This window comes from Loxodonta africana, chromosome 6, assembly GCF_030014295.1.
Source record: "Loxodonta africana isolate mLoxAfr1 chromosome 6, mLoxAfr1.hap2, whole genome shotgun sequence".
Lineage (NCBI taxonomy): Eukaryota > Metazoa > Chordata > Mammalia > Proboscidea > Elephantidae > Loxodonta > Loxodonta africana.
Window position 1 is genome coordinate 29816634 of NC_087347.1, and position 144179 is coordinate 29960812.

Here is a 144179-nt window from a genome sequence, read left to right on the forward strand (position 1 = left end):
TATTTTTATGAAGACACTTGTTATATTGAATTAGGGACCATCCTACTCCAGTATGACCTCTGTTGACTAAAAATGTCTTCAAAGATCCTTTTTCCAGATAGGGTCACATTCACAGGTACTGGGGATTAGGATTTAACATATCTTTTGGGGGACAAAATTCAACCCAGAACAACCCTTATTCAAACTTTCAGCATAGAGCAGATCCCCTTGCCAACCAGTTCTTCCCCACCACGCTCCCTCCTTTGATCAGCTTTAAGATGGATCTCCCTAAACAATCAGCCACTCTCCTATTCAAGGATCATTTGCGACCTCATTGCCTGAGTAAAGCCCATACCCCTGCATTTGGCATTTAAGGATTTCAGGGACCTGATCCCATTCTGTATTTCCAGCCTTTTCTTTTGGAATTCTCTTAGCCTGGTATGTCCATTTGCTGTAAATCCTTTAAAACACTCCTTTTCCTAGAGGCTTTTCTGAAATACTCCAGTGCACAATGATAGCCTGTTTTAGTTAGAATCATTGAGCTACAAGTAACAGTTTGAGAAACACTCAAATTGGCTTAAACCATAAGGATATTTGTTATTTCACATCACAGAAAACTCTACAGATAGAATAATGAAAGGGGTGTACTGCAGCAAACACTGTTCCCACATGCAACGACAATTTCTCTCTTCCTCTTTCCCAGCAGAACCTCAATTTTGTTCAAATAACCGCCTCTCCTTACATAGCCATGTGCTTTAATTTTAGCTTTAGTGAGTGCAAAGCTTATATAGCTTAGTTGTTAAGGACACAGGCACTGGATCCTGTGTTCAAATGTTAGCTCTTTCACTTCCTAGCTGTGTGGCCCCTGGGCAAATTATTTAAGCTCTATGCCTCAGTTTCCTCATGTATAAATTTAGGGTACTAATAGTACTTTTTCTGTTTTTGTGTTGTTGTTAGGTGCCATTAAGTCAGTTCCAACTCATAGCAACCCTATGTACAACAGAACGAAACACTGCCTGGTCCTGTGCCATCCTCACAATCGTTGCTCTGTTTGAGCCCATTGTTGCAGCCACTGTGTCACTCCATCTCATTGAAGGTCTGTCTCTTCTTCACTGACCCTCTACTTTGCCAAGCATAATGTCCTTCCCAGGGACTGGTCTCTCCTGATAACGTGTCCAAAGTACGTAAGACGAAGTCTCACCATCTGTGCATCCAAGGAGCATTCTGACTGTATTTCTTTCAAGACAGATTTATTCATTCTTCTGGCAGTTCGTGCTATATTCTATATTCTTTCCCAACACCATAATTCAAATGCATCCGTTCTTCTTCAGTCTTTCTTATTCATTGTCCAGTTTTCACATGCATCCGAGGCCACTGAAAATACCATGTCTTGGGTCAGGAGTACCTTAGTCCTCAAGGTGACATCTTTATTTTTTAACAATTTAACGAGGTCTTCTGCAGCAGATTTGTCTTAGGCTGCTATCTCAGTTATCTAGTGCTGCTATAACAGAAATATCACAAGTGGATGACTTTAACAAACAGAAGTTTATTCTCTCACAGCCTAGTAGGCTAGAAGTCTGAATTCAGGGTGCCAGCTCCAGGGGAAGGCTCTCTCTGTCAGCTCTGGAGGAAGGTCCTTGTCATCATTCTTCCCCTGGTCAAGGAGCTTCTCAGCACAGGGACCCTGGGTCCAGAGGCCACACTATTCTCCTGGCTCTAGTTTCTTGGTGGTGTGAGGTCCCTCTGGCTCTATGCAAGCTTTTCTCTTTTATAACTCAAAAGAGATTGACTTAAGACACAACTTAATCTTGTAGGTTGAGTCCTGCCTCATTAAAATAACTGCCACTAATCCCATCTCGTTAATATCATGGAGGTGGGATTTACAACACCCAGGAAAATCACATCAGATGACAAAATGGTAGACAATCACACAATACTGGGAATCACGGACTAGCCAAGTTGATACACATTATTTTTGGGTGACACAATTCAATCCATAACAGCTGGGTTCTCTAAAGAAGCAAAACCAGTAAAGTGTATAAATATATACATAGAGAGAGATTTATATCAAGGAAATGGCTCACATGGTTGTAGAGGATGGAACATCCCAAGTCTGTAGGTCACACTTCTCCTGATTCATGTAGCTACAGGGAGAACCCAAGATCAGCAGGTCAGACAGCAGGGCTCTGGCTTACAGGCTGCGAAGACTGACAAATCCCAAGATCGGCAGGCCAGACAGTAGGTAAGCTGCTACCTCAAGTTCCAAGAAGAGGAAGTTTGACAAACACTAACAGGTGCAGGGTCCAAAGCGAGCAAAAGCCAGCAAGCCTTGCCAGAAAGTCTACCTTTTTGGATGCAGGCCACACCCCAGGCAAACTCCCTTTCAACTGATTGGTTACTCACAGCAGATCCCATCATAGAGGTGATCACATTATATCAAATCTCATCATGGAGGTGATCACATCATCTCACTATTGCCAAACTACATCATCACTGCCAAACCACTGATAATCATGGCCGAGTCAAGTTGACACACAACCTAAACCATCACAAAATTTCTTGACTGCTGCTTCTAAGAGCACTGATTGTGGATCCAAGTGAAATGAAATCCTTGACAGCTTCAATATTTTCTCCATTTATCATGATGTAGGAGCTCTGGTGGTGTAGTTTTTAAGAGATCAGCTGCTAACCAAAAGGTCAGCAGTTCGAATCTACCAACCACTCCTTGGAAACCCTACGAGGCAGTCATACTCTGTCCTATACAGTCGCTATCAGTGGGAATTGATGGCAACAGGTTTGAGTTTTTTGGTTTATCATGTTGTTGTTTATTGGTCCAGTTGTGAGGATTTTTGTTTTTTTATATTAAGGTATAATCCATATTGAAGGCTGTAGTCTTTGATCTTCATCAGTAAGTGCTCAAAGTCCTCTTCACTTTCAGTAAGCAAGGTTATGTCATCTGCATATTACAGGCTGTTAATGAGTCTTCCTCCAATCCTGATGCCCCATTCTTCTTCATAGAGTCCAGCTTCCCGGATTATTTGCTCAGCATACAGATTGAATAAGTATGATGAAAGGATACAACCGTGACACACACTTTTCCTGATTTTAAACCACACAGCATTCCCTTGTTCTGTTTGAACAACTGCCTCTCGGTCTATGTACAGGTTCTGCATGAGCACGATTAAGCATTCTGGAATTCCCATTCTTCACAATGTTATCCGTAATATGTTGTGATCCATACAGATGAATGCCTTTACGTAGTCAATAAAACACAGGTAAACATCTTTCTGGTATTTTCTGCTTTCAGCCACATCCTCTTCTGAATCTGGCTTGAATACCTGGCAGTTTCTTGTCAATATACTGGTACAGCTGTTTTTGAATTATCTTCATCATAATTTTACTTGCACGTGATATTAATTATATTGTTCGATAATTTCCACATTTCATTGGATCACCTTCCTTTGGCATAGGCATGTATATGGATCTCTTCCAGTCAGTTGGCCTGGTGACTGTCTTCCAAATTTCTTGACACTGCTAGCATTGCATGTGCTTGTTGAAACATCTCAGTTGGTATTCTGTCAATACCTGGAGCTTTGTTTTTCACCAATGCCTTTAGTGCAGCTTAGATGTCTTCCTCCCATAGCATTGGTTCTTGATCATATGCTACCTCCTGAAATGGATGAATATTTACCAGTTCTTTTTGGAACAGTGACTCTGTGCATTCCTTCTATATTCTTTTGATGCTTCCTGCATCATTTGATATTTTGCCCATAGAATCCTTCAGTATTGCAGCTAGAGGCTTGAATTTTTTCTTCAGTTCTTTAGGCTTGAGGAATGCCGAGGGTGTTCTTCCCTTTTGGTTTTTTATTTCCAGGTCTTTGCACATTACATTATGTTACTTTGTTTTCTCAAGCCATCCTTTGAAGTCTTCTGTTCAGCTTTTTTACTACATCATTTCTTCCATTCGTTTTAGCTACTCTATGTTCATGAGCAAGTTTCAGAGTCTCTTCTGACTTCCATTTTGGTCTTTTTTTTTTTTTTTCTGTCTTTTTAATGGCCTTTTGCTTTCTTCATCTATGATGTCCTTGATGTCATCTCACAACTCATCTGGTCTTCTGTCATTAGTGTTCAGTGAGTGAAATCTATTCTTGAAATGGTCTCTAAAGTCAAGTGGGATATGCTCAAGGTCATACTTTGAATCCTATGGAATTGTTTTAATGTTCTTCAGCTTCAGCTTGAACTTGCATATGAGCAATTGCTAGTCTGTTCTGCAGATAGCCCTTGGCCTTGTTGTGATTGATGATATTAAGCTTCCCCCATCATCTCTTTTCACAGATGTAGTCAGTTTGATTCCTGTGTTTTCCATCTGGCAAGGTCCATGTGTGTAGTTGCCATTTGTGTTGCTGAAAAAAAGGTATTTCCAATGAATAAGTCATTGGTCTTGCAATCAATAAGTTGTTGGTCTTGCAAAATTCTATCATTTGATCTCCCACATAGTCTCTATCACCAAGGCCACATTTTCCAACTAATGACCCTTTTTCTTTATTTCCAACTTTCGCATTTCAAGCACCAATAATTATCAATGCACCTTGATTGCATGTTTGATCAATTCAGACTGCAGAAGTTGGTAAAAATCTTCAATTTCTTCATCTTTAGCATTAGTGGTGGTTGGTGAATAAATTTGAATAATAGTCGTATTAACTGGTCTTCTTTGTAGGCATACGTATATCATCCCATCATTGACAGCGTTGTACTTCACGATAGATCTTGAAGTGTTCTTTTTGATGATCAATGTGACACCATTCCTCTTCAATTTGTCATTCCCAGATTAGTAGTTATATGATCATCCAATTCAAAATGGCCAATACCAGTCCATTTCAGGTCACTAATGCCTAGGATATTGATCTTCAAGCATTCCATTTCATTTCTGGCAACTTTCAATTTTCCTTGATTCATACTTTGCACATTCCATGTTTTGATTATTAATAGATGTTTGCAGCTGTTTCTTCTCATTTTGAATCATGCCACCTCAGCAAATGAAGGTCCTGAAAGCTTTATTCCATCCATATCATTAAAGTCAAATCTCATCTAAGATGCACCAATTGGTCTCAAGCCACATGGAGCAAAGGAGAATGAAGAACACCGAAGACATAAGGTAATTATGAGCCCAAGAGACAGAAAGGGCTACATAAATCAGAGACTACATCAGCCAGAAGAACCATATGGTGCCTGGCTACAACCGATGACTGCCATTAAAGGGAACTTAACAGAGAATTCCTGAAGGAGCAGGAGAGCAGTGGGATGCAGATCTCAAATTCTTGTAAAAAGACCAGACTTAATGGTCTGACTGAGACTAGAAGGACTCCAGAGGTCATGGTTCCCAGACCTTCTGTTAGCTCAAGACAGGAACCATTCCCAAAGCCAACTCTTCAGACAGGGATTGGACTGGATGATAGAAAATGACACTGGTGAGGAGTGAGCCTCTTGGATGAAGTAGACACATGAGACTGTGCGGGCAGCTCCTGTCTGGAGGGGAGATGAGAAGGCAGAGGAGGACAGAAGCTGGCTGAATGGACACGGGAATACAGGGTGGAGAGAAGGAGTGTGCTGTCTCATTAGGGGGAAAGCAACTAGGAGTACATAGCAAAGCGTATATAAACTTTTGTATGAGAGACTGACTTGATTTCACTTAAAGCACACACACACAAAAGAAGCCGACACTGCTTTGAGGAGGCAGCTCTACCCCAGTCATATTGTGTGCTTCCCAACCTGAGGGGCTCACCTCCCAGCATTACTATATCAATGTTTTGCTCCTATCCATAAGGTTTTCACTGGCCTGTTTTTTTCAGAAGTAGATCACCAAGTCTTTCTTCCCAGTCTGTCTTAGTCCGGAAGCTTCACTGAAACCTCTCCAGCACGGGTGGCTTTGCTGGTATTTAAAATGCCAGTGGTGACTATAAAATAGAAAATGATGGCATGAGCTTCTTGGCTCCAGTAGACACATGAGACTATGTGGGCAGCTCCTGTCTGGAGGGGAGATGAGAAGACAGAGGGGACAGGAGCTGGCTGAATGGACACGGGAATACAGGGTGGAGGGAAGGAGTGTGCTGTCTCATTAGGAGGGAAGCAGCTAGGATCACATAGCAAGGTGTGTATAACTTTCTGTATGAGAGACTGACTTGATTTGTAAACATTCACTTAAAGCACAATAAACAAAATAAATGCCAGCGGCATAGCTTCTAGCATCACAGCAACATGCAAGCCACCACGGTATGACAAAATGACAAAAGAGTGGTTGAGTACTCCTTCTAAAGAATTATTAAGGGGCTTAAATGAGGTAATACATGTAGAGCACTTAGAACAGTGTGTGGCACATAATACGGTTATATTTATGGAACACTTGCTGGTTTTCCCCTGGTTTTTTTTTTAGTATAAGACAATCTAGCATTCCCATTTCACTTGCCATCGATGGGTTTGGGACAGCCATAGGATCCAGAGCTGTCTAAAAAGGCACCACAGGAGTCTGCTGAGGACCTTCTTTCTAGGGACACTGTCCTAACTCTTAAGAAGACACAAGATTATCTGACTCTTTTATTTTCTAGACTGTGCCATGACTGAAGTCTGAACGTGAAGCCTGAGATACACAGCTTGAAGGGGTGGGCCTCAGTGTTGGTTGCAGGATGTTAGCACAGACCCAGAATTTCTCACTTCTTATTCTGACGCGACGGCAACGGGTTTGTTTTTTTTTGGTTTTTTGTTCAACCTGCTCCCACGTGCTGGTTTCTTTCAAGAAGCAAGTTGGCTGTAGCAATTCCAGTCATCATGTCCCAGACACAGCAACAACCAGAAGAGTAGAGACTATCTCTTCCTGTAGCTCTCTTGAGGAGTGAGACAAGCTTTCCCATAAGCCACCCAGAAGTCCCCAATTCCTGCCTAATTAGCTAGAATTTTTCACATGGACTTTCTTGAAGTAACCAGTGGTGAAGGAAACTGGATTTTCTTTAGTCCAGTCAGGGCAAGCATAGAGCTGTGAGTGAGGTCATCAATCCTGAGACTATAACGCAGCTTTTGGCAGCATCTCTGCTGGCTCCTGTGTCTACAGGAAGTGATGTCAGGATAAATTTCCACGTAGGATTCAAGAGACCTGGGTTCTAGTCCTGGCACTACTGCTAGCAAGCTGGGAGACTTTGAGCAACTCACTTAACAGTCTGGATCAGTGTCTTCATCTGTTAAGGGAGGATGATAACCCTGCCTCCTTCTGTCAGTGTGTTGTTGCAAGAATCAGATGAGAAGATGTCGGACTGCACTTTGGAAGCTAGAAATTGCTGTATCAGCGTAAAGTGGTATGAATTTTAAGGGGCTGCTCTCCTCCTTTATGAGTCCACTCTTATCTTTTCCTCTCTCCCAGGCTATGAGCTCTAAAGCCAGCATCCAGAGAGGGAAGCAGTTCAGGAATCCCTGCCTCCTTTCTCTGTCCTGCTCCATTGGACTACCTCGTCTCATAAGTCACTCTCGAATCAGTAACCCAGGCCACAAAGGGTCATCTGCCACTCTCCAGCCCCATAACCACTGGGCTATTTTGGATTGAAGGGTCATTGAGGAAGAAAAATGCCCGGCTTCTTTCAGATGCCCATGTCTGTGTGCCTCGAGCCTTACTGTCAGAAGAGCAGGGACGTGACATGTTCACCTAGAACTTCTAGGCCATCTCCCCTTTGACTCAGTTCCCTGACATCTGTAAAAGCCAGTCAGGAGAGGCTTTAGAAAATAGTCGTTAGAAGCATGAGCTACAAAATCAGTTTCTAGTTTAGAACTTGGGCCTCATTTCAGTAGCTGGTTGGTCTAAGGCAAATATCTTCATCTCCACACCTCAGTTTACCCACATTTAAAATGAAGATAAGAAGATCTACCTCACAGGGCTGCTCTGAGATAATACCTGTAAATCACCTAGCACTGTGTCTGACATGGAGGAAGAAGTCATCAAGCAGAAGCTTGGCTTTTGATTTTATTTATAATAACTGGTGGAGAAAACTTGAAGAACCTAATTCTAACTGCTCTCCAACCCTTGAAGCAGCAAGGGCCTCGGAAAGAGACTAAGGAGATCTGGGTTCCAGTCCTGGTGCTACCATCAATGAACTGTGTGGTCTTAGAAACCACACCTGCCCCTTTGAGCCTCCATTTCCTGCTCTAAAAGTGAAGGGGGAGGGGGTGCACACTGGGTGACCTCTGAGGCAACCTCCTTGCTGTGAATGCCCATGAGCTTATTTTTGTGGCTTCCTCATTTGTTCATGACAAGGCTCTGAGATTCTCCTTCTGTCTATCTGGTTTTCAGAAGTGGCTCCAGACTGTCTGTGCCCAGGCACTTACCCAGGGGGTTTCTCACCATTTTCGGTCATGGACGCCGAACTTCTGGGATCGATGCTGCCCTTTGCCCTTTCACTTCCATTTGGCGCTTCTTCCGGGTTTCCGGTAGCGCATCTCTCCTCCGCTCCGACCCCATCCCCCCAGGCCTCTGTGTCCTCTCACTTCTTTGTCTCCTGCCAAAATTCCTGGCTCCCTAAGCCAGGTAGGAAAGCGATTTAGTCTGACCCAAGCTGGCACTTTCTCAGAACCTCCCCTGCCTCTGGCACATTCCTTGTGTTTGGGCAGGACCCAGGGAGCTAGAGAATTCCTCTCCCTCCTTAGCGTGGGTCCCCGTGTTGGCATGCCAACAGCCCCAAATATTTAAAGCAATCATGAAAATGAGCTCAGAGTCCCATGCCAGAGCCTTGAAAGGAATTAGGCTAAAATCAGGGCAAAGGAAGAGGTGAGGCCAAATGGAAAATGCCATGAAAGGCACTGCCCAGCACGGCCAGAGCCCTCCTCACTGGCTTCATTCATCCGCAGCCAGGCATTGTGGCTGCAAAGCTGAATGAATCATCGTCCCTGCCCTCAAGGTTCTCCCAGTCCAGCCGGGAAGCTACACAAATAGAAATTACAGTAGAGTATGGTAAGTCCAGGAACACTGGGGGCATAGTGGTTAAGAGTTATGTCTGCTAACCAAAAGGTTGGCAGTTCGAATCCACCAGGCCCTCCTTGGAAACTCTATGGAGCAGTTCTACTCTGTCCTATAGGGTTGCTATGAGTCAGAATCAACTGGATGGCAACAGGCTTATGGTAAGTCCGGATGAGGTGCTACCAAAGGCACAATGGAGCCATCAAAGAGGGAGGCATCGGCTCTGCTGAGGAAAGTCAGCGGCACATCCCCCAGGGCCTTGGCCAAGGCCTGACTTAAGAATAGACATTCACCAGGGAACAAGAAGACAGAAGACATGCATGCCAGGCTGAAGGGAACAGCAGATGCAAAGGCACAGAAACATAAAATGGGGTGGAAGAGAGGGAGACAGAGCCCATGCATGACTGCTTTGTAAAGTGTAAAGACCCAGACTCTCCAGTCACGATGTTTATGCGCATGTAAACAAAAGGTCCGAGGTTCAAGCCTACCCAGTGACTCCGCAGGAGGAAGACCTGGCCCCATCTGCTCCGTAAAGATGGCAGCCTAGACAACCACACGGGGAGTTCTACTTTGGAACTCCTCGGGGTTGCCACGAGTCAAAAATCAACGTGACGGCACCCAACAACAACAACAATGCATAGGACACAGTGCCATCTGTGTCCCAGCTGGTAATCATAAGACCCAGCCTTAGGATTTAAGATTTAAAAAAAAAAAAAAGAAAGAAAGAGAAGGAAACTTGGATGCCACGTAGACAGAAGGAATGTCTGGAGCAGAAAACCTTTCTAGAAGGTTCTTTGAGTATAAGCCATGCCTTATTGTGTATAGGGGAGGGTGATGGGAGGTGCCTGTCCAAACAGCAGTACCTTCACTGTGATCAACCCAGGGAGACTTCCTGCTGGAGGGGAGATGGGATTTCCCAAGTCATGTGAGCGATGACAGACAGTGAGCTTTGGCAGGCTGAGAGAGCTGGCAGTACCCCAGGCACCTGGTGCAACACAGGGGAATGTGCCAAGGTCAAAAGCAGATGCCTGAATGAGTTGTGATCAAAGGAGCCTCAGGGCCTCCTGGTTACCGGGAGGAGGTGGGAGAGGTGGGGCAGGCCCATTGCCTCACCATGCCAGAGCGCTTCAAAGTCCTCATGGCAGGAGGTGGGGAGTATATTTGAACTGAACCTTGGGGTGCTTGGTAGTCACAGCGAAGCCTCTTCGGAAAAAAGTGGGCAAAATGACAATGACATGAGCAAAATGATCATCTGTTGCTATAAAAAAGAATCCGCCATAGCCAAGGCATCTGCTGATAATGGTGGCGTTCATCGTCGTCATTATATTTATTTAAATGGTTCAGACATTTACTGAGGGAGCATTGGTGGTTCACTGGTAGAATTCTTGCCCTCCATACCGGAGACCTGGGTTAGATTCCCAGCCAGTGCACCTCACGTGCAGCCACCATCTGTCACTGGAGACTTGCGTTTGCTACATTGCTGAACAGGTTTCAGCAGAGCTTCCAGAAGACACACTAGGAAGAAAGGCCTGGAGATCTACTTCTGAAAATCAGCCAGTCAAAATCCTATGGATCACAATGGTCCAATTCACAACCAATCATGGGGATGGTGCAGTATCAAGCAGCATTTTGTTCTGTTGTGCACGGGCCCACCATGAGTTGGGGGCTGACTCGATGGTGGCTAATAACAACAACATTTACTGAGCACTGACTACGATCCAGGCTGTATTAAGCCCTATGGGCATCTCACTTAATCCTCACAACAATCTTAAGAGGTCAGTACTCTTATTAGTTCCATTTTACAGAGAAGGAACTTCTCCTAGGAAAGCTATATTAAGGTCCAGGGTGCCCTGAAACCAAGCACAGGATATTTAAAACATGGGGAGCAATGACCTAGACAGCCTTAGAGAAACTAGGAGAATCGAGTCTTCAGGGAACCTGTGGTACCCGTGCAGGGGTGCTGACCACACACATACCTTGCCTTGCCTCGCCCTTGGCTGTAGGAAGCCTGAGGACCCTTAACAACCTCAGATGACCTCTGAAAGTGACCAGCCCGATGGTGTGGTATTGTATAGCAACAGTGCAATTGATGGGCCCCTTCCTTGACAAGGTTGTGGCTTGGAAGCAATGCAATTAAAAACTGGTGTTGAAAGAGATTCCAACACAAAACCTGAAACGAGGCAAAGCCATCCTTATCTTACCACTCTATGGGCTTTTTATACACCAAACCCTCAGGAGAGGCTGGGTCAAGGGGGCAGGCCAGTATTTCCACCTGGCTTGAGAAAAAAAACTGGTGCCTAAAAGGAATTCATTTTCTCTCGTGAAATAGACCTGAGCCCCGGGGATGAACCCCCGTGAGAGACATCTTTAGGACAGGTCAGTAACTAGGTTAGCAGCCACTTGTTTCTTGGCTCTTGGGTTCCTCAAAGCAGGTTAATCATTAAGGGGAAGAGGTAAATAGAGAGTCTTGAGGTTTGGTTAAACTAAAATTGGCCTAGAAGAGGGTGGGGTGGGGGAGGGAGTACTGTGAAGACCTAAACCACCCTGGAATCTGCAATCAATGTGGAAAACACTAGAAGTACCGAAGGAGTGAGGCTCCAGGCTGCAGGATGGTGGGGCCTGGAGATGGGGGAAAGGCGTCCTGAAACTTTGAGGAAGTTGCAATTCTGTGTTGAGAGCAGACTTTGAAACCAGGTACAGGTTATTAGGACAAATAGAAGGCTACCCGAAGATGTTGCTGTCATTAGCTGTCGTCCAGTTGGCCTCTGACTTATGACAACCCCATGTGCAGTAGAACAAAACGCTGCCCGGTCCTGTACCATTCCAATGGTGGGCTGGGGAATGGGCTGGAATAGACCCTTGTGATCCGTAGAGTTTTCATTGGCTGATTTAGCTCCACGGAAACCTGCTTAGCGTCGTAGCTACACACAAGCCTCCAATGACAGATAGGTGGTGGCCGCACATGAGATGCATTGGCTGGGAATCAAACCCGTGTCCCACGAGAAAGGCAAGAATTCTACCACTGGACCAGCACTGCCCTGAACTAAGGAGGGCTTTCTGGAGGAGGCATTCTGGGAGCAGAGAGCTCAAGGAGGAAAGAGAGAAAGTTCAAAAGACAGAGCAAAGTCCTTTTGTCCCACGGAAAGTGTGAGAGAGAAACTCAAGAAGTTTCCAGATGGCGGGCAGGAAGTCCTCAATGAGGAGTTTAAAGCTAGAAGGGGGGCTGTGTGCAGCACCTGAAAGGTGTGTGTGTGTGCGTCCTGGGACTCAAATGGTGAGAATGACTTTGTCAAACATCTGGAGAGGAGAAGTCAGGCTAACAGCGCCAGAGCTAACAATAGCAGGATTGGGAGGGTGCTGGGGACATTTAGCAGGCACCTTCCCCTGAGAAGGGGGGAGCTGGACAAAGGGTAATGAAAGAGGCCTGCTGGATTTGCAATCATACCCATGGTGTCAAGTTTCTGCTCCTGCGAGACCCAAACGCCTCATATTTCTATTTTATCATTTCCACACTTGCTTCCAGCAAGCAGAGCTTACCATCTGCACAATGTCAGGCCAGAGAAATAAAAACCAAGAGGAAATTGCTCTACAGTGCCGCATAATCAGTCCGATATGCCTGGGATATTAGTGGAGACATGTGTGTCTTCACTCACATACGTATTAACAACCGGATTGTTTCGAAGCAGGAAGTTTCCCGTTTGGTCTGGCTGAGAGGCGGCTCCAAAATGAGCCATGAACTGGCCGTCCTCCCTCCTCACCACCTCACCGAGCTTCTCTGCTCTGCTTCTAAATCACATTGCTCCCAGGCCTCTGCAAATGATTCTGATTCTCGTGTGTTGACAGGTTACACAGCTCCAGACCAGACACCAGCAGGTGCCCAGGTTTGAGCAAGAACCAAACAGGGCCGCAGGGAGGCATCACAAGACGGATGTTAAGTGACCGGGCAGGAGGTAACTGGCCGCCCTTCCCATCCTCTCCCTTCTTGGCCCTTCTGCTGAGTCCTCCGCGTCCCTCAGGGGAAGCAGCACAGCTCAGGCAAGTCATGTAAACTCTTCAAGCCTTACCTTCTTCACATGAAAAACAGACTCCGTAATGCCTATGTTGGAGAGCTGTAGGGAAGAGTATCCTGTTTCCTAGGAAACGCTCCTAACACAGTGCCTGGCACACAGTATCTACTCAAGGACTACTTTAAATAATAATAATAATACATAATAAAAAAAAACAAAAAAACACTGCCATCAAGTCAATTCCAACTCATAGCGACCCTATAGGACAGAGTAGAACTGCCCCATAGAGTTTCCAAGGAGCACCTGGAGGATTTGAACTGCTGACCTTTTGTTTAGCAGGCGTAGCACTTAACTACTACTCCACCAGGGTTTCTGGGCAAAACACAATAATAGTCAACACTTATATTGGACTTACTATATGCCAGGAATGGTTTTAAGCACTATATATATATATATATATATATACACAAACTCTGCCCTGCCCCCCCAATCAATTTGTCATACTGTGGTGGCTTACATGTGGCTATGATGCTGGAAGCTATGCCACCGATATTTCAAATACCAGCAGGGTCATCCATGTTGGACAGGTTTCAGCAGAGCTTCCAGACTAAGACAGATTAGAAAGAAAGGCCTGGTGATCTACTTCCTGAAATTAGCCGATGAAAACCCTATGGATCACAACAGAATGTTGCCTAAGAAATTGCTGAAAGATGAGCCCCTAGGTAGAAGGCACTCAAGATGCACAGTGGCTGCAACAATGGACTTGAGCATGCCAGTGCTCATGGGGATGGTGCAAGACTGGGCAACATTTCATTCTGGTGTGCATGGGGTCACCAGGAGTGACAGCCAACTCCTAGGCATAACAACAGCAACGTAAATTAACTAAGTGAATCCTCACAACCCTCTAAGATAGGTAGAGGTATCATTCCCATTTCACAGAGGAGGAAGCTGAGGCACAGAGAGGTTCCATAACTTGCCCATAGTCACAGAGCAGGTAAGTGGTAGAGCTGGGATTCAAACTCAGGCAGTGTGGCTCCAGAGCTAGGTGTGAAAAAAGAAATGAACGAATTAATTCAAAAATTGATGAGTTGGTGGATGAAGGGGCAAAGTACATGGATCTCCACAAGCTTCAGCGAGGGGCAGGTTATCTAAGCAGCACATCGACAACTTAGAAGCTGGAGGTTGATCAGAGCTCACACGATGCCCAGTGACGACAGTCAGTTATTTACTGTGCCTGTGCTGCGTGGCCTCTCCTGCTCTGAGCTAGAGGTGAAGGCTGGCTTCCCTACTGAACAGGACAGTAATGTCATAACTTGGGAGGTTAGAACCGGATAGGACCCAGACATCACCAAACCCCTTATTTTATGTTTGAGGGAACTGAGGCATGAGAGGGAAAGTGGCCAGCACAGGATCACACAGCACCACTGGGACACCTCCCACATCTTTGCCCAGCACCCTGTTACTTCACCACACTCCCAACCTCTCCTTCACACCAGGAAAACTTACCAGGAGTCAGGGGAGGAGTTTGGACGGAAAACATACCTGAAGAGCTGAATAACGTGTTGCATGACAAATTGCTTTAAAAGGAGGAGGCCTTCCTTGGGTGCAGGGGAATTTCTATTTATATGAGTCTGATGACAAGGCTTCTACCCCAACCATGCTCGAAGGCACATGGATACCTGGAGGGGAGAGGACACTTGTACATAACGCACCCCACCCTACACTGGGGCCAAACAGACCATGTATTGTCCCCCAAACGTGCCTAGAGCATTCCACATCCCACCAAGGACGTTTGCTCACGCTGTTTCGGTGTCTGAACCCTCCCACCCCCACCCAATGCCCCATCAGCGCCTGGTGAAGGCCTGCCCAGGCTTCAAGGGCAGCTAGAAACCTGCTTCCACTGTGAAGGTCCCCAGTCACCATGCTGTTGTTGTTAGGTGCCATCGAGTTGATTCTGACTCATAGCAGCCCAATATGACAGAGTAGATCTGCCCCATGGGGTTCCATAGGCTGTAACCTTTATGGGAGCAGACCGCCAGGTCTTTTCTCCCATGGATCTGCTGTGTGGGTTCAAACCACTAACCTTTAGGTTAGCAGCCAAGTGCTTAACCAATGCACCACCAGGGCTCTTTCCAATCACCCTAGCCAGAATCAATATCTGAGCTCCCAGGAATGCTTAGGCCAGTGGGTTAAGTTCTGGTTCTGGCTCTGGCCAGTCCTGGTGTGAATCTCCATCCTGTGCTTGCCAGGGCTGACATTTGGCAAGTACCCTAACATCCCCCTGTCTCCGTTTTCCCACACTCATCAGGTGAGGATAATAATAATCCCAGCCTCATGGGGTTACGGGTTAAATAACATTAACATACGTAAAAGAAGAACTTAGCACAGGGCCTGGCACTTAATAAATGGAAGATGCTATTGCCTCCCTGGGAGGTCTTATTCTGGAGATGGCTGTGATTTATGGCTGTTTGGATTTGAACCTTATCTTCCCTCCTGGGGAGATCCCTATCTTGTTGGCAGGAACAGTGTCAAGTTCACCTTCATACTCCCGGTGCACCGAGAGGAGCCCTGCTGTCTGCACTCAATGAGCACGTGTTAAAGTGAACTGAACAGAAAAGAAACAAGTTGATTATAGCTAAGAGCATGGGGCTGTAACTTTTTTTTAACAGCTTATGGTGACTGACTTTATAAATAGATTCAGAGTTCTAGGTAGAAAAGGAGGGCGGGATGTCACTCTCAGTCTCATTGGTTGTTGTTAGCTGCCATTGGGTGTGCCCCAACTCATGGCGACCTCATGCAGAACCAAACAAGGGCCGCCAGGTCTTGCACCATCCCCATGATCAGTTGTGGATCAAACTGTTGAGATCCGTAGGGCTGTTGTTGTTTTTTTAGTGAAAATAAACGTGTATTGGCTGGGAATGGAACCCAGGTCTCCTGCATGGAAGGTGAGAATTTTACTATTGAACTACCAATGTCCCCTCAGTTGTCATTTCTAATGTTCTTATAAATGATAAAAGCAATAATAATATCCTTCACCTATTGAAGACCTCATATAGTCCATGTCGGTTCTTTGTACTCTTTTCCTCATTTAATGCTTACAAAACCCCTGTGAGGTAGACGTTATTATCCCTAATTATAGAAAGGAAAACCGAGGCTCAGAGAAGTTAAGTCACCCACCAAAGGTGATATAGCTGAGCTGGAATTTGACCTCAAGCCTGTCTGACTCTCAAGTCCACACCGTATGCCCAGGGTCTACAAACTACCTCCTGTGGTTTAGCCCGACACCTGTTTTTGTATGGCTAGCAAGGTTAGTATGGTTTTTACATTTTTTAAATAGTCGAAAAAAGTCAAAAGAAGATTAATGTTTCGTGACACAGAAAAATGATACAAAATTCAAATTTGAGTGTCCATAAATAAAGTTTTATGAGAACACAACTACATCCATTCATTTTCATATCGTCTGGCTGCTTCACCTCCCAAGGTCAGAGCTGAGTAGTCGTGGTAGAGACTTCATGGCCTGCAAAGCCTAAAATATTTACTATCTGGCTCACTACAGAAACAGTTTGCTGGTGCCTGTTTTATGCCGTCCTGCCTCTTACAGATAAACTTACTTCCTGCAAGGAAAGGAACCCTGGTGGCGCAATGGTTAAGCACTCAGCTGCAAACGGAAAGGTTGGTGGTTGGAACTCACCCAGTGGCTCCGTGGGAAAAAAGACCTGGCGATCTGCTTCCGTAAAGATTACAGCCTAGGAAACCCTATGGGGCAGATCTACTCTGTCACATGGGGTCGCTATGAGTCGGATTCGACTGGACAGCACCCAACAACAACAACTGCAAGGAAGACTTCCCTTTCCATAAAAGTCCTGCTGCAGAACGGGCACCCCACCCAACGAGCGGTAAGTCTCAGTCTCAAGATTTTTTACTTTCCCTAATGTGTGCCCAACTGGCCCTGGTTTCTCTCCACTCTCACCAGCTTTGAGGACAGATACCAGACTCTGCCAGGTGGGGTGACAGGCTGCAGCAAGCCTGGAAGCAGAGGGAGAGGGCATTAGGCCCAGAAGTCAGCTTGACTTCATCAACGCCTTCACCCCCTTGATTCATGGTTTCTTGCTGCATCTTGTTCAGCTGTGAGGGTGCCCAGGCCCCAGTCAGGGGAGGGCAGGTGGGAACGGTGAACACACAGGGGCTCCACGCCTCTTCATCCTATATCCGGCCTCCGCCGGCCCGAGGGCAGAGGCTGGCCCGGCAGGTCCCTCTCTGGGGGGCCTTAGGCAATTCCCTCCCTGTCTTGAGCCTTCAGTCTTCTCATTTAGTAAAATGTGAGGCTGGCTCAGCTGTTATAATCCCAGTCTGCCTCAAACAAATCAAAACCAGACCAGTTGTCCCGAGTCGATTCTGACTCACAGCAGCCCCGTGTGTTGCAGGGTAGATCTGCACTCCACACGGTTTTCATGGCTGTGGACTTTCAGAAGCAGATCCCCAGGCCTTTCTTCTGAGGTACTTCTGAGTGGGTTCAAACAGCCAACCTTCTGGTTAATACCGAAGCATGTAACTGCACCACAGGGCTGCCTCAATCTGCCCCCACGTACCTTCATAAAAGACCTTCTTCAGATGGGCATAAACACTTCAGAAGGTTCCACAGCACCCTTTGCCCTTCCATGGTCCCTTGTGGGGTGATTCAGAAGAGCACATTTTGTTTCCTTGTGGCATTCCTTTAACTGGCCAGGAGTTTTGAGTACCTGCTGATGTCCAGCTTCCTAGAGATATGAAAGTAAAAGAAACCAAGGAACTTCCTATTTGTTTGAGGATACATGATGTTCAGATGAGAAGTTACAAGAAAGCAATCCTAGCAAATTCAGATTCCTTGGACAAATAATACTGAGTGCCTTTATGTGCTTGGCATTCTCTTGATGCTTCCACATCCATGCTTTCACCTGAGCTGCTAAGCACACCTGTGGGCCAGGTGTCACACCATTTTCACAGATAAGGCAACTGAGACTTTGAGGGGTTTCCTGAAATTAGATACCTGTTAAGGGCCAAGCTTTCAAAGCAGGTCTCACTGGTTTCAAATCCTGTACACCTTTGAAAAACAGGTCTGCCCCTCCACCAGGGTAGAGTTGGAAGCCTGTGTTGGTGAAGGACGAGAATGTTAGGACAAACTTGTTTAAAAAAAGAAATCTTACCTGGGCCCTTACACAACAGCAGAAAGAGCACTAGGTCAACAATCAGAATTTCTAGACCCAGCTCTGCCTTTAATGAGCCATACATCCCTGGGCAAGATTCTTCCCTCTCTGGGTCTCAGTTTCCCTGACTGTAAAGTCGTAGTGAAAGGCTGGACAAAGTGGCCTCAAAGAACCACCCACTTTGAAGCTTCTCTCTGTACCTGCTTCGCAGATCATGTGCTGGTCCTGAGTCACAAAACTCGATCCTGGTACCTTAGTCAGAACCTTAAAAAAAAAGAAAACAGCCCTAAGAAAACTCAGATTGTCGAGCTATATGGACTCAAACCACAAAATTATATATTTTTTTAAATGGAGACTAGAGATCTTATATAAATAATGTCTTCCCTTCCTACTTCCATCCTCCTTGATTTTTGTGGAATTCTGTTTCTGAGAATAACTTGGGCTTCTGTCACACTTGAGTTTTTGGAGCGTTCTGCAGCAGGAAACAAGAGACAGGGAGGTCAAAAAGCTGTAGTGGGGGGTGGTGGCAGAAGGAGAGCTGAGGCCCAGAAGATTGGAAGGATTTGGGCAAAGTGTGGGCCAAGATTAAAAAAAAAGGGGGGGAGAAATACCCCAAAAACTTTTGAAGAAACTATGAGAAATTGTCAGGGAGTTAAAAGTTTTAAAAGGAGAGACTGGAATAATGGGGCCCCGAATGCTTTCAGTGAATTAAAAATGTGACTTGACACCCTAGTAGCAATGAGCACACCTAGTATCCAGATCTTGGTTACTAAGACCACTGTCCAATAAACGGATCCAGGGGTTCTTGGAGAAATGGTTGATTCAAGGACTAGTATAGAAAACATGCAAGATGACTTTGGATCATGTTGTGCCGGAAAGTGAAGAAATGCCCAAACCCTTACCTCCACATACCTGCTGCCCACCACAAAACTTATATGGATTGGGGGTATGTCACACAGACAGAGGAGCCAATTAAAAAAACTCCCAATGGCGGAAAGCTGGAACAATTTTAGCAACCAAATAGCTAAAGTAGCGTTTTGGATCATAACCCAAAGTACAAAATAAATATTCACGAGTCTGTACTGCTGCAAATAAATGATTGAATAAATCATTGATTAAATAAATAATTAGGGGAAAAGAAACAGGTCTCCCATGCAGATGAATTCCAAATAATTTGTGTAGATAGTCTGCCGTCAATGAGGGGGAGCAAAAATCCCCACTCCGTAAGTATGGGCTGTGCATAGTGACTTCCTTCAAAGAGCACAGTGTGGAAAGGGGGAGACGAGGGTAACTTCACAGTGGAGAAATCTGACAAACGCTGCCTCAGCCAGGTGACCAAGGTCAATGTCAACAGTGATAAGTCATCCATAGGTTGATAGTACGCATCCTGAACAAGATGCGATGAAAATGGCACCGATTTTTAGATCAAGACTGAGGGAGCTTCCCATCAGTGCCCTCACCAAACAAAAGAAGAGGCCAGGCAAAGAAGGAGATTTGTCGAGGCTTGTTGGCAGGACCCACTAAGACCTTTCTAGGCTGTGAGCACTTGTTCTTTTGGAACATGTTGACATTATATCAAACATATCCAAATGCACCCATGTTAAATACGTTTTGGCCGTACAGTCTCCAAAGCAAATTCCTAGTTTTGCTTCTGAAGTGGCTGACCATTAGTGACATATTAAATTTATGGTTGCCCCTGATTCCTGTTGTATTTATTGGGATCCCTGCAAAATATGAAAACCTCTGCTAAAATTTGCCTTCATGTGAAGTTTTTAAATGTTAAGTTTAATAATTAACAAAGGAGATACAAGAAGTTTTAATGAAATGTATATTAGTTTTGACCTTGCAGTTTTCTGTTGCTATCTTCTTTTTTTTAGGACTCCAAGGTTTTCATAAACTCTGAACGGCTTCTAGGGAGTAGGCGCTGTTGGAAAATGGCAGCAGAGGTCAGAACCCACATCTTTACCTCCCAAGCCAAAGCTTCCTCTGAGGACACCAGGCCTCACAGGAAACAGAGGGTCTGCCCCACCGTATTGGCACTTTCACTTCTACACCCAGACAGATGCTGGTGAGGCCTGGAGGTGACAGGAGATGAGGGAGTCTACCGCTCCATCCTGAAATAAAGTGTTGGGGAAGGAACCGCCCCTCCCCTCCCAGTACCTCCACCAGCCCTCCAGCAACTCCATAAATCATGAAAAAAACAAACCCATTGTCATCGAGTTGATTCTGACTGATAGCAACCCTACAGGACAGCATAAAACTGTCCCATGGGTTTCCAAGGAGCGGCTGGTGGATTTGAAGTGCTGATCTTTTGGTTAGCAGCCAAGCTCAAAACCCTCTCCCAAGGTTTCCCAGAGAGAATCACTATTAAATAAAGTAAATTGGGGTGGGGAGCGGGGGTGGAGGGAGGGCGGAAGGAGGGCGGAATGCGGGGAGCTCCTTAAAGGCTGTTGTTAGGTGCCGTGGCGTTGGTTCTGACTCACAGCGGCCCCATGAGACAGAGTAGAACTGCCCCATAGGGTTTTCTTGGCTGTAATCTTTACAGGAGCAGATCACCAGGTCTTCCTCCTGTGGAGCCGCTGGGTGGGTTTGAACTGCCAACCTTTCGGTTAGCAGCCAAGCACTTAAACATTTGCACCGCCAGAGCCTCTTTCTAAAAGCTAGCCAGGTGGAAGTAGAAAGAAATTGAGAATGTAAGCTAGGGGCTGCAAGCTGAATGTTCACCAGGCCTTTGTTTCAGTAACAAAACAACACAACCGCTGTCCCTGAAGCCTCGTTTTCATTTGTGATTGGAGGCTGGGGGAAGTACACTGGAGTGAGAGTTAAGTGCTGGGAATATACATATAGATAGTGAGTGAAGACTGCAGTCAGACAGCCAGTATGTAAAGCTTCTTAGTCACAGAGTCACTCCTCCTCTTTCCCTCTAGAGACTCAAGGGAGGGCTGTGAAGCCAGACAAAGATCTGATTGTGGCTGTTTGACAGGATGTGGCCACACAGGGCTCACTGGTGACTGCCCCCAGTCCTACACCTCAGAGAACACACAGGAACCAGGGCCACCCGGTCAGACATGCGTTCGCTGACTTTGCTATGTGCAAGTATCCATGCATTATGCATTGACGGCCTGCTTTGATCCACTTAATTAATTCCTGTACTTGCTCAGTGCTTAGCCCCTGTCCCTCAGTCCCATCCAGCTGAGGCCCTGTGAGCTCCAGAAAGCACTGGCCTTGGCTTAGTCCATCCAGTCAAATACAACAATGATAATAACCAACTGCCATCGAGGTGACTCCGAAACATGGCGACCCCAGAGCGGAGTAGAACTGTGCTCCACAGGGTTTTCAATGGCTGATTTTTCAGAAGTAGATTGCCAGGTCTTTCTTTCAATGTGCCTCTGGGTAGACTCAACCCTTTAATCTCTTAGTAAGCAGCTAAGCGTGTTAACCATGTGCACCACCTAGGGATGCCTTCTTTATGGTTCTGCCAAAGTTGGCCTGGCATGCTGCAGACACTCCCTGAGTTTAAGGGCTGGGAGGAGGAGGCCTCTGTCTGCTGACCTTTTCTTTGACCTTCTCTTCCACTTCCTCTCCCTCACATTCCCTGGACCTCCTCATTCTCCCCAATCTAGCAGTGTTTGGGGATGCCAGGACTCAAGAGGGGGACAGTGGTCAGAGTGGAGTTCATGGGCTTTCTTGAAGGGGTGAGTTCTGCCAGGATCAGTTTGGTCATAGTGTTCACCCAGGATCACCAGAAAACAGAAAACCAGACCTGTTGCCATTGAGTCAATTCCGACTCATAGTGACTGTATAGGACAGAGTAGAACTGCACCATAGGGTTTTCAAGGAGCAGCTGGTGGATTCGAACTGAGACATTTTGGTTAGCAGCTGAGTTCTTCACCACTGCGCCACCAGGGCTCCAGTATCACTAGAGTCAGATAGTCTCACAGATGGAGTTCTCGATGAACTCCATTGTTTTTCAGCATGGCTAGTTTACTAGCTACCTTAAGTGACCTTGGGCAGATTGCCTATTCTCTCCAAACTCAATTTCCTCCACTGTGAAATGAGACTAGTCAGAACACCTAACCCCACAGTACTGGGTACAGATCAAATGAGACAGTCTGAGTGTTTGGTAAACTCTAAGCCAACAGAAAAAAATAAATAAATAAACCCGTTGCCGTCCTGTCGATTCTGACTCATAGGGACTCTATGGGACAGAGTAGAACTGCCCCATATGGTTTCCAAGGAGCACCTGGTAGATTCGAACCGCTGACCTTTTGGTTAGCAGCTGAGCTCTCATTGCACCCCAGGGTTTCCTAAGCCAACGGAGATGTCATTATTCCTCATTCACAAATCACCTTTACCCCTAACTGGCTGTTGTATACAAAGCAGGTACTAGGTTCTGCCATTAAATTATTTTGTTGGAAGAGGTAAGAGGCAACACAGATTTTAAAAAGTCGAAAAGAGCATGTTAGCGTAAGAACACAGGTTTGGAGAGATGATCCTAAACTGAATTCAACAGTAGCCTTGAAAAAGAAATGCCAAGTTCTCTAACCTTTGTACCACACTTCAAAGGGCATTGGCCCCTGACTCATAGGTAACACAAATATTTTTTACTCCAATGTATTTCTTTGCTCAATACACTCCTCCCATCTTCTCTGGGCCCTCAGTCCACAAGCATCAATATTACGGCTGCCTTTTAAGCCATAACCCTCAAATGGTCAAGTGATAAAATTATCCTGGGGCACTTGTTTCCAATGCCAGTTTCTGGGTCCCACACCTAGAGTCGGCACTGGGAACAAGGTCCCTGCGACACTCACCTGTGGGCAGGCCCATCCTTTGAGAACCTCTGCTTCAGCTCATTGAAGCCAAAAAGGCATGGGCTGTGTCATTAAAGGCATGGCTGTGTCATTTAACCACTTGGCTTATTAGCAATGCCCAACACTCAGAAAAGATGCTTGCTGATAAATGAGAAATACCAGGAAACCTGAACACTTGCTTCTTAAAGGGCATAACACTTTGTCCCCCAATATCATCCCACAACCTCAGCCAGTTGTATAATTCCCAACCCTGCTTAGGAATGAAGTCCCAGAGACATCAGCTTTCCCATATGGAGCTTTTCTGAGGTGACCCTCCTTTGTGTCTCCACAGCTCCCAGAGCATACCAGCACTTACCTTATGTTGTTGACTTTACTGCTAGTCTTCCCCTGTTAGAGGGCAGTTTCCCCCTTCCTAGAGGACAGGGGTTGTGTCTCTTTCTCCTCTATTTCCACCATCTATACCAGTGGTTATCACTACCTCAACAGTGGTTAATGGAATGAACCACAAAGGATATGGAATGGGATGGGATGGGAGTATTATGGATTGAATTGTGTCTGTCAAAAAGATATGTTAAAGCCTTAACCTCTGTACTTGTGAATGTGACCTTTTATGGATACAGGGTCTTTGAAGGTGTTATTGGTTATATTAAAATGAAGTCATGCTGGAGTACAGTGGGTCCTAATCCTAAATGACCAAAAAAAAAAACCACTGCCATCGATTCGATTCTGACTCATAGTGGCCCTATAGAACACAGTAGAACTGCCCCATAGGGCTTCCAAGGAGTGGCTGGTGGCTTTGAACTGCTGACATTTTGGTTACCAGCCAAGCTCTTAACCACTGCACCACCAAATGACCAGTGTCCTTGTAAAAGAGAAGAGACAAAGAGACAGAGACACATAGAAGGAGAGCCGTGTAAAGATGTATCTCCAAGCCGAGAACCACCTGGGACTACCAGAAGCTGGGAGAGACAAGAAAGAATCTTCCCCTAGAAACTTTGGGGGAATATGGCCTGACCAACTTGATGATTTGGACCTCCAACCTCCAGAAGTGTGAGGAAATAAATTTACGTTGTGTAAAGTCACCCACTTTGTGATACTTCGCTACAACATCCCTAGGAAACTAATACAGGGGTTGAAGAGGGAAGGTGAGCCCTCTGTGGTGTTCTAGTACAAGGGGACCTTCTCATCCAAGGATAAGCCAGCCGACTCTATGGTTGGTTTCCAGGAACTGAAGCTTTTGATCTTGTCTATAATCTTGGAGTTTTAAGAAATTATTTCACGGGCTGAGTACCAATCAATGCTCTTTAATGTTGTGGGAGGGCTTCATAGGTTTTGACATCTCGGGGCAGGTGCTTCAATTGATTCATGTCAGAGAATTGCTCACATGAAGACCATTTTTTTTATGTAGCAGATTGTTATATATTGTCTTACTCTTCATCACTATCTGGTTATCTCCCTGTAAGAGGATCATGCTTACCCACCCTGTTGGACTCCACTATGGCCATGTGGCTGGCTTTGACCAAGAAATGCGGGCAGATGTGATCTGGGTCCTTCCAGGCTGATGCCGTGGGAGCCAGTGTGTGCTCTGTTTACCCAGGTCCTAGAATGACGACAATGATGACAGGAGCACAGCCCCCAGCTCACCCACAATGAACGTAGACTGTGAGCAAGAAAGGACCATTTTCTGCTTTAAGCCCTGACCTTTCAGAGTTGTTACTGTAATGTAAGCTAGCCTTTCCTGGCTCATATCCAGATGCCTACATGTCCCCTTTTCTTCATCAGTGAAAATGTTCTCATACAACAAGGTTGTTTTCGTGACTCTCAGAAATAGATAATCTCTGTCGGCCTCAGTTTCCATGTCTGTGAAAAAAAAAAAAAAAAGTCTGTAAAGTGAGGAAATAATAACATAATGACAGTTACAGAAAACACAAACACTGAGTGTTCAATGTGTGTCAGACTAAGCACTTTATAAAGATGATCTCATTTTATCCTCACAACAACCCTATGAGGTGGGTATTATTGTTATCCTCATTTTACTGAGGAAACAGAGGCCTGGAGAGGTTAGGAAAATTGCCTAAGGAAAGAAAGATACCAAGAAATATTAGTACTGGAATGCAAATAGTCTGACACCTGAGCTCAGCCTCCTAACCTCTGTGGTACACTGGGCCATCTCCAAGTTCTCGCCCAGCTGGGCCACCCTGAGACTCTGTGACAGTTCCAGGTGGTTATAACTGTCCTAGGTCTAAAATTTTGAAACCAGAACCTGTTTTCATCACTGCCCTATTCTTGCAGAGTTAAGAAAACCATTTGTACTGTGCTCTTAACCTTTGGAGAAAGAGGCAGAAAAGTGGAGCGAATGCCCAGTGCACAGAGGAGAAGGTCCCCCAGGGTGCAGGAGGTCTGCTCCAGCTACTTTCCTCTCCAAAGTCGCTGTCTCACTGTGTGAGAAATGTGCCACCAAAGCAGAAAGCCCTCCTACTCTTGCAGGGAGATCTTTATATGTGGATGGAAGTCACTTACCAAAGAAGTGGTGGCCAGGGAAGGAGGCCTCTCTTGGGGAAGCCTGCAGGTGGGATGTGGCCTCATCGTGTGGCTTTGGACTCTGCTTTGCACCCCCTGTTTCCAGGGAATTTTATTCATTTTATCCTACTAATCCTCATAACAGGCCCCCTCAGCCCCCTTAAGAAAGAAGCAAGGGGCAAGAATGGTTCCAAGGATGGAACCCAGTTCCTCCCATAGAATGGTATTGGTGGAGCACAGGCAGACGTCCCACATCCTGTGCTGACTTATACTCTGCAGCAGACCACTCTTCTGCGTCCTTCCATACCATTTCCCTTCTTCCATGATGTAGAAATTCGAGACCTTTTTGAGGGGGCATTTTCACTCTCCATGGTCCTCTCTCAGTGAATGATCCAGCGCTTGAGAATGAAAAAGGATAGAGATTTCAATGGATCTGAAAAGAGACTGATTCCGTTAGAGGAATAGAAATGACAAACCATGGGCCCCCAGCATCTCTCAAACCTTGGCCAGTAATGAATCTGTCATCCCCATATCTGTGATCAAAGCAACCCTGAACTCCCTTCCAAGTCTTGTTCCAAATTTGTTCCTGGGTACATGTCATGGAAAGAGCTCTGGGTTGGACTCTTAGCTCTGTCATCATCTGGTGGTATGACATTGGAGAAGTCACTTCCCTTCTCTGGATCTCCATCTCCTCTTTGAAGTGATAGAATTGGATGAGAGGAACTCCAACAACACAATTCCAGGACTCTCTGAACTCTGTGGTTCATCACTATTAGCAAGAAATAGCATCATTGGTTTACCTCCTCCCGTTCAGTTCCCCGCTCCCTAAGTCTTATTGGAAGCTTGGTTTCTCTTAATTTCTGTCCCTCTACCTGCCTTCTATCTAACTCTCCTCCTGCACTACTACCAGTATGTACAACCCGTATATATAGATCCTTTGTTTTGATCCTCCAAAGCTCTGGCAAAAGGACATCGCTGAATTGCTGGTGGGGTGTATCAGGTGTTAGGCAGCACTCACCTGCCTTCTCGTCTTCCATTAGCAGAGGTCATGGAGATTGATTCCATTTTGATATCTGTAAAAAGGCAGAGCTGAAGCAGCAAAGGGTAAAGACTGGGATCTTTTAGGGCCTTAAATCAGTTGCCCATCAATTCCAACTCATGATAACTCTTCCAAAAGGTTACAGTCTTGAAAACTCTATGGAGCACATTTCTACTCTGCACACATGGGGTTGCAATGAATTTTAAGGCCTTAAGCAGGGTTTCCAAGGAACACCTGGTAGATTTGAACCGCTGACCTATGGATTAGCAGTTGAGCTCTTAACCACTACACCACTAGGGCTCCATGGTTCAGGTAACACCTTGTGTTTTGGTACAAGAAAGTGTCCCACCAACAGCCAATGGCCAATGACATCATGTCAGAGAGGATCCACTTTGTCATTGGAGCCTCTGCTCAGACTCTTCTGACCACATCTCCAAGTACCCTCCCCTTGGATGCTCCTTGTCATGTCTTCCTTTGGGCCACTAGATTCTATCCCCTCCCCCCAATTTCCTGCAGTCCTACCCCCATTTTCAGCTGATCTCGGCCCTGACTCATTGGTGCTGACTCAACAAAGGAAAGCAGACCCCTCAGGCAGCCGGACAGTGGCCTCAGGCCAGAGCCTGCAGGAGTGGGAGAGAGGGCGGTGGGGGGCCAGGGGACTCCATCAATCAGCCTGTCACCAAGTCTTTGCTGAGCCCCCTGAGGACTTGGTCCCATGCCGAGCTGCACTGTGGGGGTCCCAGAGGAGGAGGGGGAGAAGACGGGAGACTTTATTTTGTGGAGCTGGACCCCCTCCGTTTTGGGGGTCCCCCAGCACAGTACGGCCGAATCCACCATCCCTCACAGAAGGGAGTTCTGAGCTCTGCCAGTAAAGACTAGCCTCCGTATGGTTTAGGAAGGTTGGAAGGGGCAGCATGCAAAGGTTTTTGAAGTAATCTTTACAAAGCTTTTGACATACATTAAGATAATGCCAGTTGCCCATAAGAAAGAGAAGGGACAAATGGAAATGATAGAGGGGATTCAAAAGCCCCCAAATTCACACCCTTGTTCCTGCCACCAGCTCCTGCGTTTAGCTCCTACAGACCTGCTGGGCATGGAGTGCCTCCTTGGAGATAAAACATTTATTTCTAAAAAGTCCCTGCTAAAATGAAACTACTGTGCTACTCTGAAAGAGCGTCTTCCTAACTCTGTTTATACCCAGGATTGCATTTGCAGAGAGGGAATAAAGGACTATTAAAGACATAGGGTGATACTTGTACAACATAATTAATGTCACTGAATTGTAAAAAATGTTGAAATGGTAACTTTCATATATATATATACACCCCCCCCAAAATATATATATATATATGAGCCCCAGTGGTGCCCCACAAGAGCTCAGTGGCAAATCAAAAGGTCAGCAGTTCAAATCCACCAGCCACTCCTTGGAAACCCTATGGAGGCAGTTCTACTCTGTCCTACACGGTCACTATGAGTCGGAATCAACTCCATGGCAACTGGTTTGAGTTTATATACATACATAAACCCAAAACCAAACCCTCTCCTGTCAAGTCGATTCCAACTCGTAGCGACCCTATAGGACAGAGTAGAACTGCCTCGTAGAGTTTCCAAGGAGCGCCTGGTAGATTTGAACTGCCGACCTTTTGGTTAGCAGCTGTAGCTCTTAACCACTGCACCACCAGGGTTTCCATATATGTATATATATATATATATATATATATATATATATATATATTCACCACATACAAAGAGATACAAAATATAGCAAAATATCTTACTTAAAAAAAAAAAAAAAGATACAGAACACCAGTGATTTGGGGATAAGGAGGCTATATTTTCTTTTATTTTTTTAAATTGTGCTTTAGGTGAAAGTTGACAGCTCAAGTTAGTTTCTCATCCAAAAATTTATACACATATTGTTTTGTGACATCAGTTGCAATCCCCGCAATGTGACAGCACTCTCCCCCTTTCCACCATGAGTTTCCTGTGTCCATTCATCCAGTTTTCCTATCCCTTCCTGCCTTCTCATCTTGATTTTGGACAGGAGTTGCCCATCTGGTCTTGTAATTTGATTGAAATAAGAAGCGTGTTCCTCATGTATGTTATTTGTTTTATAGGCCTGTCTAATCTTTGTCTGAAAAGTGGGCTTCAGGAGTGCCTTCAGTTCTGAGTTAGCAGGTATCCAGGGGCCATAGTCTCAGGGGTTCCTCCAGTCTCTGTCAGACCAGTAAGTCTGTTCTATTTTTGTGAATTTGAATTTTGTCTTACATTTTTCTCCTGCTCTGTCCAGGACTCTCTATTATTATCCCTGTCAGAATGGTAGGGAGTGGTAGCCGGGCACCATCTAGTTCTTCTAGGCTCAGGCTGGCAGAGGCTTGGTTCACATGATCCATTAGTCCTTTGGGCTAATATTTTCCTTGTTATTTTGGTTTTTTTCATTCTCCTTTGAAGAAGCTATACTGTAGAATTCCAGAGCCCTAAGAACTGGAATCCTGACTCAACTACTTACCAGGTAGGTAATTGAATATAGTGCAGTTATTCAATTCCTCTGAGCCTCAGTTACTCATCCAGTGGATTCTGACTCACAGCGACCCTATAGGACAAAGTACAACTGCCCCACAGGGTTTCCAAGGCTGTAATCTTTACAGAAGCAGACTGCTATATCTTTCTCCCTCAGAGCGGCTGGTGGGTTCGAACCGCCGACCTCTCAGTTAGCAGCTGAGCACTTTAACCACTGCACCACCAGGGATCCCTTTCGTCATCTAGTGAAGAGGAACGAAGCAGCCACCTCACAGGGTGTTGTGAGATGTGTGAAAAGTACCTGGCACGATTGCTAGAATATCACAGGCACTCAGAAAAGCTTCGCTTCCCTTCTGCTAGGAAAATTGTTTGCTTGCATTGAGGAAAAAAGAGAATGGGAGAAAAAGCCTCATGGTTGGAGCAACACCACGGAAAATGCCCCTTTCTCATTTTTTAAGGATTCAGACTTGATGGGCAAAACTTCGTATCCAGGGCTCCCTCTGCTGGCTGTTCTTGCATTCATCTTCCCATACCCTCCGCCTGGAGCTCAGGATGGGCAACTGCCCTAATGTAATCCGTGGAGTCCTGTGTGTACTTTGTTAACATTATGTCTTTCCTTTTCATTCTTTTGTCCTTCCCCTAATTTTATGCTTTTGCGCATGCCTGGATTGGCCTTTCTGTCACCAAAATCCTTTACGATACGCCACTCTGAGCCTCAGCTTCTCTATCTGTAAAAAGGGAAAAATATTTTCTGAAGTTCAGACTAATAAATGACAGAACTTCGGTCGGATAACGTAATGTCTGGGTCCAAAGCTCATCTTCTTCCGACACTGTTATCCCTCTCTGAGGTGTGACCCTAGACATAGCATTTAACTTCTAGAAGCTTCTTTTTTCTCATCTGTAAACCAGCCCCCTACGTTTGGTGTGAGAAGAGGAATCAGTGCAGAAGAGGATACACAGAGAAAGAATACAATAAATACTAGGTCTAATCTTAAAGCACCGCGTTCAAGTAACTGAAAGCAGTTCTTTATGGCTGGTGTATAGGGTGGAAGCAGAGCACAGGCGATGGGGCTGGAAAGACAAGAAGGGGCCAAGTCCTGAAGAGCCTGGTAAAATATGGTCACACGTTACCCAGTGCAGAGCTGTTGAGGATGAAATGAGTTTATCCTGGTCAAGCCCCTAAACACAGCCTGGCTGGCAGCAAGGTGCATGTGTTAGGTACTCCTAATAAAGTCCTCCCACTGCTGACCACGACCTACAGGATAAAGCCGGGAAGTGGTATGCGCACAACAGCCTTGAATCGATGAGCTAATAGTTGCCTGGGGGGAGGAATATCTTAAAAGACTCAGAAAAAGGTATCAGGAAAGAGAAGACCTACTCACCACCCTGTACACTGGCTTGGGTCTTAACAAATCACACCGTTTTACACACGCGCGCCCCTCCCACTCGCCATAGAGAAGCACCTCTCCTACTGGCTCCTTTCCAAGTCAGACTTCCACTGAGCATCCCATTGGCTCTGCCCGGCGGTGGTGACGTTAGGGCGTCTCCTTGCAGCACCGTAAAATTTTGGGCGTTGGGGGGCGGGAAGTCGTGCTTTGACTAACCTTCCGGCATTGGTTGGTGTCTTCATTGCTCTAGTTACCCAACTGATGATGGTGTATTTACTACTTTCTTCCTGTACTGACCTATTTAAAGGGGAAAAAATTCTTGAAGACCCTGAAAGTGTGATCAAAGACCTGCACGCCCTACTTTGAGAAGCACTAGCAGTAAATTAAAATCTCATTCAATGAAAATAAATTTTAATGGTGCATTTATCACTGCACAACAGTTTTGTCTTTACAACTGGTAAAAATAATCCTAAGTATTATCAACAGAATAAAAACACTAAATTAAAATTTTTCTTCAAAGTAGCAGGCCCTTGAGATACATCCAAGTTTATCTTAATTATATATTAGTGGGTTGCCTTGTCCCAGAAGACCTATAATTATGAACTTGTTTTGCGCTCCTTTTTTCTTCACCTTAGTCGGCTTGGTCACATTATAGCATTAGGGAAATTTAAAAATAACTTAGTACTTACTAAACTGTAATTTTACACAAGCTCTTAACCATTTTATATATGCCCTCAAGATGAATCTACCAAAACTTAACTCTTGTCGGGCTAGGTTCCTTTCTTCTGCTTATGCTGTATCGCCACCTAGCGTTATGTATGATGCTTGCAGCCAAAACATGCTGACGAATTTCTCCGCGTTGTTACAGCAATGAGTAACAACTGTAAATAAGTACCTTTTTTCTAATGAATAGATTAGGTTCCAAACAAATTTATGTAAATCCATTCGGTTCCAAAGTGCACTACACACACACATACATATCCCCGCAAATCTGTCAGTTTGTCAGAAGAGACTCTGAAACTTGCTCTTGAACACAGAGTAGCTAGCTAAGGCAAACAGAAGAAATGAAGTAAAAGAGCTAAACGGAAGTTTTCAAAGGATGGCTTGAGAAGACAAAGTATTATGATGACATGTGCAAAGGCCCAGAGCTAGAAAGCCAAAAGGGAAGAACACGCTCAGCATTCCTCACGCTGAAAGAACTAAAGAGAAACTTCAAGCCTCAAGTTGCAAGAGTGGAGGATTCTTTCGATGCAGAAAGCATCAAAAGAAGATGGAAGGAATACACAGAGTCACTGTACCAAAAAGAACTGGTCGACATTCAACCATTTCAGGAGGTAACATGATTAAGAACTGATGATACTTGAGGAAGCAGTCCAAGCTGCACTGAAGACACTGGCGAAAAACCAGGCTCCAGGAATTGACGGAATACCACTGGAGATGTTTCAACAAATGGATGCAGCACTGGTAGTGCTCACTCTGTCTATGCCAAGAAATTTGGAAGACAGCTGGCTACCTGGCCAACTGACTGGAAGAAATGCGTATTTGTATCCATTCCAAAGAAAGATGCAGAAATTTTAGAACAATATCATTAATATCACACACAAGTAAATTTTTTTTTATTGTACTTTAGATGAAGGGCTTACAGAGCAAATTAGTTGTTCATTAAACAATTAATACACATATTGGTTTGTGACATTGGTCGTCAACCCCACAACATGTCAACACTCTCCCCTTCTCGACTTTCAGTTCCCTATTACCATCTTTCCTGTCCCCTCCTGCCTTCTTGTCCTTGCCCCTGGGCTGGTGTGCCTCTTCAGTCTCATTTTGTTTCATGGGCCTGTCTAATCTTTGGCTGAAGGGTGAACCTCAGGAGTGACTGTAGTACTTAAGGGGCAAAAGCTCTCAAGGTTTCTTCTGTCTCTGTCAGACCAGGAAGTCTGGTCTTTTTTTGTGAGTTAGAATTTAGTTCTACATCTTTCTCCAGCTCTGTCTGGGGCCCTCTATTGTGATCCCTGTCAGAGCAGTTGGTGGTGGTAGCTGGGCACCATCTAGTTGTACTGGATTCAGTCTGGTGGAGGCTGTGGTAGCTGTGGTCCCATTAGTCCTTTGGACTAACATTTCCCTTGTGTCTTTGGTTTTCTTCATTCTCCCTTGCTCCAGACAAAGCGAGACCAGTGGAGTATCTTAGATGGCCACTCACAAGCTTTTAAGACCCCAGACATTACTCATCAAAGTAGGATGTAGAACATTTTCTTTATAAACTATGTTATACCAGTTGAGCTAAATGTCCCTCAAGACCATGGTCCCCAGTCTTCAGCCTAGTAATTTGGTCCCTCAGGGAGTTTGGACACGTCTATGAAGCTACCATGACCTTGCCTTGTACAAGTTGTGCTGGCTTCCCCAGTATTGTGTACTGTCTTACCCTTCACCAAAGTTACCGCCTAAGTATTCTCTTCCCCTCCTAGTAACCATGAAAGATTGTTTCTTTCTGTGTGTAAACCTTTCCATGAATTTTCATAATAGGGGTCTGTCTTAGTTATCTAGTGCTGCTACAACAGAAATACCACAAGTGCATGGCTTTAACAAACAGAAGTTTATTCTCTCACGGTCTAGTAAGCCAGACGTCCGAATTCAGGGTGCCAGCTCCAAGGGAAGGCTTTCTCTGTTGGCTCTAGAAGGTCCTTATCATCAATCTTCTCCTGGTCTAGGAGCTTTTCAGTGCAGGGATCCCAGGTTCAAAGGACACACCCTCCTGGCTCTGCTTTCTTTGTGGTATAAGTCCCCATGTCTCTCTGCTTGCTTCTCTCTTGTGTATCTCAAAAGAAATTGACTTAAAACATGATCTAATCTTGTAGACTGAGTTTTGCCTTATTAACATAACTGCCTCTAATTCTGCCTCATTAACATCATAGAGGCAGGATTTACAACACATAGGAAAATCACAAAATGATGGACAATAACACAACACTGGGAATCATGGCCTAGCCGAGTTGACACACATTTTCAGAGGACACAATTCAACCCATGACATGGTCTCATATAGTATTTGTCCTTTTGTGATTGACTTATTTCACTCAGCATAATGCCCTCCAGATCCACCCATGCTGTAAGATGTTTCACAGATTCATCATTGTTCTTTATTATTGTGCAGTATTCCACTATGTGTATGTACCATAGTTTGTTTATCCATTCACTCTATTGATGGGCACTTAGGTTGTTTCTATCTTTTCGCTATTGTGAAATAATGCTGCAATGAACATGGGTGTGCATGTCTATTCATGTGATGGCTCTTATTTCTGTAGATGTATTCATAGGACTGGGATTGCTAGACCCTATGGTATTTCTATTTCTAGCTTTTTAAGGAAGCACCATATCACTTTCCAAAATGGATGCACCATTTTACATTCCCACCAGCAGGGCATAAGAGTTCCAAGCTTCCTGTAGCCTCTCCAACATTTGTTATTTTTTGTTTTTTGATTTGTGCCAGTAATGTTGGGGTGAGATGGTATCTCATTGTAGTTTTGATTTGCACTTTTTTTTTTTTTTAATGGCTAGTGATCGTGAGTATTTTTTCATGCGTCTGTTAGCTGCCCAAAGGTCTTCTTTGGTGAAGTGTCTGTATATCCTTCGCCCATTTTCTAATTGGATTATTTGTCTCTTTTGTTGTAGAGGTGCTGGGTTTTCCTATAGATTTTAGAGATTAGACCTCTGTCAGATTTGTCATAGCCAGATTTTTTTCCCAGTCTATAGGCTCCTCTTTACTCTTTTGGTGAAGTCCTTTGATGAGCATAATTGTTTAATTTTTAGAAGATTCCAGTTATCTAGCTTATCTTCTGGTGTTTGTGTACTGTTAGTTATGGTTTGTATCCAATTGATGCCGTGTATTAGGTCCTCTAGGCTTGACCCTATTTTTTCTTCTGTGATCTTTATAGTTTTGGTTTTGTATTTAGGTCTTTGATCCACTTTGAACTAGTTTTTGTGCATGGCGTGAGGTATGGGTCCCATTTCATTTTTTTACAGATGAACATCCAGTTTTGCTAGCACTGTTTGTTAAAAAAGACCATCTTTTCCCAATTTAATGGACTTTGAGCCTTTGTCGAAGATCAGGTGACCGTAGGCGGATGGAGTTACATCTGGGTTCTCGATTCCCTTCCATTGGTCAATGTGCCTGTCGTCGTACCAGTACCAGGCTGTTTTGACTACCTTAGCTGTATAGTAGGTTCTGAAGTCAAGTAGTGTGAGCTCTTCTACTTTATTCTTTTTCTTCAATAGTGCTTTACTGATCCAGGGCCTCTTTCCTTTCCATATAAAGTTAATGATTAGTTTTCCCATCTCATTAAAGAATGGTGTTGGTAGTTTGTTTGGGAATGCATTGTATTACACACAAGTAAAATTTTGCTGAAGATCATTCAAAAGTGATTGCAGCAGTACAACAACGGGGAACTGCCAGAAATTCAAGTCAGGTTCAGAAGAGCATATGGAGCAAGAGGTACTGCTGATGTCAGGTGGATCCTGGCTGAAACCAGAGAATACCAGAAAGATGTTTACCTGTGTTTTATTGACCATGCAAAGGCATTCGACTGTGTGGATCATAACAAATTACGGATAACATTGTGAAGAATGAGAATTCCGGAACACTTAATCGTGCTCATGTGGAATCTGTACATAGACCAAGGGGCAGTCGTTCAAACAGAACAAGGAGACACTGCCTGATTTAAAGTCAGGAAAGGTGTGCATCAGGTTGTATCCTTTCACCATGTTATGGATTGAATTGTGTCACCCAAAAATGTGTATCAACTTGGCAAGGCCATGTGCCATGGATTGAATTATGTCCCCCCAAAATCTGTCAACTTGGCTAGGTCATGATTCCCAGTACTGTATGATTGTCTACCATTTTGTCATCTGATGTAATTTCCCAGAGTGTTGTAAATCCTATCACTGTGATGTAATGTGATCGATTAGTGGCAGTTATATTGATGAGATCTACATGATTAGATAGTGTCTTAAGCCAATCTCTTTTGAGATTTGAGAGAAGCCAGCAGAGATATGGGAGCTTCATACGACGAAGAAAGCAGCGCTGGGAACAGAGCGTGTCCTTTGGACCTGAGGTTCCTGTGCTGAGATGCTCTCAAAGGGAAGACTGATGACAAGGACCTTCCTCCAGAGCCGACAGAGACAGAAAGCCTTCCTCGAGCTGGCACCCTGAATTCCGGCTTCTGGCCTACTGGACTGTCAGAGAGTAAGCTTCTCTTTGTTAAAGCCATCCACTTGGGGTATTTCCATTATAGCAGCACTAGATAACTAAGACACCATGATTCCCAGTATTGTATGACTGTCTACCATTTTGTCATCTGATGTGATTTTCCTATGTGTTGTAAATCCTACCTCTATGATGATAATGAGGTGGATGATAATTAGCAGCAGTTATGTTGGTGAGGCAGGACTCAATCTACAAGATTAGGTTGGGTCTTAAATCAATCTCTTTTGAGATACTTAAGAGAGCAGTGAGTAGAGAGACATGGGGATTCATACCACCAAGAAACCAGTGCCAGGAGCAGACTGCGTCCTTTGGACCCGGGGTCCCTAAACCTGAGAAGCTCCTAGACCAGGACCTTCCTCCAGAGCCAACAGAGACACAGAGCCTTCCCCTGGAGCTGGCGCCCTGAATTCGAACTTTTGGCCACCTAGATTGTAAGGGAATACATTTCTCTTTGTCAAACCAACCACTTGTGGTATTTCTGTTATAGTAGCACTAGATGACTAAGACACCATATTTATTCAATCCTTACGCTGAGCAAATAATCTAAGAAGCTGAACCATATGAAGAACAGGGCATCAGGATTGGAGGAAGACTCAATAACGTGCCATATACAGATGTCACAACTTTGTTTGTTGAAAGTGAAGAGGACTTGAAGCACTTACTGATGAAGGTCAAAGACCACAGCCTTCAGTATGGATTGCACCTCAACATAAAGAAAACAAAAATCCTCATAATTGGATCAATAAACAACATCATGATAAATGGGGAAAAGATTGAAGCTGTCAAGGATTTCATTTGACTTGGATCCACAATCAACACTGGATGCAGCAGTCAAGAAATCAAAAGACACATTGCATTGAGCAAATTAGCTGCAAAGGACCTCTTTAAAGTGTTGAAAAGCAAAGATGTCACCTTGAAGACAAAGGTGCACCTGAACCACGCTATGGTATTTTCAATCGCATCATATGCATGGGAAAGCAGGACAAAGAATAAGGAAGACCAAAGAATTGACGCCTTTGAATTTTGGTGTTGGCGAGAATACTGACTATACCACGGACTGTCAAAAAAATGTCTTAGACGAAGTACAACCAGAATGCTCCTTAGAAGCAAGGATGGTGAGACTGCGTCTTACATACTTTGGACATGTTGCCAGGAGCAATCAGTCCCTGGAGAAGGACATCATGCTTGGTAAAGTACAGGGCCAGCAGAAAAGAGGAAGACCCTCAACGAGATGGCATGACACAGTGGCTTCAACAATGGGCTCAAGCATAACAATTGTGAGCATGGTCCAGGGCCAGTCAGTGTTTCGTTCTGTGGTACATAGGGTTGCTATGAGTTGGAACGTACTCAACAGCACCTAACAACGATGACGTCATTATTAGGAGCCCTGGTGGCACAGTGGTTAAGCACTTGACTGCTAACCCCAACGTTGGTGGTTTGAATCCACCAGCTGCTCCGAGGGAGAAAGATGTGGCAGTCTGCTTCTGTAAAAATTACAGCCTAGGAAACCCTATGGGGCAGTTCTGCTCTGTCCTCCAGGGTAACTGTGGAGTCAGAATCGACTCGATGGCAACAGGTTCGGTTATTTTTTTTAATGTCATTATTGTTTTAATTTGCAATTCCCTGATGACGTATAACGTTGGCCATCTTTTCGTACGCAGTCTTTATCTTTTAATTGAAGCATTTAGTCTATGTATTTACATGTAATGTTATTACTGGTACATAAACCCAGTGAACCAGTGTTACATACATGTTTATTTATCCCCATCAATTTTTTATATGCTCTTTGATTGCCTTATTATTCTATTTCCACTATGTTAATTCATTAGTTTTACATTATTTTTCTCTTCTTTTGATTGCCACTAAAATCACAACATGCATTTGATCTAGTTTGATGCCTCCCTGAACAATGCAGGAATCTTAGAACACTTCAGCATCATTTACCCTTCCTCCCTGACCTATATGCTATTGTTTAAATGTATTTTAATATTGTCCCCCAAATTATTGCTATTTAGTCTATATTCACTTGCATTTACATTATTTCCTCTCCTCATTGCTTTTTATTCCTTCCTGCATCTGCAAGTCTTCCCCTGGGATTATCTACTTTCTACTTGACGTGTGGGTCCGCTAGTGATAAATTCCGTGTGTTTTTTGACATTGTCTTTATCTTAATTTTTTGAAGGATATGCTCACTGAGGTATACAATTTGAGGCACTTTGATTTTTGAAGCACTATTGTATTTTAGCTTCCTTTGTGGTTTAGAAGTTTGCCATCTGTTTTAATGTTATTTCTTCTCCTCTCCTCTCCCTATTAGCTGATTTTAATACCGTCCTTATCTTTGGTATTCAATAATACTGTGATATTCTTAGGTGTGATTTTCCTTATATTTATTTTGCCAAAGATTTACACCACCACTTGTCTGTCAGTTTGTTGTACTGCGGTGGCTTGCCTGCTGCTGTGATGCTTCCAAGATGTCTTCAAAGTACAGCCAGAATGTTCCTTAGAAGGGAGGATGGTGAGACTTCATCTCATGTACTTTGGATGTTACCAGGAGGGACCAGTCCCTGGAGGACATCATGCTTGGTGGAGTCAGCCAAAAGAGGAAGACACACAACAGTGGCTGCAACAAGCTCAAACATGATTGCGAAGATGGCAAAGGCCTGGGCAGTGTCTTATTCTGTTATACACAAGGTCACTATGAGTTGGAACCACTTGGCAGCACCCAAGATTCACAGGGACTGTTCAATCTGTAGCTTGCTATCTTTCCCCCCGAGGGTTTTCAATGGCTTTTCTTCTGAAGTACACCGAATGGACTCAAACTACAAACCTTTCAGTTAGCAGCCCAAGCACATTAACCCTATACATGTATATTCCATGGGAACTGTATCAATGGGAATACAAACCACCTGCTAGGGCCGTTTACTTGTACTTTCTGATCTTCTCTGGTCCAATTGTGTATATATTTTTTCCATCTTAGAGTGGAATGCTGCTGTACAAATCTGATTTTATACATCAGGTTAACATCAAGGTTATGATGGGAAGTTCAGGTCAGATAGAAACTTGTTATTCCATGTTCTGGTGTTTGATTTCTACCGGAGCCCAACAGCGAACAACCACTTCTCAAATGCACAACAGATGCCAGCAGGGGTGGTCACTAACTCCAACCACCTAGAGCACTGACTCTTCCCTTGAGCCTCAGCTATCTCCCAATCTGTTCAAACCTGCCAGGTCATACGTGAGGCGGCAGAGCAACTTGGACCTGCTGCAGAGCCTTTTGTTTCTCCAGGCTCCACTCAAAACTGATAGCCTTACGGGTTACCCAGTTAAAAAGGGACAGAAAAGCACCCTCGAACGTGGTTTACTTTGCCTCCAAATTCCTCGGTGACAGCTCTTGGCTCCAGAACTTGGTCATTAGCCCTCACCTCTAGTAGATATTCCTTTAAAACACAGTTCAAGTATGCCCTTTCAACTTTATACCCAAAACTCTTGGCAAGTACACGTGCTCCTGTTTTGGCTCTCTACGCATTTATCACAGTGCTCACGTGAATATTTAGGATACAATGAGACGGCCTGAGAACTCAGAAGTCTAGTGAGGAGCACATGCCTTATCCATCTTTACATGCTGGTACAATGTTCAATTAACAAACGACTTCAAAGTAAAGGCTCAGAAAACCACTGTCAAATGAGCCTGGGGACGGGGTAGCCTTTACGAGTAAAATGAAGGTGGAGATCTGTATTCCAAAAAGAGGCAGAGTAAGAGGAAATATACTATGAGCCCATAGCCGAGTTCAGTGGGAAAAATGTGAACTAGGAGGCAGAAAACCTAACTTCCAGTCCTATTTCCATGTGACTGCGGAAAGTTACTATTTCCTTACCTACGAAAATATCAATTATTTCAATAGCATTCTAAATGGTTTCCACTACCAAGCTGCCCCCTTCAACTTCTCTTCGACTATCATAAAAAAAAAATAGGTTAAAGCCAGTAGCTCTGGAGCCAAACCTGCAGGGAGGAAATATGTCTGACCGCCACCTGACAGGAACCAGCTTTGGGCTGCTTATGTTGATGATGACTTTCTCCTTCCCCATGTGAAGCTAACAGGAGTGCAGACCCTCTGCCATGGCACTGTACAGCTGGCACCGCCATTCTTACAGGTAGCTTTTAAGCTAAAATATTAACTGTGATTAAAAAAAAACCAAAACTCCAGTTTTAATAACATTAAGTAAGGCCTAGAGAAGTTTAGGAAGAAGAGTGTGGTAGGAGGATAGGCAATTTGAAAAAAAATGATAGCTTTGTTTTTTTTTTAATCAGCTTACAGCAAGATCAGAGATATGAGAACTCTGATCCTTAAAGATATTATGCTGAGCCACGTGAATTCCATGTTTTTGTAGGTAAAACAAGGTTGTCAGTAATTTAAGGACATTTTCAGATGATTTGACCTAATACTAGTAGAAACACCTCTAGATGTCAGGAATTTGGACAGTTTATACTAATGTACCTAAAAGAAATTGAACTGGCAAGAACAACATAAAATCAATACGATTAACAACAAACCAAGGCAACTGTTTACATAAATTAACCCATTTATTACAGGCTAGAGATATTTCAAATGGTGGAGCTTCTACTGGTCTTTCAATTCCTTCAGTCTTCTGATGGCGGACTTAACTGTGACTGCAGAGGTGGTACTGCAAAGAAAAGCAATTTGGTTTCCAATATAAGCAGCTATGTAAACACACAAAGCAGCAAATGAGTAGAACTGTCTCATTTTTACATAATCTTAACGTTAATTTTTTTTAATCTCTTCATGAGACTCAGTATTAACACCGATACTACGTGCTGTCAGTATTTCCCTTCTATTAATCTAAAAGTTCAACCAACACTAGAGATTAATGGCTCCCAATCCACATGATATCACCCTGTAAAAGCCATGTCTTAAGAGGCTCTTGCAGGTATAGCCGATCTCATGCCCCTGACTGCTCAGAGAGCAAAGCATTAAAGACGTTAACACAAACGGTACCTCAAAAACACATAACCACCCCATATCGTAGGTGTATGAATGCTAATTAATTCCACTATCAAAACCAGGAAATGACCCTAGTCCCCACTGTCCATTATGTTCTCACAAAACACCCTCCCCCAAGGTGTTTAAATCAATCACCAACTCAGATCAACCAAAAAGCCTTTCAAGAGGACTCTCCCAGATGTTAGGGGTCAGCAATGAATTCCAAGATTAGAGGCCTTCAAGAGTGTCTGATTTCCAGAAATGGGTAAGAAGAGTCAAAGCAAGCAATAACCAGCACAGATAGGTCTGTCTCACAGCATTATAGCTTGGCCTGGTCACAAAGTTGAAGTCCAAACAAATCCTGTTTACAGGTTAAGTGACCTTTTATTTTTTAAATAATTAAAAACAAGTTTTAATGCAAATCAAGGCTCAGTGGAGATTCAGTCCCACCTAACAGAGCTGTACAGTATCATGATAATATTCAGAACCCCCGTGGCTGTATACAATTCTGAAGTAATACATGCATCAGACTGGAACTTCTATTTCAGTCATCTTGCTTCTATTCTTGGAAGAACTGAAAATCAGTATTTTTAACTATAACTCTCAAGAGCCCTGAAAAACACAAAACCACTCTTAACTTTCTCACCCATTTCAAGTCTGACACCAAGGAACGAGAGTTAAAACTAGCCCATCCAGTGTCAAGCCTAGGATGTGGCCCGATACCACAAAAAGATGGACTCACTTGTAGGTCCAGGCACCACCAGCTACCGTTTTCATGCAGGAACCACAGTGCCAGATCCCCACAGCTCGTCTCTTCATTTTGGTCTGAAAAAGAGAATCAATTTTCTCTATGAACCAAATATAAGCCTTTTACAAGCATCCAGGAGCCTGAAGTACACAAAAACACTAAAGCTGGTGTATCTTATGAGGTTATATATATGTATATATAATATACATATATTTCTAACCCCCCAAGTTCACTAGTGGAAATTTGCATTCGTCATGGTGACTCTGCCAAGGGTATGGAGGAATCCCCCTTCCCCCAAAACAAAAACATAACAAGGACTGTTGTAATACTGTATCTCTGCATGTGCACAGTAAATATCACACAAAAATCTCGAGCAACACAAGTAGAATGTTAGATACCAAGACTAGTACTCTTGAGAGTTGGTACGTTTAAGCATCAGTTGACAAAACTGTCTGAATTATTTTCCACAAAGCAGGTTTGACTTACACTGGTGCTCTTTGCCACATGACTTTCCTTATCCTTTAACTCCTACATGGTTTTCTTTGAATGAAAAACATTTCACAAAATCTAAAAATTGTCATCAATACTTTATTATCACATAATTGATAATCAATGGTACGGGCAATTCTAACTGCTCAGCAGCTCGGGAACCAGCACTGTTTACGAACTCCTTTAAAGAGAGGCCTCACTCTGGAAGCGATCATCTACCCTCCCGGCCCCCTCCAGAGACCGCCTTACTTTGCCGCAGAAGGAGCAAGTGTACTTGGCATGTTGGCTGATTTCAATTTTCTTCACCATTTTCCTGAGGGAGGCACCATAACGGGTCCCATATTTACCGACGATACCGACCTTCTTGGTGCGTTTTGCCTGTTCGGAGGAGCGAAATAAGAGAAACCAGCCATACTTAGAGTTGGGACACGGAACAGAGACCCCACCTCCCGGGAGACGAGACCTTCACACAAACTTACATCCCCCCTCCTGTGCCCTAATTCTCCCCAACTGGCCAGATCAAACTAGGGCCCAGTGCAGGGCCCGTGCTCCGAGGGCGACCCGCTAACCCGGCCCACATGGGCCGGACCCTGTCAAGCCGCCCCGCCCTGGACTGCGACCCACAGGGAGAATGGTGTCTCAGGTTGCAGTGAGGCACGCAGCGCAGGGAGCACATGGGCTGGGGCAGGCGAACAAAGGGGGGCTCGGGCGCAGAAGCCAAAAGAAAGGCAGATGCGGGCAGATGGAGATCCAGGCCGCGCCGCGACCCACACTCACCATCTCGCCGCAGTCTAGCTCCGAGCCCAGAGAGGAAGAGACGCACCGCGCAGGCGCGGTTTTAGGCGGACGAGCGGAAGTGGAGAACGAGAGGCCCATCTAGGAACTGAGCTCTATGTTCTGGAGGTCTCCTTGCAGCCGACTCCACCCAGAAGTCTTAGCGCGGCCTCCTGAGGAATGTTTGGGGTGGTTTGGAGTGTCTGTGCTCGGTCTACCCTGATTCACAAACTATATGGACAAAAAACAGCAGAAGCACCTTCGAACACCCACATTATCTTACATATATCTCACAAAATATTGCAAAACAGCTGTGGTTTCCCCCATTTTAGGGACAAGGAAACAGAATTAAGTGACTTGTACTTAGCAAAGTGCTTAAATCTTACCTTTTTTTTTTTTTTTTTTTTAACCCCAAATCATATTGCTTTCCCAACTATACTGTACTTTCTAAAAGTGGCAAGCAATGTGCGGGGTGCTGGAGATTTTTTTCCATTGCAGCGGAGTCGATTCCAAACTCATGGCGGCCTCATGTGTCCCAGGAGAAAAAACTCTGCTGCACAGGGTCTTCAGTGGCTGATTTTTTTGGAAGTAGATAGCCAGGCCTTTCTTCTGAGGCACCTCTGGATGAACACAAACTTCCAACCTTTAGGTTAGCAGGTGAGCACTACCCAAGGACTCCTTATGTATCAATACTGGCTCACTAATTGTAACAAATGCGCTAATGTGTTGTTGTGTGCCATCCAGTCGATTCCAACTAGTAGCAACCCTATAGGACAAAGCATAACTGACCAATGGGATTTCCTAAGCTATAATCTTTATAGCAGCAGACTGCCACATCTTTCTGCCTCAGAGCAGCTGTTGGTTCAAACTCCCACCTTACAGTTAGCAGCCAAGCACTTAACCACTGCACCACCAGGGCTCCTTATTAATGTACGATGTTAATAATAGAGAAAACTGGGTGTACAATATACACGACCTCTGTACTATCTCCTAAATTCTTATGTAAATCTAAAACTATTCTTAAAAAAAAAGTCCAGTAACAACAACAAAACCAATAGAGGTCTCCACAAGTCAGTTCCACCAGGGCAGGGCCTATGCTGTTCAGCTCTGCATGCCAGTACCTAGCACAGAACCTGGCACATTGGTGGCAATAATTTCTGTTTAAAGGGGAAATGTCGATCTTGCAAGACTCCTGGTTGTGCAGTGTTTAAGCACTCAGCTGCTAACCAAAAGGTCAGCAGTTAGAACCCACCAGCTGCTCCAAGGGAGAAAGGTGTGGCAGTCGGCTTCCATAAAAATTGATGTTAGGTGCTGTCGAGCCAGTTCTGACTCATAGCAACCTTATGTACAACAGAACGAAACACTGCCTGGTCCTGTGCCATCCTCATAGTCTTCGTTACGCTTGATCCCATTGTTGCAGCCACTGTGTCACTCCATCTCATAAGGGCTCTTTCTCTTTTCCGTTGACCCTCTACTTTACCAAGCATGATGTCCTTCTCCAGGGACTGGTCCCTTCTGATAACACGTCCAACATATGTGAGACATAGTCCCACCATCCTCGCTTCTAAGGAGTATTCTAGATGTACTTCTTCCAAGACAGATCTATTCGTTCTTCTGGCCATCCATGGTATTATGTTCAATATTCTTCACCAACACCATAATTCAAAGGCATCAATTCTTCTTCGGTCTTCCTTATTCATTGTCCAGCTTACCCATGCCTACGATGTGATTGAAAATACCATGGCTTGGGTCATGAAAACTGTCATAGATTGAATTGTGTCCCCCAAAAATGTCTGTCAACTTGGCTATGCTATGATTCCCAGTATTGTGTGATTGTCCACCATTTTGTCATCTAATGTGATTTTCCTATGTGTTGTAAATCCTACCTCTATGATGTTAATGAGGTGGGATTAGTGGCAGTTATGTTAATAAGGCAGGACTCAATCTACGAGATTAGATTGTGTTTTAAGCCAACCTCTTTTGAGATATAAAAGAGAGAAGTGGACAGAGAGACATGGTAGCTATCTTCCAAATTTCTTGGGATAGACGAGCGAGCACTTTCCAGTGTTGCATCTGTGTGCTTAAACATCTCAATTCGTTTTCTGTCAATTCCTGGAGCCTTGTTTTTTGCCAATGCCTTCAGTGAAGCTTGGATTTCTTCCTTCAGTACCATTGATTCTTGATCATATGCTTACCTCCTGAAATGGTTGAATATCGACCAATTCTTTTTGGTAGAGTGATTCTGTGTGTTCCTTCCAACTTCTTTTGATGCTTCCTGTGTCTTTCAATATTTTCCCCCATAGAATCCTTCAAAATTGCAACTCGAGGCCTGAATTTTTTTCTTCAGTTCTCTCAGCTTGAGAAATGCTGAGCATGTTCTTCCCTTTTGGTTTTCTAACTCCAGGTCTTTGAACATGTTATAATAATACTTTGTCTTCTCGTACTGCCCTCTGAAATCACCTGTTCAGCTCTTTTACTTCATCATTTCTTCCATTCGCTTTAACTACTCTATGTTCAAGAGCAAGTTTCAGAGTCTCTTCTGACATCCATTTCAGTCATTTCTTTCTTTCCTGTCTTTTTAATGACCTTTTGCTTTCTTTGTGTATGATGTCCATGTCATCCTACAACTCGTCTGGTCTTCAGTGCTTAGTGTTCAATGTGTCAAATCTATTCTTGAGATGGTCTCTAAATTCAGGTGGGATATACTCAAGGTCACACTTTAGTTCTTGTGGACTTGTTTTAATATTCTTCAGCTTTAACTTGAACTTGCATGTGAGCAATTGATGGTCTGTTCCGCAGTCGGCCTCTGGCCTTGTTCTGACTGATGATATTGAGCTTCTCGGCTGTCTCTTTTGTAGTCAGTTTGATTCCTGTGTTTTCCATCCAGTGAGGTACACATGTATAGTGACCGTTTATGTTGTTGAAAAATGGTATTTGCAATGAATCAGTCGTTGGTCTTGCCAAATTCTATCATGTAATCTCCGGTGTCTTTTCTATCACCAAAGCCATATTTTCTACTACTGATCCTTCTTTGTTTCTGACTTTCACATTCCAACCACCAGTGATTACCAATGCATCTTGATTACATGTTTGATCAATTTCAGATTGCAGAAGTTGGTAAAAATCTTCAACTTCTTCATCTTTGGCATTAGTGGTTGGTGCATAAATTTGAAAAATACTCGTGTTATGGATATTATCACTGAAAACACTGTACTTCAGGATATGTTCGACAGACTGGCAGATGAATAGTGGCAGTAAAGATTACAGCCTAGGACACTCAATGGAGCAGTTCCACTCTGTCCTATAGAGTCGCTTTGAGTCTGTATCAACTTGACGGCAACAGTTTGGTTTTGGTTTGGTTGACCTTGTATGATATAATAGAAATGGGTTTATAAAGGGCATGATATGTCTTAGTTTCTCTGTCTAACAAGGTCAATCCACACTTATGTGAGAACTAGAAAAGGCTTTAGAGATCATCCCACCACTCATCTGTCAGTTTGTTGGACTGTGGTGGCTTACATGTTGCTGTGATGCTAGAAGCTATGCCACCAGTATTTCAAATACTAGCAGGGTCACCCACGGTGGACAGCGGAGCTTCCAGACTAAGGCAGGCTAGGAAGAAGGGCCTGGCAATCTACTTCCAAAAATTAGCCAATGACAACCTTATGGATCACAATAAACCACATTATCCAGCTCATTTGCTTTGGACACGTCATCAGGAAGGATCAATCACTGGAGGTGGACATCACATTTGGTGAAGTAGAGGGCCAGGGAGGGTGAGGGAGGCCCTTGGTGAGATGAACTGACACAATAGCCTCAACAATGGACTAGAACAGTTGGCAGTTGTGAAGATGACACAGGACCAGGCAACATTTTGTTCTCCCATGCTTTAGGTTGCTATCCATCAGAGTCGACTCAATGGCAGTTATTTATCTTAGAGATCATCTAGCCCATACTGGAAAATGAGATTTGCCCAAGGTCACACAGCCAGTAGCTTCAAGACCAGTGCTCTTTCTACAATATAACAAGTTTCAAGTCCCCAAATCAGCTTCCTTAGCTCCAAAATGAGTGTACCAGCCACTTTATAAGGTTTTTGGGAGGATGAAATAACTTTCATGAAGTGCCTAGGGGGCATTCATAAGTAGTGGTTATTTATATTGTTGAGACGATGATGATGATACCTGATTTCAATGTCTCTCGATACAGTTTTAATCCTATATCCTCTGTGGTCATACTTAAGGAACTACTGCAGATTTGTTTTCCACTTTGCCTTAAAAATCTGCCCATCACCCTGCCTTGAGCATTGTGCTTTTTTTAAGAATCTATATGGGATCAAATTGACAACAGCAACTCAAAAGATTAGACAGCAACCTTAGGGGGCAGTGAGTTTATGTTAATTGGGGAAGAACAACTCAGAAAAGGAGGGTGAGAATGGTTGCACAACTCAAAGAATGTAATCAATGTCACTAAATGGTACATGTAGGAACTGTTGAATTGGTGTATGTTTTGCTGTGTATATTCTCAACAATCGTTAACAAATAATATTTAGAAGGAAAAAAATCTGCCCATTTCATTTTCTCCTTAATCCCCTTAGCTTGGGCACCTACTGTCATGGCTACAGCTGCAGGAATGCCATCCTGAGGCCACAAGGAGAGCGGGATGTGCTCAGGTCTCTTGGTTCTACCACAGGCTCCAGGGGTGGAAAAATGGCAAGGGGCCACAGGGAGAGGTCCCTTCTCCCCGAGGGAAATACACTGTGTTTTGGGGATGATGTCTAGAAACCTCTCCACTAATCTATGCCCTGTCTCCAGAAAACTATAAAACATATTCTTATCGGTGCAAACAAATGGGATTAATGGGAGGAGCATTGAGGAACTAGGGCTTACTATGGTCTTCCTGTTCCAGCCTGTGCCTTGAGGCCAAGCAGGAATGTGGCCAGTTGACCTGGGTGACTGGATAAATGTGTCCAGCCTTGTGCTGGGGCAGTCCAGGCAAGGCTTTCCTCTGGCTCTGAAGTCTAATTCAGATGATTATTTAGCAAATCTACCACCTCCCCCACCCCAATCCCTGCACCTCTATCCCAACTCCTGTACCCTCATCATGCCCAGCTAAGCCTATGTCTCTGGCCTTCAGAGGGTTTGAGGGAGAGAGAGCAAGAGAAGACGGAATGCATGAGTAAGAAGGCAAAAGAGTGGCTGAAAACGAGGCACTCCATAATAGGAAATTGTTCACGTGCAGAGCAATTTTGTCAGAACTGAACAATTCTCTTTAAGCAGCAAGCTGGAGCTTGTACAAATAGCACTCTCATGTAATCAGCTCTAAGTGACTTTGGAGAATTGTGCCTCTCATAAAATCTCAATTCGTCTTATCTATGGGCTAATAAATCTCCATCCCCATTAGAGGACCATCAGGTGTAGAGAACTTTACATATAACGTGTCCCCATAAGAGTCCCAGTAAAACCTCTGCTGAGTCACCCCTGCTTTTCTGAAGCACTCAAAACTCATTTGTTCACCTTTGGAAAAATAAGTAAGTTAAGAGTTGCCTCCAGAGAAGAGCTCTTTTAGGTGTTGAGTCAAAGCAGTTCTCTCAGGGCATATGGAACATTTTACTCTTGAAAGGAATCTGAGGTGCAGGCATCATCCGAAGCTCATCTCCTGCTGGACAGAAGACAGATTTATCTCAGGCTCTGTGTGGTTCCTTCACTCTGTGAAGAGCCTGTTAGTCCAGACTAAAGCGAAGCCAACCCATCGTTGTCAAGAGCCCTGTGGGCCAGACTCCACAGGAAAGAGCAGACTCAGCAAGAGGAGGGTGAGGCTAGACAAGGCCAAGTCCTGCAGACCTACAAAGAACCAGGGTGTGTGAAATCAATTCAGACACACCTATGCTTTCCTCCCTCCCTTCTCTCCTCAAATTCACTTTTCAAAAGTTAAAAAAAATAAATAAATAACAGGTATTTCACAGAGTACTTAAGCAGGCAACGTGTCATTGGGATGGGTGTAGTTACTAAGTCTTAGTTTCCTAGTGCTGCTATAACAGAAATACCCCAAGTGGGTGGTTTTAAAGGACAGAAGTTAATTTTCTTACAGTTTGGGAGGCTATTGTTGTTAGGTACTGTCAAGTCAATTTCGACTCACAGTGACCCCATGTGACAGAGTAGAACTGCCCCATAGGGTTTTCTAGGCTGTAATCTTTATAGGGGCAAATTACCAGGTCTTTCTTCCCCTAGGAGTAGCTGATGGTTTTGAAATGCTGACCTTTCACTTAGCAGCAAAGTGCTTAATCATTGCATCACCAGGGCTCCTAGAAGTCCCAGTTCAGGGTACTGGCTCTAGACCAAGGTTCTCTCTGTCCACTTTGGGGGTAAATCCTTGCCTCATCCTCTCCAACCCCAGTGGTCCTCAGTTCCCAATCTCCATGTGGCATCTATCTTTATCTCATTTGCGCTTGCTTCTGCTTTGGGTCTATTCTGCTTTTTATATCTCAAAAATCATTAGGTTCAAGACACACCCTACACAGATATGGCCTCATTAACCTAACAAAGAAAACCCTATTCTCAAATGGGATTCCATTAATAGGTATAGGGGTTAGGATTCCAATACACATTTTCAATCCATTACATGAGGCAACTCTTAAAGAGGATAAGGTAGATCAATATGAAAACATAGCTAAATAGGTTATGTGAAATGAGTCATTGTCAGTGTGAAGGCTTTGATATAATTTTTGTAAACAAATTATATGTGTATTTACATACATTTTTATGCACAAGAAATCAATTACAAATGGCTACATCCAATATTGTTTATATTATTATTTCCAGGAAGTAGGGCTAAGAATGGGAGGGAGAAGAATAATGGACCTTTTTTTTTTTTACTTTATACACTTCTATATGAGCTGATATTTACATCAAATTTAAATATTGATTAAACAAAATATAGGCATTGCAGAGCAGTGGGTCAAAGGACAGACCGTCTTTTCAGTAAGTGGCACTGGAATTACTGCATACCAGTATGGAAACAATTAACCTTGACCCTACCTCACACCGTGGACAAAAATAAACTCCAGGCAGATTATAGATCTAAACATGAAAGGCAAAACAATGAAGCTTCTAGAAGATATTATATTCCTAACCTCAAGGTCATGGTTACGTGGTTTTTAAAAAATATATTTTGTTAAGCTACAAATGTGTTTTATGAGCTCTGCAGTATATTTTGCTCCCCAACAAAAAAGTTAAAAAAATAAGGAAGGAAAAAACACCCAAACAAAAACAAGGAAGAGTCCCTGGTACGCAATAAGATCTGCTGAATGGGGGAAAAATGTGGACGGACCGTGTTGCAAAATCAAGTAACTGTTGGCGGTCCTAATACCCAACGACTGGGTCTCAAAGGCTGCTCAAGGCTCTCTGCTATGATTAGAAATCCGTGTTCTTTGCTGAGACCCCACAGGAAAACACACATCCAAAACAAAACACAGGGCTGAGAGCCTGCTCCAATTAGCCCCTTGGAACTTTCAAGCCACTTATTAAGCTGGTAATTCTGAACTTGGTGGAAAGTGAGTAGATGGGATAAAATATAAGGTTAGATTTCTTTTACCCCTTTTGCAGTTTAAATTTCACCTAAAAAGAGCTTCAACAAGCGTCAAGGTTCCAACAGACAAGAAACCAATACAGACAAGACAAAAGCCAAGAGCTGACTGCGTGAGGTAGTGCCTCTTCCTCTATCTCTCCACTTTCCCACTTACCTAGAAAAGGCTCATCTGAAGCCAAGAAGGAAAAGCTATGATCTATGATTAATTCAAGCACGACTGGCTGAAGACTAACAGGATCCCTTGCTGCCTCCCGAAGGAGGCTTCCTGACGCCAGCCTTAGGGGCAGAAATGAACCAGGGTCGCTTTGGAAATGAGATGCCACTAAATGACCCTGGCGAGGGGAGGCAGAGATAAGCAGAGCTGGGAGGACTGTTAGTGAAATCCTTTAAGGACACAACTGGTGGCAGGGACAGGAGTGGGATGAGACGGGCCCCAATTTTGTTCCAGAAAATATGGTACCAGGGGCCTGGACTGAGTTGCAAAGTGAAGGAGGAAAATGAGTTAGTGTGGAAATCCTTCCTTAAACCTAAAGGTATATTCACTGTCTCTTTGAATAAATCCAAGCATCTTCTACTGAATCACAGAGCAATGGCTGGAGGGCTCTGACCACATTTCAGAGATACACTGGGACGGTCTAGCTTAAAACCCTGTGGATCACCACGGTCCAGTTAGCAACAGATCATGGGGATGGTGCAGGACCAGGCAGCATTTTGTTCCATTGCACATGGGGTTGCCCCGAGTCAGGGGCTGACCTGACGGCAGCTAACAACTTAAAATATATGGGCTATGTGGTATAAGTAAAATTTGTTTTGGGGGACCTCAGGGGCTTATCGAAAAATAAGGGGAGTTTTTCTCCAAAGCAGCTCAAACAGAGGTTCAACTAGAGGCCTCACATGGAGGCTTGGCACGACATACCTACTAAGAGCACCAGAGGTGGATTATCTAATAGACGAGGTAATTATGTTGCTGACCTTGCTTACCAAATCATCTGTTGTGAACAATTTCACATTTTTTACACCATATCAAAGATTCTGCTGCTAAGTACGGTGGCATCTGTCTCTCTCCCAACCCCACAGAACCTTCCTGCAGAATCAAAGCCTCTTTTCAAATTTACAATCCCTGACAGGGGCAGGTGACCCAGTAAACAAGGTAAGCATGGGCTTCCTTGTGCTTACTTACTCATCTGTAGTGAACAATTTCACGTGGGTTTTACCACATCACGTGGAACAGATAATCTGGTAAGCAAAGTAAGCACTATGCTTACTTTACCTATTGGATAATCCACCCCTGAAGACCACAGAGAAACAATGGTTTCAGATATAAGTGTCAAATGCCAGGGTACAAGGGCAAGCCCTCCAAGTGATACCCTGTGCAGCAGGCACCGAGGTGACTATAGCAGGGACTTACTAATTTAACAATGGTCAGTGATGCTACCTGGCAACAATGGGCAGTCTGGCATCTGTGTGTCTCTTTCTTTGAAAGCACTTCCACCTGTATCATCACTGTATTCCAGCCACATCCTTGGACCAAGGGGAAACTGTTAACAGAAGTCAAGAATGAGATACTAAGGGATGAAAGAACTTGACCAAAGCCCAGCAGAGCCCTTGGAAAAGCTGCACCCAAACTTCTCTTGCTACCCTGATGGGGGCTGAATGAGCAGCAGGCAAGCAGAAGTCTCTGGAGCTGTGCTGCAGTTCCACGGGTCCCTGGTGAGGGCTCATTAAGGTTTTATGGGAAAGCAGCCAGGCTCACTGTTTACACATTATCTATGGTTGTTTTCGTTCTACAATTGCAGAGCTGAGTAGTTCCAACACAAACTGTCCATAAAGCCAAAAATATTTACTATTTGACTATTTACAGAAAAAGTTTGGCAACCCCTGCCCTAACCTTTACCTTACTTTCTTTTTCTCCATAGGACTGATAACTACGTCTCTCCCATTGTACAATAAGCTCCTCAAAGGCGGGCACTTTTCTATTGTTATGTTAATTACCACCAGCACCTAGAACAGTGCCTGGTACACAGTAGGTGCTCTATAAATATTTGTTGAATAAATACATTTTAAAAATTCAGACTTTGGAGGTTTTATTGCAAACCAAACCCGGTGGCGCTGAGTCAATTCAGACTCACAGCAACCCTATAGGACAAAGTAGTTTCCTTACTTAACTTGAATTATCACTGTCTCCACGTCTTAGTCAGAAAAGCTAAGGTTAACTAAGACTCAAGCAAGCCCATGGAGACATGGGAAATGAAATGGTGACACTTGCCTGTCAACCTTTTGAGCATGGAGACAGAACAAGGCACCGTCAATGACAAGAGGAACGAACACAGGCTTGAAAAACAAAATGCCTTATTTTATTTTCAAGAATTCCATGATTTTTAAAAGTCTTTTTTTGATCTTCTTACAGGGGAGAGGTAAAGCTATCCCAGTTATCAAAAAATTCAAATCTCCTTTTCTTAGGTGGACTGGCTGTGAGTGTACTCTCATCCGGGGTATCTCCCATGTCCTGAGAACTGCTTCCAGATGGTCCTGAAGCACTTCCCGTGTCAAAGGACTCCAGTGCCTCCAGGAGCTCCATATCGCTTCTGTCTTCCTCCTCAAAGGACTTCTGGAATAGGTCATAGATCTTCTGCTGCTTTGGGTCCTTCATCAGAGAAAGAAAAGGAAAGATAAAAGAAAGGACCCAGGTTTAAATGCCTCCCCCAACTCTCCTCCCCTGTGGCTGCTGAGAGAATACCGAGCAAGGGACGGCGCGTTTTACGTGCTCAGGGCTCTGCATGGTGGTGAGTGCAGATGCCCTCAGCTCACCACTTATCACCACACAGCCTTACTACTTTAGTCTGACATCTTGTTGTTGTTGAAATTGTACACAGCAAAACATACACAAATTCAACAATTTCTACAGGTACGATTCAGTGACACTGATTACATTCCTGAAAGTTGTACAACCAATCTCACCCTCCTTTTCCGAATTATTTCTCCATCATTAACACGAGCTCACTGCCCCTAAGTTTCTTCTTTAACCTTTCGAGTTGCTGTTGTCAATTTGATCCCATATAGATAGCTATTGAAAAGAGCACAATGCTCAAGGCTAGAGTCTCACAACCTATCTTCTCTGATGCTCACTGGGTTAGGGAAAAAAGAAATTGTGGCAAGAGCAACGAAGAATCTGCTCTCACGTTATAATTTATGTTGGAAATGTTCCCTCTCACCTAGCTTTTCAAAATAATATTTCAATACTGAAATAGCTCCCACGATCTCACTTCCTCCCAAGCCTTTCTCCACCAAGGGGTTAGTTAAACTGTAATTTGACTCCCAAATTTGTGTGTTGGGCCACGGTTTACACCTAATTTACAGAGTGACTAATATAACATACACATACTTAACACACTGAGAAGTAGATATCTGCACTTGTTCCTGATTATGTTAAAATGCCACCTGCATCTGTGCATTTTTGACAATGGTGTACTGTTGAAACCATGCCTGTGGGTGAAAGATGTGGCAGTCTGCCCCGGAAAGCTTTTTTTTTTTAATTAATTTTTATTGTGCTTTAAGTGAAAGTTTACAAATCAGGTCAGTCTCTCATATTAAAATTTACATACACCTTGCTATACACTCCTAATTGCTCTCGCCCTAATGAAATAGCACAGTCCTTCCCTCCACTCTCTCTCCTCGTGTCCGTTCAGGCAGCTTCTGGCCCCCTCTGCCCTCTCATCTCCCCTCCAGACAGGAGATGCCAACATAGTCTCATGCATCTACTTGATCCAATAAGCTCGTTCTTCACCAGTATCATTTTCCATCCTATATTCCAGTCCAATTCCTGTCTGAAGAGTTGGCTTTGGGAACGGTTCCTATCCTGGGCTAGCAGAAGGTCTGGGGACCATGGCCTCCAGGGTCCTTCTAGTCCCCGTCTGACCATTAAGTCTGGTCTTTTTATGAGAAATTGGGGTCTGCATCCCATTGCTCTCCTGCTCCCTTAGGGGTTCTCTGTTGTGTTCCCTGTCAGGGCAGTCATTGGTTATGGCCCAGCATCATCTAGTTCTTCTGGTCTCAGGCTGATGTAGTCTCTGGTTTATGTGGCTCTTTCAGTCACTTTGGCTCATAATTACCTTGTGTCATTCTTCCTTGCTCCAGGTGGGTTGAGACCAACAGATGCATCTTAGATGGCCGCTTGTTAGCGTTTATGACTCCTGGAAAGATTTACAGCCTTGGAAACCCTATGGGGCAGTTCTAGTCTATCCTACGGGGTCGTTGAGTTGGAATTGACTCGATAGCAAGTGGTTTGGTTTTTGCCCTGGTGTCTACCTCATCGAGTCTAAAGCTGCTTCCCTGTCTTTTCAGTTTCTCTTGTTGTTAGGGGCCTCTGAGTTGATTCTGACTCAGAGCGACCCTACAGGACAGAGCAGAACTGCCCCATGGGAGCAGATCGCCAGGTCTTTCTTCTGAAGAGCCACTGGGTGGGTTCGAACTGCCAACCTTTCGGTTAGCGATTAACTGCTGCACCACTGGGGCTCACTTTTCAGGTCACAGGTGGCCACTATTTCCTTCCTACTCCTTAACATAATCCCTCCACACTAGTGAAGTGAAATTCCTTGGAAACTGATCATGGAGCATGTCAATGGAAGAACTCCAGATTATTCAATTAACCTAGGCCCTACAGTCCCCAGTCTCTCTGGATCCCAGCCTTTCAGAGCAGAAATGATATTAAAAGATCAAGGTCAGCCCCTTACGCATCCACAAGTCCTCCTCCAGGGTATCCTCATTGGACTCCATTGGAACAACTGCAATGTCAAGGAAATGCTGCCCCACAAGGCAGCCTGTTCCAGCTAGAAATCACTGTTAATGTGCACTCGATTATGGTGGCGGCAATGCTGTATGCTCACTTGGAGCATGCATAATTAACTGAAAGCAAACTGCAAGATCAGATTAATATTTCATTTCCTCTCTCAGAAGGCAGGCTATCTGAGTGAGACATAACCTCTTTTGCATTTATTCCCTATATAAAAACCAAACCAAACGCACTGCCATCGAGTCGATTCCAACTCTTAGCAACCCTACAGGACAGAGTAGGACTGCCCCACAGGGTTTCTAAGACTGTGTATCTTATTTATTTATTTATTTATTTTATTGTGCTTTGGATGAAAGTTTACAGAGCAAATTAGTTCCTCATTAAACAATACACAAATTGTTTTGTGACACTGGTTGTCAACTCCATGATGTATCAACACTCTCCCCTTCTTGACCTCAGGCTCCCCATTTCCATTTGTCCAGTTTTCCTGTCCCTTCCTGCCTTCTCATCTTTGCTTTTGCGCTGGTGTGTCCATTTAGTGTCATGTACATGGTTGAATTATGTGTGTTATTGTTTGTTTTATAGGCCTGTTTAATCTTCGGTTGAAGGGTAAACTTCAGGAGTGACTTCAACACTGAGTTAAAAGGGTGTTGGGGGCCATACTCTTGAAGCTTCTCCTAAGTCAAACCAGAAAATCTGGTCTTTTTTTTTAGTTTGAATTTTGTTCTACATTTTTCTCCAGCTCTGTGCAGGATCCTCTATTGTGATCCCTGTCAGAGCAGTTGGTGGTGGTAGCCAGGCACCATCTAGTTCTTCTGGGCTCAGTCTGGTGGAGGCTAGATAGTTGTGGTCCATTAGTCCTTTGGACTCATCTTTCCCTTGTGTCTTTGGTTTTCTTCATTCTCCTTTGCTCCAAATAGGGTAGGAGCAGTAGATGTATCTTAGATGGCCACTCACAAGCTTTTAAGACCCCAGATGCTACTTGCCAAAGTAAGATGTAGAATGTTTTCTTTATAAACTATGTCATGCCAATTGAGCTAGATGTCCCCCGAGACCTTGGTCCCCAGCTCTCAGCCCAGTAACTCAGTCCCTCAGGGAGTTTGGATGTGTCTATGAAGCTTCTATGACTTTGTCCAAGGCTGTATATCTTTAAGGAAGCAGACTGCCATATCTTTTTCTCGTGGAGCAGCTGGTGAGTTTGAACCACTGACCTTCTGGTTAGCAGCTGAGCACTTTATTTACCCCCTAGATAGGAGGCAACATTTTCTTCCTCTAAAAGTTGATAAAATTTTCAGCCCTATCTCAGTAAAAAATGAATTCATGTGGTTATCAATAGAAATAAATATTGATGAAACCCATTTATGTTATATTGCACTTGTACTTGAGGCAGAAATTCTTAACTAATTCAGAGTAACTGAGGGAAAGGCCAGCATGAATAAGTGAGTTTAAATGAGAAAATCCTTTAAAGATAAGGCTCTTTCTTCTCAAAGGGCATATAACAGCCCAGGAGATGCAAACATATTTACCATTCAGCTGAATTAGAGTTCTTTGAAAGCTTAGAAATGTTTTAAAATTGGCTTACTAATCATTTGCACCTAAAAAGATAATAATTTATACTCTAAATTTTAAATATATGAGCTTCGAGCATGATTTACCCCTGTAAGTTACATTAGGAAGAAAATATTTCCTAAGTAAACGACAGGTCAAGTCAATCCTCAAACTCTTATGTCTTAGTGTCACCTACAAGGTTTTGCTGGTTAGTTCAAGGTTGGATCCTTAGCAACTCCCGGGGAAGAGATGGCCCCTTGGTTTCCAGGCCAAGCTCTCTAGTTAAGATGCTTCACTCACAAGTCTTCCTCTAGGAGGCACTGCCTCTCGAGTTTTTACCTTCTTTGCCAACCACCAGAGCTAGAAAGCCTTTGAGTCTCTTATTCTTCTCCATCACATTCCTCGAAATGGAGGAGAAAAAGGCAGTGGCTGCAATTGGGCTGGCATGCTGAGGCTTGGTGGGCCCAGGATGGTCCTCTCCAGAGGAAACAGGCCTTCCTCCCAGCACCTCTGACAAGTCCACCTGGTCCTGGAAGGATGACTACCAGCCTCTCTCTCCCCTTTATAATAGAGGCTGATGTCCCGGAAGAACCCTGGGGGTGCAGTAGCTTAGAGCTCAGCTGCTAACCAAAAAGTCAGGAGTTCAAATCCACCAGCCACTCCTTGGAAACCCTATGGGGCAGTTCTACTCTGTCTTACAGGGTTGCTACGAGTCAGAATCAACTCGACAGCAATGAGTTTGGTTTTAATGTCCCAGAAAGACTGCTGGGCTGAGACAGGAAGCCTTCTCCCTGGGGCTGGCGTCACACGACTTGTTACTCTGGGCAAGTCTTAATGCCCTGTCATGTCTCAGTTTAAATCCGCCCCCCCCCGCCCCAAAACAAAAACAGTTACCATGGAGTCGACTCTGACTTATAGCGACTCCATGTGTGTCGGCATGGAACAGCACTCCATAGGGTTATCAACGGCTGATTTTTCAGAAGAAGACTGCCAGGCCTTTCTTCTGAGGTGCCTCTGGGTAGACTCCAACCTCCAACCTTTCAATTAGTAGCCAAGCACATTAACTGTTCACACTGCCCACAGACACCTTATCTCAGTTTACCTCTCTATAAAATGGGGAAGACTTTGAAGTGAAATAAAACGACAGAGGGAAAAACACATTATGTAAAAGCAACAGCCTACTTTAAACACTCGCCATTCTGCACTGGGGAACGTGTCCCTACGGTAGCCCTTTGTATGTTGCTACGCACTTTTTCACAACAATTCAATGGTTACCATGGGGAGTTTTCTGTCAGTTTCTAACAGCCCAATGGGAGAGGCAGCAGCATTCTGAAGCCCTGGTTTTATGAGACTCTACAAGGGGATGGCAGCAATAGGAGAGCTGATGCCATCATTTCCACACACAGCAATGCACGTGTGGACTGGAGGACTGAGAACTGCAGCAGGCCTGTTGTGCTGTCTCCTGGATTGGGGGAGGCCCTGAGGAGTGAGTCACACCTTCCCACACGGAACCCAAGGGCTCGGCAGACCCTCTGCACATGGCAACGGAGCCATGTGCTGGTGTTACCTTGCAGAAGTAATCAGTGGCTTCTGTCAGATCTGAAAAATTGGTCTCCGAAAGCCCAGCTTCACCCAGAACTTTAATCTTCTCTTGAATCATTGGCCTGTTGGGAGAAATGAGCTGCACTGAGCGCAGTCTGGGCAGAACTAGCTGGCTGATTAAAACCAGGCCACCCTGCTTGTTCCTATGGGGCGGCGATGTGTTTACTGTCCCACATCTTGGCATTTTCCAAGGCCACCCTGAGATGTCGGCCCCCTCTCAATTGTCAAACGACCCGCCGCTGAGGGCTCCTAACTTCATCAGGTTAAAAATTCTTTTCTAATGAAAGATGCGTAGGAAATAAATGCCACCTCATTACAAAAAAATGCTGAGCCTGACGATGGTATGAGCTGCCCAATGAACACGTCCACTAAACAAAGAGACAAAGCAGGGGTAACTCACACACCTTGCAAAGGTAAGACACCTCAGACCTAAGGCTGGAAACTGAGATGAGCAGTGGAAAGGAATGATATAGCCACGGGACTTAATATCATGAAGAGGAAAATGGGGTCGGGTAGGAGCATTTTGGAAATTTTTGCTTCGGTGACAGAAGTTAAACCTTGGGGTTGAATGTTTTATCCCAGCTATGCTTATCGCCCAGGTGAGCCATGTTCTCTCTGTGGTGAGAGAACATCGTGAGATGTGGCCTATCAGACCACATCTGATCAACACACCTCATCAAGCAGAAAAAGGAGCCTGTCCCCTAGTCTCAACAAGTACCTTCAGGGCTGGGAACAGAGTGTTTAACAAATTAAATCTCAGCTACATTTCATCACAATTAGCTCCTCCCTCTCATCTCAGACAAGAGGGAAACGGGGCTGCCTCCTTTACTCTTATGAGATTTCCTCACACAGGCCACAGCGAAGGCTAGTGAAGTAGCCAAACATGGTCATGGAGAGGTGGGAGAGCATTCTAAAGGGTCTTCTGGGTGGATCCCTGGAGATCTTAGCAGAAGCAGAAGCACTCACGGAGCAAAAAAATACATGCTTGGTATCAACCCTTGCCAAATTTCAACCACCAGGCCTTACCACAGGTAGTCATCCGCTGTGTTTCTCGCCACGAGGTAGTGAACACCCACGGAGTTTGTCTGTCCAACACGGTGTACCCGGTCCTCAGCCTGCATCAGCACCTGCACGTCCCGGGGATCAGAGACATATAGGCGGAGGCTGGAGGCAGCTCCAGCCCACCATGGCAAGCAGCTTTGTGCCCCTAAACCCCTGTAAACCCTCCTCGAAGCATCTCACTGCTGTTATCAAGTGGTGGGGGACCTGCAAGCCCCTACCTACAAACAACCTGCCATTTTAACAAATGGGAGAACCAAACAAAACACTGGAATCAGGAGCTGGGCATTTGTGGCTGGGCTTTTTGTGCTGGGCGCTATGCCAGATGCTACAGTGGGGACAAGTGGAGGCCCTGCTTCAGTCTGGGTGAGGAAGGCAGACCAGGGGAAACTTGCACACTTCCAGGTCTTCTCTCTGTGAAATAAAAACAGCTGTCTTCTAAATAAAATAAGAATACGTCACTCTGGGGAGAGGCCAGAGATGAATAGAGGGAAAAAACAAATACAAGACAAAACCCAGTTGCCAAGGAGTAGATTCTGACTCATGGCGACACCATGTGTGTCAGACTAGAACTGTGCTCCACAGTATTTTCAACGGCTGATTTTTCAGCAGTAGATTGCCAGGCCTTTCTTCTGAGGCACCACTGGGTGGATGTGAACCTCCAACCTCTGTTAGCAGCCAAGCGAATTAGTTAATTATTTGCACCACCCAGGGACTCCAGGACTAGTCAGTGGATAGGGTGGTTTTCTTTACCTGGTGGTAAGTTTTAAAAGAACTAACTAAAACCAAAGAGCACTGCCTCTGTTGTAAAATGCTTCGAAACCTTGAAGTTCACTGTCATTAAAAGCAGTCATGGATGTGTAGTCAGTGAAAACCGCACAACGTCAGAATGTCAGAGGGAAACGCATTCTTTCTGTAGCTCAGGAGAAAACACTGCGAGTTCAAACATCTTATATCTGCTGTCACAACCCTCAGATGCCCAGGTAAGGCCAACTGGCACAGTGATGATGTCTGGGGAACCTCCACCGAAGTCCTCCTGCCTGTGGCCCTGTCAGCTAAAGCGGCTCACTGGTGGCTCATAAAAAGGCACCGGCTGGAGAATCCGAGGCCTGGGTGTAGCCTGGTGCTGCCACACGCGTCCCTTAAGTGACTGCCATGTGGTCCTGGGCTCACCACTCAGCTTGCTCGGCCCCAGTTCCTTCACATGAAGATGATCTCTTAAGATTCCTTCTAGCCTTCCAAAACCTCACATCGCCCATTGTTAAGTGGCATCGATAATCCCACTACTTAGCAGGTTGTTGTGAGAACCTAATAACTAGCCAGGAGATGTGCCAGTGCTTAAAGGAAGCCAACCCTGCCGTACGGAAGGCATAAACACACTTATGAAAACGAGCGGGGCCAGAGGGAAAGCCCATGGAAACCCTGCCCTCTCCACTGAAAGCAGTGTCCTTTCCCCAACCAGAGGAATCCAAGCCTTCTGCATCCCTTACCCCTGGGTTCCAGAAGAGCTCGGCGAAGACCACCAGGTCGGCAGAGGAGAAGGTGAGGCCCATGTTGGCTGCGGTGATAGACAGCACGGCCACAGTGTGCCTCTCGGAGAGCTGGAACTGCTGGCACAGGCTCTCCCGGTCTGCGGAGGACGTGGAGCCGTCGATGCGGATATGATGCACGTGCTGGGGGACCAGGGAGGCAAAACCCAGGTGGGCTGGCCTGTGACAGGGCGTTCCCGCCCGACACCGAACATGGTACCACGGGCCCACTCAGGGTCCCAGCCCACTGCCTTCAGAGCGCCTCGTCCTTCTTTTTACTTAACTGAAACTTGTACTGAGAACACTGTGGATTCACGTGCAGTTATAAGAAGTAATACACACAGACGCTGCGTCCACTTTGCCCAGCTTCCCCCAACGGTAACATCTCATGAGACTATCGTACAATGTCACAATCTTCATGCTGACACGCAATCTACTAATCTCTTCTGAGCTCCCCAGCTTTGTTGTTGTTGTTAGGTGTTGTGGAGTTGATTCCGACTCATAGCGACCGCATGTGAATGAAAGAGTGTAACTGTCCCGTGGGGTTTTCTAGGCTGTATCTTTATGGGAGCAGATTGCTAGGTCTTTCTCCCATGGAGCTTTTGGGTGGGTATGAACTGCCAACCTTTCAGTTAGCGGCTGAGTGTGGAACCATTGTGCCACCAGGGCTCCTTCTCCCCACTTGTACTTATTTGTGTGTGTGTGTGTGTGTGCGCGCGCGTGGGGGGTGGGTGGGAGTATATTCTATACAATTTTATCACCTGCCTAGGTTTTCGTGTACCCACCTCCGAGGTCAGTTCCAACATCTCAGGAAGTCCCGCTTTGTAGCCGGTTCATGAAACACCTACTTCCCTTCTTCTTCCTCCCTCTCCTTGCCCTGGTCTCTAGTTCCTGGCACTAATCTGTCCTGTATTTCTAAAATTTTATCATTTCAAGAGTGCTATATAAATGGAAACCCTGGACGGCCGTGGGTTTTTTTTTTTATATAAATGGAATTCATACAGTATGTAAATTTCTGGAATTGGCTTTTTTCACTCAGGGAAAGCCCCTGGGGGGGTCATCCAGGTTGTCGAATATATCAATATTTCGTTCCTACTTATTGCCGAGTAGTACTCCATGGTACGTATACCGTACATTTAACAATTTACCTGCTGAAGGACATCTGGGTTGATTCCAGTTTTAGAACTTGAATAAAGCTGCTCTGAACAGGCTTTTGTGCAAATGCAAGTTTTCATTTCTCTGAGGCAAATGGTCACTGTGAGTCAGAGTAGACTAGATGGCAATCTTTTTTTTAAATGTCTATAAACCAACTTCTGAATGGTTGGAAGTTAGATGTTTAGATTACCTTTCTGTATGTGGCATTTATTTTTTTCTAATGATAAACATTACAAGGAAGATAAAAATATTAGTAATCTTATCAATCTATTTTTTCCTGCCACTAATTTCTCAATGTGCGTATCTTTAAGAAAAAAGTTTTATATCCTGCTTTCCCTCAAGAAACATTAAGTTGTAAACAAACAAAATTATTGATTTTCTAAAACATAGTTTTTAAAGGTTGCCTATTTCATTATGTGCTGATACAGTAATTTAACGTTCTTCTATTTCTGCACACTTAGGCTATTTCTAATTTGCACTGAAAAAAGGACAGGTTGGCAAATGTCTATCAAGGGGTGAATGGATAAATAAAAATTGTGATATATGTCCATGCAGCAGAATACTACTTAGCACCAAAAAGGAACAAACGATGGATAAATGCAAGAACATGGACGAATCTCAAAATAATTATACTGCATGAAAGAAACGAAACAAAAAAACCCCCCAAGTGTATGTAAAAAATGCAAATTAATCTATAGTGACAGGAAGTAGACCCGTGATTGCCTGGGGATAGGAGGGCGGGAAGGGGCAGGAGGGAGGGATCACAACAGGGTCCAAGCAAACTGCTGGGGGTGGCGGAGATGTTCACTGCCTTGATTGTGTACAGTTAGCAAACTATACACTTTAGGTACATGTAGTTTATTGCATGGCAATTATACCTCAATAGAGCTATTAAAACAAAATTTTAAAAAGGACAGACTGAAATACCTGCATACAGTTCTTTGGTCACATTTGATTATTTCCTTAGACTTAGCTGCTAAAAATCAAAGTCCTACAGCAAAAGGGGAAAATTTAATTTAAGGCTCCTGGTATTATTGCCAAATTGCTTTCCAAAAAGGCATGTATGAGCACGTCAATTTCACTGCACCTTTCTCAGCAGTGAGCACCCACGCATTTTAAAAACCTCTGCTGATTTGATTAAAAAAAAAAAAAAAGTATCTTGTTTTAATTTTTTCATTTATTTGATTAGTAGGGGAGTTGAATCTTTTCATATCTTATCAGCTATTTGTGTTATTTCTTTGATGAACTATCTATTCATATACTTTGCCATTTTTTTTTCCTACTGGGTATTGCTGTTATCTTTGTATGGGAAGGCTATTATTTCATTTATTTTTTGAAAGGCTATTATTTGTATGTCATATAGGTTGTTAACAGATTCCCTAGTTTATTTCCTTGAATTCATTTTTATTTGTTTTCTAAATGCTTCTGTATATTTTTAAATACCTTTAATTTTTCTGATCATAAAAACGATAATCATTATAAAAATATAAGAAGAATAAAGAAGATAATGAGGACTACTTAGAGATAGCCATCAATGAGGTTTTGAGGGTATATGATTCAGGTTTTTTCTCTTTTCTATGCAACATAATTTTTAAAAATCACTATAGCGTCACTGTGAGTTAAAATCGGCTCGACAGCAATGGGTTTGGTTTTTTGTTTTTTTTATGCATATAGTTTTTAATATATCATGGACAGCTTTCCATACCAATATATGCCAACCAGATACCAACAGCTTCAACTTTAAAATTTCCTCAAATTCTTCACGGGTCCAAAGATCTCCAAAAAAGTCAAGGACCACTGATCCACAGTATCGTTCCTTTATGGGTGAATGGACTATAACAGTATACCTACCGATGGACATTTAAGTTCCTCATTTTATACAATATTATAAACAACAACACACCTAATATCCTTGTACGTAAATCCTTCTGCACTGATCTGGTGATTTCCAGTACAGGGAGTCTGGAAAAAGAGTGTGCGCATTAAATTATTGCCAAATTGTCCTAAAAATGCGCCAAATGTTCAAAAGTGCCACGATTGAACCACTGTGTGTGTGTGTGACAGGCAGATCCACATTCAGGTAATATGAATTAATTTTTTCCTTTGTGACTTCTTTCATTGTTTTTATGCATAGAAAGTTATCCTCTATCCAGTCATTGGCTATGTACTCATCTATATTCTCTCCTAATGTTTTATGCTTTTGAGAATCTTTATCTGGAATTTGATATCACAAATGGTGAGGTAAAGTTTCATTTACGTTTTCCCTCAATTATCCACATTTCATTTGTTGAACAAATTAAACCTGATTTGTGATGACTCCTTGATCATATGCTCATTTTTTATTTCTGCTAAAGGGCTATTCATTCTATTCTGTCCATCTGGCTGCCAGTTCTTGGACCAGCGTCACCGAGTTTCAATTACCAGTGCTTTATAATAGATTTTAATATCTGGAGGGGCAAGTCTTCTGACATTGTTCTTCTTTTCAAAGTTGTCTCATCTCCTGCTTATTTTTTGAGACACCCTTTAGGATAATAGTATAAAAGTTCCCTTTAAAAATCCAATTGGAATAAACTAAACCTACAAGTTGACTTTGGAAGGACCGGCACATTTATACTATTTAGCCTTTGCATAGAGGAAAATGGCCCAAGTCTTCCTAATTCTTCATTAGTTTCTTCATTCTCCTTGGTGAGATTCTTATTGGGTACTTTATATTTTTTGTTGCCGTTGTGAGCTTGATTTTTTTCCCATTACATTTACTCATTAGTTATAGCTGGCACATAAAAAAGCAATTTATTTTAGTGTATTTATTTGGGATCCAGGACCCTATTGAACTTTTATGCATTCTAATAGTTTTTCAATTAACTGTCTTGGGTTTCTTAAAAATAGTTACAGCTCTGGTTTTTTATTTTGTAGGGATTATAGCTTTTAAGTCTAACTGGCTGGCTTCCTGTATCCCATCATATAGAAAAATCAACCCCAGGTGGATTAAAGATCCACCTCTAATATTTTCAGACAAAAAATGCAGACGGGAAAGATTTCTTAAATCACTCATAAAATGCACAAATCAGAGAGAACATAAAAGGATACACAGCCACTGGTAACCCAGGGAAATCCAAACTAAAATAAGAATGAGATAACAGCTCATTTCACTGGATGGTCAAAATTAAAAGTTGTGGAAATATCAAGTGCGGATGAACATACTGAGTAGAAGGATTCTTATCTGTTGCTGGTGGGATTAGGAATTTAAACAACCATCTTGGAGAGCAGTTTGATAACAGTAATGTGGAGATGAGCCTATCCAGAGACTAAGCAAGACCATGCTCGGAGATACCCACGTGCGCACACACACGTGCGTGCACACACACACACACACACACACGTGTAGGTGGGGTAAGTGATGCTGCTGGGAAAATATCTTGACCCCACTGTGGGTCTACAACCAAGAACTCTTCTTTGGAAGTCTTTAGCGATGTTTCTGCCATCTTAATTCTCTGCTGGGGTCTGACCTAAGCCTGCTAAGCCGACACACAACCAATAAAAGCACTCTGTTGAGTTTCAAATGGAGCTTACCTTTCTCTCCAGCTCATTAGTAATTGCATCCAAAACCACTTTATGGTGCGCAAACACTAGAAACTTCTCTTTTCCACTTTCCAGTAAGTCCAGGATATATTCACTGCATTTGACAATGACAACAAAATAATGTAAACACATACGCATCCAGGTGAGGTTAAATACTAAAAAGTGACTGTCTGCAGTGGACACCTGTGGGGTACCTGGCCTCCCCGGCCCGCTCACTCCCTTCTTGGGGAGCTTACCCCTCCCCTTTCCCTCACACCAGATCATCTGAATAGAAGAAGCAAAATTTCGAGCTACAGAGCTGCTATCTTCTGCCATGTGCACAAAGAGGCAAAGAGAGTTCATTCATCCTTTTTACTCATCTCACACGCACAAATAAATTGAAGTACCCTTATGTTTTCTGTGTATCTAGTACATTACTGAAACGTGCCTGTCTGGGATCACAGAAGATAATTAACAATTTTCACTTCTGTTGCTACTATTATGTTTTCCGTCAAATTAAAGTGTCTTCTGTAGATCTCAAAACCCCTAAGCAGAGGGTTTAAGGGATTCTTGACAATAAACAAATTTCTGGAAGTTCAATACTGGGACATAAGTAATAATACTGAAGAGACCTTCAGGGAATGCCTGGTGTTCAGGCCAAGCTCTCTGGTTCCCTCTCTTCAGACCTCAAACTACAGGGCCAACAGTGGTAACTGCATTCTTTTCTGAGGCCAAAGAATATGGAGTGCAAAATCTCATCCACTTTGTCTTTATTCTCCCTCTAATTTACTTCTCTCCCATCCACTGTGTCCTCTCTTACGTTCCCAGCCATAATGTTTAGCCCAGGCCTTAAAGGATGGCAGCTACCTAGCCCCAGGGAACTGTGTGTGTCTGTCGGCGGGGGAGTCACCCAATTAGCAGACCCTCCAAGTTTCCCCCAAGGTTATTGCCCTGCAGAGGGTCCCGATCCTACAGAAGAGGTAAGCCAGCTACAGGTAACTGCTATCACATGGGCAATGGGGAAAGCGAGCTTCCTGAAGACACACACAGGGCTCACACTCTGGCCCAGGCCATTCCCAGAATTGGTGTGTCTGGGCAGAGAACAGACATTACTTTCCTTGAAGAAAAACAAATATCCACAGTTCACTCTGTTACAGGCAGGTGGTGGAAGGTAAGTGGACTGGCCTCTAAAAATCTAAGAATTATTTTAAGCAACACTACGACTGACCAGGGTGCCTGATTTGAGTTAAATTTGTGAACGCTAACAGAATCTGCATTAATTAGTTTGAGAGACATAAAATTTGCCATGACATAAGCAAAAGTTTATTGTTACAGCGTCAAAAAGTCGCAAGGCCACAAAATCGACTTGGTTGGCTCATAAAAACCACAGGCCCCAATTTTCCTAATGTGGCCCTGCCCTCTGTGTCTCGGATATGGCTCTGCTGTTCTACCTTCCCCTGAGGCCCTAACTGACCAGACTGGAAATATCTGCCACCACAATACCCTTGGATTCTACATCAAAAGATGCCCATTAAAATGGAAACAAATAAACAATAACCAAAAAAAAAAAAAAAAAAGAATAAGGAAGAAAAACAACTAGCAGAGGAAATTGGGGTTTTAAGATCTACAATCTAATTTTCCCTAAATCTTGGGTAATACTTAGCTCACCCATTTACTAGCTATGTGACTCTGAGGGCCAGACATTATATGGGATTTAACCTAGGAAACTTGGAAGTTGTCAAAAAACAGAATGAAACGCTTGAAGATCCATATCCTAGGCATTAGTGAGCTGAGATGGCCTGGTATTGGCCATTTTGAACTGAACAATCATATGGTCTACTATGCCGGAAATGATAAAGAGGAATGGCATTGCATTCATTGTCAAAAAGAACATTTCAAGATCTATCCTGAAGTACAATGCTGTCAGTGATAGGATAATATCCACACGTCTACAAGGAAGACAGCCTGAGTGCTCCTGAGAAGTAAGACTTTGCCTCATATACTTTGGACGTGTTACTAGGAGGGGCCAGTGCCTGGAGAAGGGCATCATGCTAGGTAATCAAAGAGTAAGTGAAAGAGAGGAAGACCCTCAACTACACGGACTGACACAGTGGCTGCAACAATGGGCTTAAACACAACAACGATTGTGGTGACGGCACAGGACTGGGCAGTGTTTTGTTCTGTTGTACACAGGGTTACTGTGAGTCAGAGACGACTCGAAGGCACCTAACAACAACTTAGTTTCTGCGTCTTAAAAAAATAGGTCCATAATACTTATTTTATTGACCTCACAAGGAGTCCCTGGGTGGTACAAATGGTTAACACGCTTGGCCAGTAACTGAAGGGCTGGAGGCTTAAGTCCACACAGAGTTGCCTGGAAAGAAAGGCCTAGCAATCTACTTCTGAAAAATCAGCCATTGAAAACTCTACGAAGCACAGTTCTACTCTGACACACAGGGGTCACCATAAGTCAGAATCAATGGCATGGCAATCTTTTTTTTTTTTTTGATCTCACAAAGATGCTGAAAACGTGAAATGAATTAACAGGTGCAAAATTTATTTGGAAACTACCAAGTACTACACAGTTTATGGTAGTCTTCTGAAGAAGGATGTATGAGGTGTGGCCAAAGTTTACTGGTGAAGTGGCGAAGTAGTGAGATTTCAAAATTTCTAGGGGAAATGGGCTGCTCTGGCCCAACGCCTAGAGAGAGAGGCAGCCCTAAGCCCTGCATTTTGTAGGTCACGAGCTCAAGGAGCAAAGGAGAGAACCCACGCCCTGGCCACCTGTTACTGAGCAGCACATGAAAAAAGGGTCAGTGGGGGCAATGCAGACTCGTTTCTATAAGTTCCCAGGCCATAAAAGCCACATCTGGAGTTCATTAGTCTCACAACAATATCATAAACGAAAAGAGCAGTGCCCAGAGGGTGAGGGAAGACACTAACACCCGGCAATCTTTTTGTGAGGAATCTCAGATTTGAATAATGCATTGAAATGTGCTCTCTCACCACACGAAGAGGCAGAGGGTGAGGCTGGTGGGGCGAGGAGACCTGGGGGCTGAGTGGTGAGGATGGGGCAGGCTGTGCTCGTCTCAATTTATCCATGGATCTCGGTCCCCACAGCCAATCTGGCGCACTCAACCCACGCTAAACTCATTTTCATTGTAATTCAATCACTTGGACCATTATCCTGCCGAGATGCTCATGAATGTTAAATGATAAAAAATTAAGCCAACGGCATGTCATTAGAACTGCCTCAAGTTTCTACCACACTTGTATCGGAACATGAGTGGGCTTTTCTTCTCTTAAGAAAGGCAGACAAATGAGATTTTTAAAAACTCAGTGAATAACTCTAAGAACGGAAATTATTGCTGTAGCTTTAGTTTTTAAGACGGAAAGAGAACTAAGTGTGAAATGGCCACCGGATCACACCTTCTGCACCGACTCTAGCAGAAGCCTTTCTATTTAGGTAACAAAAGCGGAAACTTCAAGTCTTTGGAGAAGACCAGACTACCCCTGTAAGGCTGCTTCTCCCTCTGTCTTCCCTGAAACTCCTGAAAGCAAGTGATCTCGGTTCTCCTAGTAAGAACACTTTTCCCGCTAGTGTTCGTGTCAACTCCACCCTCCTTTAAGGGGCAGCACCAGTCCATTAGAGTTAAGAAAAGGCCTCTTTGGAACCCCAAGCACATCCTGGTAGGGGCTCCAGTTACAGGATGACTTATGTCTTCAGGCTGTCGTGCCCCTAATTTTTAATTTTTTTTTTTTTTTCAAGAAAGCTATAATCTAATCTCACAACAACGATCATTTCTTACATAGCAGAATAAGCCATTCTGGCAACTAAGGAAATGCGTGTTTGTTTTTAAAGAAGACAGAAGAACAGGAATCATGTCGACACTTGGTGACCACTTACATGACAGATGGGATTTTGGCTTCAGCTGTTTTGTTGAAGAAGAGCAAGAGGGCTTCTTTCTGCTGCCTTTTCTGTTGAAAGGGAAGTTGAGAGTTTAAAGTTCTCCATCTGAGAACTCTGGGATACCCAAACCAAACCCAAACTCACTGCCTTTGAGTCAATTCCAACTTATTGCGAGCCCATAGGGTTTCCAAAGCCTTAAATCTTTACAGAAGCAGATTGCCACATCTTCTTCCCATGGAGCAGCTAGTGGGTTCGAACTCCCAACCTTTCGGTTGGCAGCTGAGTGCTTTAACCACTGCACCACCAGGGCTCCTTGGACTCTGGAGTAAGCTTACCTAATTACTGTCACTATGAGCTTTTCAAATCCCAACCACCAGTATCTAGGGCCAGGAACTGCCTGGACTCTGGTTTTGTCCCTAGAGACATGGCATTATAGTGACCCTGTCATTCTCCAAGAACTGCTGTAAGAATCCAATGAGGCAAGGAATATAAAAGCTTTTTGGAAAGCCATTTCAGGTAGGGATTCGCCATACATACCAAGCTCATGTTAATCACCTTACACCCAGCCTCGGCTAAGCCCACCTATCTCTACACCTTGGTGACAACTTACACAGGACATTGGCCCTGCTTGTTTTTTGCCTCTCCCTTTTGGTAGGGCTCAGTCGTAAACAGCTATGGCTGCTAACCAAAAGACTGGCAGTTCGAATTCACCACCGCTCCTTGGATACCCTACGGGGCAGTTCTACTCTGTCCTATAGGGTCACTATGACTGGACATCTACGGGTTTGGTTTGGTTTTTTTCTTCTGCCAAGTTGTGTTCATACATGCCCGACGAAGCTTATCTCTACGACTTGCTGGATCAATTCCAACTAACCCCGACTAATCTTTTCCTTCTAGTATCCTCTTGAAACCATTATCCCCGTGTTTTTGGCCTGTTTTCCACATAGGGTCATTAACTTCCCAGAGAAAGAAACCATTTTTTCTATATATTTTGCTTCTAAATAAATGCTAGTAGTGTTAACACAGGAGATGATCAAATAGCTTCATAATAACATGAGATACGAGATTATTATCCTGGGCTCCCTGAGATGATGCTCTTGCCATCAGTGGTAGGGCAGCCGTTTCTTTCCACTAACCTAGCCCTGTGAGACAAAGGCTGGCACAAACACTTCCTCACATGGAACAAAGAAGTAACGTAACAGCAATGTTATTTATAGCCCTGAACTTGTAACTCAGGAAAGCAGCCACAGCCAGACTGTACCTAAAATGACTTACCCCATTATGGTGGAAAAAGCTACCTGGTCAGAAGAGCTTCTGGGCTCTGGACACTATCTTTCCTCTAGGTCTTGACAGGAAAAAAGAAAGATACCCAGGAACCACAGGAATTTGTGGCAGTTGGTAATGGATCCATTCCATTACATACCTGTCTGAGGCACTGGTGCTCACCACCCCTCCCATTTTGGAGCAGTAGTCCCAACAACTCAAGCTTTCTGGGGACTCACACTGAAGATTCGGCTCCATGGCAGCATGTCTTTGCTTCTGTCTAGTCTACGGACCCATTTCAACTCTGATGAGGCTCTGGACATATATACAATTTTTCACTTGTGGCCACTGAGCTCACTGACTGCCTGAAGGCCATTCATAAAGCCCTGAGCATCCCTGGAAAGGAGCCCCGGTGGCACAACGGTTAAGCACTCAGCTGCTAACCAAAAGGTTGGCGGTTCGAACTCATCATTGGTTCTGTGGGAGAAAAAACCTGGCAATTTGCTTCCGTAAAGATTACAGTCAAGAAAACCCTAGGGGGCAGTTCTACTCTGTCATATGGGGTTGTCATGAGTTGAAATCAACTTGATGGAGCCCAACAACATGAGGAAGGTGCTATTATTAATCCCATTTTGTACATGAGGAAACTGAGGCATAAAAGTCAAGTGATTTGTCAAGGACACCCCACTAGTAAATGGTAGAACCAGAATTTGTAGCACTTAAAAAGTGCAGGCTCTGGGCTGGAATCTTGATTGTGATAATTAGATGACTTAATCCACATATTGCACAGGCCCTGGTACATTCGAAGTACTTTTATTTTTCAGACTTTACACAATAGATATCTACCGCATTTTTAATGTGGAAGAAATTGACAGTTTTATCTTAAAAAAAAAAAAAATCCCCCAAACTAAGTTTCACCCCACAAACTGGGTAGACACACACTAGTCCACTAATGACTTCAGTTCTCCTGCCAGACACAGGCCAGGGAATTTTAAATAACCTGCCTTCTTTGTTCCTGCCTCCTAGACTTTTATTAAATAAGATCCATTGGAGTTTTTACATTTATTTTTGTAAGTTGGAAATATGAATGGATTGTCAAATGGCAGACAGGTGAACTGATATTGTCACTAGGAAGTCTGTCAGGACTTGTTCCATTTTTCGGCTCCTGGTCTTGCTGATCAAAAAATGGCTTTAGACAAAGAATGATTAGAGCCGGCTTTTCTTAGCCTGTGAAGAGATAGCTATTATTTCAGCTGAAAAATGAGAAAAAGCTTTCATTACACATTATGTTTTATAAATTGGCTGCTTCATCTTGGCTTCTGAGATTTAAAGCTTTTTTTTTTTTTTTTTTTAAATCTTCCTCCAGATGAAAAGGTGTGAGGGGACAAGGAATCAATTCTTGACAGGTGAGTGGTACTTTGCTGGAGCTACCATGATATGCAAAGTTGCAGAGAAACTTGGGGCTAAAAAGTAATTACTGAAATAGGGACAGGGCACGACTTTCTGTAGATATACAAGGCTTCCCTACATGACTCAAACCATCAAACCATGACTCTACGTTTTAACTCAACTCAGGATTTCAGAGCTGGCCAGAATTTGAAAGGGATGTCAATGGTCACTTAGTCCAACTTCCAGCTAACGCTGGCACTGCTTCTCCTTCCTGAATGAACTCTTTAAACTAGGACAATGCTCCAGAGCTGATCCGTGGGAGATCGGTGGTTTTAGAATTACAAAGGTCTGATGGCCCGACACACAAAGCAAACAAATTCATTTTCTACTTGAATTTTCCATTAAAAAAAGGGGTTTACATTAAAGAACACAAATGGGAATCAAGTTCTCAAGGATTTATCTTATTATCTAAAATAACTTATTTACAGTGCTACGGCTGCTAACCAAGAGGTCGGCAGTTGGGATCCGCCAGGCGCTCCTCGGAAACTCTATGGTACAGTTCTACTCTGTCCTATAGGGTTGACAGCAGTGGGTTTGGTTTGGTGTTTGGTTTCATTTCTGCATCATGCTGAAAGTAATTTCTACCAACTCAATTCTTTTAGGGATTAAACTCTTTATTTCCCTAAGACTCCAAGGAAGCAGATAACAACTCTCAAATGCTGAACTGAAAAGAACACTGAGTACTTTCTCAGCTACATTCTTGAGGAATTATACTGCAATTTTGGCCTGTTTCATAATCTTCAAAAGAGAGTTAAGACTCTGGGGTCTTTATGAAACAGAAATGATGATCACACAGCACTATCCTGACACACTCTCCTAGCACCAAGCCTATGTGGTAGGTCAGAGCTCCCTCTTCTCGGGTTTAAAAAAAAAAAAGTAACAACACATTAAAGAACTTTAGAGCTTTTGCATAATTATGTAAAGTTATAAAACACCCAGGAATCCCTGAGGGGTGCAAATGGTTAACTGCTCGACTGTTAGCCACAAGGTTGGCAGTTCAAACCCATTCAGAGGCACCTCTAGAAACAAGCCTGGTAATCCGCTTCCAAAGGATCACAGCCTTGAAAACCCTATGGAGCTTATTTTCATAAGTGCCCTATGCTAATTTTTTTATAGCAACATGTAACAAAAATTGGCATAGTGGTGCTTCTGAAAATACCTCGTGGGGAGAGGTCACAGTTGGCAAACACAGAAGGCACGCATTATTTGTGTAAAAATATGGTGCTTCTATTTTTATTTTTTGGCCATTCGGCATAATTCGCAAATGTCTCTTGGCCAGTTAATGTGACTTTCCTCCTCAGTTCAAACACCCACTGATTGCTTTTTCAGTGTCTACATTGGCTGTTCAAACTTGGCAGGAGGTGGACCAGGTAGGGGCGAGGGCAGTCTCTGGGGAATCCCATGAAGTACTGATAAGATTCAACTCCATCACACACACAAGGAATGGCTTTACTAGCAGAAAACAGTGTTTTATAAATATTCAGATCTTTGCATCTAAAAATATTCCATGTCTGAATTTTTTCCACTAATATTACATTTGCCCTACTTGATCATTGGTTTTCTCATCTGGTAGATTTCACTAGCAGACAAAAAGTTAGTAGACCTACAAGACTTAAGAAAAAGTTAAAAGGAAAAACTTAAAATCGAGAAAAAATTTTTTCTATTCATTGAATTTTTATCTCTGTAAACCAGAAAAAGACCACCCAGATTGATTTAGCAACCTAACACCCTAGTTCGGCTTATGTCGTTGTTGTTGTGTGCCATCAAGTCAATTCCGACACATGGCGATCCTACAGGACAGAGCAGAACTGCCCCATTGGGTTCAGCTTATGGTTCCACTGAAATACAATTTAAGAACCACTAGTCTATATGTGGAAACCCTGGTGGCGTAGTGGTTAAGAGCTATGGCTGCTAACCAAAAGGTTGGCAGTTCGAATCCACCAGGTGCTCCTTGGAAACTATGGGGCAGTTCTACTCTGTCCTATAGGGTGGCTGTGAGTCAGAATTGACTTGATGGCAACAGGTTTGGTTTGGTCTGGTCTATGTTTGGTCTTTGTGTGGTGCAGGTGGCTAAGCGCTCAGCTAATAACTGAAAGTTTGGTTGTTTGAGCCCACCAAGAGGTGCCTCAGAATTAAGACCTGGTGATCTGCTTCTCAAAGGTCACGGCCTTGAAAACCCTGTAGAGTGCCAATCTACTCTGTAACATACGGAGTCGCCACGAGTCAGAGCTGACTTGACAGCAACGAGGTTTTGGTTGCTGTTGTTCTGTATGCTCTCATCAATGTCACGGAACTGTGAAAGATCCATGGGAAGGAAAGCATACCTGCTTATTTCCTCTGATCATCCAGATTAGTGTAGGTAATACATCATAAGCTGAGCATGGCGGGACAGTTTACCAGGGCCTCCTCTACCTGACCTGTTCCTTACAGCTACCAGCCAGTCCCACTCATCGCATGATAAAATAACATTAAAAAAAACACATAAACTGTCTAATCATTCTGAGTTATTTGTAATCTCCTAGAAGGCTGAGACCGCATCTGTATCTAAATTTCTTCATACAGGGTATCATCAAGTCCAGATAATACTTTATGATAATGCTAACACATGTCAATGACTGTTATTTCCTTGGCAATGAAAACTACAAGGTTTTATTCCAAGAGGATGGAAGCAGAGCTGGTGTAGATTACTTTCTAATACTTAGCACAGTGTGACACTGAAGACAGATATTAAATCTAAAAAATGTCTTGAAAAGATAAAACCGCCACAGTAAAAAGAGCCCTAACATGCAGGGGCAGTAACAGGTGTGGTTGTAGCCTCAGTTCTGCTGGCTAGTAGCAAGCCTCAAGCTCAGTGGTTTTCCTCAGTTTCCCTCTCTGTAAAATGGAGACGCCAGCTTCTGCTAACCTTAAAGGATATAATAAGGATTCAAGCATTAACAGGGCTTGAAAACTCTACGTTGTTAGACAAATTACACAAGTATACGGTATGTTATTAGGACTACAGCGAGCAATATGGCGTTGTTAGAGGACTAACATACATCGAGTACATGTAGGGTAATTTCTAACAACTGTTACTACACAGAGGCATTCTCGAAACACACTACACAGGAGTTTCAACTTTCTTTGAGGAATTCAGACTGTATATCCCCGTCCTACAGCTCCCCTGAGGTTATTTTTACGACCATCTGTCAACATTTATTTACGTAAGTATAAAAGCCAAAAAACGGTTGCCATGGAGTTGAATCTGACTCAGGGCAATCCCATGTGTGTCATGGTAGAACCGTGCTCCACGGGGTTTTCAAGGCTGATTTTCGGGAAGCAGACTGCCAGGATTTTCTTCTGAGGTGCCTCTGAGTGGACTCGAACCTTCAAACTTCCAGTTAGCAGCTGAACACTTTAATCATTTGCACTACCCAGGGACGTCACACAAGTGTAAAATTACAAATTAGTAAGAGACGTTCTAAACAGACTAGGTGGGGTGAAAATAAAACAGGCTCCCTGTTCTTGCCCAGGGAAGTGAGAACAGGTTCCAGAAAGGCAAGTCCAAGAACTCTGGGTAGTGTGCAAGGCACCCTCACAGGAAGGAACACCTGTGGATATGTCTGCCTCCACACACCCATCTCCAGCCTGATCTTACGGTTTTGTCCTTGGTGGTCATCTCCTTGGCTGCGGCGTCCAGGGCTGCTCTGGCCCTGGCATTGATCTGTCCCGGGGCGACGACCACCATCTTGCGCTGTTTGGCAGGGAGCTGGGAAAGGACGTCAGATTTGAGGCGTCGCAGCATGATCGCTTCCTCCAGCAGGAGCTTCAGCTCGTTGAGGTTGGAGGAGCCCGAATAGTCCCATCCCCAGGGCTGCTGTGGAGAAGGAGACAGAGCCCAGTGAGAGCTCTCATGGGGCCTGACTACCAGGCCACCACCACCATCCCGGCTCTGTTCAGGGAACTTCATACGGCTTTACAAGGACATATAACATCCAAAATAATAAAAATGAGAAATAGGTGAGAAAGGAAAAGGGGAAAAAGAGAGTCAGGAATGAGGTGAACGAAAAACACAGATCAGGACGTTCTACAATTTGGCACTGAACTTTCCAGCAGCAAATACCAAAAGGGAAATTTAATTAGTCAAGCAATTTGGTGTCCATTACATGAAAAAAAAAAAAAGAAAAGAAAAGAAAAACTAAGCTTGTCAGATATTCCTGCATCTTAAACACAGAAAACTACATCTTCCCTAGGGTTTGTCCTACAGAGCCTGTTGCACAATGCCATGGATAATGTCGTCAGTAACACCTTTATCTGATGAGTTTTACAGGCATTTTAAAAACTGTTGGTCCTCACTATGGGTTACACCAATGGAACCAAGTACAATGTAGAAAAATCAATCAAAGTGGTGGCAGTGGTGGGGGTGGTAGTGGTTCGGGACTGGGGAGACCTAGAACACAGGCTTTTGCCCATCTGGCTGAATCCAGAGGTGGTTTCAGGAGCACCTAGGCAGTCCTTCGCGCACACGGTTCCCTCATTTAGCACCTCTTGAGAGTCCGTGAGCTCAAAACTCTACTCGCTGTCGCACAGCTGGTTCCCAATTAAAATAAAAATTCTATCCTTCACCAACAGTCTTACTGAAAAAAAAAAAAAAAAAAGGTCACACTCACAGAAAATTAAGGACCCACAGTTTCTGCTCCCTTATATTTTCCACCACTCAATGCCCCTTCTCCCTCACCCTCATAGACTGTGAGCTACCTGAGGGTGGGTGCTAGGTGTGCTCATTTTTGAGGGCCCGGGACCTAGAGTCATGGAAGAGACATGGTAACCCAAAACAAATCCATTGCCATCCAGTCTAATCCCACTCATAGCGACCCTATAGGTCAGAGAACTGCCCCAAAGGGTTTCCAAGGCTGTAATCTTTACAGAAGCAGACTGCCACATCTTTCTCCCTTGGAGCAGCTGGTAGATTCGAACCACAGGCCTTTCGGTTAACAGCCGGAGACATGGTAGGTGTCCTATAAACCTTCGTTGGATTAAGGCCAGTAAAAAGGTCAAAGGAGGAGAAATAAAATGATCAAAAGCTGTTTCTTCTTTTTAAAAAATACTCTGAGATCAGCAAATGCCTTTCGATAGCTCTGGGGTCACAAATGAGCTCAGCATGGGGTGCTCTGCTCAGTGGCATCTCTTACTGCTTGAAGGTGACCAATCAAAAGCAGCTCTCGCTTATGGGCAGCGTTATATAAAAATCACGCTAGGAACAAGTAGGTATCATAATTAATTAAGATATTATGTTCCAAAGTGCTAATCCCGTCAGCTCTTCATCTTGCAGGCCAAGACCTAACAACACAAAAGATTTTAAATTGGGCTTTGGGATAACCACAATCCAACAAGCATTTATTGAAAACTTAACATGTATAGGCACTGGGCTGGATGGAAGGATGGATACAAAGATGCCCACATCCTTAGTTTGTTGTTGTTAGCTGCTGTAGACTCGGCCCCTGACTCATGGCGACCCCACTCACAAGAGAACAAAATGCTGCCTGGTCATGTGCCATCCCCAGGATCACTTGCAGCTTGGACAGTTGTGGTCCATACAGTTTTCACTGGCTGATTTTCGGAAGCAGATTGCCAAGTCTTTCTTCCTAGTCTATCTTTGTCTGGAAGCTCCACCGAAACTTGTTCAGCATCATAGCAACACACAAGCCTCTACTGAAAGATGGATGGTGCCTGCACAAGAGGTGCGCTGGCCACAGATCAAACCCATGGAAGGCGAGAATGCTACCACCAAACCGCCAATGCCTCATGCCCTTAGCTTAAAAAATACCAATTCTATTTTATTTTATTAACTGCCACGTGGTAGGTTTGCTACGTTTGTTTTATTTGGGGGGAAAGAGGGCAGGAAGAGGACAGAACAGGGAGAATTCAAGGAACTGGGGAGATGGTGGCCTGAGACTGGGAATACAGGAAGGGATAGTTTGGGGAGTCCTTCCGTCACTACTTCATTGTTACCCCATGGACCTAGATAGTCAAGGGAGAGAAGACCCTCTTCAGAAAGCGAATCATTGGCAATTAGGAGAAAGGTAAAAATTACCTGAAGAGCTTTGAGGAATCATCAAAACTATATGCCATCAATCTCATCTGGACTGGGCCATGTGGGAAGTGGGTTAGATTTTGTTAAAGCAGTGTATGACTTTTAAACACGTTCAAAAATTGCGAAGTTTCCTGCTTCAATAACCAGCTAAAGATGGTTTGCAATTAAGTTTGCAAAGTCTTACAGTTTGCACTATAAGTACTTTGTTTGAATGTAAGTGGATATCTTTTAAAGTACTTGAAAAAACTTTTTTCTTTTAAAAAAGTATTTCAAAATAAGACAGATAATCTTATTTATACATCACAAACTCACATAATAGTGAGTCTTTTCTGTCATAGATGGCACGTGAGTAAACTGCAGCCATTTCTCTAAACCGTCAGCATCTTAGATGTAAACAGGGGCTCTGTAAATTTTCGATTTGATTACAAAACAGGAATCCTGAAGGTCTGAATTAAGGTTTTAGAAAGAGATTTTTTTTAACTGATGGTTCTCTTTTTTTTTTTTTACTGTGGTAAATATGAGCCCTGGCAGCACAGCGGTTAAGAGCTCAGCTTCTAACCAAAAGGGCAGTAATCTGAATTCTCCAGCCGCTCCTTGGAAACCCTATGGGGCAGTTCTACTCTATCTTACAGGGTCTCTAAGAGTCAGAATTGACTTGATGGCAATAGGCTTTTGGTTTACAGTAAATACATGTATAACCAGACATTTGCCATTTTAACGGTTTTTTACATGTATAATTCCGTGACATTAATCACATTCAGCTGTTGTTCAACCATCACCGTTTCCAGATTTGTCTGTCGCCCTTTCCGGAAGCTCAGTGTCCCCCAGGCAATGAGTCTCCCTCCCCCCGCCCTCCTGCCTCCGCCTGGTAACCACTAATAAACTGAGGTAGAAAGACAGATTTTTGACTGCGATGGCATTTGTGTTAACAGTCTCCCCGGCCATTTCTGGAGAACTCAGGCTGCACAGATTGTAGCTCCACAGGTTTCTGCTCCACCAGCACCCTCTTCATGGGAATAATCTGTAAGTCAAAGGCTTCTGGCCACTGACCAGGAACGAGTCACCATAATGAGCCCCCACTTGTGAACAAAGGTTCAGTGACAAAAACCCACCTAAGGCAGCTTGAGATGATGCTCCCACCTGTTGTCTTAGCACAGACAAGATTTTTTCATTTTACTTCATACTCCTCCCCCACCTCACCTTCTTGCCCCTGCAGAGGCCTCAGCCGCACCTCTTACCATTGGCTCTCTGAGCCCCACACATCTAGCATTAGCCACTGGTCCCCCTACTATAGAACACTGGCCTGGAATCACCACAAATATTAAAGTCAGAAGGGATTGTTCTCATCTTACCCCCGAGGAAACTCTCAGGTCAGAGAGTTAGGCCAAACAGAACTAAAACCTCAGCCCAGCTCCCCGGCCAGTGTTCTGTCCACAACACGGCCAGTGAGAAGGAAAAATAAGATCAGGGCAAGGGATGCGTGGGTCAAAGAGGCAAGACAGAAAGAATACCCGCTTGGCATCACAGTAGCGCAGTCCAAAGGCGTGGAACTGAGGGAAGAAAGTCGGCTTGACTGCGATGATCTGGGTGTAGAGCTCTGCGGGCCGAGACATGGCTGGTGTGCCCGACAGCAAGATCACCCTCTTGGCAACCTAGAAAACACAGCCAAAAGTGCTGAGAAGACGTGGGAGAGACACAGGGGAGATTCAACCTGCCCCAAGAAGGCAGGAGCTGGATGCCACCAGGAACAGCAAGACCCCCGGGTTTTCACTTCCTGGACACCTGACTGCTGGCAGTTCTCAAGTTTAATCGCCTCAGAACCAAGGGTAGATCCCAAAGACGCTAAAGGCTGCCTCTTTGCAGAACTCTGTGGCCCACACATGGGCTCAATAAGCAAACGTACCGTGACTAGAAAAAAAGACTGTACATGACCAGAGAGCCTGATGGCACTGTCGGGGTCACTTAGATGTCACCTCCGTTTCTTTAAGTCCTCACTGTCTTCATGGCGTCCTTTCCAAGTTCTATCTTGGTGCTTAACGCATCACACTGAATTTTATTTTCTTCTCTCTCCCCCGCTAGAATGCAAACAACTACTTCTTCTGCCGTTGTGGTAAACACATATGTAACAAAACATCTGCCATTTCATCATTCTTCACACGTACAATTTAGTGACATTGTGTTTAGTATGTTATACAATCGACACCATTATCTATTTCCAAATTTTCCATTGCTCTTAACAGAACCAGTGTCTCCTAAGCAATGAGTTCCCTTTCCCCCTCCTTCCCGCCTGCCCCTGGTAACCACCAATAACCTTAAGTCTGTATACATCTGCCTATTCTAGATATTTCATATAAGTGGAATCAAACAATATTTGTCCTTCTGACTATAAACTCCTTGTGATCAAAAACTAGGCTCTGTTAGCCTTCATATTCTATAATATAGTGCCTGGTACAAAGAAAGTAATCAATAAACGTTCACTACAGGCTGAAAAAAAAATTTAGAAGGAAGCTAATTAGTGTTCTAGGGGACATGGGGTGAATTCAAAGAAGCTGGCATTGGAAAAGGAAGTGGGGATGGGGCGGTCAGTGATAGGCCTGAGCTTCTTCCAGAATGGATTTCTGATGTCCAAGTTGAACTTACAATCAGATAATAAGTCTTAAGACCTGAACTCTGTTTCCAAGAGGAAGTGTCGGGGATTGTCTATGTATAAGCCTCTATTTTATTTTCTTTAGGGGGAAAAAAACGACCTTCATTAACTCAACCTCACAGTGTTTCGGGCCCAGAGATCCCTGACTCAAGCTCATTTTGCAGTTAATATGGACTGAAAAAGGTGGGCCCGAGTCTATTTACCCTAAACTCAGCCTGTTTTGCAGCAGCCTGCTCAGCAGTGGGCAGGAGGGACATAAATAGCTGGTCAATTATGACGACGAACTCCAGGCTTCTCACTACTCTGACACCAAGCTGACTCAAGAAGAGCAGATCCAATATCCCACCTCTTATTAAGATGGGAAAACCAAAACCAACCAAGCCCACTGCCGTTGAGTCAATGCCGACTCATAGCAAACCTGTAGGACAGAGTAGAACTGTCCCATAGTTTCCAAGGAGCACCTGGTGGATTTAAACTGCCGACCTTTTGGTTAGCAGCCATAGCACTTAACCACTATGCCACCAGGGTTTCCATTAAGATGGGAAAGACAATAGAAATTTAAAAAAGAGACATTTCTCACTGCATTGGAACATACAATCATCAAAAATTACTGGAGGTTACATTCATTTCAGCTCCAGGAAGGGACCCTACTGTGGAACTCAGTTGTCTAGAAACAGCTTGTTAACCACTATAACCTTGAGTTAATGACTGTAGTCTGAGGCAACCGTGAGCAGTAAATCACCTAGGGGGGATTAGGTTTTCAAATAGGCACGCTGCTTCATAAAAATAAATAAAGGTGAGACACAGGGAAGGAAAAATGACAAATATACAATATATGCAATTCTCAAGATGCACTTTTGCCCTCTCAGCAACCACCACTACCCAATTCCATTATGACGACAGTGTGCCAGGAATTTCTCCAGCTATAATTTTCCACAGTTCAATTACCCAGGCCTTCTAATTTCCTGCACGGTTTAATGCATACTCATTAAAATAACAATGAGCTTCTTGAATGACGTCTGTAGCACTGCTTGCCATGGCTCAAAACCATTTCAATGAAATGGGAAAAAAATGAAAAGTTTTATCAACAGGAAAAATCTGCCCATCATCCAACGGGCCTTGGTGGCGCAGCAGTTAAAGCGGCTGCTAACCCAAAGTTCGGCGGTTCGAAACCACTAGCCGCTCTGTGGGAGAAAGATGTGCCAAGTTGCTCCTGTACAGATAACCTTGGAAACACTGATGGGCAGTTCTACTCTGTCCTATAGGGCCGCTGTGAGTCTGAATTGACTTGACAGCAGTGGGTTTGGCCCATCATCCCAAACCTATTCCCTTATGTCACTGTGCTTGTCTGGGGATCAAGCTCCCAAATCAGGTATGGAAATGAATCCAGGATTCTCCATGCGATATTTATAGGATGTAGTTAATACTGAGTCAGTTCTCCCATAATCTTTCCTGACTGGAGAGTGATGGGATCGCTGCAAATGGATGTCCGTGGGTGTTAAAAAGCAGAGGCAGTGTTACGGAAAAAGGCCAACTTTGAAAAGAAACCAGAATGTCTCAACTGTCACAAAGCGATGTGGCCTGCTCTCAGCTCAGCCCCAACATGTTTGTGTTGTCATCACTGTCGTCTATTTTAATCCATGCCCAGCTGCAAATGGTGCATATGATTTATGTCATTTGCAACCTAGAAAATACAAATGCATCCAACTATGTAACTCAGCACTAACTGAACACTACACAGTTAACTCACCTGGCTAAGGAAAGAAACCACCAGACAAGACATAGTTGGATTAATTTTCTTAGAGTATCTAGAGCTGTGGTTCTCAACCAGGGAAAGAAAAGTGATCTGCCCTCCAGGGGACATGTGGCAATGTCTGGAGGCATTTCTGGCTGTCACATCTTGGGTAGTGCTACTGGCATCTAGTGGGTAGAGGTCAGGGATGCTGCTAAATATCCTACAACACATGGGACAGTCCCCCACAACAAAGAATGATCTATCCTAAAATGTCAATAGTGCTGAGGTTGAAAAACTCTGATCTAGATGAAGATACAGCCAAGAAAGAAGAACGGCTTGATTAACAGAATGACAAAAAGCCCCCCACTCACACCCACACCCCAATCGCGCAAACAGCGCAGCGGTAAGTGAAGTCAATGTTACAAAGAGACTGTTTCAAGGCACCCTTAGGAGCAGCAGGCGATACTCACGGGTCCCATTTTAAACTACAAATTCATCAAAGTTGTATAGTAAACGCAGAGCAATGAATACTAATTAGCAGCAAAAAGATTTGTTTTAAACGTGCCACTATGAAACACAGCCAAGATATTAAAGATGTAAACACTGCCTTAAAAAGTCTGGCTCTGAAGCACATTTCAGAAACCAATATATAGCTCAGCTTGCGTAACCAGACAACATTAACAAGGCGGTTGCTAAGAAGCTTTCATATTATAACTTTAACAATATAATCTATCTATGATGCAATTTCTTTTGTCTAAACAATCAGGGTACAGATTTAATTTTAGTTATGGCTGTAATATTGGAACCACAGTACCAACCATGGTCTATTAACATTTTTCTAAGGAAAACATACTAAAGCTTCCCAAAGACGGTCACTACCCTGGGAAAAATGCTTGAGTTAAATGTGTCCATAAACAGCTATGGATATATAAATATTTATGGACAATATGAACAGAGGATCAAGTTTTTTTAGTATTTATTTTTAACTTATTTTATTGCTGTCTTTTTTTTTCTTGAACTTTAGATGAAAGTTTACAGAACTAGTTTCTCATCAAACAATTAGTACATACGTTGTCGTATGGCATCTGTTAACAACCCCACGACATGTCAACACTCTCCCTTCTAAACCCCAGGTTCCCTATTACCAGCTTTCCTGTCCCCTCCTGCCTTCCAGTCCCTGCCCCAGGGCTGGTGCACCCCTTTAGTCTTGTTTTGTTCCATGGGCCTGTTCAATCTTTGGCTGAAGGGTGGCCCTCAGGAGTGGCCTCATTACTGAGCTGAAAGGGTGTCTGGGGCCCATATGCTCAGGGTTTCCCCAGTCTCTGTTAGGCCAGCAAGTCTGGTCTTTCTTTTTGAGTTAGAATTTTGTCCTACATTTTTCTACAACTCAGTCCAGGACCCCCTATTATGAGAGGATCAAGTTTTTTTAAGTAATTTTATTTTTAAGTTTGGAGCATATGACATAATCCTATCTTAGAAGATGTATCATATCATTTGCTATTTCTAAAAACAAAAAATAAAACAGACTTCAAAACGAGCAGACATTTGTGTGTTTTTTGGAGGGAGTGAGGATTGGTAAGATTATTTTGAAAAGCTGAGCTCAATCAACATTTGGCATATTTGTTTCCCCAAGTGTACTTTAGGTAAAACTTCAGGATTCCTTTAAGCAATAAAAACTGCAGCTTTAAAATCTTGGCCCGACACCAAGGCTGCTTTAATAGTGCGCCACATAAACACACGCTTTTGTTTGCTCAGTCTACATTAACCAAAGTGGATCCCTCCAAAGTCATCTGTTAAAGATTTCTAACTTGTCAAAAGAGAAAAATCTACTTTTCTAAATGGACTCCCCCCTCCCCCATATTAGGAATAAGCACACTCCAGAAAGATGGAGGAAAATGGGCGGGGGGGCCTCCCTTGGTCAGGGGTTGGGGGGCCAGGACACATGACACAGAGCCCATATTGCAAGTCAGGATACCTCAGACTGAGACAGAAACCCACATTGCAGACCCTCCCCTCCTCTCAGAAGCCAGGACTCCTACCAGCCAATCCCTCAGCCACAAGTTTAAACCCTCACAGTAAGGAAGACGGATGCTGGTCCTCCTGTTAACAAAAAGGCTTAGGGCAGCCACAGAAAAGGGCCTTGGCTTAGGTGCATCTCAGCTTTGCCGGCGCTTCTTGCTGACCACCAGCTCCAGCTGGGTTCTGAGTTTGCACCTCTCTCTCCTCTCCCAGCCCATGGTTCCCAGCAACATGACAGCTTTGCCACTGCAGATGATTTTGAGGACACGCAGCTTCCCCTGAGCTGTTTAGAGGACAAGTGGCTAGATCCTCTACCTCTCCCTTCACCAGGCAGGAGGCCAGAAGATTCTGGATTTCAGGTGAGCTAGCCTGTGGCCTTCAACAGGCCATGAAATTCTTCATCTTGGAGGAACAGACACAATAGACAGCCTTGACTCCTGAGCAGGAAGTTAGGAAGGAAAGTTAAACTGGCCCCAAAGCTGTAAGCAGAGCTGCCTTAAGTCAAGGCAAGGAGTCCCTGGTGGCGCACATGCTTAACATGCTCAGCTGCTAACTGAAAGTTTGGCGGTTTGAATCCAAGCACAAGTGACTTGGAAGAACGGCCTGGGGATCCACTTCTTAAAGATCACAGCCATTGAAAACCCTAGGAAGCACAACTCTGCTCTGACACTCATAGGGTCTCCTCGGCAACTGGTTAATGGTTAAGTCAGTGCTGATGTCCATAGCCCACAGCCCTGAGTTTGCAGCCCCTGCTCCACTTAGACCCCCTGCAGCTCCAGCAAGACACTGTGGGGTCTCATGCCAAGTGGGCTCAGGCTGGAAGTCCGCGCTCGGCAACACTCACCTTTAGAATGGGCATAGCTGCTCGACAGCGGGCAGTCCTACTGTTTTTGAGGAAGTGAGATTCATCCTGAAAAGAAAACACACAGGTGAACAAGGCCAAATCTTGAGTGGACAGCAAGAGCCCCACATTAGGCTTGGCCTGGCCTGGTGTTTCCACTAGGGCTGCCTCTCGGGCCACCTTCTATTCCTGGAGACAGCACTGTGGCCGAGGCAAGGACCAGGGTTCAGGTGGCACTTCAACTTCGCTCTGGACAAGCTGCTCCTCTCTCTGAGGACAGCTGTCCACCTAAAAAGTGGGGCTAGTGGATCCCCTGCCCTATGAGACTGCAGTGATGAAGAAACGACTGAAAGGCAGGTTGCTGCTTTGTGAGAGGCATCTCTCATCTGTATGGCACATAGAGTAACATGTGCTGGGACCCACTGTGTGCCCTGCACTGCCGAGAAGCACGGGGGGCAGGGCTGAGCGGGACAGCCCCTGCCCTCACGGCTCACAGTTCAATATCACCGACCATGTATCAGGTCAGGTTACACGTGCCATCACAGAGGGGTGAACTGAACAAAGTATTGTGGGAGCTGAGAGAAGGGAAAACCATTTCTGTCCTCAGGGGCTCAACTGCTATGCTGAGAAAACAGAGGTAGACTATTGATAGCTCTCTGCATTCTGTGCCCGGCAGATAAAAGATTTGTTATACTTTCCAGGGCCACATGAGTAACTAATACATTGTTCATATGCGGGGGGAGAATTTCTAGTTTGCCCCACGTTCAAATTACTTGCTATGTGACTTCGAGTAACTACTTGACTTCTCTGTGGTGCTACTTTCTCCACCTGTAAAATGGGTATAATAATAGTACCTAATGTACAGGTTGATGTAAGTCTTAAATGTGCTCTTAGAACAGTCCTGCCCCTTTGTAAGCACCTAATGGTGTCAGCCACCCTGATGGCTCACCTATATTGGTCCTTGAGGATTAACTGTAAGAAACCCTCCTGTCCTATTTCAGCTACAGTAAACCAAAATAGACCTCAAAAGCACAATAGGAAGGAGTGTAAGACGAACCCCCAAATGTGAAGACAGCACAAGCCTGGGTGTAACATGCATACTCACACCTGATGACGGGGCCCTTATAAGAGTCAGGAGTAAAAGGTGTTTAAGGAGAGAGAAGAGCAGAAAGCACGGAGGATACACAAGGGAACAGAACACAGTATGGTTCTCATGTCCAACACATAACAATAGATCCCCCGAGGTCAGCAACTGTATCTTCTCTTTCTCTTCTCTAAGCTCCCATGATACTTCGTTCTCAGCTCCATGAAAGCACTCAGAATGTGCTAACGATCTGTTGTGTGTCTGTCTTTCCTACTAGGCTGTGAGCCCATGGATGACAGGGCTGCCCTTTCTTACCTCTGCACCCTCAGTGCAGAGCTTAGTGATGGGTGAAGGGCTGCTACTGAACACTTCAGATGAACAAAGGGGTGGATGGGCCTCTCTACAAGTTAGCCCAGTGTGGGAACACCATGCACAGGTCTCTACTGTTCTCCTGTTGACTTGCATGATGGACAGGCTCTATTTTTCTGGGCCTCCTAACAACTCTTTCTCTCCTAGATAAGAAACATAGCCCAATTCTGAGCACCAAGATTTGGGAAGTCATTGTCAATAGAGAATTTTATTTTTAAGAGAAGGAAAATGTTATGGGCTTTTTAAATTCACAAGTTTGAGAAAGAACAGCAAGACCTTTCATATCATCTGGAGGTATCAGGTTTCCTTCTTTCTCCAAAAGGAAAAATGAGCATCAACTTCCAGTGGAAATCAACAACATGCTTTGCCATTGAATGTTTATTAGTGGTTACCTGATCAGGTTGGGGACTGGACAGATGAAGGCAGGGATGGGAGGAGCTGTTCGCTTTTTCATAAGTTTTTGTTTGTGAAACATGTTGGTATACAGTCAGGCACCACAAGACGTCCATTCAGGCTACATCCGACCGTATATACGTCTGTGTCTGGCACTCAACCTCTAGGGGATACCCACAGGCCAACTTGGCAGCAAGCCTGCCCCACTGCCCCCCATCCACAGGAACAGGTACCTCTGCCACTGGGAGGAACGGGTGCCCAATCCTGTTCTCCACCACCCAAGTTTGGCAAGCATCACGGGAATGTAGGGCTGCACGCCAGGCAGGACCCAGCCAAGCCCTTACCTGAGGCATCTGCAGCAGGAGCTATCCTGGCCATCAGCCACACAGCAGCCTCCAGTCCTGTGCACCTGGGAGCCCCACAGGCCCAGATGCTCACACAACATCCAAATCACGTAACATCCTATTTCACTGAACATATCACGGACATTAAGCAACGCGTGAATGTATTCAGTACTGATGGAAGTGGCTGGGTACCAAGTCTCTCTAGACTTTCCTCATGAAGTATGTGAGGAGATAAGAGAGAAAGCCAGCAACTGAACGATGCGCTGTCAACCTGGGAACAGGACATTCGTAAAGGCTTCTTTAAAATAAGAAGTGTAAAAATGTTTTTTTTTTGGCGGGGGGGATCTTCCTTTTGGCAGGAAGAAAACTTGCTAATTGTTTGAACTGTACACCTGAGGCATTCTGACAAGATGCCATCTAGGTGTAGTTCTCTAAACCCAGGCAGTCTGGTATCACACGCTGGCCTCCATCCACGGCCTCACGATGGGAAGAGATGGGGTAGAAACCCCCAGCAGAGGCCTATTAAATTGCACTTTTAAAAAAGCTCCCCAGGAGATTCCAATACACAGTCAGGGCTGAGAACCACTATTTGAGACGAATGAGATGTCAGTTCTTCACAAAATAAAAAACAGTGACTTCTATTCTCCTAGAAACCGAGTGAGACTAAAGGAGATTACAGGTATGAAAGTTTGCTGAGCTTTTAAGAAGAATGTTTTCAGAGGTAACGTACTTAAAGCCTGGGCCAGGTCACTTACAATGATGACAACTTTAAAAGGGGTTTTCAGCTGTTTTTCCAACTTGCTAAGAAGATCAAAACTGACGATGTTGACCAAGCCAGCTGTCAGGTGGTCCTTCCCGGTCACCACGACGTTGATGCAGCTGGGTCTCAGAGATGGCAGCCACCGGAGGAAGGCCTGGGAACGATAGCAAAGAGCAGAGCCAAAATGATGACCCAGCTCAGCAGCCACCAGCGGTAACCCCAGCCAAATCACTGACAACACTCTCTCAACTTTAACATGTCCTGAAAAATGAACTCAGCGTCTACCCTCCACACCCTCTGGCGTTTGCCATAACCCTTACCCCCACTGACCCCAATCATCTCCATCTTCCTTGTCCCCATCCACTCTCCTTCACTTCTCACTAACAGGATACTTCCTTCCTTGGTGAGTAAGCACTTGTCGGTAGGCACTTTGTGAAGTCTGTGGGTTTCAATTCTGTGGTCTCTAGCTGGATGGCAAGTTTCTGCTCGGAAAGAAGGTGACCCTTTTTAATAGCAATTTTATGTACCACCAGATCCTGGTACACGGAAGGCAAACCATAAATGTTTATTGAAGACGATGAAAATATTTGTCTGTATTTTCTATAAAGCCATCTGCTCACTCCAGAAATCCTACCATCTCTAGCCAAACTGTACCTGGAGCCAATGGAAGACCACTGCTGCTTCTGTCAGGTGCTGCCCCGCTTGCCCAGGCGACACTATTCTGGTATCAGAAGTGCTTTTTCTTCCTCTAATCTCAGTACTGCCTACACTCATCTGATCGTCAGTCTCTTCCCTAGAATTTCTGGGGTGCTCAGGGAACCTAACACACCTGGAACAAGGACGCATATTGAATCACCAGTCTCTAGAGGCACTGGGAGAATCCAGATCACAAGGACAGGAAAAGAAGGCAGTATCGTTTAGGTGCCCATTTTTTAGGTTTTGCCTTCCTTCAGTTAGAGTGGCACATCTGGGCATCAGGAGGATCATAGCAGGCACAGCTCACTGAGGCTTTAAGAAGAAGCCAAGCTGGGAGGTCGCTGACATGATCAGCACAAAACAGGGTCAAGTTATGTACCGTGAACTAGGTCTTCCTTCCTCTCTAGTGGTAGGTCACTGAGCTTGGTCTCAAGGATTTTCATTCATTTCACAGCCCACTCTGATCCCTGGATTTATGTAGAAACAGCTTGAGGTCACGTGATAATCCACTGTTTATGCCACGTTCTTTACTGATAAAGTTACCTGGCAGCGCGCATCCTATCCACACTGCTTGCTATGGAGTGCAAAAACCCTGGACCAAGAAGTCAGGAGATGTAACCTCAAGTTCCCGCAGTGCTCCTCATGGCACTTAACCTCTTGGAGACCCAGTTTTCTCACCTGTAAATGGGCTAGTATCTACCACGTCTCATGTACACGGCTGTTACAGGATTAAGAAGGATAAAGGAGGTAAAAATCTTTTGAAAATCAAGGGGTACTTAGGAATTCTCTGGTGGTGCAGTGCTTAAGTGTTTGGCTGCCAAACAAAAGGCCGGCAGTTCAAATCCACCAGCCGCTCCTTGGAAACCCTCTGGAGCAGTTCTACTCTGTCCTATAGGGTCACCAAGAGTCAAAATCGACTCAATGGCAGTGGGTTTGGTTCTTTTTTATTTGGAACTCTCTAGTTCCTGGGTGGTGCAAATAGTTAATGCGCTTGGCTGCTAACTGAGAGGTTAGAGCTTGCAATCCACCCAGGGGTACCTCGAAAGAGAGGCCTGGCGATCTACTTTGGAGAAGTCAGCCACTGCAAACTCGCAGAGCACGGCTCTGCTCTGACACAGACGGGGCTGCCCGGAGCTGGAACGGATTTGAAAAAACGGGTTATTTTTAGGAAATCTTGTCAACAGACGGGCGTGGATCCCTGAGCTTGACCGCCATTGTTGTCAGTTGCTGCAGAGTCAATTCTGACTCACGATGACCCCACGTGCTACCAAGCGGAACTGCTCCGTAGGGTTTTCAACGCTGTGACCTTCCAGAAGCAGACCACCAGGCATCTCTGGTGAGACACCGCTGGGTGGGTTTGAACCACCAACCTTTCAACTAGTAGTTGAGCTTGATAACTCCTTGGCTTTTCTTCCCTAAAGGTATAACCTGATTCCAAGTCAGAAAACCATCTCCCTGGCCTTAAGGAGGCCATCACATCTCCCTTCCCACCTTTGGCTGAGACAGGGTCTTTAAAGATCCCAGGCCCCGTCCCCAAACTGTTATTTTAATACTCTAACACTAGGGAAAAACTTCGTCAGCATCACAGTGCAAAGAGAACTGACCTGCTCCCAGGTGAAGCGCACAGACGACGGCACCACCACCAGGAGCGGCCACTCCCTGCGGTAAAAGGCCGCTATACAGATGGCTTGGATGGTCTTCCCCAGGCCCATGTCATCAGCGAGCAGCAGGCGGCCTCTTTTTGCTATGGCAAAACTGAGAAGAGACAAGGTCAGGATGTTTCCAGGCGCGTCGCGTAATGTGGGATCCATAAAGTGGGTACACACTGCTCTCAGTGGGCTCCCATACTACCCAGCACAGGCCACAAGCAGGGACTTGCTCCCCGAAGAGGGAAGAGCAGGAATCAAGTAGGGGGCAGAATTAAGAGGGACAAAAAAAGGCAAAATAGGGAAAATGTGAAATGGTGGCCCAAAAGGTAGGGAAAAGATCTAGAAGATAAGTAGGTCATGGGAGCCAGGGCAAGAAGTTTCCAATAAGAGGAGTCAGTCCCAATCCAATGCAGGCAAGGCCCAAGGAATATGAATGGAGGAGTGACAAAGAGTCCACAAAACCAGTTGCCACGGAGGTGATTCCGACTCATGGCAACCCCACGTGTGTCAGAGTAGAACTGTGCTCTGATTTTTCAGAAGTAGGCTGCCAGGCCTCTTTTCTGAGGTGCCTCAGGGTAGACTCCGACTTCTAACCTTTTGGTTAGCAGCTGAGTGCACTGACTGCACCAGCCAGGAACTCCAGTCAGTCCACAGAAGGGACTAAAGTGGGGCCCACTTGTTCATTGAGAAACCTTCCTAGAAAGGAAGGAAAGAAGATGTGTTGCTGTCAGAACAGACCATGGGCTAAAACAGGCTTTCTGGAGATCTCAGAGAGCTGTGTAAGCATGAAGGCCTAGGGAAGGAGCTAGAAGATAGAAAATGCTCGAGAAGAGAAGGACAGAAGGAAGAAAGGATGAGAGCAACAGTGTTTGTGTATGAGGGAGCGCGAACTCCTGTACACGTAAGGTTTTTCATTAAACAGCAGCCTCCACAATCCTAAAGCCCTTAGGTGCAACAGCCCTTGCTAACAGTCTATGAATAAGGGCTTATTGTGCTTTTCTGGAGCCAGACTGGCCCAGATTGATATCCCAATCCCACCACTTAGCAGCCCTATACCTCTGGGCAGGTCACCTAACCTCGCTGTGCCTCAGCTCCCTCGGCTGTAGGACGGGCGTATGAGCAGTATCTGCCCCATCGAGTTGCTCGGAGGATAATAAAGCCAATATATAAAGCACTTAAACCTGTGCCTGCACCATCGGAAGTGCTAGGGAAGTGTTTCCGTTCTAACTAGTATTCCACAAAAAGGAGAAAGAATCAGGCACAAACAGGAAAAATGACTTGCTCAAGGTTGTAAGATGAATCTGTGAAAACCTTAAAGGATCTCGAGTGACAGATGTCTGGTCCCCTGTTCTAAACACTAGTCCTCTTTCATCTGAGTTACTGACAAACTGGCCATTTGTTCAGGAACCTGATAATAAGCCAGTCCACTACGTCTTTTTCCTTCCTACTCACTGAGCAGAAACAGAATGTAAGCTCTTCCAATCAGCTTTAGATGATCAACTAATCATCTTTCTAATGAGCTGCAAGAATTCTAGGCTGCACATGGCCTTGCTGAATCACTTGGAATTACTGTTTCTGCCCAGCTAAAAAGCCAGTGTTTAACACCCAGGGCCAAAGACGGAACACTGAGCAGCAGATCCCAGGGGGCCTGAGGCCAGCCTGCCTAAGGATCAGCAGACAGGAGATAAGAGGGCCATGTCACGGCATCTTGGTCCTCCCCACAGCCACGACGGCCCACCCAGGTGGGAGGAGGGGTCTGTTCCTGCAGCCTCCTGGCCTTGGCCACCGCTGTATGTCACCTCATCAGCTCCTGAACAGGCCCAGCCTCTTCTCTGCACACTGACCTCTAGTAAATCTTCCAGATCATTCCTGGGACCAGCCGACAACACAGACTGATGGGGCAGGGCAGGTGTGAAAAGGTAAGTTTTTCTCCTCCTTCCTGATTTACAAAATTGGTAGCCAGGGAGGACCGGGAGCAGCCGGAGCAGCAGAAGCCGTCGGTACCCTAATCCTTTGAGTGTCTTTTGTATCACGCTCCTCGGCTTCACAATTCCCACAGGGCCTGGCCCATCTAGTCATTCTTGAAGCACAGTGGACCCCCTGAACTTCGCTTTCTGTTTTCTCTGCCTTGTGGTGGCCCAATTAAGGAATGAAGTGGCCAAAAATGAGAACAAAGAGAAGAAAAGGCCTGGAGGATAAACAATAACACAGCTGAATGTCATCCTCTACAGGGTACCTGGGTATAACAGGGAACATCAAAAACACAGATTTAAGCCCCAATTCCACTTTTGCAAGCTGAGTGACTTGAGGCAAATAACTGCCTCAATTCACTCATCTGTTGGATGGCACCATTGAGACATTTAAGGAAGCTGATATATATATTTAAGGGACCTCAAGGGAGCTTTCGTTGCAATTCTTACATGACAAAATAAAAAAACAAAACATGGAATCAACAGCCCCCTTTCCCCAATACCAAACTCCCCTCTTCAAAGGATGAAAGCTAAAATCTGGATTTAATTTGAAAGTTTTAAAGAAAAGCTACAGTTAACAGCTTCAGAGCCATCAAGAGGGACAAAGGTTAACTGCCATCCATGCTGTGATTCCCACACTAATGCAAGTGTGGGGGTCACTCACACACCTCACCTCTCTCTTTCTCTCGGGCAGTGGGTTAATCAGCAAGACCAGCCCTCACCACGTGGACCCAGGATCGTTGATGGAACCAGTAAGAACTTGATGTCCAGGGGTGGGGTGAAACACCCTGAGTCTGGTGAAAATGAGGCCCAAAGGCATCTCAACAGATGGAGGATTAAACTAGCAAAGAAAGACGAAGTTTTGCCAAGTGTGTAAAATTGAAGAGAGATGGAAGACAGAAGGGAAAGAAGAAAGGGGCAGTGGACAGAGCCAGGACCACAGGAATGTAGTAAGGTACAACTGTGCCCAAAGTGCCCACAAAGAACAATATCCTGTCAAGGCAGTAGCCAAGCTTTAGCCAATACCCCAACTAAGCCACAAGCAGGCAGGCTGTCATAGTTTTCACTTCCAGGACTTCGAACCCATTCATCCCGGTTCAAATCCCCTGCTGAAAATTTGTATTTCCATCCCAGATATACCGAACCAGGATCTATAGTTTAACAAGAACACCAGGTGATTCTTATGTATAATAAATTTTGAGAGCTACTGCTCTGATAGTGGCTTTTTGGTCCCTAATCAGCAGCATTAGCATTGCCTGGGAACTTGTGAGAAATGCAAATTCTCAGCAGGGGTTAGGACTTGTTGGAACCACTGGTCAGTTCAGTTGCTAATTTAGGTTTCATCTCTTTTCACGGGACTCTATCTCCAACCACATTGCCTAGTAACAGATCTACTTCTTATTTCTGGGCAGACTGTCCAAGACCTTCTCTATCCATTCCCTGGCCTCCCGTATTTTCACCAGAAGGCAAGTTTAAACCTGTCATTTTACTTTTCCTAGGAAACCGTGGAAAAAAGGACCAGTCAGGACACTGGTTTATGTTTTTCTTTCTATGCTAGGAGCACCCTGGCTTTCTTCTGGAGAACCACCCCTTCCTGCTCTTAGTCCAAGGAATTCAGCTGGGCAGATTCCAACCTCTGGCTCCATGGGCAGGCCTATCACCAGGTTTAACCAGCAAGGCTCCAAGCCTCTCATGCCACCGTGACTGGTTCCGGGGCAGCACCAGACCCACTAGGAAACAGGTACTTATGCTGGGTTGCTAAGCTGATGGAATGTAAGCTGGGAGGCCCTGGCTGAGCGTGGCTGAGAACAAGGTAAACCAAGAAGAAACCAGAGCCAAGAGAGGGACGGAGAGCCCTGATGGCGTCTTTTGAGACCCTGTATTTTCTATTATATTTGCTGATAAAGCTCTTCACTTAAACTAGCTTGAGTTGGGTTTCTGCACACCTGCAACCCAGAGTCCTGATTCACCCACGAATTTGAGATCAATGGTCACACTAAAGCTTTGGCAGCAGCCCATCTAGCTGTTTAATCCCTAGATGCCTCCAGCCATTCGTGGAAGATGAGTGTTCATAAAAAAGGAAGCATCGGAACCAGTTCATGGTGAGTGATCTGATTCAAGAGAGAAATCGAGAGGAAGATCAAGGACGTACTTGACACCAGCTCTCTGAAAGGGCATCAGACTGGACACCAGCTTGGCGTCCACTCCAGAAAGGTCTGCCTCAGGGGTATCCTCTGTGAGATGGAGAGACGTTTTCTGGAGTTGAGAAGCGAAAGCCTGGACGATTGTCTTGGGCAGAGGATCCAGCTGAACTTGTGGGAGGTAGCGCACCTTTTCAACTAGAAAAAAGAATAGAGGCATGTGTGCTGGAGTATTAATTCCCAAAAGATCCAGGGGGAGAAGGGGCTTCGATACACCAAGTTCGATAACTGGAATTCTGCTGTATACCATCTTCTCAAAAAGGTTAACTGAAGAGGAATTTGAGGCCAACAGATGTATCCTGGGCAAATGACATGAATCTAGATAACCAGTTTTTCTTCTGTTCCTTAATTACTTCAAAGAAGAAGGCAATCGATAATGCAAAATTGATTTTCTCTACTACATAAATGCTGGAATGAACCATAAAACGTATTGTGACTGATTTTTTTTTAACCAAAAGTAATTGTTAAAAAATTTACCTTAGTATTTCCATAGTCTACAAAATCAGCCCTAAATGTCCTATAAAAACCAAATCTTAAGTTGACTAAATCTTGCCTTTTTTCTATTCTCCTTCTGTTTGGTCTTGGTGGTTTCGATGTTGGAAAAGGCAGAGAGCTCTTAATTTCCCTACTGCAAACAGGCAAGGAAACACTGTGCTCTGGAAGACTGGAAGGATGTTAAAAAAAAAAAACAAAAACCAAACCAAACCCGTTTCTGTCGAGTCAATTCCGACTTACAGTGACCCTACAGGACAGGGTAGAACTGCCCCATAGTTTCCAAGGAGTGCCTGGTGGATTTGTTAGGATAGTAGAAATGTAATGCTACTTAAAAGAAAGTAAGAAAAAAAGGCAGAGTAGATGCAAAGGTCACAAACTGATAAAAATGAAAGTGCCCCTGCAAATTTTTGATCCTTTTCATGAGGGAATAATTATCTCCCCTTAAAAGAGAGGAGTTTTACAGTACCGATCAGCGTGACAAAGCAGCTGGAGAATCCGTTAGCCTGGAGGTGACAGCTCCCTACTTATCCTCTAAAGCAGGGATTGGCCAACGAGGGCCTATGGGCCAAATTCAGCCTGCTGCCTGCCAGCTTTGGTAAATAAAATTTTATTGGAATATAGCCATGCCAATTTGTTTACGTACTGACTTTGGCTGCTTTCACACCAAGACACAGCCGAGCCTAGCAGATGCGACAGAGACCACATGGCCCACGCGCCTGAAATATTTACTATCTGGACCTTTACAAAAAAAGCCTGCCTACTCCTGCTAAGCTTAAAGTCTGAGCTATTACTAAGAGTCATCGTTATCCTCTTTCATTTAAATCTCACACTGGGAGGCCTTTACTTTCCTTCCAGCTGGGCTGGTCCTAGACTCTGTATAATGGATGGGGAAATCTGTTTTAGTCAAGGCCATTCACTCAGGTGGGAAAAATAAATTACTTGGGATCTACATAGAAACAAAAACAAATTAATTTAATTGACTTTGCCTTTAAAAAAAATTTAGTCTCACTTGATTTAAAATTAAGAAAAGAGAAAAAAACTTTAACAGGGAAACAAAAAAAAGAGATATAAATGATACAATTCTAACAGGGAAAAAAGACAAGTTAAAAATGAAAAAGTTAGAGGGAAGGTGACAAACCTAGAGGTCCCCAGTGGTAGAAGTATCGTTGAAACTAGTAACTACATGCTGCTGTACTGTGGACTGTGGCTTTCAAGATGTTCTTCCCTTTTACCGTTCTCCTTTGAAAAATCTAATTAGAAGAGCGACCACTGTTGACAGATCTTTAACTGCTCTTTTCACCTTCTCAGAGGCACCTTGGCAGAGTCACAGTAATCTACCAAGGGTCTAACTGTTCTCTGGGATCCAATAAAGGGAACAAAAAAAGAGAAAGAAACTGAGTATATTTCATTTCTACCCAAAGTTATTTGAAATTCTAAAGCTGTTGGTTCTCTATTCCACATGGTCTTGTGTTTTCTTAACATCCTCACAAGGTATTCTAAGTCTTTTGCCACGACCATCAAATGGAGGGTTAATCCCTCTACTGCTACCTTAAATTGCTTTGTATTTTCAATATATTTAAATCCATGTCTGTCCTTAATATAAAAAAGTACCAGTTATTTCTGGAAACAGATTCCTTGAACACAATCACCTTGATAGGAAATTAGATAAGGTTGGTGGCTTTAATATCAAAGAGACTGTCCATCTTGATGCAGAAATATATTTTACACCTCCAAATTTAATCTAAGCACGCTGATTTCTGTATGCTTCAGGAGAATGAGCATGCCATGGGCTCTGGGAAACCACTGTCATTTTAGTCCTGGTGATCTTCAGAACTGAAATACCTGATGGGAGCTAAGAAACGGCTGATGATCTGGTCGGTGTGAAATCGGGTGCTTTGTAAGCATTCTGTTCTTTCAGACATTTGAGAGGAACAAGCCAGCCTCCATCCTATTTCCCACCACTACTGTCTCCCAAATCCTAGGCTGCTAGTTCAGCCAGCTGGGTGTGTTTCTGAGAAAGCCACCAATGCCTATCATCAACTGTCTCTATTGTCCTTTCCCCGGTGCCGGGGGAGATGACTGAAATGTGCTGTCTGGTATCGTGAGTCATCTAGAAGTCATTTCTACAAGAGCTCTTCGGAAGAACTCGACTGAGCCACGTAACAGAGATGTTTTCAAATAGCGGATGACAAGACAAGATGGTTGAGGAGGGACACAGAACCCTTCTGAACTGAGACAGTTGCGAGTAAACAAAAGGCCTTAATGCTAACTTGACTGTGGGCGAAAGGCCTCAAGTCACTTAGGAGAGAAGATGAGAGCTCGTAGGTTCACCTTGTATAAAGAAAAGAATTATCACCATGTCATCCATGAGCACACAAAGACTTGGAAGATCTTATTGTCATTTCTTAATTAGTTTCAAACATACATTCGCTAGCTCAGAGTCAATAATCTAATTTCACACATGAGGAACCGAGACCCAGGGGTGAGAAGAGAGCTGTCAATTCCCCTGGTTTACAGTGTGTTAATGGTGGAATCGGATACTCAGCTTGAGACTGCTGTATTCTGTGGTGCCTTCTTTCCTGGCTTTCTAGTTCATGTAACTGGCTTCTAAATGCCATCATGGGTCAGGTTACAAACTCAGATGACTGTTTTAGTCTCATCTCTGTCACTGACTTGACTGTGACCCTGAGCTGCTTAAGGAAAGCGAGTTCTTTCTTGCCGTAGGCCCGAGCTTTTTTCAATCTGTGAAATGGGAAGGGTCAGTTTTTTCCCCAGACACTGTAATGGGAAAAAGGAAAAAAATCAATCTGAACTCTAGACCTAGGATTCTTGAGATCCAAGCAATGATTAAAATCAGATGTGAAAATTTATATGTGGCCACTAGGTACATTTTTCTGGGTGAAGAAGTCATTATTTTCATCAGATTTTTCCACAGAAGACTGAGAATCATTATTCTAGAAATGCTGAGTCACAAGGCATGATTTTCAGCATGACATTCATCTGCTAATGATCTTAGTAGCCTCCTTTTTGTTGTTCCATAAAAGCCAAAGCCTTTATAGCTAACATATTTATATATTTTCCTGTGGTTGAGAGAGAAAGAGGCAAGAGGGAAGAACTCACTCCTTTTTCCCATAAAAAAATTCAGCTCTGGTCAAATAATTTCCTCCGAATCACAAGCCGCAGCGAGTGTCAAATCAATGCAGGCTGACCTTATGGCTTCTACCGGCGTTTACCAATCCGGTTGCCACTGAGTTGACTCTGACTCAGGGTGAGCGCATGTGTGTCAGAGTAGAACTGTGCTGCTCCTTAGGGTTTTCAATGGCTGATTTTTGGGAAGTAAATTGCCAGGCCCTTCTTCCAAGGTGTCTCAGCATCAGCTCGAACCTCCAACCTTTCGGTTTGGAGACTAGTGTGCTAATTGTTTACACCACCCAGGGACTCCCTGCTAGTGTTTACTGATACCAAATATGGTAAGTCTCATATCATATTACACCTGACCTTGTAGTTTACAGTGAGCTTATCATCACAGAATCAAAAGCTTTTCCCTTATATTTCACTCCTAGTCAGCAAGGCAGAGATTAAGAACGTCCTTTTTTCATTGAAGGCACAAATGAAACCCAGAATGTTGAATTACCCAATATCACACAGTAAGTCACAGGTTAGAAGGAGAAAAACGAAAGGAATTGGCTTTCCCTCTTCATTCAAGCTCTAGCCTGGTGGCCAAGGTGGCCAGTGACTCAGAGCTCCCACTTCTCTTACGGCTTAACTGGTCCTAACAAATGACTCCTCCCACTGGCTGGGGGCCCCACAAACCCTCAGGGGATCAAGCAGGAGGAATGTAGTTGCACCAGCTGAATTGTTACTGCCTGAAAGATGGATGAGAGACTGGCATTGCACGAGAGGCCGAGCTATGGCCCCTTTTCTCAGGTATTACCGCCCCATGCAGGCAGGGCACGCGGAAGAAAAATGATAAGCCACAACTGGCTTCTGCTTCTTAAACTTAGGATATCTGTGCACATATCCCATCCCTGGGCCAGTCCCTTGAAGTGCTTCTTAAAACACTTAAGGCCCTAACCTGACTTCTGCATCTGGCCCATTATGAAGCCCGAACCACTAAGACTGGCCTACCTTCCTTGATCGTCTAGTTCTAGAAGGAGGCTGGGAGTTTCAATCTAAGCTAAGCAACCCTAGCTCACATCTGGTTCCCAAGTCCTCACACCCTTACTTCTCTGAGGGTCCTGAGGAATTGTACTCGTACCGCAACACTCTTCCAGAGGAGGAGGAGGCCCTCCGTTGCCTGGGCTGTTGAGAAGCTGTTCTCTCAGAAGTGGGCAAGGCTGCACCCAAGCATCTCAAGTTATCGCAGCAGAGAGTGGACCCCATTCTTTTAAAATATGTTAAAGTTAAGGCAGATTATTAAAGCTCAACACTAGCAGGATCTGAAACAAGCAAGGTGGGCATCTCACCTAGTATATTATGCTCTTCCAAGAGAAAGTTCCACTTCCTGGTCTTGAAGTCTGCAATAAGAAAAAACAAATAAGTAAGCATGACGCCCTGCTCTCCTGCCCCACCACCACACCGACTCATTTATTCCCAGATTTCATTAACTTCCAGTACGCTCAGGCTGTACAGCCCCGTGCTTGGCCCCAGGGATACGGACATGCAGAGAGTATTTGCCCTTGAGGCTTCTGCAGCAGACAGGGAAGAAAGACAAGAAGAGAGATGGCTGTAAGACTCTGTTGTAAGAGTCGTGATGAAGCATGCTATTGGGTAAGTGACTGGGGATGGCCCAGCAGGTCAGAAATACCCTGCATTTCCAAGACAGGGATAATGATCACAGTTTACACTTTAAGCCAGGTGCCAAAAGCTCCACCTGTATCATTTCACCCGCCCCTCACAACCCTGCAAAGTGAGCACTGTACTTAGCTCCATTTCATACAGAGGGAAAAGAGCCGCATGTGGTCAGCATGGCCAAACTGCCTGGGTCCAAATCCCAGCTCTGCCACTTACTAGCTGTGTGACCCTGGACAAGTTACTTCTCTGTGCTTCAGCTTCCACATCTGAAAAATGAGGATACTACAGCCCCTGCTTCACAGGGTCATTGTGAGCATTACGTGACATTTAAATGTAAAATGCTTATAAAAGTGCGGCTGGCAGACAACGAACACTCACAAAAAGCTATAAATTATTATTACCGGGCCGTCTGCTGATTAGTCTAGTGTAGCATGAACTACACCCAATATTAACTGAAGAGGCTGGGTGAACAAGTCGCTACTCAACAGTAGCTAATTATTTAAATAGGAGGGTTTCTCCACCAATCTACCTTCTTCAAAATACCAAGAAAGCCTGGATTCAATGAATGCTATCTGAGCAGCAAAAGAGAAAAACTCTTCTCTGTATGGTCACCTTGGACAGGAAAAAAAGTATCCTGGACACAGTGGGTATGTTTCAAAAAAAAGTGAGGTAACCTAGGTATAACCTAGCGGAGAGACCAAAAGCAGACAGGCTCATCTCCAATACGGGAAAAGCACAGGGTGGCTCTTCCTGACAACAGCCTGACCCCAACGGCAGCAGAGCAGAATAATAGCTATAAAAAGAAAAAAAAAAAACAAACCCACTGCCACTGAGTCGATCCTGACTCATAGCGACCCTATAGGACAGAGTAGAACTGTCCCATAGAGTTTCCAAGGAGTGCCTGGCGGATTTAGCGAAACAAAACAAAAAAAATCCCATGATGGTTTCTGGACATCTGGATGTGGACGGGAGGCGGCGCTTATGTTTCAGCCGCACTTACTCTCCAGATAGCAGGTAATGTTGGGAGCTATTCAAAGGCCGGTGACAGATACGGATTACACCTGTTTGCCTTCTCCGAGTCACCCCAAGCTGAAGCCGAACAAGGGAGGTGGCAAGGGAGGCAGAGACCCTGGTCCCTAGGAGCGTGGCTCATCTCATGACTCAGGCCATGCCCAGCATATTGCATACAAGGCCTGCTTACAGCCTGCTCCAAGCAGTTAAAGGGCTGTGCTGTGTACTAGCCAGCATCACCCCCCTGCTGAAGGAGCCCCAAGCCTGGAGAAAGTGCTCCACGGAGCAAGCAACAGAGCCTTTCTCTATGATGTCTCCTGAACGTGATGTATTGTAAGGACTTGTCTCCTACTTTCCTAAGGAAAAGACTACGACCATTTCAAGCACGGGAAAATGTTAAGCCATAAAAGCCACATCCTTTTTTAAAACAATGTGGCCCAAGCTAAGAATGAAACCCTGGGACCCAGAATGCTACAGCTGACTTCTGCCTTCTTCTTGAAGAACCTCAAAAATAAATTAATAAATAAAGCAACTCTGCCCAGCTTAGGCCAGCAGTTTGCAGTTCTGGCTAATTAGACTCACCCGAAGATTTTAAACATACCAATGCCCAGGCCCCACCTCTGACCAATCAAATCACTATCTCTGGGATGGGAGCCAGACTTCAGGATTTTTTAAGTACCCAGTCACACTACTGAGCAGCCAGAGTGGAGCGTTTTCAGTGTGGAACCCAGAACAGAAGCACCAGCCACACTTGGGAACTTGTTTGAAATGCAAATTCTTGGGCCCCACCACAGAGCTACTGAATAGGAAACTCTGGGGGCCTGAGCCCAGTGATGTGTGTTTTAACAAGCCCTCCAGGTGGTTCCACTGCCTGCTCAAGTTTGAAAACCACGGTCTTGGTCTACTCGATGGCACTGGGGGTTGGGGGTCTACAGAAGGCATTTCTTTTTACGGCCACCACCTGTTTCTCCACAAGGCAAAGGACCAAAAACCAAACCCTGCCGCCATCGAGTCCGTTCTGACTCATAGTGACACTATGCCAACAGGGTTTCCCGGCTAATGACAGATGGGTTTAAATGGCTTAAGCAAGAGTTTAGGAAATTCTACCAAGATGACACTGACCAGTTGGACTGGGGAAAATTGTGGAGTCTTCTCTTTGGGAGGACTTTAAGGACAAAACAGCTGCCGTAATTTTCCCCAGCCCCCTCATCAGTGTCTTCTTAGAAGACTTCCCTGAACTCCTGCTTCAGCCATTTAAACCCATCTGTGTTTATTTTTGGAAACTCTGGTGGAACAGTGGTTAAGTGCTATGACTGCTAACCGAAAGGCTGGCAGTTCAAATCCACCAGCCGCTCCTTGGAAACCCTATAAGGCAGTTCTACTCTGTCCTATAGGGTCACTATGAGTCAGAATAGACTTGACAGCAATGAGTTTGGTTCTGTTTTTGTTTTTTGATGTTTACTTTTATCTTAGCAGAGCAGGAAAACAGGTAGTGCAAATAGTTAATGGGCTCAGCGGCTAACTGAAAGGCTGGCAGTTTGAGACCACCCAGAGGCACCTAGGAAGAAAGTCTTGGTGATTTACTTCCAAAAAATCAGTTCCTGAAAACCCTATGGTACAGTACTACTCTGATACACACGGGGTCACTGTGAGTCAGACTCAACTGGATGATAACTGCTCTCTTCGGAAGGCCTTTAAGAAGGAGACAGCCCCCACTAAGTGTTCACAACCTGGAGCAATTGAGGCATCATCTTTCTACAGTACACAATAGACCAGGAAGACTCTACCAATAAACTTGTTTTTTTGAATATTTTCAAAGAGAATGAAAAACACCCAAAGTGCCCTTGGAGGCCAATTACTTGCCGTATTTCCTGGAATCCAACTGTTTAAACAGTGCCACCAGGTCTTCGGAATAGCTGATGTCTGCCTCGAAGCGGGCCCGGGAGATGAGCATGCACTGCCCTTTGACAAAGGCAAGGGACCGGGCTGGAGGGAGGCTGGCCTGTGCCCCGCTGCTGGTGGACGCCGACTCCTTGCTACCGTTGGCCCCTTCCAAAGGCTGCAGGGTGACCGTGGGGAGGCGCTGGGCTGCTTTCACTGCCGAAGAAGAGGAGAAGGACAGAAGTGACAAGGCATTCAACTTTCACACGGCCCTGCGAGGCTCAAGACAGGAAGGGAGGACGGGAAAAAGCAGGCTGGAGAGAGAATGTGGGGCAGGGTCAAGAGGAGTTGTGTTCGCAGGTAGGTAAAGAGAAGCACCGTCAGACTAGGAAGGCTGCCGGTATCCTTTAATTGGGGCTTTGGGAATTTCAGCATTTATTGAACCTTAACTCTACTGCTCCTAAGGTTTTCAAATTAAAAATGCAGAATTCAGAAAATAAACTACATAATTTATGACACAGTCAGACAATGGAATATTCTACAGCCACTAAGTTTTTTAGTATAACATTTTTAGAAATGATAAAAGTATAAAGAAGAGTATGAAGCTGAACAATATGAAATCACCATTTCTGGAGGTCAGTAATGAATACTCACGTTTTCATTATCCAGAATTAACTGTTAACCATTAAAATAGAAATGCTTATGCTAGAATACTAAGTGAGAAAGGCAAATACAAATCACATACATGTTGAGAATCTGAATACTTTAATGCACAGAAAACAGGTCAGAAGAAGTAAAACCAAAAAGTTAATCGTGGTTAATTACGGGGGATATTTTTTCCTATTTATATCTGATGCACCTTCCGTATGTTCCGTCCTGAGTATGTGGTAGGTTTAAAAAACCAAAATCCAGAGATACACCTAAAACAAACTGACTGAAAGACCAACAGAGACAATGTTATACATTATCATATGGATAAAAAGTACGATCTATTAAGGGGACACAACAACCATGGCCCTATCTGAAAGTGTTAGAGACACACGGATAAATATGCAATTCCACAATCCCTGCAAGAGATTTCAGAGGGACCTCTCAGAAGGCAAAAGGTCAAGTGAAATATTGGTCAGGACATTCAAAAAAAAAAAAAAAAAAACCATTGCCATCAAGTCGATTCCAACTCATAGTGACCCTACAGGACAGAGTAGAACTGCCATATAGGGTTTCCAAGGCTCCCATCTTTACAGAAGCAGACTGCCACATCTTTCTAACTTGGAGATGCTTGTGGGCTCAAACCGCCAGCCATTCAGTTAGCAGCCAAGCGCTTAACCACTGCGCCACCAGGGCTTCTGGGTGAGAATACAGAGGAGTCAAATTACCAATCCATAAAACTCATTTAAGAGCTATCTAGAAAATTCTGTGCCAGATAAACATTGTTTTCAAAAATGTGTAGAACCATTACAGAAAATGACCAACCACAAAGAAAATGGAAATGAATGTGCAAAAGCAGAAATCAAGTCACAATCAAGTCACCATGTATTATGGTCAAAGGACAGGAGTAAAAAGAGGACAGAACAAAACTGTGACAGTGGAAATCACTGGTTTAAAATGAGCATCAGTGAGAATACCGCGTGTCAAAGCCTGACATCTCAACCCAGAGCATGGCTCTCTGTCCCACACTAACAAATGGATAAAAAACTAGTGCAAATGAGACCCAAAAAGGTCACCAGCAGCTACCTGCCAAAGAAACAGACACCACCTCACGCCATACATGTCAAGTCGAGGCCAAAGACAGAAACAGGAAATTCAACAGGGAGCTGCCTATCATCCCCCAGAAACTGTGCTGGGGTGCAAGTCCGGAGAATTCTAAGTCAGGCCCACAAATTTGCAAAGAAGTGACCTGAGCAGGCATCCCAACTTCTCCTTCTTTGCAACTGTTAGTCTTCCCATATTGGGGCTGGCACAGCTGTAGGTCACTGCTGGAACCAGTATAGTCTAGTGGCTGGGGACATGCACTCTGCAATCAGACTGCCTGGACTTGAATCTCAGTTGCACGACTTAATGGCTGTGTGACCCTGTGTTGGTTACTCATCCTCTCTGGGCCTCAGTTTCCCTACCTGCAAAATGGTTGCTATAAGGAATAAAAGTTAGTATATATGAAGGGGCTCAGGACAGCCTGGCACACAGCGGGCACCATTAAGTGCCAGCTTTTGTTAATATTACCAATGGCCTTCAATGAGAAGAGGAGCGTGAGGATGGTGCCCTGAAAGCTCTCACTGCCAATAAAGACACCTGCACCACAAGCTAGAGGTATGTCAGCTCCTCTGGAGAAACTTCGCAATACCAGCGTCTCCCTCCACGAGGGACAACAACGTGCATACTTACTCAGGGCACTGTAGTCAGTCATGCTGAAGTTCCACATCCTGGTGGCAGGATCTGAAATATAACTCAAGTACTTAGTCTGCCCACAGTGAGAACTCAAAAGCTGGTTTTCTACATACGCACATATATGAATGAATGAATGCAAAGTCCAAAACACCAAAACAATTGACCAACAAGCTCCTGCTGATTTACAAAATCCCTGTATATATAGTAAACAAAAACCCCGTAAAACCTGTAGGGATCAAGTCAATTCCAACTCATAGCGACCTCATAGGATAGAGTAGAGCCATCCCTTAGGGTTTCCAAGGTTGCAAGCTTTCTTTATGGTAGCAGACTACCACATCTTTCTCCTGCAGGGCAGCTGGTGACTTTGAACTGCTGACCTTTCGGTTAGTAGCCAAGTGCTTAACTACTGTGCCACCAGGCCTCCTATAGTAAACATAGATAAGTTCTTTTTTTTTTTTTTTCCAGTAAAAAGAATTCAGCTCAGACCCTGGAAGTTATGGCCTCACCTTAGAGGCTGAGTGGTTTTGGCAGAGTTAGGGCTACAACCCAAGTTCTCGGAATCCCAGTGTAGTCAGGCAAAGTGGTATGAGAAGGCGTATGAGCTCTGAGGTGGCGCAGAGCTAGCCTCATCCCAGCGTTACCCTTCCAAGTTAATTAACCTGGGCATTACTTAACCTTGCTGAGCTAGTTCCATCAGCTTTAAAATGGAAATAACATCTCAAAAAGTCATTGTTAAGCTTAAGTGATACAAGACATATAAAGCATCTGACAGTAAATATTCATCCATTCTCCATGTGACCACGTGGCAGCCCCAAACTTGGCAGCTGTTGGAGGGAGTGTTTATCATTAAGGGAAACACAAGGTAAAAATGAAAATTTTTTAACTGGATGGAATGTGCCAATGACTCTCTTAAAAATTTATTAGAAACTTAGATTAACAGACTCCAGAAATAGAAAAAAATACTTGAAAAACAGCTTATTACCATATTTTTTGCTGGGCAGACTCTTAAACACAGCAAGCAGCTCTGCATTGTACCCGATCTTCACCTGGAAACGATCTCCATTCTGTATGCACCTGCCCTTCTGGGAGCTTATGTCTTCTTGGAGCGAAAGCTCCAGATTCTGTTGGAGTCTTCCTTCTTTCCCGGGGGTCATACACCCTGAGCCATAATGGACATCAGAAATGGTCCGCCCTGAGGTAGAGGGTCTCACTCTCTCAGCCAGTAATTCAGGATCCCCAGGAGACTGTCCAGGAGAAGAAGCTGGCATCTCCTGGGAACTCGCTGGTTTAGCCAAAAGCTTATGAGTTGTACTAGCAAAGGGTGTCGATTTGGTCTTGTGCGAAGACTGAGCATAACCTTGACCTAACTCATAACCCAAGTGCTGTTGGTTGGGGACCTTTGGAGAACTTTGTGCCAGAGAAGGGGAAACCCCAGTGACAGTCATTTGACTTGGTGGCCTAAGGCTTGGGCAGGCTGTGGGCTTCTCTTCTTGACTCTTCCATAACCTTTCCGCTGGCTCTGGTTTGCTGAGATGAAATTTGTGGGAATTGTGAAGTCTTTTATCACTATTTGATGAATTAGTGGGATTCCATGGCTTAAAAACATCATGGGTAACTGGCTTAGAAGAATCGCTCAGAGGATTTTGGGAAGGTCCCTGCTTGGACAGGGAAGGGTTGGCGGTGATGGAGGAGCCTGGGCCTGTGCTCTGATGCTGTTCTGCTAATAATTTCTCAGCTCTACGAGCCAGAGCTTTCTGTCGATTCTCTTCAATCCTTTTCCTCTGCTCCTCTGTAAGGGGCAAGGACATTTTAACAGGGAAATGCTTAAGCAGGAATGTTGATGTTTAATTGGAAATCTAGAAACAGCTGTGGAAGGAAAAATAAAGATTCAAATAAACACTGAATGTATCTATCTGCCATGCTCCTACCTTGACTGTAATGAGCTTTGGATATGCACAAGGAGCGTAACCAAAGGACATGTTAAAGTTTCTTTTATAAACACACACACATATACAGGAATAGGTAGCACAGGCCGAAATCATGATCTTTAAAAAAAAAAGCAAAAAACAAGGTCGGATCAAATCCAATGCTGCGATATTTTTCTCCCTCCCATTCCCCAGCGAACATGAGTTATCACCAGACCCCACTAAGGTCATGCAGTGCAACCCAAATCCACCCACTAATGAGACTGAAATAGACGAAAACAACCACATACCATGGCCTGACTTGCTAAAATAGCCTGTTTCCAGCCAGGAAGGCGGGCAAAAGCACTAGCCTCACGTGGAATGCACATCAAATTCACCCCTCGGCATTCAAGCCTGTCTTCATGCCTGGCAAATCAATCTGTACGTGGCCCAGTGCAAGACACAGACCCGCGGCCTCCGTGCCAGCTTCTAAAATGCACCACCAACACCCTGCACCACGGGAAGCAACACAGTAACTCTGGGAAAAATAAGAAGAAAAAGTAATATATGCTCATGATACAAAATTCAGACACTCCATAAAGCTGTAGAAAGTAAAACTAGTCTGTAATACCCCCGCCCATCAGTAACCACCATTTACAGGGTACGGTATAGTTCTGATTTTTTTTTTCTATCTATATCCATAGATATATGCTACACATATACATAAATATGTTTAGGAAATATATTTATTACAAAATAAGATTACCCTATACATTGTACCCTCATTTTTTCTTTTCAATTAACTGACCCCAGAACCTTTCCCATGAACTAAAGCACTTCTACAATATTCTAGAACCAGGGAGCTGGACATTAATTTTCTCTGGCTTGGTTCAAACTAAATTGCCTCCACCCACTGTAATGCCATGTAACGATGGCGTAGGAAGGGCGTATTCAATAGCACTGTTTAAGCCTCTGAGAGAAGAAGGCGGTTCAAAGGGTTCTTTCCCTTTTGGAGCTCCCTTTGGCCAGGACCCCAAAACATCATCTATTCCCAGAGACTTCCCACCTTCTCCAACCAAAAGCAGTTAGCAGGGGTTACAGAAAGCCTTTGTTCCTAGGGCAGAGCCGAATTCCCCCATCTCCTAGGTAGCACACTCCTGCCTAACTTTCCAACCAGGGTAGTCTTGGTCAAAGGCCTGGGAGCTATCAGCCTTCACTAACCAAGGGAAGGTAGTCCCAGTGATCAGTCCCAAGCTATAAAAGACGCCTCTCTGCCTCCCTTTGCTGGGACCTCTGTTCCACCCCATTTCAAGGGTGCGCTTCACCGCGGCCCCACAGTAAGGGCACTCCCACCCCTATAATCTCCACTTGGATTCGCCCTTCCCCTTGGCCCGCTCCCTCCTCCAGCCTGGCATTTGGTCTCGTCCGCCTCCGCCACCTTCCTCCAGGTCTGCCTTCTCACCCGGTGAGGCCTAGAGCGCCATCCGCATTCATGTCCAACCCTGAGCCCAAGCGCGTCTCCAGGGCCCTCCCAAGCCAGATCACTCTTCCGGCGGGCGGTTGGACGCAGCCATTTGAGCGCTGCTACTTCGCCCGCCTTAACGGCAGTGCCCAGGTCTGGCGGCTAGGTCACCGCCAAACTACACTTCCCAGGAGGCAACGCGACCGCTGATACGCTTCGGAAAATGGGGAGTGAGGAACTGGGGGAAGAGCCGTTCCGCAATGCCTTCTGGGATTTGTGGTTTAGGCCAGGAGCCTGGTGGGAACTAGGAGCACCGCTACGTCGGGGGCGGGCCGGGAGTGGTACACTGTGGGAGTTGTAGTTTTTGATCTCCCCCAGGGTTTGCCTAGCGCCTGATCCTTAAAAATTGGGTCTGAGGTTTCTCTGTCAGAGCTATCACCAGAAGGAACTCTAGACAGCCAGACTGATTTGGAAGCTCTTAATAAAAAGTAAGTGAAAAAGAAGCACAGCCAGTAATGCTCGTTAGAGACGAGGATGGCGTACTCTGGACGTGTTATCAGGTGGGCCCAGTCCCTGGAGAAGAACATCATGGTAGGTAAAGTAGAGGGTCGGTGAAAAAGAGGAAGACTCTTAAAGAGATGGATTGACACAGTGGCTGCAAGAATGGACTCAAGCGTAACGACAGTTGTGAGGATGGCACAGGACCAGGCAGTATTTTGTTCTGTTGTACATAGGGCCATTCTGAGTTGGAATCTACTGGACGGCACCTAACAACAACAATAAAATGTACCTCAAATAGAATGGTGGCACAACTCGAAGAATGTAAACAGTGTCACCGAATTATACATGTAGCAATCCTTACCCGATTAGGGCCCGTGCTGTGGAGCAGTCCAGCCAATGAAATGTACTCCAGGTCAGAAAGAGTGAAAAAGTTTGTTCAGGAGATGTACACATCACAGGGGACCTGGCAGCAACACAGGCTGTCTCTATGGAGTCCCAAAGAGCAATTTGACATTAGAGCTTTGTTATGGATTGCATTATGTCCCTCCAAAAATGTGCACATTAACTTGGTTAGGCCATGATTCCCAGTATTCTATGGTTGTCTTTGTCTTCCATTTTGTTATTGTAGTTTTATGTTAAAGAGGATTAGGGTGGGATTGTATAACGCCCTTTCTAGGTCATATCCCTGATCCAATGTAAAGGGAATTTTCCTGGGGTGTGGCCTGGAAAGCTAGCAGAGAGGGGGGACCTCATACCACCAAGAAAGCAGCACTGGGAGCATAGCGTGTCTTTTGGACCTGGGATCCCTGTGCCTGAGAAGCTCCTCAACCGGGGGGAAGATCGATGACAAGGACCTTCCTCCAGAGCTGACAGAGAGAGAAAGCTGCCCCTGGAGCTGACACCCTCAATTTGGACTTGTAACCTACTAGACTGTGAAAGAATAAATTTCTCTTTGTTAAAGTCATCCACTGTGGTATTTCTGTTATAGCAGCACTAGATGACTAAGACAAGCTTATATAGAATTTGTCAAGGGTTAGAAGTATCTTTATAGCCTGCTGATGGCATGGCTGGAGGAGTTATTCATTAGAAGATAGTGACAAAAGACTTTAACAGACTAAAGAGGTTCTTTATAAGACTAAAGAGATACGTGCCAGAGGACATGTCTTTATTAGGCTAAAGATATACATATCAGAGTCTGGGCTCTGATTTTCTTGTGAGGGGTTTAAGTCACAGGTAATCTACAGAACAAAACAAAGTTATTTGCATCAGATTAAAACAAAGAACAAAGTCATTAACATTAGGTCAAAACAAAGTCATTAACAAAGGTATGTGAAGGAGGAGGCAGGCACAGAGGAAGGAGAAAAACTTGTAGGTTCATCATGGCATTAGTTATGTCGAGCCCTCAGTTGCCCATTTTGAAAAAAGAGAAAACATGCTGAGGAGTAGTAGTAGGGTCACAAAATTGCTGAATTGTTGTATGTTTTGCTGTGTATATTCTAAACAACAACAAAAAAGTACCTTAAGTAAAATTTCATAGCCCCTCAGGGCATCCAATGCTGGTATTTATATCCTTGCAATTCAAATCCACTCGTTTCCCCAACCCCCACTTCCCCCAGAACAAAGGAGAATTAGCATTGTTATTATCATCCTCGTGGTGCTTAACATTTAATATGAATTATCTGTTTACTCCTGACTACAACCCTGTGAGACATACTCATGCTGGTTTTATGGGTGAGAAAACTGAGACTTAGAGCTATTCCGTAATAACTTTCTCAAGGCCTCATTAGGCTAGTTGGAAATTCCTATCCTAAAGCCTGTGCTCTTAAGAGAAAATTGGTAAGCTGACACTCTCAGACTAAGTTTACCTCACTTCTGAGCACCAGCACCCTTTCTGCTCCACAATAGTCTCTCCCAATTACATCTTTCTTTTTTTTTTTTTAAATCAAAAGACTATCTTTTAGACAGTGTCTTAGTTATCTCATGCTGCTGTAACAGAAATATCACAAATGGATGACTTTAAAAAAGCAACCAAAAATTTATTCTCTCACAGTTTAGGAGGCTTGAAGTCTGAATGCAGGGTGCCAGCTCCAGGGAAGGTCTTTCTCTCTCTTGGCTCTGAGGGAAGGTCCTGGTCATCAATCTTCCCCCTGGAGCTTCTCAGCTCAGGCACCCGGTCCTTGGATGTGCATCACTCCTGGCTCTTCTTGCTAGTGGTAATGAGGTCCCTCTCCTTCCGCTTGCTTCTCTCCTTTATTAGATGCAACCTAATCCTGTAGATGGTGTCCTGCCTCATTAACGTAACTGCCTCTAACCCTGCCTCATTAATGCCGTAGAGGTTAGGATTTACAAAAATACGTGAGAACGTTACTTCAATCACAAAATGGAGGACAACCACACAACACTGGAAATCATGGCCTGGCCAAGTTGACGCATTTTTGAGAGACACAATTCAATCCACAACAGAGAGTTTTAGGTTTGCAAAAAACAGACCAGAAGGTACAGAGAGTTCCCATATACTCTTAAGAGTTCCCATATACTCTCACTTTTCTTCACTCACAGCTTCCCTTATTATTAACATCTTGCATTTCTGTGGTACATTTGTTATAACTGATGAACCAACACTGATATATTATTATTGACTAAATTCCATAGTTAACGCTAGGGCTCACTATGTTGTACCAGTCGCTGCTAAGCCAACTCCAACTCAAGGAGACCCCATGTGTGTCAGAGTAGGACTGTGCTTCATAAGGTTTTTAGCGGATGATTTTTCAGCAGTAGATCAGCAGGCCTTTCTTCCCAGACACCTCTGGGTGGACTTGAACCTCTAATTTTTCCATTAGCAGAGAGCTCTGTTAACCATTTACACCACTACCCAGGGTCTCCTCGTGTTGTACAATTCTGTGGATTTTGAAAATGCGTAATGCCATGTATTCACCATCACAGTATCATATGGAATAGTTTCACTGCCCTCTTCATCCCTCCTTCCTTCCCTCTGAGCCCCTGGCAACCAATGATCTTTTTACTATCTCTATAGTTTTGCCATGTCCAGAATTTCATATACTTGGAATTATATAGTATGTAGCACTTTTAGACTGGTTTCTCACACTAAGCAATATGCATTTAAGGTTCCTCCACGTCTTTTTATGGCTTGATAGCTTTTTTTTTTATTGCTAAATAATATTCCACTGTATGGATGTACCGCAGTCTGTTTATAGGTTCACCTATTAAAGGATATCTTGATTGTTCCCAGCTTTTGGTAATTATGAATAAAGCTGCTATAAACATATATGTGTGCAAGGTTTTGTGTGCATACAAGTTTTCAACTCATTTGGGTAAATACCTAGGAGTGCAATTTCTGGACCGTATGGTCAGACTACGTTCAGCCTTCGCGTTCCCACCAGCAATGAACGAGCGGTCCTGTTGTTCCACATCCTCACCAGCATTTGATATTGTCAGTTTTTTGGATTTTAGGAGTCCCTGAGTAGTACAAATGGTTAATGCGCTGAGTGGCTAACCTAAAGCTTGGAGGTTCTGGTCTACCCAAAGGTGCCTCAGAAGAAAAGTTTGGTGGTCTGCTTCCAAAGTATCAGCCACTGAAAACCCTATAGAGCACAGGTCTACTCTGACACACATGGAGTCTCCATGAGTTGAGGTTGACTTGACAGCAACGGGTTCCTCCCGGGGAAGATGTCTTGTTCCAGGACTCACTGCAAGCAGAGCATGGCCGATTTTTTAGCCTCTACTTGCCTGACTCCAGCAAGGTGCCCTTGTGGAGGGCACAACCTGGCCAAACATAAATAGCAGTCTTAATGGAAGCTCAGAGGGATGACACGATTTGACAATAGCTCGTTCCTTTGGTGGAAGAACATCTGTTCTTTATCTTTCTTTGGAGTAACTATCCCTCCCTCATTTCATGAGTCTTGGAGGGAGTGTTAATCAAGGTACCTCTGGCAAAGAGGTGGGTGCAGGTTACTAGTGGAGACAATCAGACTTTCTCCATCTGGAATTTCATCTTAAGGGTATGATATAAGGAAAGGAAAACAATTTAACTGATTTAGCCCAGTGGTTTCTTTCATGAGAGACCGTCCCTTAGTTGCTGCCACTAAGCACTTCCCAGAGTTAGCTTCCCAGCATTTCTGAAAAAAATTGCTGAGACCCTGTTATTTCTGAGTCCTGATTCTTCTATCCTGAGCTGTTCCTTAGCCTTCCAATGAATTCCTTTTTTGACATAAGTTAACCAAAGCCATCTCTGTTGCTTGCATCCGAAGAACCCTGACTTCTAACTCTCTGTTTCCCTTTCTTCCTCCCTTCCTTCCTTCATGTGCCTCTCTTTCTGTCTTTGAATATTTAACTGAGAGTTTACCGTAAGATGCACAGAACAACAGTGTTTACCACAGGATCCGTACTATGTGAGTTGGTCATCTTCTACCTCAACGCAAGTCCCTTAGGCGTCCACAGCATCATCTCTAGGTTGTCCTGGACTCTGGGTCCCTCAAGGACAAGGGCTGTATCTAAGACATTCTTTATATTCTGTAACTCTGAATTCTCCTCCTCGTATTCTCCGGGGCCCTCAGACTGTAATACCAAACAAAAAAAAGAAAACCAAACTCGTTGCCGTCAAGTTGATTGAGACTCATAGCGACCCTACAGGACAGAATAGAACTACCCCATAGGATTTCCTAGGTTGAAATCTTTATGGGAGGAGATCACCAGGTCTTTTCTCCTGCAGAGCGGGTTGGTGAGTTTGGTGTGGTTAGCAGCCAAGCACTTAACCACTGCACCACCAGGGCTCCTTAGAGAGCATTGATCTCCTCCCTTTAGAGATAAGGAAACAGAAGCCCAAAGAAGTTAGCTGTGACCTATGTCTCAGACCAGGCACAGGCCAGGCTGGAACATGGAACCCCATTCCCAGTCTAGGGCTTTTTCTAGACATTAATTAAACAAACAAATATTTAGTGCATGCTTGCGTTTGCCTGTCAGCGGATGTTGGGTCGCCTAAAACAGGTTAAAAGTCCTTTTCTCTGGAGCTTACAAGCTAGTGATGTAGGTGCTGTGCTTCCCTCTTCCCTCCATTCTCCTTCCCTAGAGAGGGCTTGACAGCCTTTGCTGTGGGATTTTTTGACAGCCACCTCAAGGGCATGTCTCCACCCAGGTTAATTCTGCCTAGAGTGCTGCCATCAGGTACAGGGCGCAGATATAAGACTTTGGGTGGATATGGCCGCTGTTCCCGCCTTTGTGCTGCCAGTTGGCAAATATATTTGCATATCAAGGCACAGAGGAGCAATGCAAAGGTTTATAAGGCAAGAAATTCACCTTCCTTAGCGGTTGTTCCGTTCTGATGGACTTAATTGCTTTGAGTCTAACAGTTCAGTTTCTTCCTCCTCTTTTCCCTGCATTCTCCCATCTCTCCCTCCCCGCTAAAGCCCCCGAAATGTAATATAAAGACAGAACCTCCAGCGTAATTTCTACACCATGCATTCCACCGTTTGGCTGGCAGTTTCTGCAAGCAGCTTGATTTCTCTGTTTGGTATTCGTGGCTGTGATTGCTTTACAAGTCACTCTCTCAAATCTGGTGCAATTTCTGCTCAGACGACTTTGTACACCCTTTGCTAAAACCATCCCCCTCAACACCCTGCTCCAGTTTCTTAGACCTGTAACATTTTACTTTTTCTGTTCCTCCAATATTGCAAATTCCCTTTTATTCATCCATTTATGTATGCATTTAACACAAATTTGAGGATCTACTGTGTGCCACACACTGTGCGAAGGCACTGGGGCTGCAATGGTGAATAAGAACTCAAAGATGGCATCTCTTTCTTCATAAAGTTTACAGTCTAGTCGGGAAGACAGACAAAACACACACACACAAGGAAACAAGCTAAACAATAAGTGCTCTGAAGAACCTCAGCAGAGGGCTCAAGTAGAGAATGAAGGGGGAACGATATCAGAGAGGAGGCACTGGTGGTCCAGTGGCTGAGTTCTCACCTTCCAAGCGGGAGACCCAGGTTCAGTTGCCTGCCAGTGCATCTCATGTACAGCCACCACCCACCTGTCAGTGGAGGCTCACGTGTTGCTATGATGCTAAACAGGTTGCACAGAGCTTCCAGACTAAGATGGACTGGGGGGAACAGCCAGCCTGGTGAACTGCTTCTGAAAATCAGCCAGTGAAAACCCTGTGGCTCCTGTCTTAGTTATCTAGTGCTGCTAAAACAGAGATACCACAAGTGGATAGCTTCAACAAACAGAAATTTATTCTCTCAAAGCCTAGTAGGCAAGAAGTCCAAATTCAGGGTGTCAGCTCTAGGGGCAGGCTTTCTCCCTCTGTTGGCTCTAGATGAAGGTCCTTGTCATCAACCTTCCCCTGGACTAGAAGCTTCTCAGTGCAGGGACCCCAGGTCCAAAGGACATGCTATACTCCCGGTGTTGCTTTCTTGGTGGCATGAGATCCCCATGTCTCTCTGCTTGCTTCTCTCTTTTATATCTCAAAAGAGATTGGCTTAAAACACAATCTAATCTTGTAGATTGAGTCCTGCCTCATTAACATAACTGCCGCTAGTCCCATTCATCAACATCATAGAGGCAGGATTTACAACACACAGGAAAATCACAGCAGATGACAAAATGGTGGGCAATCACCCGGTATAGGGAATCGTGGCCTAGCCAAACTGATACACATATTTTTGGGGGACACAATTCAATCCATGACAGATCTCAAGGGTCTGAGCCACAACCGATCAATGGGATGACACAGGACCGCACAGCTGTTTTGTTCTGTTGTGCATGGGGTCGCTATGGGTCTCCCTAGCAGCTAACAACAACAACAGGATTCAGAGAAAGTAGGTAGGAAAGCCCCCTCAGAAGGGTCACTGAATCTGAGACCTGAAGCAGGGGAAAAGGCAGCATGCAAGAGGGAAGAGGGGTCTGCATCAGAGGCAAGGCGCGTACAGCTGCACCCAGGCAAGAGAGAGCTCCGCGTGTCTGAGGAGCTGCAAGAAGGCTGGTGTGGCTGGAGAAAGGTGAAAGAGAAGGAGGGGGCGCACGATGAGGCTGGGGTGGACATAGAATGGATCATTTCGGGGTCTCGCAGGACATGGAAAGAAGTTTGGATTTATCCCTGTGGGGAACCCACAGAAAGCATTACGACTGGAATGTTGTGATCTGATGTCCTTTTTAAGAAGATGCTTTTGCTGCTGAGGGGAGAACGCACTGGAGAAAGGCAAGGAGACCTGCTAGAAGGCCATTGCAGCAGTCTAGAGAAGAGTTGATGGTGGCCTGGGTCAGATGGCCAGAACAAAACGATGTGTGGAGGGAGATTGCAGCCCTCGTCTCTTCATCTCAGGGAGCCTGACTGACTGAGTCCAGCACACACACGCTCTGAGATCGGTTGCCCACGTCCCTACTGGAAGCAATGGGCATGAAGGCTGCTTAGAAAGTTGAGGGCTTATACTGAACCTTCTTATGGACTTTTTTTTCTTTAATTTAATTAATTTTGTTGTTCAGAGTAAAAAAAATACACAGCAAAACATACAGCAATTCAACAGTTCCTACATGTACAAATTCAGTGGCACTGATTACATTCTCCAACTTGTGTAACCATTCTCACCCTCCTTTTCTGAGTGGTTCCTCCCCCATTAACATAAACTCACTGCCCCCTAATTTCCTATCTAATCTTTTGAGTTGCTGTTGTCACTTTGATCGCATTTAGATAGTTCTTAAAGAGCATAATGCTCAAGGCAGACTTTTGTTTATTAGTTAAACTGAATTATTGTTTGATTTTAAGAAGTATTTAGGGGATATTTTTGGTTTAAGGTTTAAAGATTATCTCAGGGCAATAGTTTTGGGGATTCATCCAGCCTCCATGGCTCCAGGATATCTGGAGCCCATGAAAAAAATTTGAAATTCTGCTCTAAATTTTCCCCCTTTTGATCAGGATTCTTCTAGACTCTTTGGTCAAAATGTTAAGTCATGGTAGCTGGGCACAATCCAGTTCTTCTGGTCTCACGGCAAAGGAGACAGTTGTTCATGGAGGCAACTGGACTGTTATTTTTCCCGTACACAAGGCAGGTACCATATAAGAAGCATATTAGAAAAATTATTTCATAATGATTAAGAAAGGAGAGAAGCCAAGTATCTTGTTCAAGGTTATAGATAACATTGGAATCCGAAGTAGATCTCAGGCGGCCTAGTTTCTACTCCTTACTCAGTATGCTACTGCATAGATCCTACAACAGGGGGAGAACCACCAGCCTTTGTTAATATTCTGCTTTTGACATAGTCTTAAATGATGATACTCCGTTTGTGTATACCAGTTGCCATCAAGTCGATTCCAACTCATGGCGACCCCATGTGTTTCAGGGTAGAACTGTGTTCCACAGGCTTTTCAATGGCCGTGACTTTGTGGAAGTATATCTCCAGGACTGTCTTCTGAGGTGCCTCTAGATGGGTTTGAAATTGGATAGTAGATAAGCGCTTAACTATCTGAGCCACTGATGGATTCCCATTTTGTCTGTTCTTGTTGGGTGTCGTCGAGTCGGTTCTGACTCAAAACGACACCATGCACAACAGAATGAAACACTGCCTGGTCCTGCGCCATCTTCACAATCATTGTTATGCTTGAGCTCACTGTTGCGGCCACTGTCTACAGGTGTGAAAATTTAACATTGGATTAGAAGTCATTAGCTGCAATAACCCAAAAGGCCACAAGGGGGCAAATAATATTCCCTGAAATCCCGCCTGTGGCACTGTTCCTGAGTCCCTCTGCCTGGGTCTCTCTTTACTCCTCCATTCTCTGTGTTTATGCTTTTGTCTTTTCTTATGTCTTCCATTTCCTTTTTATGTCACATTTGTTTACTTTTTTTTTTTTCCGTTTCCCTAACCCTGATGGAACAACTTAATGGCACACAACAACAACATATCCAGCCTGCCCATAGCATGGAACAAAAGCTTGTTTTTAGTAGTTTGTTGTATGTGTTGAATTGCTCCCTTTTTTCGTTGGTGAAGGATAAACGTGAAACACTGTATATTTCTGTCTCCTAGCCTTTCCTCACCCGAATTTATTTATTTTTTATTTATATGGCCAGCAGTTGTTTCCCCCTCATAGCTGAGTGACCTTCAACAGAAAAAGGTAGAGGACCCACTCCTGTCCTAAATAAGACAACACACAAGCACACAAAAAGTCATTCATTTATTCAGGAATCGCAAGAGAAAGGGAAATTAAAGGGGCTGGGGCATTCTACCTCCACTATAACTAAGACCAAAAAAAAACAAATTAGTTGCCGTTGAGTTGATTCCAACTATCGTAACCCTGTACGTGTCAGAGTAGAACTGTACTCCATAGGGTTTTCAACGGCTGATTTTTCAAAAGTGTGTTGTCAGGCCTTTCTTCTGAGGTGCCCCTGGGTGGATGTGAACCACCAACCTTCTGTTAGTAGGCAAGCGCAGCACCACTCATGGACTTCATAACTAAGACAGTGTACAAATAACTGCCCAATATGGGAGATTCCTACTGATCTGGGGAAAGGTCAACTCCTTCCTTCCCTTACTTCGGTATCTCACATTTTTCACTGTCAGAAGGTTTTTCTCTGCAAGCTCAGGTTTGTTCTGTCCACAGGAGACAGATATATGGAGGGCGCTGCTGGCTGTTTTATGTTCCTGTTGACTTAAGGAGCTTAACATCAGTCCCTGCCGCAGAGCCAGACTGCTGGCTGCGGGTTCAGGCATTAGGGTGGCAAGGATGCAAGGCTGCTGCAAACAGAGCTATTCACATTTGCATCAGATGGTGGCAGGGGCAGACTAAATCAGAGAGAAGGGACAGCCCCATCTATCATAAGGGTAAATTATCCTAATTGAAACAGTTAAGAGAATGAGTTCTAGGTAGTTTTTTATAAGGAACCCCCCAATCCTGGATGCGATAGTAGAAAACCTTGACCATCAGACCCATTGGCAAAGAGCACTAGCATCTCTGCTGCTCTCCTCCTTGGTCCTCAGTGTGGGAAATCAGCCCCCATTAGCAACCAGTTCAGTATTTTTGTATTTATTTTTCTCTTGTACATTTCTGAAAGAGCGAGGACTCTTTTTCTTAACCCTATTGTATTGCAAGTGATGTGTGGTCCGGTAAACAGTACATACTCAAGCCTTTTAGACTTCTGGCACAAGCATCTGCTTCTAAATTATGAAAGAAGATCTCCACCTCTCGCCACCCGGCTTCCATTAAACAGACAACTCCAGAATTCCTTCTTAGCCTCTGCCCCCAGCTTGGTATAGATACATTCTCCTCCGCTTGTCAACAAATAAAACACTTACTTACTTTTTGCAGTTTTATAAAAAATGTTTGTTTCATGCTGTTAGTTGGAGAGGTGGCATTAAAAAAAAATTTAAAAACTATGTAGTTTTGAGTCGTTAAAAATTCACAGGATGCCCAGTCCATGTACATACAAAAAGCACATGCAATGAAATGACTTAACTTGAAGCTATGTAATCTTCAGCTTCAGGGCCCCTCACTTGCATGGCCCCCTTCTATGGCCCTCTAGCTAATTTTGTATTTATAATCTTGAATTATTTTTTTCTTACACAATTCTCCTGCCCGGAAATCGTATGTGCTTCATTCCCTCCAAAACTTGGATCTACCCCTGTTCCTACCCCCATCTCCCTGGCACTTCATTCCCCTTTCAGCAGTCAACCAACATCATCAGCGTCTTGCTTCTTTTCCCAGAATTATTTTATGCACATTTAAGTGAAAACATATATTTCCCCCCTTTCCTTTTTTATGCAAATGGTAGCACACAGTACACACAGTTCTGCACTTTGTTCTTTGCATTTGTCTTGAAGTAACTTATCTCTTCACATTTTGGTTTTCTTGTGTGTTGTGGATTGAATGGTGTCCCCCAAAAATATGTGCATCAGTTTGGCTAGGCCATGATTCCCAATATTGCGTGATTGTCCACCATTTTGTCTCCTAATATGATTTTCCTACGTGTTGTGAATTCTATCGCTATGATGTTAATGAGATGGGTTAGAGGCAGTTATGTTGATGAGATCTACAAGATTAGGTTGTGTCTTAAGCCAATCTGTTTTGAGATATAAAAGAGAGAAGCAAGCAGAGAAACAGGAGGACCTCATACCACCAAGAAAGCGGCACTGGGAGCAGAGCACATCCTTTTGGACCAGGGGTCCCTGTGCCTGAGAAGCTCCTCGGCCAGGGGAAGATTGATGACAAGGACCTTTCTCCAGAGCTGACAGAGAGAGAAAGCTCTTCCCTGGAGCTGATGCCTTGAATTTGGACTTCTAGCCTGCTACACTGTGAGAGAATAAATTTGTCTTTGTTAAAGTCATCCACTTGTGGTATTTCTGTTATAGCAGCACTGGATAACTAAGATATCACCTATAATGTGGAAGTAATTGCACCTATTCTATTGTGATAGTTAAGATTGTGTATCAACTTGGCTGGGCCATGATTCTCAGTGGTTTGGCAGTCATATGATTTTGTGATCACTTCCATGATGAGATTTGATATAATGAGATCACCTCCATGATGGGATCTGCTGTGAGTAGCCAGTCAGTTGAAAGGGAGTTTCCTTGGGTGTGTGGCCTGCATTGAATATAAATGGACATTCTGGCAAGGCTCGTGGGCTTTTGCTCGCCCTGGATCCTGCAGCTGGCTCCTGTTCATCTGACCTCTGGTTTCTTGGGACTTGAGCTAGAAGCTTACCTGTGGTTTTGCCAGCTAATCTTGGGATCTGTCGATATTAACAGCCTTTGAGCAAGAGCCCTGCTATCTGACCTGCTGATCTTGGGTTCGCGAAACCCTGAGGCTTCCTGAATCAGGAGAAGTCTCCAGTCTAACCCACAGACGTCAGACTTTCCAGTCTCTAAAACCGTGTGAGCCATTTCCTCGATATAAATCTCTCTCTCTCTATATTTATATGATGTACTGGTTTTGCTTCTCTAGAGAACCCAGCCTAAGACACCTATAGACTTCCTGTAGAATTAAATAAGATAATGTAAAGCACTCAGCCCATTGAAACATACATAGTAAGTAACCCATAAATGTAAATTAATATTCTAGTGTTGCTGTTAATATTTAAAATATGCTACAAAGCAACAATAATGAAAACAGTGTGGTACTGGGAACACAATAGCAGACCAATGGAATAAAACAAGAAGCCTCTGCAACTCAGTCTTTATTATTTGTGTGCAAGATACTCTGGCAGTGGATGGAAAACAAACACTTAAAAGAAAAAGTTTGTCTTAAGGAGCCTAAAGTCTAGGGGAAAACAGGAGATGTGTGTCAAAAATATAATATAAACAGAATTATGGATAACAGCTAGTGAGGAGCTTGTCATTGGCTGGAGTGATGGTAGGTGAATAAGCCATAGAGAATGAGGATGGCTAAGTGGGTGGAGCAGTACCTAAACTCCTTTGAGGATAAGTTGGAATTTGACATATGGAGACAGTAGAGAAGATGATCCAATCTGACAATTACAAACGCCAAGGAAAATTTGGTTAATTAAGGAAAACAATATGTAAAAGAGAGTTTGCTGTTTAGCAGAGAATAGATTGACAGAATGTTTTCCTGTATGGCACGGTCTTTGGGGTCCTTTCAGCAAGTCTGCGTGAGTAAATGAAAGCTAGGAGTGGCGTGGTGAGGAAGTGTTACATGGGCTTTGATTGAGTTTGGCATCTCCGCCTGGCTCACTGCAATTAAGGGGGGGACGGGATCCAGTATCAATATTCACAAAACCAATCCCTCATGAAGAAACTCAAAGTCTAAATCTTTAGGTAACATTTTATCAATAACATGTTCTAATTACATTGGAGGCTTTGAAAATATGTTTTTCTGTGGTGATTGCTGCCAAGCAGATTTTTATTAGAAGGTCTTATAAGTTGCAGTTGTACAAATAGGAGCTTACTAAATAGTGTCATTAGACTGATTGCAACTACAGATCTGCAGATATTGACAGTAGGAAGCTTGGAACTTTGGGTGGGCACCCTCTCCTCCCCTCGCTGTATCAGTGTATAAATAACATCGCATATACAAAATGGTCCATAGGCCATCTAAGCACTCCCCAAGCCCAGATGGGGCTTTTGGGAAACAGTACAAAGCCACGTGTTAGGTAAAATGAAGCTTATATCTCCATCTCCCAAATTTAAAAGCCCTGTGGCTAATTTGGGAAACCCTGGTGGCATAGTGGTTAAGTGCAATGGCTACTAACCAGAAGGTTGGCAGTTTGAATCCACCAGGTGCTCCTTGGAAACTCTATGGGACAGTTCTACTCTGTCCTATAGGGTCGCTATGAATCGGAGTTGACTCAACGGCAGTGGGTTTGGGTTTTGGTTTTATGGCTAATTCAGGTCCCTGGGTGGCACAAGTGGTTTGCACTCAACTACTAACCAAAAGGTTAGCAGTTTGAACTCACCTGGTGGTGCTGTGGAAGAAGGTCCTAACAGTCTGCTTTCATAAAGAATACAGCCAAGAAAACCCTATGGAGCTCAGTTCTACTCTGTAACACATGGGGTCACCATGAGTCAGAATCAACTCAACACCAATGTGTTTGGTTTTATGGCTAAGTCAGTTTCTAGACAAAGTTCAGGCCCCATAGAAGAACAGTTCCCCAAGTCGCTGGCTTCAGATTGAACTGGTTTCAGACCTGAAAAGGGAGAATGCACCTGAGGCTGGGCCCACCCTGGCATGTATAGGGTGGGCTTCTTCTTTTGCCTCCCTGGTACTTCTTTATCCAACCGCTTCTCCTCTTAGCCTACATTTCCTTTCGTCCTCCAAACCCTACCCTACTGGTATATGCTGTGTGTGTGATCAGCAAGTCATTTAGGGAAAAGCTTTTTAATTAAAAGAAGAGCAACAAATTATTAAATCAGAGCCATTTATTACCCTGCCATCTGGCCAGAACTCCCCCGGCCCCCCTTCTCCTCCAAGCCTGCATGGCTGTAAAACAGTAAGAGAGACTGGAAGGAGAGAAGACCTGTTTCCATCTGGACTGGGAAAGCACTGTCCAGTCTTTCCTGGAAGCAGCGTGAGGGTCCTAGGAAGTTCTTGGGCTTCTTTTCATACTGTAGAAACTGAGTCTTGGTTTCCTCACCTGTAAAACAGGGACGATAATGCTACCTCAGTGCTTCTGAGATGTCTGGCACAGTGCTGGCATAGTGGAGGCAGTTGGGAGAGTAAGTTGAATCTGAAGCCCGTAAATGAGGAGCTTTGCTCTGGAGGTAGGTGGTGATTATGGGGGCAGCAATGGCCTCAGCAGTGGTGGCAGGAGTGAGGACAACTAAATAATGTTTGCTTTCTGGAAGCCCAGCTTGTTCTCTTTCTGTTGTGACCCACAGGGGTATTCCCTCTCCCTCACCCCTCAAAAGGCAGCGTTGCTGAAGTAAGTCATGCCCACCTCTTGTCCCTATCCTCACCAAACCTGGATATCAGGACATTATACTAAGGGAAATGCTGCTGGAGAATACAGTGTCTGGTTTGAGCATGATAAGAAGAGGGACTGAGAGAGACTTAGAGTTGAAAGGAGCCAGAAAATCGAATTTAGGGGTGTATCTCAACAAGGAACAGCTCAGTGAAGACTACACTGAGAGACACAATGAAATAGGTGCTCGTTCCTACAAGTAAAATCACCACGAACATGATAGCTATGAATGAAGACTAATACAGGCATATTGGAGACTCAGTTTCCATGAACAACGTTGCCAAAAGTGATGTGAGTTTCTAAAATGGTAAAAATTGAACAAAACTAAGTATAATCTTCCATTAATTTACACAGTTGTTTCACTCTTGAAAGATTTAATGTACATTAAAAGCCAATAAAAAAAAGTCCTTGTGTTTATATATAAAATGAAGTTACATTCTCAAGCTCAGACGATTATGAATAAGTTTTCACCACTACACATACCTAGTGGGACATTTGAAAATCGTGTGTGATATGGGGTCAGTCATGGGCAGGATTGTCTCACAGATTGAGGAATACGACTGCCTGCGGTCCCAGCCTCGACTTACCAGGAGTGATCCCCCTGCCCATCGCTGGGGCAACCCACACACACACTCCACACATTTCGAAAATGCACCTTTAGGGGCTGATTTTGTACTAGACCAGAACTTGGAATATGAGTGGAACTAAATTGTAAAAAACACCTTGAGCCAGTCAGAAAATTTTGGATATGAATGGAATATTAGATGATATGAAAGAATTATTGCTAACTCTGTTAGGTATGACAACCAAAAAAAACCAAAACCAAATCCAGTGCCGTCGAGTCGATTCCGACTCATAGCGACCCTGTATATGAGTCAGTATGACAACAGCATGGATTTATATAAAAATACACACAAATATGCATATAGTAATAGAAAAAAGTAACTCAGCCTCACAATAAAATCTCAATAGTGACCATCTGAGTACAATGTATCTACGTGCTGTATATAAAATATTTCTTGGGCTGGCTGCTCAGCTCACAAGGATTTGGCCTTCTGTGGGAACTTCCTCAATACAGTACTCAAGGTGAGCCCTCAGCTACAGGTCTGTGTCAGGTGACTCTGTCCCCATTCATAGCTGATTGGTCTGTGTGGGATTGGGACACACTTGACCCAACTCAAGCCTATCAGATGCTCTCTCACAGGAATTTGGTATTTTGGGGGAAAAATGAATTAATCTAAATAACTTATTAAACACATAATATGAGTTCCCTGTGGAAAATTAGAAACTATGATAAACCTCGGAGCCCTGTTGGTATGGTAGTTAAGAGTTCAGCTGCTCCTTGGAAACCCCATGGGGCAGTTCTACTCTGTCCTGTAGGGTTGCTATGAGCTGGAACCGACTCAATGGCAACGGGTTTTGGTATGATAAGCCTTAGGAATGAAATAAGAACCACCATCTGGAGATACCCAGAATAACATTTTGGTCTATATCCTTCACATCTGCTTTCATTATTGTGCTTCGGGTTGTGAGAAATGGAATTCACTTTGATGACTCAAACAAAGGATTATTTATGAAAGGCTGCAGTGGACTCTCAGGAAACTTGAAGCGCCCAAAGTACCTGGACCTCAAGGATGCTAAACTCCAACAGAAAATAAAGCTGCTCCCTTCTGGCTCTGTGTGGCCCTGGGACATCCCTCCCATGGCATCTCTGCTTCTTTGCTCCCCCTGCCCCATATTCTCCTGGTACAGGCTATGTTCCTTAGCTCACTCATTAGTTCACACACGGCCCGCAAGTCTGCCCTGGAATCTTCACAGTTTTTCAGTCTTGCTGTTTCAGCCTTTCAATGCCCCAATTCCAAGTTTCAGGAAGAAGACATTGATTGTGATTGGGCCAGGCATCCTCATTGGCGCACAGGGTCACATTGGAATAGAGAGTAGATTTGCACCTTCAAGTGGCTGTGAGTAGTGGAAGCAATGACAGCAACAATGACATTTGTCTGGTACCAAAGTTGTTATATATATGTATATACAGAGACAGAGACAAAGAGTCAGTCCCTGGGTGGTGCAACAGCTAACCACTCAGCGACTATCCCAAAAGTTGACAGTTTGAACTTACCCAGAGGCACCTTGGAAAAAATGGAGGCCTGGCAATCTGCTTCTGAAAGTTCGTTGCCGTGAAAACCCCACGGAGAGCAGTTCCACTATGAAACATATGGGGTCGCCATGAGTCAGACTCTACAACAACTGGTTTGGTTATACATATACCTTGCAAAAATGAAATCATACTGTATATACTTCCCTTAATACTATTTTGTAAAAAATTTTCTTAGGTCAATAAATATATTTTACATTGTTTTTAGTGGCTGCAAAGTATCGTACTATTTGAATATATTGCAATTTAAGTAATCCCTTATTGTTAGACTATTCCAATTTTTTTTTTTTTTGCTGTTGTGTACAATACTGCAGTGAATATCCTTGTGCCTGAATCTTTGTACACACTGATAATTATTTCCTTCGGCTAAATTCCTAGAAGTAGAATTAGTGGTTCAAAGAATATGACTTTTTTAAAGCTTTTGACATTTAGTATCAAGCTGCTTTCCAGGAAGTGTGTTCAAAGTGCCTGTCTTCCTACATCTTTGCCAGCATCCGGTAGAGTATTTTTGGTCAGCCAAAGTTGAAAAGATTAAAAAATATCTCATAGTGGTTTTAATTTCCATTTTTGGAATGAGGTTGGATATTTTCCCACATTTTTATATGTCATGGGCATCTCGTATTTGGGGAATGGTCTATTCACTTATTATGTCAAATTTCCTATTGGATTCTTTTTTTCTTATTGATTTGCCTTACTTCTGTACTTTAGGACATTAACCACTTGTATTTTTTTATGTTGTAGGATTTTTTATGGTTTAAGCTTAATTTTTTAATTTTGTTTGCAATTCTTTTTGAAATATGGAAGTTTGAGCTCTATCACAATTTGCCTTTATGTATTTATTTATTTTTAATCCTCTTTTGCTTAGAGAGCTTTTCCATCCGTAGAGAGGATAATCGCTTATATTTGCTTTTATTTTTTCCCCAATGATTTGTATGTTTACATTAAAAATGTTGATCTATATGCCGTCATTCTGGAGTCCCTTGGTAGTGCAAACAGTTAATGTGCTTGCTGCTAACTGACAGTTTGGCGGTTCAAGTCCACCCAGAGGGACCTCTGAAGAAAGGCCTGGCGATCTGCTTATGAAAATCAGCCATTGAAAACTCTATGGAGCGCAGCTCTGCTCTGACACACGAGGAGTTGCCAGGAGCCGGAACTGACTCCATGGCAACTGGTTTGCTGGGTTTTTTTGGTTTGTTTGTTTTTATGCTCTTGTTACTTATACAGATTAAAGATGGCTGCAAATTCATTGCTACTCTTACCTTCAAGAGGTGGAATCTTATTCACCTCCCCTTGAATCTGGACTGGCGTTAGTGACTTGACTGACCAATGGAATGCAGTAGAACTGGTGTTCTGGGAATTCTGTAGCAGCTCATACCCTTGTTACAAGGCTCTTAGAGCCCTGAGTCTCCATGTAAGAAATCTGACCATCGTAAATCCACCACATTGGAGAGGTCATGTGTGAGCACCCCCAGCTGAGCTGTGAATCCCAGCCATTTCCACTGAGGCACCAAATATGTGAGTGAAGACATCTTGGACTCTCCATCTCAGCCTACCTGTCACTGAGTGTCATCAGGTAACCTCTCTCAACACTGAGTGGGGCAGAAGAATCACCTAGCCAAGCCCTGCCCAAATGCTTGATCCATAAGCTCATGAGATACAACACATACAGTTGTTGTTTTAAGCCACTAAGTTTTAGGGCAGTTTGTTACACAGCAGTAGAAAACCAGAACATTACCTCTTACCCGGAGCACTATAATAGAAGCTACGAGATACAGGAAAGAGCACTAGAGTTGGAAGGAAATGAGAGAGTCAACAGCTTCAACAAGAATAGTTTCATCAATTGGTAATGACTCGTGATATGCTGGAAACTAGCAAGATATACCGTTGACATGCACTTTGAGGCAGAAAAAAAGGCCAATCATCCACAAATCCAGTACATTCTCAGAACAAGTTTTGTTTTTCTTTAAATAATCAAAATCCATGGAGCATTTTTTTTTTTTTTTTATGTACCAGGCACAGCGCTAAGTACTTGACACAGATTCTCATCATTTAATCCTCATAGACTCCCTGTGAGTAGGTGTCATTATTGCCCCAATTTTATAGATGAAAAAATAGAGGCTTTGAGAGATTCAGTAACATGCCCATGGTCACACAGCTAGTTTGTGGTAGAACTGGGATTTGAATCTTCACTGTCTGAGCCTGCACACTTGGCCACAGGCGTTGGCTCCAATCCCCGCCTGAGTAAGGGCAATGCTCTCATACCATCTTGCAGAAAGTGTCCCTTTGCCAGGGGACAGGTCTGGACATTCTCTTCCCCACCAGGTCCTACCATTTTCAATGTCTCTAAGTCCATGAAATCAGAGGGCTGAGACCCCTCTAAGCCCTCTTCCAGCTCTTAGAAACCTTGGCTCCCAACACTGAGCTGCGGGCCTGGCAACACAGACAATGTAAAAGAAGTCAAGTAGTCCCTATGATCCCAGGATTCAGAATGCCTTTTCCCACCCAGGTTTCTCCAGTTTCAGGTTCCTGGGAGGAGGGCAGGGTAAAGTCATTAAGGTGGGAGGGTCCCTGGGAAGAGGGGCCGTGTCCGACGCATCCTTGCACCCCTGGAGTCCAAGACAATGTCAGGCCTCAGGAGACATGCTTGATGTATAAGAGAAAGCTTCCTAAATCACAGTGGCATGAGCTGAGATCCCCCACCCTCCCCCCTGCCCTGGACCCCCAGCTGTTTCTGAGACCTTGCGAGAGAGCTGCCTTATACATGTCCAAAAATTAGCCATGATGTTATTTTACTTTGCCTTGCCCCAGAGCCTTGACTTCAGCTATCGGCACTGGGTACAGCAGCCCTGTGATTCCCACTGGTTCTACTTCTCTGGCCTCAAGGAAGGGGACTCTGCTTATTACCCTGCTGGTTGGTCCTAAGCAGGTGGCAGGCTTCTTTCTTATCACTCGGCATCACCGAGACCAGGCTGTCCATTTTAAGGAAACTTTCTCTAAGTTTGGGATTAATGGAAGGAAATTATGAAAACAGAATTATCAAAAACTCTTGCTCTAGACCGGCCTCATCCTTAAGATATCTTTACTTCTTGGTTCCTGGCCTGCCTCCATTTGACCAAGGGCTGCCATCTTCCAGCCCCACCACGCACTCACATCAGAATATTCCAGGCCTCTCTAAGGTGCCTGCTAAAGAGATACCCTACCCTGCGGAGAAAGAACAATTTTTTTTTTCTCTCCAACTTAAGTCCCTTCTTCTTTTTTTAAAATAATATTTTATTGCGTTTTCAGTGAAAGTTTACACAGCAGATTAGGTTCCCGTTTAACAATTTCTGTACGAATTGTTCAGAGACAGTAGTTATAGTTTTCACAATGTGTCGACATTCTCTTTCACTGTGTTCTGATTGTTGTTTCCAGTGCTCTAGTTTCCCTGGCCCTTCCTTTATCTTCTCATCTTTGCTTTAGAGTTATTGTTGACCTTTTGGTCTAATACAGATGGTTTTTTAATGCAGCACTGTACTCATGGGTAATATCCTTTATTTTGTGCGCCAGTCTGTTATTTTGCTAAAAGGTGACCTCAGGGAATAGTTTCGGTTCAAGGTTTAAAGAGTATCTCAGGGCGATAGTCACAGAGAGTCCTCCAGTCTCAACTGGTCCAGTTAAGCTCGGACTTTTTAAGAATTTGAGTTCTGTTCTGTGTTTTTCTCCCATTCTATCAGGGTCCATCTATAGCGGCTCTGATCAGAACAGTTGGTAGTGGGTAGCCAGGCACCATCTAGTTCTTCTGGTCTCAGGGTAGATGAGGCTGTGGCTCATGTAGGCTATTGGCTCTGTAGGCTAGCTAGTTTCTTCTCTGAGACCTTGGTTTCCTTCTTTCTGTTTTGCTCCTACCGAAGAGAGACCAATAGTTGGGTCTTAGATGACTGTTTTCAAGCTTTTAAGACCCAAGATGCTACTCACTAGGATGAGGAATATGAACTTCGTGAACTATATTATGCCAATTGACTGAGTTGTCCCATGAGACTAAGGTCCTAAGCCTTCAAACCCAGAAAACCAACCTCACAAGGTATTTCGTTATGTTTGAGTGGTATCTGTAACTGTGTCCTCTATGAATATATATGCATGCACACACATATCTGTACATACGCATTGTTGTTAAGTGCGGTTGAGTCGATTAGGATTCGTAGCAACAGTACGTACAACAGAACAAAACACTGCCGGTCCTGCGCCGTCCTCATGATTGTTGTTATGTTTGAGCCCATTTTGCAGCCACTGTGTCAATCCATCTCTTTGAGGGTCTTCCTCTTTTTCATTGACCCTCCACTTTACCAAGCATGATGTCCTCCTCCAGGGTCTGGTCCCCCTGATAACATGGCCAAAGTATGTAAGACAAAATCTCGTCCTTCTCGATTCTAAGGAGCATTCTGGCTGTACTTCTTCCAAGATAGATTTGTTCATTCTTCCTGCAGTCTGTGGTACACTCAATATTCTTTGCCAACACCATAACTCAAAGGTGCCAATTCTTTGGTCTTTCTTATTCATTGTCCAGCTTTCACATGCATATGAGGCAATTGAAAACACCCTGGCTTGGGTCAGGTGCACCTTAGTCCTCAAAGTGACATCTTTCCTACACTTCAAAGAGGTCTTTTACAGCAGATTTGCCCAATGCAATGTGTCATTTGATTTCTTGACTGCTGTTTCCATGGGTATTGATTGTGGATCCAAGTAAAATGAAATCCTTGACAACTTCAATCTTTTCTCCATTTATCATGATGTTGCTAATTGGTCCAGTTGTGAGAATTTTTGTTTTCTTTAAAAAAAAAAAAAAAAGCTGTAACCCATACTGAAGACTGTAGTCTTTGATCTTCATCAGTAAGTGCTTCAAGTCTTCTTCACTTTCAGCAAGCAAGATTGTGACATCTGCATAATGCTGGTTGTTAATGAGTCGTCCTCCAATCCTTCTTCATATAGTTCAGCTTCTTGAATTATTTGCTCAGCATACAGATTGAATAGGTATGGTGAAAGGATACAACCCTGACACACACCTTTCCTGACTTTAAATCAAAGAGCATCCCCTTGTTCTGTTTGAATGACTGCCTCTTGATCTACATACGGTTTCCTCATAGGGACAATTAAGTGTTCTGGAATTCCCATTCTTCAAAATGTCATCTGTAATTTGTTATGATCCACACAGTCGCATGTCTTTGCATAGTCAATAAAACACAGGTAAATATTTTTCTCATAGTCTCTGCTTTCAGCCAAGATTCATCTGACATCGACAAACGATATCCCTTGTTCCATGTCCTTTTCTGAATCCGGCTTGAATTTTTGGCAGTTCCCTGTTGATGTACTGTTACAACCACTTTTGAATGATCTTTAGCAAAGTTTTACTTGTGTGACATCAATGATATTATTCAATAATTTCTGCATTCAGTTGGATTACCTTTCTTTGGAATAGGCATAAATACGGATCTTTTCCAGTTGGTTGACCAGGTAGCTGTCTTGTATATGTATCTACATGTACATATAGATATTTCTATTGGTGCACATATATGTACACACCTGCACCTACTGGTAAACATATATGCCTATACACATACATACATGACCATACACTCATTTTTTGGTTATTGTTGGTGTTGTTGCCAAATTGTACATGTCATATTCTTTAGCACAAACATCTTTTTCTCTTGTGTGTTCCTTAGTGGCATCATTTACTTTGGTCAAGATGTACTTATTACACTCACGTTCAGTGCTTGTAGTTGCTCCGTCCTATATCCTTATATCCAAAAGTCACAATTAAATTCTTGCTAGGATGATTGACAATGGGAATATCCATTTGGTTCAGTAGGAAACCCTTCCCCTTCCTTTCACCAGACCCAGATAAGATAATCACAAATTGGTCTAACATGAATCCGTCCCTTCAATTGGAGTATCTAGTCTTATCCATGTGTACCTTGGTAATGATTAATGAGTGAATGAATTATCTGACCCAAAACCAGGGTAACCACTCTTATTCCAGTTGAGTCCTACACCAAGCATCTTCTTAAGTATTCAGAGTGCTTCGTCTTTATACTAAAGCTCATGAATTCTTAGTGCAACTCCTAACTTTTGATCGACATGATCCTCCCCTCCTCTGGCCATTGTCTGTTCCCCACACCCAAGATCATTAATCACTCTGCTTCCCGCCAGGCCCTTCCTGTCAGCAACTGCTCCCTTCTGACCCTTTCTTTCAGCCTCTCTCCCTCACCCCAGCCTCTGACAGAGCGGAGCTGAGGCTCAAACCTGTCAGAATGGGGTTGGCAAAACCGATCAACAGAGCTATGAATCTCCCCCTGCCATTTCATCCCTCACCTCCTCAATAACATGCCAGGAACAGACACATTTGGATTCTGAATTTCCTCCCAGGATTGGCCAAGAGGAAGTGGTGACGAGAGGAAGTGAGAAAGAACCTAGGGAAAAAGAACAGCAACAATTGCAGAGCTCTGAGTCCCTGGGTCCTACAAATGGTTAATGTGCTTGGCTGCTAACCAAAAAAGTGGGAGGTTCGAGTCCACCCAGAGGTGGTTCTGAAGAAAGTCCTACTTCCAAAAAAACATCATCCACTGAAAACCCTATGGAGCACAGTTCGACTCTGACACACATGGGGCCGTCATGAGTCAGGATCAACTTGACGACAACTGGAAAACAGAGTTTTGGATGCACTTGGAGCCTTGGCTGCAGCAAACACACTGGGAAGTTCTCCAACTTAGACCCAGATTCCCATGGGGTTAAAAAAAAGATGTCTCATGGAAAACGCAAAGGAGAAGCAGAGCACAATCTCTGTTCATAGATAGGCCCATTGCCTTATCTTCTTTAAAGCCTGCTGCCGAATTTCTTCAAGGTCCTGGACATATGAGCATGAATGAATTGTGTCTCCCTAGGAGGCAAAATTGTAAAGTAGGCTACTCTTGTCTTCTCTGAGCTTCTGGCAGCATTAGCTCTTTGTGCTAAAAGGAGCAGACCCGAGGGGCCTCCTTTCCGCTCCCGGGAAACCTTCTTTCATAGTGACCTGCTGGGAAACATGCCCCTTCCTTTGTCATCTCAGACCTTAGCGAGTTTAATGGCAGGGACTGCACGCCTGATAAGAAGGATGGGTGTCCCAGGCAGGTGGGTAAAGAGATATTTTTAGGCAGGCAGAACCTCAGAGAACCCATCAGATCACAGAGCCTCGCCCACTCCACCTGTGTGTCAGCTTCAAATCTGGGTTGAATATTTGGTAGCACAAAAGCTTCGTGCCTCCTGTCACTGGGAAGGCCCGTTCCCCCACTCGACTGTCTCCAGCTATTCTACCCTTCCAGCATCCAGCTGGCTCTGACTAAGCCTGAAGGAGAGCAGGCGGACAGGCCAGCCTTGCCAGACTGGCCATCTGTCCCCACTGAGGGAGGCGTCCTGCCCACCTCTGAGCTTCCCAGGGCTGCTGACACAGCTGCTCCAGGAGGAAGAGTTTAAGCGTGTTTCCTCATGGGTGCTACTGAATGAGAAGATTTGGCTGCTGGAATAGTGACTTCCAGCACTTTAGGGAAGCCAAGCAGTTGTCTTTGAGTTGACTCTGACTCACGGCAACCACATGTGTGTCAGAGCAGAACTGTGCTCCATGGGGTTTTCAAAGGCTGTTTTTTTTTTAAGTATATTGCCAGGCCTTTCTTTGGAGGCACCTCTGGGTGTACTCGAGCCTCCAGCCTTTCCATTAGCAGCTGAGTGCTTTAAGTGCTTACACCATCCAGGAACTCCAGCATTCTAGGCCAATTCCCCAGCCTCTGCAAGGACCATTTCAGAAAACATGACCCAATATCAGGTAGGTGAGTTGAGGTGGAATGAGCAGGAGTAGAATGGTCAAGAGATGTGCCTTCTGATCCTAGGTTTGCCGCTCAGTAACTATGTGACCCTGGTAATCACTTCCCCTCTCTGGCCTCAGTTTCCTTCTCTGCCAAATGAGAAAAGACAGCACGTATCTAAGTTTCCTTTTAATTCTATCCTTTTATGAATCCAATATGATCAAATGTGATCAGATAGCTGTATGGAGCATCCAGGCAATACCTACATTGAGTCAGTGAAGTTCAAAAATGTGACAAGTGCCCATATTTGAGGCCTACACTTCCATTAATTTCTATTAACATTTTAGGCAGAAGTATTTTATTATATTTGGAGAAAGTGGAGGGCGTTGGGTAGTGCCTCATGCCATTTTATTTGCTGGTATAGACATAGTCAAAGGGTTCTGATTAATTTGGGGAGACTGGCATCCGAAGTACTGATATTGCTTGTCTGCTCTAAGGTGACTTTCTGGTGCTGGGAACTCTCTTCCTATCCCATCTATAGCCATTAGATCACTCTCTGTTGCTTGGGACAGAAAACCCAACTCTAATGACTAAGGTCAAACAAGGAAAACATATCATCTCATATATCCGAACCGTTGTCACTAAGATCTGTCTTATTTCTCTCTCCTCAGCTCTGCACCCTCTGTATTTTCTTGATCTTAGATAGGATCTCCCTTTGTGATCACAAGAGAACTTCCAGAAGCTCCCAGTGCTATGTGTACCTGTATTGAAGTCTATGTCAGTTGGGATATTTTGGGCTGCAAAAAAAAAGAAAATCTGACTCAAATTAATTTAAACAATAAGGAGACTTTTCCACCACTCAGAACAAGAAATCAAAAGATGTAGTGAGACCCAAACCAAAAAAAAAAAAACAAACTCAGTGCCTTCGAGTCGATTCTGACTCATAGCAACCCTATAGGACAGAGTAGAACTGCTTCATAGAGTTTCCAAGGAGTGCCTGGCAGATTCCAACTGCTGACCCTCTGGTTAGCAGCCGTAGCACTTAACCACTACGTCACCAGGGTTTCCATAGTGAGATCCAGGGGTGGTTAATTAAGTGTCTCAGCAATGTCATCAAGGAGCCAAGTTTTTTCCACCCCTTTATCTTCAGAGTGTCATTCTTTTCTCAGATGGCTGCCTTCATGGGCACACAGTGGAATTCCAAATGGAATAGTCAGACATTGCGATGTGCAGAGAAAGAAGTTAAACTATCTCTTCCTTCAGAAAAAGGAATTGTTCCCCAGAATCTCCAAGAAGACTTCTCCTCATGTCTCATTGGACAAAATTACATCATATGCCTGTTCCTTAGCTAACCACTGATAAGTGGGATAAAATTACCATGGATAGCTTTGACTAGAGGTTCTCAACCAGGGGAGATGTTGCCCTGTGGGGGCCATTTGGCAATGTCTGAAAACACTTTTGGTTGTCACAACTGTGAGTGGAGGGATGCTATGGGCATCTAGTGGGTAGATGCCAAGGATACTGCCAAACATTCTACAATACATAGGATGGCTATTCCACAACACAGAATTACCTGGTCCTAAATGCTAATATTGCTGAGGTTGAGAAGCTCTAGCTTAGACGATCATCTAGGGTGGAATGGCTAGTGGAGGGTCAAACATGATATCTCCTACAATGTCCAATCTGGAAAAAACCAATCGTCTTTGTACCAGTATTTCTAGCAAAATCCCTCTACATTTTATTCTAATTACTGTATACATGAGAATGGCATATAATGATTGGCTTAAGCCTAGGTCATAGGTACTACCTGTGATCCAGGGTTGAGTCAACTCCACCTGAAGCATATGAACTAAGAGTGGGGAAGAAAAGGATATACCCCAGAGAAAGTCGGGAATGGTAATCAAGATATGGTGAGTAGATGTTGGGCAGCAAAAACAACAAGCGTTCGCACCCTAGTTTTCTCACTGAGAGACTGTAGAGGTAAGAACTGTGTTTACATTTGGACTCAAAATAGCAGCAGCAACCCCAGCAGCGGCTGGAGGTCAGTGGGGCTGACTAGAAACACTCTAGGATGGCTTCTTTGAATGGCTCTTTCCACATGGTGGGTAGATGCACTGTGGCTTTGATTTCTTCCCTCCTTCTAGCACTTTTTGCCTAAGGAGATGCTTAGTCAACTTGGCAAAGTGAAAGCAGGAAAAGCAGAGAAGGCAGAGTGAGAGGAGGAGGCGACAGCTAAGAAGAGTGCAGAGAGCAGGAGAGCTGGGTCACAGGTGTGCTCTTTGCTCGCATCCCGAGGTGACTTCTCTACCCTAGAGACTGATCTCTATGGACTGTATCAGGCCCTCTTGTCTTTTGGCTTCTGGTTGGGTTTGGCCAATGGGTGGCATCAGCAGGGTGTTAGAAGAAGGATGGAGAGGGAGACTGGAATATATATATTTTTTCTTTTTAAATGGACTTAATTTTTTTGAACAGTGTTGAGTTTATAGAAAAATTAAACAGTACGGAGAGCTCCCATATACCTCCTCCCCCTTTCACAGTTTCTCCTACTATTAACATCTTACATTAGTGTGGTACGTTTGTTACAATAAATGAGCCAACATTGATACAGACTCCTAATCCTACCTACACATCTGTAAATAGTGCTTTCATTAGAAAATCTCTTAAAAAATCCCAGCTGATTGTGTTGCCTATCATTTCTTGACCCAAGCCATGATATTTTCAATCACCTTATATACAGGCAAAACCTGGAAAATGAAGACTGAAGAAGAATTGATGCCTTTGAATTATGGTGTTGGCAAAGAATATTGAATATACCATGGACTGCCAGAAGAACAAACAAGTCTGTCCTGGATGAAGTACAGCCAGAGTGCTCCTTGGAAGCGAGGTTGGTGAGACTTCGTCTCACATACCTTGGGCATGTTATCAGGAGGGACCACTCGCTGAAGAAGGGCTGATATGCTTGATAAGGTAGAGGGTCAGCGACAAAGAGGAATACCCTCAACGAGATGGATTGGCAGAGTGCCTGCAACAATGGGCTCCAACATAGCAACGATTGTGAGGATGGCACAGGACGGGGCAGTGTTTTGTTCTGTTGTACGTAGGGTCTCTATGAGTCAGAACTAACACAACCGCACCTAACAATAACAGCCATTTCTTGAACACTTATAATGCGCTTTATCTAATTTATGTTCACAACAAAATTAGGTGTAAGATACTATTGTTATTCCCATTTCACACATGAGGGAACTAAGATTCAGCGGGTTAAGTAATTTTCCCAAGATCAAACAGCCTGGAAGTGGCTATGGTCATTTTTACCAGTGTTCGCCAATATTTCTGATTCTCGTCTCCTTCTGGAACATACAGAAAACTTCATTTTCCATCTCTCTTTGCAATTGGATAGGGTCTTAGAGTAGTTTTGCCGGTGAGTCGTGACTTCAAGTGACAAAGTACTTCTGGGATGACATATTTCAAAGCTGGCATATGAGGGCCGTGGTGGCTCAGTGGGAGGCCAAGTTCAATTCCAGGCAAATGCAGCTCACGCGCATCCATCGCCCATGTGTCATGGAGGCTTGCCCGTTACTACGATGCTGAACAGGCTTCAGCAGAGCTTCCAGACTAAGACAGGCTGGGAAGAAAGGCCTAGCAATCTACTTCCAAAAATCAGTCAGTGAAAGCCCTGTGGATCACAACGGTCCGATCTACACCCAGTTATGGAAATGGCACAGAATCAGGCAGCATTTCACTCTGTTGTGCAAGGAGCCGACTCTGGGGCAGCTAACAACAACGTGTGACCCTAACCAAACACTTGTTTCTTTTTTCACTTTTTGTTCTCTCTCTTTGCTGTTATTGTTAAGTGTCGCTGGGTTGATTTCGACTCATAGCAAGCCCAGGTGACAAAGTAGAAGTAGAACTTCCCCGTACTGTTTCTAGGCTGTAATCTTTACAGAAGCAGATTCTCAGGTCTTTCTCTTGTAGAGCTCCTGGGTGGATTCGAACCACCAAGCTTTCTGTTAGCAGCCGAGCACTTAACCGTTGCGTCACCAGGGCTCCTTACAACAAGTGATCTTAAATAGTCCATTCCTCTGCCACAGTGGTCATGGAGATATGAGATGAGATGGAAGTGCCCTAAGATTGAAGTTGCCTGGATTGCTCAGCCACCACATGGACCTGCGCTGACTTGGTTTAAGAGCAAAATAAACTTATGTTGAGTTAAGAAGCTGAAAATCTAGTGTTACTGCAGCCTAACCTAACATATCCTGTCTGAAACGGTGGAGGAGCTGGGACCCAAACCAAGTCTTTCTGAACCAAAAGTCGGTGTCCTTAATCACTAGGCAATACTGCCTCTTCCTGGATAAATTCTCTTTATCCAAGAAGACTTCTTAGAAGTTGTGGTTTTGGAAGAATGGGAGAAAGGGCACGTAAGAAAGGAAAGTGATACTCATGGGGACTATTACTAGAGAAATAAAAAAGAGGGAAGAGATTAGTGGAAAATAAGTCCTGTCTTTACTTTGTTCCCATGTAAATAAAAAAATAAAGAAAATATAGAAGAGGTTCTTTAGCAAAATGTTTATCGACTGGGCCTCCAGAATATTTGCTCTTGGCTAGGGAATTAATTGTGGCCGTTTCTCATTGAATATAATTTTGCAGCCTGTCTCCAGGGAAGCGTAAGTGGGCATTCACTCCATGTTGTAAGAGAAGTTCCAAGCTATATTCCTTCTGCCTGCAAACAGGTCAGACCCTCCATCTGGGGTCATTGTCTCTGTGTGGCTTCTGTCTTTCTTAGTTCAAAGACAACATGCTGGTAAGAACATTTATTAATCTGTCAGTTTGTCATACTGAGATGGCTCGCATGTTGCTATAATGCTGGAAGATATGCCACCTGTATTTCAAATAACAGCAGGGTCACCCATGGTAGACAGGTTCAGTGGAGCTTCTAGACTAAGACAGAATAGGAAAAAAGGCTTGGCAATCTTCTAGAAATTAGCCAATGAAAACTCTATAGATCACAATAGAGTATTGTCCTGCTGGACTCAAACATGCCAATGATCTTGAAGACGGCGGCAGACCAGGCAACATTTGATTCTGTTATACGTGAGTCAGAGCTGACTCCCCAGCAGCTAACGACAACAACAACAACAACAACAATATTAATCTTTACCACCTCCTCCTTTCAGCTATCCATCAGCCACTGCTCCCAAATCCCAGGAATCAACCGGCCATGTCTTTGTATCTAAGTTGGGAAAGAACCCAGATGGTGAGGCCAGTGTCCACTTATCTAAAGGTACTTTGTTTAATAAACCACAGTCCTCCAAGGTTAGAAGGAAATGTGAGTTTAAAGGAATTACATCGGAATTTAAGGTGCTAAAATGGCCTCTTTCTCTTAAGGGTAGAAGAGAATACTTTCTAGTTTGAAAAAAATAAAGTAACAGCAAAGGTTTGGCAAAGAAGGCGGCACCTATTGGCCACGTGTGCATACACCTGTGGATGAGAGCACAAAGTGCCTAGGTTTACCCATATTCTCGAGCATGTATACTCGGGTCTTCAAACCAGTAACAACTACAAGAGAATTTTCTAATTAACACCATGTTTATACATTTATTGTCAACTATAATTACTTGTTTATTAGAACAGAGGCTTCCCTGTTTATTACAGTCATTACGGCCTGTCAGTAAGAGATAATGTGCTTGAATTTCACAAGTATGTGTAAACTGTATGAATCTTGCCAGCCCTAGCCAGGTCCAACTCTCTGTAAAAATTCTCTGAGAAGCTAATTCTCAAGGAGACACAGGATTTTATGTGAGCTAATAAGCAGTTGTCTTGCCCAGTAGCATTGCAATCATTGTCCTAAGTTAGGAATTGGCAGCAAACTCCTTCTAATTTGGCACTAACTCATGTTTCTTTTTGGGAGTATGAATGCCAGGCACCATACTAGCCACTCACTTGTATATGTGTGTTCTCATTCCATTCTCACAACAACCCTCTAAAGTGGAGATCTTTGGTTGCTTTTTCTAGACAAGGAATCAAGGCTATGAGAGGTCAAGGGTCTTGCACTGGGGGACATGCCTGGGATCCATATCCAGGCCTTTCTTACCAAAGCCCGTTACACATACCCACACCCACCTGCCCCACATAAGTGAATTGGGAGGGAACATTGCCAGGGCTGGTTTTTCTGGGGTACATTTAACTACAGGGGTGTATTCGAGGGGGTTGTTGGCATGGACAGACCTGGGAGGTAGAGTCTATAGGTCAGGAAAGGGAAGCAGAGGTATGGTGGCATGCTAAGGTATGGGAGCTGGTGGTGGGAAGAGCTGGCACTGTTTGCTGAGGAAGTTAGCAAGCTCCATGCCTAGCTGTGGGTTTGGTAGACAAAACTTTGTTCCTTTGGTAGTTGAGGGTGAGGTTGGACAACAAGGACATTAAAAATCATCAGTTAGATCTCTGGTTATGTTTAATCCTTTTTTGCTTTTGCAGATGCTCTAGTGGAGGGGAGGCAGAGATTGTGACACATAAACTGTGCTTTCGAGGCGTCAAGGTCGGCCATGATTACAATGGTTATAGCCAACCCTTACTGACAGTTCACTATGTGCCGGGCACCATGAGAAATGCTTTGTATTAACCATCTCATTTAATTTTCATATAACTCTATGAGGTAGGTTCTGCTTTTTTTTTCTTAACCACAAAATATCAGAATCAGGACTCAATGTCCCACTCTATCTGCGCTGGCAGAATTCTCAGACATGCCCCATAATTATGTACCCTTTATTACTGTGGCCCCAGTTTATGAAAATGCACCCTGGATTTTAAGAGGCAGCTTTGTTTGATCTGACTTTTTCACAGTGAGGTAATTTGCTCATATGCAGGAGAGTGCACAGTCTTAAGTGGATAGCTTAATGGATTTTTACGTAATTATATACACATATAACAGCTCTCTATATCAATGACTAGATCTAATCTGAAAGGTAGCAATGATAAATATTGAAAGAAGTGTAGTTATACAATATAATTTTTTATCTCCAGGTGATAGTATTTTTTTTTTCAAGTTTTTTGCTGAGATCTCCTTATTTATTTATTTGTTATGAACTGAATTTTGTCCTCCAAAATATGTGTCAACTCGATTAGGCCATGATTCCCAGTATTGTGTGATTGTCCTCCATTTTGTGATTGTAATTTCATGTTAAAGAGGCTTAGGGTGGGATTGTAACACCCTTACCCAGGTCACATCCCTGATCCAATGTAAAGGGATTTTCCCTGTGGTGTGGCCTGCACCCGTTTTTTTCTCTCAAAGAGATAAAAAGGAGAGAGAAGCAAGCAGAAAGACTTCATACCACCAAGAAAGCAGTGCCAGGAGCAGAGCGCATCCTTTGGACTCAGTATTCCTGCGTGGAAAAGCTCCTAGTCTGAGGGAACATTGATGAGAAGGCCAGCAGGGGCAGAAAGCCTTCCCCTGGAGCTGATGCCCTGAGTTTGGACTTTTAGCTTACTTCACTGTGAGGAAATAAACTTCTGTTTGTTAAAGCCATCCCCTTGTGGTATTTCTGTTACAGCAGCACTAGTAACTAAGACATTATTCTTCTAAAAAATAATTTTTTTTGTTGAATGTATACATAGTAGAACGTACACCAATTCAACAGTTTCTACACGTACAATTCATTGACATTGCTTATATTCTTCAAGTTGTGCAACCAGCCTCACCCTCCTTTTCAGAATTGTTCCTCCCCCATTAACCAGGTAATATTATTGAAAACATAGTCAGAGCATACACCTTCTTGTTATAATTTATAGAGCCCATCTCCTCCAGTTGTGAAGGGCGTGTGAATTCAGATGCACAACATACAAGATGCACAGGTGGCAGAAACTAGAATATGCTTGAACTTTCTTTGTGTTTATATTAATTCTGCTTCACGCACAGATAAACTTGTGTGCGCTCTTCACCAGGGAGGCTCGTCATAGCCTACGAATTCCCCAGGAGAAAGAGGGTATATAAATTCAAGGATTTATTATTGTTATGTATATATCTAAAAATCAATATTTCTATCTGTCTGGCTATCGATCAACATGTGCACATCGGGTAGCCATTTAAAAGTGGCTCTTTTTAAAGCCACGTTGCATTAAGTGGGCTCTGTGTTAAAATGTGTTATGTGTACAAGGCTAAAGTTTGCAGAATGTGGGTGTTATTGTACACACATGAACTGGGGGAGTTTGAGGTGTGGATACAGATACATTTCTACATAGCACTATGTATGCTTAGGTATATGTGCATTTCAGACATTCTTAATTCTGTGTGTAGTCACATGTCACTTGAGCAAGATGATAGGTTCCAATGAGGAGCGGTCTATGGTGAGTTTTGTGCCCAGGGAGGACAAAAGCCCTCATGCTCTGGGACCACAAGTGAAGTGCACACTTCAGAGGCACATGCAGAGAATCCCCGGGAAGCATTGGCCTTGGCCACTCTTCCTTTGTCACAGCCTGACTCTGAGTAGGCAACTGCCCTCTCAGCACAACTGAGAAGCAGATTCCGTCGATCATGTCCACAGCCTCACTGCAGCCTTACTGAATATTTTATACCATTTGCCTTCCCAGAAAAGAGCCTGGAGAAGCCTGCACAGTCATGGGTACAGGAGATGGGCAGCAGGGCTGGGGCTGACACAAAGCAGCTTGGCCACGCTTCCTCCTCCAGGAGCACCCCCAAACTAGAACCCCCTACAGATGGCTCTGGGCTGAAGATGTGGAAGGCTTCAGGTACCATTCAGGAGCCTTAGAGAGGAGGAGGAAGTGCTGATCTGGCATCAAGTGACCGTGGCATGCCACAAAACCAGAGATTTGTTTTCCACTCACATAGAAGAGCTTGGCTCTGATTCAGACTGTCACCGTGCATTTCATGGAATGGTGAAACTAGAAGGAACCATCTTGCTTTTTGGATCCCAAGCCATCATTTTACAGATTGGGAAACTGAGGTCCAGATTGTAACCTGTCTCTGGAGTCACACAGCTGATTAGCGGCCAAGCTATTATATAACCCAACATTCAGGTTCCATTCTTTCTCACCTACAGTTCACTCTACTCAGCAACCAGAGTGATCTTCCAAAACACAGAAATCTATTACTTAAAAGTCCTTCAGTGGCCTCCCAGCTCACTTAAAATTAAATGTGATCACTTTTGGTCTTGTTACGGGGCTCTACATAATATGATTCTTGTCCTCCTCTCGGATTTCATCTTCCATCATCCCTCCCCTCATTCTTTAGCCTCCAGTCATTCTGGCCTTGATTCTGTTCTTTAAGAGTGTTGCATTATTCTCACCTTGGGGCTTTGTGCTTGCTGGCTTCTTTGATTGGGACACTCTGCCTCAGATCTTTGCATCATTAGTTCCCTCTCACCTTTTAGGTCTAAACTCAGGGAAGTCTTCCCTGCCCACACCATCTACTATTTCTCTCCTGTCAACACACATTGCCCTGTTTTGTTTCTTTATAACACTTATCACCATAGGAAGTTAACATATTTTATTTATTTGCTTACTTATCTATTTTCCAAGCTAGAATGTGAACTTTCTGAGAGCAAGTACTTCATCTGTCTTGTTCCCTTCTGTATCTTTACCACTAGGAATAGTGCCTGGCTGCAGTGGTGAACGAACAAATCTCTGTTCAGCATCCTTTCCATGTAAAAAAGAGTAAGCTTTTTTTGATACTGATTTGGAAATTGTTCTTTCCTTACTCACATTTGGAGAAGAATGTCAACTCATGGCAGAGGAGTGGCTCAGCCCTGCTCATGTGGTGGTTGACAACTGGATGGTAGGGTCTTAGCTCTGAGCTTTATCTCCTGAGACGGTGTTCCCACAGGGGAGCTCAAGTGCCGTCTGTTTCAGAATCACCTGAGGAACTAGTCAAAAGCACGTACCCTAAGTCTTACAGTAGACCTACTAAGTCAGAATTTCTGGAGGTGAGAGTCTACCCAGGAACCTGCACTTTGAACAAGCACTAGAGGTGATCCTTAAGGCACATTCAGGCTTGAGAGAAGTTCTTTTAGGTCATGAATTCAAGCCTACCAAATAACCATGCCAAAATGATTTTTTTCCCCTGGTGGGTTCTCTTCGTGAGCCATCACAGTCACACTTACATTGCCTTGTGAATGAGCAAACTCTGTCTGAGGTCAGAGTTGAGTATCTTGGGGCACAGAAAGCATGGGCATAGTGATTGATATTCTGAGTGCTGTTTTGTATTAGTTATCAGTTGCTGTGCAACCAGTTACCCCAAAACTTTGTGTGCTCCTCACATTTGTGGACAAGTTTCTGCTCACTAGCAACCCCTTGAGAAGGATGGGGTAGGGTGACGTGAGTCAGGAACAGAAATAGAAGTGGAAATTAAAATCCATTTCAAGTTGCCCCTTGTCAGTGGCTCAGTGAAAGGCTTGGATGGGGAGGAAGCTGGGGA

At 44.2% G+C, this 144179-nt stretch overlaps 2 protein-coding genes across 5 annotated transcripts; both read right to left on the reverse strand.

The window, feature by feature from the left end:
- Positions 1-40262: 40262 nt before the first annotated feature.
- On the reverse strand, positions 40263-42845 carry RPL37A (ribosomal protein L37a). The gene is made up of 4 exons (XM_003405910.4): positions 42714-42845; positions 42186-42314; positions 41442-41524; positions 40263-40382 (listed from the first exon to the last, which is right to left on the reverse strand). The coding sequence occupies exons 1-4, from the start codon at positions 42810-42812 to the stop codon at positions 40319-40321; spliced, it is 375 nt and encodes a 124-aa protein (XP_003405958.3). The 5' UTR covers positions 42813-42845; the 3' UTR covers positions 40263-40318.
- A 9781-nt stretch (positions 42846-52626) lies between these two features.
- SMARCAL1 (SWI/SNF related, matrix associated, actin dependent regulator of chromatin, subfamily a like 1) lies at positions 52627-109052 on the reverse strand. Of its 4 annotated transcripts, none has more exons than XM_010602086.3 (18): positions 108870-109051; positions 107719-107917; positions 106486-107369; positions 105501-105551; positions 103101-103334; positions 99899-99949; positions 94889-95075; positions 90722-90872; positions 88417-88575; positions 85475-85540; positions 79741-79881; positions 75794-76012; positions 69442-69512; positions 65547-65649; positions 60783-60965; positions 59260-59360; positions 58199-58295; positions 52627-52938 (listed from the first exon to the last, which is right to left on the reverse strand). In XM_010602086.3, exons 3-18 carry the CDS (start codon positions 107309-107311, stop codon positions 52696-52698), a joined length of 2883 nt encoding a protein of 960 aa, XP_010600388.1. In that variant the 5' UTR covers positions 107312-107369; positions 107719-107917; positions 108870-109051; the 3' UTR covers positions 52627-52695. The 4 variants fall into 4 exon arrangements, with proteins under 4 accessions (XP_010600388.1, XP_003406120.1, XP_064142769.1 ...); XM_003406072.4 differs by having other exon boundaries at positions 107719-107945; XM_064286699.1 differs by lacking the exon at positions 105501-105551 and having other exon boundaries at positions 107719-107945; positions 108870-109052.
- Positions 109053-144179: the final 35127 nt, after the last annotated feature.

Bases quoted from the DNA above. Each gene is read 5' to 3' on its own strand.
- SMARCAL1 (XM_010602086.3), bottom strand. From the start codon at position 107,311: ATGTCCTTGCCCCTTACAGAGGAGCAGAGGAAAAGGATTGAAGAGAAT. The intron at 105,552-106,485 runs GTAATAAGCTGT...GTTATATTTCAG, and splicing joins TCTGCCCAGCAAAAAATATG to ATCCTGCCACCAGGATGTGG. The intron at 76,013-79,740 runs GTATTCTTTCTG...CCTTCTCCACAG, and splicing joins GCTACTGTGATGCCAAGCGG to CAGCCCTGGGGATGGGACTA.
- RPL37A (XM_003405910.4), bottom strand. From the start codon at position 42,812: ATGGGCCTCTCGTTCTCCACTTCCGCTCGTCCGCCTAAAACCGCGCCT. The intron at 42,315-42,713 runs GTGAGTGTGGGT...TCCTCCGAACAG, and splicing joins AGCTAGACTGCGGCGAGATG to GCAAAACGCACCAAGAAGGT. The intron at 41,525-42,185 runs GTAAGGCGGTCT...TCTCTTTTTCAG, and splicing joins CTTGCTCCTTCTGCGGCAAA to ACCAAAATGAAGAGACGAGC.